This window comes from Cibotium barometz, chromosome 38, assembly GCF_041138505.1.
Source record: "Cibotium barometz isolate CiBa-2024 chromosome 38, ASM4113850v1, whole genome shotgun sequence".
NCBI lineage: Eukaryota > Viridiplantae > Streptophyta > Polypodiopsida > Cyatheales > Cibotiaceae > Cibotium > Cibotium barometz.
In genome coordinates this window covers 36,054,678-36,198,856 of record NC_141083.1, presented here as the reverse complement: position 1 = coordinate 36,198,856, position 144,179 = coordinate 36,054,678, and the positions used below count along the sequence as shown (strand labels likewise).

General features: G+C 42.2%; 3 protein-coding genes across 9 annotated transcripts; 2 read left to right on the top strand and 1 right to left on the bottom strand.

Moving 5' to 3' along the window:
* Window positions 1-13,881: 13,881 nt before the first annotated feature.
* On the bottom strand, window positions 13,882-14,702 carry LOC147616656 (zinc finger A20 and AN1 domain-containing stress-associated protein 4-like). Of its 2 annotated transcripts, XM_086777715.1 has the most exons (2): window positions 14,406-14,702; window positions 13,882-14,312 (listed from the first exon to the last, which is right to left on the bottom strand). In XM_086777715.1, the coding sequence occupies exons 1-2, from the start codon at window positions 14,580-14,582 to the stop codon at window positions 14,118-14,120; spliced, it is 372 nt and encodes a 123-aa protein (XP_086633841.1). In that variant the 5' UTR covers window positions 14,583-14,702; the 3' UTR covers window positions 13,882-14,117. The 2 variants fall into 2 exon arrangements, with proteins under 2 accessions (XP_086633841.1, XP_086633840.1); XM_086777714.1 differs by having other exon boundaries at window positions 13,882-14,696.
* Window positions 14,703-24,480: 9,778 nt separating this feature from the next.
* On the top strand, window positions 24,481-25,328 carry LOC147616655 (uncharacterized). Its single transcript, XM_086777128.1, has 2 exons — window positions 24,481-24,772; window positions 24,947-25,328. Exons 1-2 carry the CDS (start codon window positions 24,635-24,637, stop codon window positions 25,088-25,090), a joined length of 282 nt encoding a protein of 93 aa, XP_086633254.1. The 5' UTR covers window positions 24,481-24,634; the 3' UTR covers window positions 25,091-25,328.
* A 34,402-nt stretch (window positions 25,329-59,730) lies between these two features.
* Window positions 59,731-122,809, top strand: LOC147616654 (uncharacterized). Of its 6 annotated transcripts, none has more exons than XM_086777724.1 (3): window positions 59,731-59,968; window positions 60,054-60,119; window positions 122,434-122,809. In XM_086777724.1, exons 1-3 carry the CDS (start codon window positions 59,796-59,798, stop codon window positions 122,435-122,437), a joined length of 243 nt encoding a protein of 80 aa, XP_086633850.1. In that variant the 5' UTR covers window positions 59,731-59,795; the 3' UTR covers window positions 122,438-122,809. The 6 variants fall into 6 exon arrangements, with proteins under 6 accessions (XP_086633850.1, XP_086633849.1, XP_086633848.1 ...); XM_086777723.1 differs by having other exon boundaries at window positions 122,360-122,809; XM_086777722.1 differs by having other exon boundaries at window positions 60,054-60,157.
* Window positions 122,810-144,179: the final 21,370 nt, after the last annotated feature.

Sequence of the window (144,179 nt, the reverse complement as noted above, 5' to 3'; positions counted from 1 at the left end):
TACCCTTGTTGACAAAGTATGCAACCCCCTAAGATCAGCCCTTGTTCAAACTTGTGTTTGCTTTTACTTTAGCTTGTGTGTTTGTTTGCATGTAGTCATAGTGGGTATTGTATGCCCTTCCCTCTTAGGCTTCAAATATGCTTGGGTCTTAGACAAGCTCAAGTCCTCACTATTATTGTTTAGCAAGTGTTTTTTTCAATCAATCTTCTTGCATGCTTTGGCTGAAATCTTGCACTCAGGCTTACATCTTCTCTCATACATTTGTAGACTACTTTAGTCTGAGTCAATAGTCTTCTTTACTTGACCCCTTGAATCTTCTTACCACAATTTACTATACTGTTGTCTTTCCCCAACAGCCGACCGGCCAGGTCTTATGGTGTAAAGTGCACACTAGCTTGCTAGTAGTTTAGGCTCGATTCCCAACGAGATCGTTGTTGTTGTCAGTAGTCTTCTTTACTTGGCCCTTTGTATCTTGCTACCACAATTTACTATACTGATGTCTTTCCCCCAACAGTTGCCATCAGGTCTTCTGGTGTAAGGTGCACACTAGCTTGCTAGTAGTTTGGGCTCGATTCCCAATGAGATCTTTGTTGTTGGCCTTGACTGCTTCCCATTCAAGACCTTGCAATCTTGTTGTTCCTACTATTAACGAAGCTTAGTCAAGTGTAATCTTGTTGTTAAGCCACATTTAAGCCTTACTTTGTACGTTGTACCTTTTATGTGATGATTGTAGTCTAATCTCATCAAGATTAGCATGAGAATCTTAAGATTTATGGAGAAACCATTAAATTGAAGCAAGATTATGCCTTAAACTTCAACTATGATGTAGTCTTTATCAATCTTTATAAGAAAAATGTGCTAATGTCTTAGATCAATAAAGGTTTACAAGTTTTATTCTTAATCACTTTAATTAAATCCAAACTGGTTTAATCTTAGCATGTTTTGCCTGTAATCCAAGTGTTTTTCCCTTTGCAATCTTTCTTGGTAAATTGTTTACATAATATGGATTTTTTTTGCAAGAGAATAGTTAAGAATTTATAAAGATTGAAAGATTTAATCAAGAACCACTCACTATTGCTTCAAGATTTGATTTCTATACTATCTTTTCATTTGTTTATAAATCTACACACCAAGAAAGTTGTAAACAATACTCTGCACAACAACTTTGCATAGATCTGCTACACAACTATAAACTGCACCACTCTCTACACACAACATATTCTATAACAGAACTGCACTCTACACTATAATCTACTCAAACATGCATCAAAACTATAAACTACATTGAAATCTATATAGAATCTACAATCTGCACCAATTCTTGATAAGAACTACATCAAAATCTACACAGCAACCTCCAATAGCCTCTAAAATTGCCAAGATTCCCTATAACTAGGCAAATATAGAAGGAAACTAAGGTTTATGAATAGATTTGATGAAAAGAAGCAATCAAAAAGATTTACTAAGAAAGATCCATGAAAATCACTTTGAAAATAGCTGAAAACCTTAATTCAAAAATCAAGAAAATCACAATTCTCTCAAATTTGTGCAGGGATTAGGGTTTTTGAAATCTGTGACTAGTATATACTCAAAAATGATTACCTTTAATCTCATTGCTAATCCACTAAAAACAAGATTAAAAAATCTAAAGATTATGTAAAAGCACTAATCTAAAAATAAATTAAGCACACTCCCTAACAAAAACATCAAGATCTAAGCCAAGGGCTCTGATACCAATGTAATGAAGGGACCTAGGGGTTTGCACTCATTAGCATGGAGTACACAGATGTCCCACTCATCCTAGGGAGTAGCACCTAGACATGGAAAGACTGCCATAAATTAACCACCATAAACACTTGGGCATAAGCTCCATGAGGACAAGATGTCTATATCAATTGATATCAAAAGGTGAAGATGCCATGATTGTTGAATTAGAACAACAGCTATCCTATAAATAAGAACTATAAGTATCAGAGCCAAGCGATAAGGTGAAACAACTTGTGGAGCATAATATGACATAGATATTATTGAGGACCTAACACGGTGGGATATAGGTCCCATCCAACACGGTGAGATATAGGCCTCATCCAACAGATATTAGTTAGGACCTAACACGGTGGGATATAGGCCTCATCCAACAAAACTTCAATAGGGATGCATACCCCACAATCTCATCATGGCCATTTTCCATAACAACATTTATCTTAGTGACTACATAGATATGTACACATATGCTTTGCACCCTATGCTTTGCACCCTATAGTACTTAACTTTACATCATGGAGTTGACTCTTGAGCACTCATGAACTCCACCATTCTGGATGAGAGGGAAAAGATTCTACAAATGTTCATGCCACCTAACCTTCCCTCTACACACCAACTAATTTTGAAACCATTTCTAACAATTTTCCTTGGTTCCATATCAAAATATATATAAACATGTTAAGAAAATACTAGTATGCATAGTTTATAATTTTACTATTGAACATGTTGAATACCCAATACAAATAACACCCAAAGATAAACATGTATAGATATGTTGATTAGAACCACTAAGCCCCACAACCACCCACATTTAAAGAAGATAGAGATGAGACCAATCTTTATCATTATACTTACATCTTACATCTAGACTCGCCCCAAGTTACAATCCAAAAGGAACTATTACAAATTCAAGCTTCGTGGACTGAGCCTTTAGGTCATAACAAAGTTTCGAGGATGAAACTTACATCAAGGAGGGGGCATGTTAACTCCATTTTGGGATTAACATAAGAACTCTCTACTACATACGAGAGTAGCAATAAGTGTCATAAAAAGGTACTATAAAAGTTATGAATATTACAAGAAAAGTTGATGAATGACCAAGCTTATTAGTTACTTTTTTAAGTTTTGGGTGCCTAAATGTGAATAAGGGGCCAGTTGTATATAAGACACTTCCTCATAATGATCCCTTATGCTATCTCCTTGCTCTTACTTTTTAAGTTTTGGGTGCCTAAATGTGAATAAGGGGCCAGTTGTATATAAGACACTTACTCATAATGATCCCTTATGCTATCTCCTTGCTCTTGCTCCTCTTGTGTGTGTGTGTGTGTGTGTGTGTGTGTGTGTTTTCACTTAGTTCTTGAAGGGGTAGAAATGGGTTATAACAACAAGTGGAGAAGGAGCATTACAACCTATACAAGAAGACCTAGCACCCTAGGGAATGGACTAGAACCTGTGAAAGTGGAATAGGTGTAAAAGTGCACAATTTCGCACCAGCCATAAGAGTACCCCCACTAGGTGTGGGGTTAATTGTGAATGGAATTGGGAGTGGAGCAAAGATGTTCCACGCACTCTCTCGGCCATACCTATGAGAGAGACTTGCGACCAACTATGAGAACCGCTCCATGTCTAGATCATCGGCAATGCTCACTAGCCACCTTGACATTTTTTAAAGATCTCCTATACTCCTCCTATGACATAGTCTACATCAACAGTGTACGGGACCTATATGCAAGCTATAAGAGAATACACAAAGGATAACCTACAAACAATCTATACATAAGAAAATCTGTGACATAGTCTACATCAACAATGTCACATCCATAGCATTAGTACGGGACCTATATGCAAGCTATAAGCTATAAGAGAATACACAAAGTATAACCTACAAACAATCTATGCATAAGAAAATCTCTTCTAATGCTCTTATGCAATGCAAGAGCACTTATGCATACATAAACCCTTCTTATCCCCATAGAGCTGCTTATGCATGGATAAAATCCTCTAATGCATAGAGCCCTTGCATTACATAAGGTCATAAGAAAAGATTATGCATGAATAAACTCTTCTAATGAATAAGAAGGACTTATGTATGCATAAGAAGATCTTATGCATGCATTAGCTATTCTAATGCAGAAGAGCATAGCTATTAGTCTGCATGCATAGAGCTCTTTCTATATATAAAGCTCTTTCATGCATAAACTCTTCTAATGCATAGAGCTCTTGCATTGCTAGGAAGATCTTAGACATGCATAAAGCGTAGAGGTCTTGCATGCATAGAGAGCTGAGAGCTCTAGTGCATAGAGCTCTTGCATTGCTAAGAAAAGCTTACACATGCATAAACTCTTATAATGCATAAAGCATAGAGGTCTTGCATGCATAGAGATCTTAGATCTTAGAGCTTAGAGCCCTTAATAGAGAAAAAAAAAGCAAGCACCCAAGCACCTAGAGGTGCGTCATAACATGAAAAGAAAAGGAGGAGTTGAGTTGCCTTAAGAGAAGAGAAGATATGGTTTAGGAGATCCAATCTAATAGTACTAAGAGACACAAAAAAAATGTCGCCACTCCTCAAGCTGGAAGTTATACAAGATTAGATGCATTTATAGGCAACAATAGACATTCTCTATAGAAAAACATAGCATCGAATTATCAAGGAAGATCACAATAAGGATATTTGGCACTCGATATGACTCAAAATGTTGGGTTCCTACAAATGAGAAGAGCTTGTAAATTTAGCAAACACAACCATTGTAACATAAAGTTGTGAATATGAGAAATAAGTTGCTCCTCCTAGAGTATGGATAGGGTTTCTAAACAAAAACAATCTCGAGCTAAAAAATAGCATCCACACCATCTCAAGAGTATGTTGTAATGTCTCATGAAATAAAGTTAGGTTTTTTTATCAGAGAAAATAACTTTTGGAGTATATGTTCTTTGTCCTTGATGCATTTGTATTTTAAGATAAAGTGCTCCTTGGTGAAGTGGTTTGATGCTATTGAATGTGACATCAACTGGCAAGATCGTTTTGCAACTTTAAGGCTTCTCATTACAACTTTATGAAGAAGAGCCTACTTATAAACCCTCAAGAATAACTAATTCAACCATACCTCTTATGTTTTCATCGCGCTCCAACCCAAACATTGTCCAAGGATGATAACCCGACATATCTAAAGCAAGGCCTTGACATCAACAACATCCCCCAATCAATAAACCTTTTGATGTTGACCAACAATCTCAAACCAAAAGTTGCAATGCAAAAAGGTACCAACCAATGTACCAAAAGTCAAACCTCCAAGATGCAACAAGCTCAAAAATCAATCTCACAACATCCAAGGTTCATATGACCCTTTTGGAAGGCCTCCTTTTATGGCCTAGGGTCGATGTTTGTTAACATAACTTTTAACCTGTAGACATACCATCAAATAGAGAGCTTGAATTGTTAGATGGGGGAGTAGATGCTCTACACACACAATCGTATCACGCTCAGAGAGAGAGAGAGAGAGAGAGAGAGAGAGAGAGAGACGTGATGTGATAGTTGGAAGTACTCAATAGATGAGTGAAAAGTACAACGTACTGTACACCTAGGGATAAGTGTCCCAACACACCAAGGGTGTGTTCACACAGGGGGGGAAACCCAAGCCAGCACTTGGTAAAAAGTGCTCATGTGTAAGTGATTATTCACACTAGGACTTCCCGAAGGCCAAAGGATAACAAACCCCCCTGAAGTGAATGGTGTAAACGTGTACAGGGTGTAGCAGACTACCCTAGTAGAGGTAATAAGTTTAAAGCTTTACGAAAAGCTTCAAACTTCTCTCTTAAAAGAGACTTTGTAAACCCATTTGCCACATTGTCCTATGTAGGAACATAAGTCAAGGCTATCTCTCTTGCATGGAGCCTCTCTGACTGAATAATAAGGCACCTCAATGTGTCTTGTCCACGATGAAAAATCGGATTCCATGCCACTACCAATGCACTATGGCTGCTGTCAGTGAAAATGGTGTTAGAAGACTGCTGTCTAATACCAAGATCTACCAATAGACGGTGAAGCCATACACACTCTAGAGTAGTTGTGAATGTTGCCTTGTACTCAGCCTCACAACTAGAAGTGGCCACTGTCGACGGCTACTTCTTGCTGAGCCATGAAATGCATGAACTTCCAAGAAGGAAACAGTTACCACTGGTTGACACCCTAGTGTCATATCATCCTTCCCAATCACTATCAGTGAGGAGGATCAAGCATAAAGAAGACATATTGCTATAAAACAATGCAAAGTCCTGAGGGCCTTTAAGGTAACAAAAGACACGCTTCACTACTTGCCATTGCCTAGTGCCAGGGTAATGCATAAATCTTCTCAACTGTGACACTACATATATCAAGACGGGTAGTGCATAGATAAATAATGCATCCCACAGCTTGTTGATAAGTGGCAACATCAAATGGCTCGAAAGAGTCCTCAAGTGATATTCATAAGGCTAGTTCCATAATAGTAGAAACAGGTTTGCAATCTATCATTTGGAACCTTTCTAAGAGCTACTCAATGTATCTTCTCTGAGATAGCATGATGCCCCCCTCAACTAGTATAAACTCCATTCACAAATAGTAATGCAAAAGCCCCATGTCTTGCAAATCTGTGATTCAGGTCTGAAAGCTAAAATTTTCCCCTCATCCGGGCCAGTCACTAGCAAATCATCCACATGAAGGTTCAAGATTATGAAATCATCCCCTTGTTTGTGAACATAAAGGGTACTCTTAGTAGGACTATTCTGAAAAATATGAGAGAGCAAGTACACATGAATCTTTTGATACCAAGCACAAGGAGAATGAATCTTTTAAGACCATAAAGTGCTTTACGCAATCTACATAATTTATGCTCTACACCTTTCTGAACAAAGCCAAGAGGCTGTGATACATATGTTAGAAGTCATCTCCTGTCTTTATCAGACACCAGGGCCTTTGTTGTGGGTGTGCCCGCCCTTTGTAGGTGTTTTCTCATTTTTCCTCACTCCTCGTATTTTTTCCACATTTTTCCCTATTTTTCTATGGCTTGGGTGGCAGCCCCGTGGTGGAAGGTGGACCTCTGAAGCTGGCCGACTGCATCTGACATGTTGTTGCTGGCGGTTTGTGTTGCTTCAAGTCCATGACCCCCCAGATGAGCTGGCGGACACCATGCTTCTGGCCAACTGGTCCTCATGGTTGGTCATGGAGCTTTATGCTCAGTCGGCTGCCCTACAACAAGCCGACTGCTATAGGGGGGCCATATAAAATGGCCCCCAATCCCTTACCACATTCTGTATCATTTCCGAGATCTTCTTTGTGTATATAGAGCAGAGTTACATGCCTATCTCTCTCTCTTGTGCTATTATTTTCTGCATTGCATTTGCTCTTGTGTTCCCAGATCTGGTCATCATCTTCATTGCGTATTCTAACATGGTATCAGAGCCCGGGCATGTGTGGTCCTGGGCGGCTCAAGCGTGTGTGGTCCTGGGCGACCCCCTCACGCCTCGGTGGCTTGTGGAGCTCGAATCGAGGGAGGGTGTTGGAAGGTTGGCGATTTCGAGCGTGTGATCTATGGCTAGAAGGTGCCTTGGATTATCCCATAAGTGGAAGCATGGGAAGTTGAAGAGCTATATATAGGCTAGAGTGGCACCTTGTCATAGTCATCTCCTCCGGCCGGTGTTTTGGGAGGCAACTCACCGGGAGATGGGAGCCCGGTGGAGGGATGCTGTAGTGTCCGTTGGGGGTGTTCGTGGTGCTCGATGGTGATGCGTCTCCTACGTGCGTTAGTCTTCCATTGCACATTCTAACAACATAAACCTCTTCCTACAAATCACCATTAAGAAATGCAGTTTTGACATCCAACTAACGCACATTCCAACCTTTATGCGCAACCAATGTAACAATAGTGCATATGGTGGTCATACATGAAGTAGGCAAAAAAGTATCATCATAGTTAATGCCCTCTCTTGAGGCATACCCTTTGGCGGACTAAACGAGCCTTATAGCAATCAATGGAGCCATCAAGCTTGCATTTCAATTTATACACCTACTTTGTGCCGATAGCACACTTACCTGCATGCAAGTCACATAACTCCCATGTAGCATTTTTTTCAATGGAGGCCAACTCCGAACGCATGGCTGTAACCCAATTATCATTCTCCAATGCATCAAAATGAGAAAGTGGCTCATCATTACATGCGGTCATACATGAAGTAGGCAAAAAAGTATCATCATAGTTAACGCCCTCTCTCCAAGCATACCCTTTGGCGGACTAAACGAGCCTTATAGCGATCAATGGAGCCATCAAGCTTGCGTTTCAATTTATACACCTACTTTGTGCCAATAGCACACTTACCTGCATGCAAGTCACATAACTCCCATGTAGCATTTTTTTCAATGGAGGCCAACTCCAAACGCATGGCTGTAACCCAATTATCATTCTTCAATGCATCAAAATGAGAAAGTGGCTATCATTACATGCGGTAGCAAACAAGGGATGTGTCAACAAAATGAGATGCATGTCGAGAGGCAGCACGTGTATGACCTAGCATACGTGTAGGCAGCTTGCTATCACACAAGGTGTCAATGAGCCAACAAAAAGCTCTCTGTGAGTCATGAATGGCTACATCCTCTTCAATGAATGCATCACCCATGGCATCTTGATCAAAGTGTGGCATATCTAGAGCAATAGGGGGAATGTTGGGCTACTAATTTTGCTAATTTTCAGCAACAAAACAGGAGGCTAATTTGGAGCCAAAGTAGGCTCAACAGGTTCAGCACCTATACTAAATAATGGCAGTAATGTATCAAAGACATCTGGGGCATGTAGCCTACATGAAAGCATAGGTTGGGATGCATATTCATTAAAGATGACATCTTTGGATACAATAATCTTCCTGGTGGAAGGTACATACAACCTGTATCCCTTGCTCTCACTGCTATACCCCACAAAAACACATTTCAATGCCTTTGCTTCAAGTTTATGTCTTTGTTGTGCTGGTACATGCACGTAAGCGAGACATCCAAAAACACGCATATTATTGACTACATGGATTCTGCCATTCCAAGCCTCATAAGCTATTATAGATTTCAATGCTTTAATGGGACAACGGTTCTGCACATAGTTGGTGCACATGACCGCTTCAAGCAAAAATCTAGATAGCAAATCCTTGCTTTTAAGCATACATCTCACCATTTCCATAAGTGTATGATTACAACGCTCAATCACACCATTATGTTGTGGTGTATAAGGAGTAGTACATTGATGAGAAATACCAGATGACTGCATAAAAGCTGTAAACTCATGTGATAAGTATTCCCCCCCTCGATCTGTACGCAATGTCATGAGCTTATGGCTGCAAGCATTTTCAGTCATAGGGAGAAACTAATGAAATGTTTAAAATGAATGTAATATAGCTTTCAAACCATACACCCAACAAAACTGAATTTAATCATTAATGAAAGTCATAAAGCACAGATGTCCTGCAAAAGATGATGCCCTCATAGGGCCACATAAATTACTATGTATGAACTGCTGAGTATCTTGCACAGTGCCATCCTTTGTAAAGGATTAACGATGTATCTTGTGTGGAAGCTACATACGTGGCAACTCATGAACCATAGATTGACGTTGTAAATGCATAAGAGAAGGGAAATTAAGGTGACCAAACCGAGCATGCCATAGCTCAGTGTCACGCGTAACCTGTGATGTGGAAGCAACCATATCATCATCATGCGAATCACTACTCCTGTCATACATGTCAAGCCTGTAAAGGCCATTGCGCAATGTACCAGATAGCATAAGCGCATCAAAATCTATTTTGTCATAAATGGAGCAACAATGATCAGAAAACTAGATTTTAAGACCAACTTTTGCAAAGCATCTGCAAAGCATACGTGTCCCCACTACATGATGTTAACTCCACATTGCCAATGCCTTTAATGGCATATGATGCATAATTAGTACACAAAACTATACAACTAACTACTATTGCAAATCCTCAACACAAGTGAGAAATCCATCCATAGAATCACCCTCAATCATATGCTCCAAATCAAGCTTTTTCCGTGGATAAGCTATACGAGTTTCATTACAGATCTAATATAAAGAGGCAAGTATATCCCATGCACTTTTAGAAGAAGTACATGAATGGACATGAGGTATAACTTGCCGTTTACACGAGAGAGCAATCAAGGCATGAGCCTACACATCTTTAGCATTCCATTTGAGTTGTTCTTGTGTAGAAGGAATAGGTGCAAACTGTGCACTTCCAATGGAACCAGAATCACTCATTCCAACAGTGGATCACCCTGACGTGCTAGCTGCAGATGTGGGACCAGCATGCCTTTACTCGACAGCAGATATATACACCCACAAATTCTTTGCAACCAATACATGCTTCATCATATATCCCCACATGGGATAATTAGTCCCATCAAGCTTGTCCTTGGTAGAGAGGATCCCAAATACATCATTATTATCCATGGCTCAAAGGTAACTAACAATTTGTCGCAAGCTTGTGGCACTGCACTGCAAACCCTCAATGTCCATTAAAGGCAAGCTTCGGTGATGCCCAATGATTCACTGATAACAAGGACCTGCAAATGTATTGAGATGACAAAGTGTATGGATAGAGACTTGATGACCAAAACAAACCCCAAAGATGGATTGTATTTCGATGCCGAGTGCACTGAGAGAGAGCACAACGAATGTCGGATCTAACCCAAGGCTCGATTTAGCACTATTTTTGGAGAAGTTGAAAAAGGGTTTTTGATGGCCTAAACGGGCTCCGATTCTGAAGTTCTTCAGCTTGGGAGACTCACGAAATGATGAGAAACACGGCTATGCAAAAAAAATTGGTTTGAAAAAATAGCTCTACAACAACGACAGACGGAGCAAGCGGCACAACCAACTAAATGGACGTTGCTATGCCGACGGAGGTAAAAATCCCCAAATCAAAAAATTGATTTTGGAGTCTTCAAATTGCCTGCTAGGCGAAGCCTTTGCAACAGGCGACGCTGAGGAGCATGCGACGGAGCAGGCGGTGTGACAGCCTCTTTGTGTGGCGGCTACAAGCGGTTGGCTTCAACTGGTGTCAGCCACAGATCTGTTGTTGTCCCCTGCGAATGGCGATTGCAAAGGACAAGGCAGCTGCAGATGTCGTTGAACCTATAGCAAGCTCAACACAAACTCAAAACTATAGCAGAAACCCTGAAACAATAGACTGAAACCCTAAAACAGCAAGACAAAACCCCTAAAACAAGGCAAAACCCTAAAATAGCTCAAAAATCCTACAAACGAGATGCTGCACAAATGTCAAGCTGCTGCTCTAATACCAATGTTGGATGGGAGAGTAGATTCTCTACACACACACACATACAATCGTATCAAGCTCAGAGAAAGAGAGACGTGATGTGATAGATGGAAGTACTCAATAGATGAGTGATAAGTACAAGGTACTATACACCTAGGGATAAGTGTCCCAACACACCAAGGGTGTGTTGACACGAGAGAAAACCCAAGCCAGCACTTGGTAAAAAGTGCCTGTGTGTAAGTGACTATTCACACCAGTACTTCCCAAAGGCTAAAGGCTAACATGAACAAGACCATGGTTACAATGCTTTGCCATTACCTTAAAGCATCAGACAATTTTTGCCATTCGCGGAGATAATGTAGTTCAAGCTTTGACAAAAAAGACCCCTTTTGAGATGGTATATAGCCATGGACACTAACCCGATGACCCGAGCACTTGAGACTTCCAAAGGTCATTATGATGCAAATAAGGTGGTCCAAGATGACTTGTACAATGCAAGTCCAATGAGCACCATCAGGATAGCCACTATAAGAAACAACAGTATGTTTAACTAAAGATTCAAAAACAAAGATAAAAAAGTTCCTTTCAAACTTGCTCCAAGGAAGACAAGACCATCACAGCTCAATGATAATGCACCTAGAAGATGCACATGGTATGTCATTTGAGTAATCTTCTGCTTCCAAACTTGCACCAAAGAAGACAAGACCATCACGCAGCTGAATGAGTGTAATGACTGAGCACCTAGAAGATGCACATCGTATTTCATATGAGTAACCTTGAGGAGTGCCACAAACCATAGTTGGTTTCCCAGACAAGGATGATGAGCTCCAGGTTTGGATGATCAAGGTCTACAAGATAAACAACAAACAGGCTGTTTGTTTTGATGAGAATCAGTTTATGGACACATCTCGCCCATTATTGTGAGCCTATTAGGAGGCCATGCAATGGGCAGTCAGGCAGCAGGTTGAACAGCAAAATTATCAGATTATGAAGCGCTGATGGACTTATAAAAAGGGGAGCCCACTTCATTCATCAATCTTCATGCCACCTCGATCCGCAGTCAAAGTGGTTTACAGAAGAAAGTAAGCATCCCTTGAAGATGGAAACGTCTCAGATTTTTGTGGACTTGGTGGGTCACCTTTTCATTAGCTTCATAGTTATAGTTGAGGACAATCTTTTCTTCACAGATTAATATAGAGATTAGTAAAAGAGAATTGGAATGCTTGTGTGTTTAAGTCTTCTGCTCTAGCCAGCACCACGGCCATAGGAATCCCTACTTAAACCTCCTGCAACCTAAGCCCTGATTGACGGACACATTCCCAAAGGCATGCAGTAGTCCGTTCATTGTCTTCCTTCACATGCAATGCAAACTTCCCTCTCCATACAATGGTGTAATCAGGTATTGCTGACACCCTCTCAACTCATCAATAGCTCCTTGCTGCTGCTTTTAGGTCACCCTCCTGCAAGTGATGGAATCTTTTTGCCACCTTTCTGTAGCCCAAACATGGCCTGCCATCTCCACCACACTCTTGCTTGATGACTGTATTATTTTCCACCTCAGATGCCTGCAATTCCTGCTACAGCTATATTACCTCGACCTGGTTTAACTGCAAATCACCACTCTGCATTTTTCACACCTCTCAGTGGCCTGCAATTTCTTAGGTCACCCACCTGCACGTGATGGAACCTTTTTGCCACCTTTCTGTAGCCCAAACATGGCCTGCCATCTCCACCACACTCTTGCTTGATGACTGTATTATTTTCCACCTCAGATGCCTGCAATTCCTGCTACAGCTATATTACCTCGTCCTGGTTTAACTGCAAATCACCACTCTGCATTTTTCACACCTCTCAGTGGCCTGCAATTTCTTACTCTTGATTTAATCTCCACCTACACTTAAACCTTCCACATCTAGTGCTAAGATGAATGTTCTAATTTAACTCTGACATATCCCAGTTTAGATCACCTTGATTTAGCATGTATCTGCATGACCACCTCTCCTTGACCTTATTTGACATCTTGACTCTTGTAGCATTTCTTTAACCATACACGCATCCAAAAATAAATGCAGCCAGCAGTTTGGACATTTTAAGTACGGGTACGGGTCCACGTCCGGGTCACAAGGGCATGGGAAAGGGAGGTAGGGGGCAGTTGGGGGGTTGGGGGAGGTACAAGCAGTAGGACTAGGGGGTAAAGTATAAGTTCTGTAGGGAATGGGTACAAAACCAAAAAATACATGACACCTTCATAATCAAGCTTACCAATCATTGCAGTATTCTACCAGCCAAAGATGCCGCACTAAGAAGACATATATACCTAGATAAATCCAAGAACATGCCCAAATTCACCTTATAAGACAGTGCAATTTATAACTATGGTAGTCATCCACACTAAGAAGAGAGTCTTCTGTAGCTTTAGACAAGAGCCACCTCGAATGGCAAAAACAGAAAGACAAATCGGAAACCAGATCACCATCAACAACAACACTACCACTCTGCTCCAAATAGAAGAATGGTAGGGATGCCAAGGATGCACAAGGCTACTACATTGACTTGATCACTATCACAAGACAAGCACGTTCCCTCTCAGTTTTTTTCCCCCCTTTTTTAACGGGGGGATTTGAAGGTGGTGTGTGTGCAGTATGCACACGAGCACCTGCCTGCCTGCATGTACGTGCATGCTTGCTTGCTTTTGATCATTCCTTCTTTGCTTCTTGTGCATATTGTTCACGACATGGGCAATTGAGCCAACAACCACTGCGTTTGTGTGCAACTTACAATCAGCATGCATGCTGATAGAAATAAGCGTTAAGAATTCATTCAGAAGAAACCAGATTTTCAAACCCATATGAGGTACAACGATAATCCACCCATTGTATACAAGCATGTTGTTGAGCTTTGCTCTTTGCTTCTACAACGCCTGACCTTACCCTAACATCACCCAGACCTTGGGAAAACCTTAACCCTAACCCTAGCTGTGGGTTTTTGGGTTGAACATACCCAAATCCACTAATACCACATTAGATGATCAAAAACCGATCGACTCAGATCTTGTCAAGCTTGTCGGCTTTCACGATGGGGTTGGCCTTGGCAATGGCGTCGCGAGCAACTGTCTTGTAGTCGAAGGGGCATTCGTGCTTGTCGGAGTAGCGGTGGAGGGAGCAGAAGACATCGCCGCAGCGGCACTTAAAACCTGTGAGCCCCACCCATTTCCGGCAGGAGCGGCAGCGGTTTGGTTTCTGCGGTGCAGGGTTTTCAGACGAAGAGACCGATGGGGTCGCAACCTGCTGAGAAACCTTAACAACAGAAACCCTAGGTTCGGAAGAACTTGCCTCTTTCCCAGCAGTGGCCGCCGCGGCTTTGCGAACAGCTTCGCGGTAGCAGCAGGAGCAGAGGTTGTTGTTCTCGGGGGTCCCGAAGAAGCCACAGTTGTTGGCGCAGAGAATGGGGCCTTCAGGAGGGGGGCGACATGCTTCCTGTTCCAATTGCGAGCTCTCCCGTGAGGCCATGGTTTCTTGTGAGGAGGAGGTGGAGCAGACCTGAATACGAACCTTTCACTGATCCTGGCAGATCGAGCTCCGTATTTAAACACGAGGTTTCAACTTGCTTTCCAGTGCTTTTAGGATCACAAAGCTGCGGGCCAGTGTCAGAAAAAAACCGTTCTTTAGTGTAATTTTTACGGAGAAAAACCGGTTTAAAGATTCAAATTTTTGAAGTTTTAGTTATAAAACTTGAAGTTTTAGTTATAAAACCGATTAATCTATGCATTCTTTCAATAAAAATCGGTTGGCCTTGAAGGTCATCCTTTTTTTCACTGGTTAGAAAAAAAGTTAAGTTTTGACACTGCTGCGGGCAAAGTTTAGTTTTGACACTACTGCGAGCCCTATAAAACCGTGTGCTGTGTCTGGCTGTGTTTGTACATAGTTATATACATACATTTATAATCTTACACGAATATATATATTATATTATATTATACTACAAGAATATATATATTATATTATATTAAAATACATGCACATAACTATATCAATATGTATGTGTGTGCATATGTATCTGTACAATTATAGTTGTACTAATCCATACATACCTATATGTGTGTATGTGTGTATGTGTGTGTATATATATGTACAACTATAATTACAATACATAAATACATACATGGAAATCATACATACATACATACCTATGTTGTCAGATATAACTCGATATAAGTTTAAACAATAGATTAGCTTTTGCTACCTAATAAGAATGTACTATCTTACTTATTTATTTAGCAAGAAATTAATCGGTGCCTATGCAATCATTTACACATAACACATGAACTTTGAAAAATTGAGTTGGCCAAGTTTTAACATAGCTAGACTTTAAAAACCAAGCACTTTGTACTATCTTACTTATTTATTTAGCAAGAAATTAATCGGTGCCTATGCGGTCATTTACACATAACACATGAACTTTGTAAAATTGAGTTGGCCAAGTTTTAACATAGCTAGACTTTAAAAACCAAGCACTTTGTAGCTTTTTGTAGCTTAAAATAATCTAGAGTGCTCACACATGTCTACCTTACGTCATTGCAATGTCATCTCCTTGTTATCACAACTATCTTTTAAGGTTATTTACATATGACATTTATAAACCTTAGTGAGCGACACCTCCTGCTTGAACTAAAATAATGTAGAGTGCTCACACGTGTCGATCTTGTTTATGTTGTAATTTCATCTCCTCATTATCACAACTATCTTTTTAGGTAATTTACACATGAGATTTACAAACTATAGTTAGCGACACCTCTCGCTTGAACTAAAATAATAAAGAGTGCTCACATGTGTCAACCTTGTTTATGTTGTTGCAATTTCATCTCTCATTATCACAGCTATCTTTTAAGGTCATTTACAAATAAGCTTTACAACTGCACTTAGTGACACCTCCCCATTGAACCATAAAAATACTCTCAAGGAAATAAAGAGAAGCCATGTAGTGTTGCATGGCTTTTTGTGTCTCCATGCTATTGGTTTAAAAAGGAGTTATTTTTGGGACATGCATTGGATGTGTAAGAATTGTTGTGGGTGGTTTATGATGCAAGTTGCCAAGTGAAGGAGGTAAACTATAGTGTGAGTGCAAGTAGATAATTATATAAACTAGAGGCTTGACTAAGGACACCTTAAAAGTCTCCAAGAATTTTTCCTTATTTTTTCTCAAAAGTGTGTAAGACTTTTTCCACACAAAGACCCATCCACTTACCATCACCCATGAATTGTTTGTACCACCCAATCCATTTGCCAAAGTATATACACATATGTCCACTTATCATCTAATATGTCCTAATGCCAACCTTAGTGTAACATGCACACCATTACATTTGCCAATTACTTGGTTTATTAACAATCTTCCTAAATTGACAAAGAGAGATCTTGCTTCCATCATATTTTCCAAGGTCATCCCACATACCATGTGCTTCCTTCCTTGTCTCACAAGCCACAAGGTCAAGTTGCATGAACCACATGCCATGCAATCCTTGCATCCCTACCTTGCCATAAATAACATTTACTATAGGTCATTCCATGTAGCCACCCCCTACATGATCCCTAAACACACTATTAACTTTTCTAGGGTTTTTCACCCAATACGACACATGATTGCTGATACCATCTTGTTACATGTGAGAACCTTTCCCTCATCCATTGACAACCTTTCCCTCATCCATGGACAACCTTCCCCACAAAATACCTACTACACTTTGGAAATAAGAACATCCCAATACATTTAAATCAACAAGCGCATCCTAGCATGTTCAATTCAATAACAACACCCACTTGTTCATGCTACATACACTTGCCACCACACTTAATGATAATGATCCATGTTCCATTCTTGCACCCTAATACATTGAATATCATTTTGTCAAAAACTCATGTTAACCACATTTTGGTTGACATGCAATCACCACTTTTTTTAACCACCATTCGTCGTAACCATGACATGCACTTAATAATATAAGATTAACAGGATCTTGGTACAAGGAGAAATCTCTCACCGCTCACTTATCTTTTAAACTAGAATCGAACAATGTGTGCAAATAAATCAACCATGGCAAAAGCATATGAATACACATAAAAGCATGAAGAAATTAACACAAAATAAAGCATTGGGTGCAATCTCTCTTCCTCCCTCCCCCCTAACGTGAGTAGCTCCACTTCCCACAAGGGAATTGTTTGATATTTCTTCCAACATAGCCCAAGGAGCCATAATTAGCTTTCCTTACAAAATTGGGCTTGTTTTTTTAAAAAATAATCATAATTCTTGTAATTACGATTGTAACCGTAAGTAATTACTCTAAAATGTGCACAAAATTAAGGTTGTAACCATAAATAATCATAATTCTTGTAACCATAAATAATTACTCTCAAATGTGCACAAAATATAACATGCCCCAACTATACAAAATGGGCAATAGACATAATAACAAAATAACATATCCCAACTATACAAAATGTGCACAAAATATAACATGCCCCAACTATGCAAAATGGGTAATAGACATAGTAACAAAATGTCAACACATGGCCAAATAAATGAAGTAAAACCGCATGATACTGCAAATGATAAATATGCACTATACACAACCATACACCCATGTGACATCCTAGTTGGCTCCGTTGTCATGCTCAGCATCTATTACTCAACAATACCAACCATTTTAGTTATACAAATTCAATTGGACTACTCACAATTAACCCCAACAAGACAGTATATGATAGGCACAAACATAAACATTAATAACACTAGCTCAATATAGAACACGGAATCATATACAATCAGTTGGACTCCTCATAATCAATCCTATCATGATAGCACATGATAGGCACAAACATAAACATCAATAACACTAGCTTAGTATATAACACAAAATCACCTCCAATACTAATAACATTAGCATGGCCCCAAACATGCATACACTAATAACACTAGGCTGTAGCATTTAATATAGAATCACCTATGATAGCAAACTACCAGCATGGTAGTGCAATGGTATTTTAGGCATCCCCAATTTACCGTAAAAGGATCTAGCTAACATCCCTCTTTCTTGAGTTTACAATGTCCTCAATTGCATGTTTTCTTCTATGAGCTGATGAGGTGTGGACATGTATGAAAATATCTTTCAAGCATCCACCAAGCATCTTCTAGGCTTGATCAACAATTAGAGGTGGCTCTTCATAACTAGGATAAGTAGGATGTAAAGGAAGATGTCCACTTCGCATGCATTGTTGGTATTGGTCATTAGAAGTATGCTAAACCATTAAAAACAATTAATTATATACAAAATAATCATTAACTAGGATAATTAGTAGCTTCAAAGTATGCTAAACCATTAAAAATAAAAAATACTTAATTATCTATATAATAATCATTAAAAGAGCCAATGTCCGGGATTACCTCATCACAAAGGGATCCACAAGGGTATTCACAGAACATGTTCTTAGTCTGCAAAGCAAACCTGCAGGCTCAAGAAGACCAGGCTAACAAAGGACAAGTGTAATTGACCACACAATCCAACCCCATTAGGTAAGAGATCATGTACCTTGAAACAGAGGGCTTTGCGTACCTACCTTCTTATATTCCATGCCACCACGTGAATACACAGAAGACATGCTGAGTATGGCGTTCAAAATGGGAAGGGGGATTACAAGCAACATAATACCTAGAGGCTCAAAGTTGGGAAAAAATCCACATCTCTAGGATGATGACTAAATTGAATGAAGCTAGAGATCCCATACAATACCTAGAAAAATTTGATCAAATCTGTGAGGCCATGAGACGGATTGATGATCCCACCAAGATCTACTCATATGGATTTTACCTTAGAGGCAAAGCATGCTAGCGTTTAGGTCACTAAACCCACTTGAAAAGGCCGAATTGAATGAAGTTAGAGATCCCATTCAATACCTAGAAAAATTTGATCAAATCTGTGAGGCCATGAGATGGATTGATGATCCCACACCAAGATCTACTGATATGGATTTTGCCTTAGAGGCAAAGCATGATAGTGTTTAGGTCACTAAACCCACTTGAAAAGGCCAGTTTACAAGGTCTTGAGACACACTTTCATAGTGGGATTCTTTCTTACAGTGGAGCTACATGGAGCCTAATTACATAGATATACAACCTCAAATAGGAGGAGGGAGAAATAATGTGGGATGGCATTGCTAAAACCAAGTATCTCTATACGAACTGTAGTACTCGTCAAAAGACTGGATGATATATAACTTATTGATCAATTTCAAGAGAAAGAGGCTTCATGATCTTTAGGCACTATATCTTTAGCGAGTTTTATCACCGCCCTTGACAAGGCAATAGACCTAGTGGATAACCTACAAGACAAGGATGCACAAGTCATCCACCCGAACAAGGAACACACAATCCAAACCTTCATTATTGGCCAAGGGTGCCCAACCAACACTAGCTAGAGTCCTAGTTAAGGACATGAACATGGATGAGCTAGCAGAGAATCTGCTCAACCGTTTAGGCCAGCACTGGGGCAGGGATAATCCCAAGGGCAACCTCAAGGCCAATCCTAGCTAGCACCTCAAGTAGGGCACCCATGCCTATTCTTATGAAGAGATATGGTTTGGTGTGCAATTCATCATCGAAATCATACAAGTACAAAGTGTCCAATGCTAAGGTGACAACAACAGTTTTGTGCTCATTGCCAGCACCACAAGAACCATGATATATCTCATTATTAGTGCCAAGGAAACCCAATAGGGCAGACTCGCACCATGATAGATTCTCCCCACGCTAAGATAACCATTGGCCTTGCTAGCCTCTCTAGTCACTCCTCAACATGCACAAGCTTCAGGTCTAAATATCAAAACCCTTTACTAGAAGGTATGTATAGATCCCCTTAGTTGCTATATCCACCTCCATCATCGTTTCTACTACCCCAACCTGTTCCTCCAAGAACTGCACTAGTACAATAATACTTGGTGACTCTACCTATAGAGATAGAAAACCGAGAACAAGAGAGCTATGAGTATGATGACCACAACAAGATCCATATGAGTAGAAACAATATGATCCATAATGGTATTCTAAATACGCTTCACCCCATAAACTACATCTCTTTGTTCGAAGCCATAGTGCAACAAAGAGCAAGAGACCTCAACAATATGGTGTGGAGGCCACTAATGTAATGTTTCCGATGTAAAGGCCCACACCATATTATGGAATTCCCTCATAAAGACCCTGCACCATATCCCCCAATTACTCCAAGCACTTTGAATCCAATGCCTAACCCCAATGTAACTCCTTATGGAGGCAGTGTGAATTTAACCATGCTACACCATATCCCCTGAGTACTTCAAGCTATTTGAATCACGTGCCCAACCCCAACGTAATTCCTTATGGAGTCATGTGTTATACGTGTAGATTTAACCATGTTGTCCTAAAACAGAGTGACCAATCGCCCCCATGGTAGAAGCATCTACTTCCGCTCTTCGTCGACAAGCCTTAATTTATTAAGCGTACAAGGAGAAATCATTCACATAGTCCCCCTTAATGTCATTACAAGGCACCAAGCTAAGATGAGGGCAACATATCTAAGGAACATCCAAGGCTCCAATAAGCAAGTAGCCTAGGCTTCAACTTTGAAGCAAGCGCCAAAGAGCTAGAGATGCAAGTCCCAAAGATAGCAGGCCCTAAAAAGGCCAACAAACCAGAACTAGAGGTCCAAAAGAAGAAGTTCTCGTTGAGCATGTACAAATCCAATGCACAATCAGTTGTTAAAGGTAATGACATCATAAAACAATTGAAATTTTTTCCAACAAGAGCTGCAAAAGCTGCCTCCCTTACAGAGACGGCTAGTGGTCTCTCGCTCAAACCTGCTCTTCCTCCCAAATAAAAGAAACCTATAGAGTATGAAAACCTTCCAAATAAATTCAAGGAGTACCCCAACCCCGTCCCGTGTTGGAGAAAGACAGAATGAAAGCCCAAAATCTTGTGAAAAAGGTACATGCTAGACTAGAGGTAGTGTTAGATCAAGTGGTTGATAGACCATTAACCTCGCGTGAGCATATCCCCAGAGCCAATCATAGAGACTAAGTGAGGAAACCTAAGAGTTTACCCAAGGCCTTAAACAAACCCATTAGCTATTCTTTAAAGGTCACAAATAGAACCAATTTTGGAGCCTTTTCTAATGGAACTAATCCATCCTAGCCCCACATTGCTAGATGCAGTGAGGGAGGACTCAGTGAAGATGAAAGTTGGCCTTCCATGGGTCACCATAGCTGACACAACATTTTCTTCAAGGTAATCGATAACGAAAGGTTGCAAACAGAACCAGTTCTAGAGCCTTTGCTTGTGGAACCCCAATCCATCCAAGCCCCACATTGCTAAATGTAGTGAAGGCGAACCTAATGGGAGATGAAAGTTGGCGTTCCATGGGTCACCATACCTAATGGGAGATGAAAGTTGGCGTTCCATGGGTCACCATACCTAATGTGATTTCTCCTAGGTGATTAATGCCATCTTTATCTTGTCCCCTTTAGAGGCACCACCTCGTAGGGAAGGATCAATCCCCATACCTTACATATTAACAGGTCTGAGCCCACCTCAGAGTGAGTATGAACTAAGTGAGTGCATGTATCACTCTTTCACAGGACATAGCATACCTCATTGCCTTCTTGACCTCGAAGGTCTCAGTTCCAATAAGTTCTCTTTTTCACAAAATTCATGACTTTAGAGACACTCAAATGAATGGGAATTTAAAGGCCCACACTTCTAAACCTGAACTAGAGGAGGAGGAAGAGAATGAGCCATGCTCCATTGAGCACTCTCCCTTTGTAGCCAAAACTAAAAGACAACCAAAAGTTCCCATGAACGAGTTGGGACACTATTTTGAACGAGACAAATGAAGATGTAGTGTTTCTGGCGTTTATAAGGGACTTACGATCTCCATGATCTTGGATGGTGGTAATGGTGTTAGCATAATCACCAAGGATTGTTAGGAGGCCTAGGGTAGCCCGCCACTCGTAGGTACAAGCTTTGTGGTGACTCTTCTCGATGGGATCACATCTAAACCTTTAGGCATCCTGCAAGATGCAAAGAACAAGAACTTTGGACTAAGCTTTTGCCACACACTTGTGATGATGGATTTTCAGAGAAGAGGGTCATACACAATGATCCTCGGAAGGCCTTACACATGAGAGAAGAGAAGGTTGGTTTATGATTGGGAAACCAATCAAAATTTATATATGCAACAAAGGCAACCAATCCTTGAAGATAAACCTGAAAATAGGGAAGATCCCATGGGCCGAGGCATTCTTGCCAATGAGTCTGTGTCTGAGCTACTAAAGTCAACATCTATAAATGTTATTGTTGTGTATAGTGAAGATGAGACCTAGGACTATGACCCTCTCTCGGAGCGCGATGACTCTAAGGGAACCGTGGACACTCTTTCACAAAAGCTTGGGACAAGATTTACATGATTGAACATGACAAAAATCACCTCACTATCATGCTTAGTATAGCATCCCTTTTGGGAGCTAACAGTGACTTTAAGCCAAGAGTAGCTAGTGTTGTATGGATCATATATAGTGTGTTATGTTAACTATGATATTAAAAATTCGTTCTCTCTCTCTCTCTCTCTCTCTCTCTCTCTCAATTTGTGTATATTCATATTGGTTCATGTGTAATAGAAGTGGAGGGAACAGAGGAGGGAGAGGAAAGTGCAAGGTTGTGTGACACATAGGGTTGGGGATAATAGGGGAGTAATAGACACCGATTAAAGAACATGAAAAAAGGGACATACACCAATTAAAGAACATGAGAAAGGGCCTAAAGATAAAGTAAAAGGAGTAAAAGGGGCAAACACCAATTAAAGATCATAAAAAAAGGGTTTAAAGATAAGGTGACAAGCAAGGCCACCCCTTTTTAAGACAACCATCTCCTTTTTGTTTGAGACTAATTGATTTTTTAAAGCTCACATAGTCACTCCTTATGTGGCCCATTTGAAGGTCATTTTATCTCAGAACCCTCCTCACTGCTATGCTATAAACCCATGGGTAGATAAATACTACCTTAAATATTCATGTGATAACATCTTCATCGTAAGACTTTCCATATAACTTTCACTAGTTTTGTTATTATATTCAATAGCTCATGTGAACACATACGGTTATTAGTCTTTAGAGTGATAATATGTTAGTGTAAATTTACTTGAATGCTTTTTCTTTTGTTTTGCACCTCCATACATCAATTTATTTATGTTTCTAGATTACAAGATTTATTCTTTATCATCTTTGTTATTTGTTTTTTTGTGCTTACAAGATTACTATAGGTAAGAGAGAGAGATACAAAAAGAAGAAAGTGCAATGGTTTTGGAAATGTTTTTTCAATAAGTGAAGAGAATGTAAATTACAAAAAAAGGCTTTGATCTTTTTTTTTCTTTGTACTTATTACAAGTTTACTATAATCAAGAAAGAGAGATATGGAAAGAAGAAAAAGGGATGCTAAAAAAATGTTCATATTACAAGTGAAGAGAATAAACATTGCTTAGAAAAATGTTCATATTACAAGTGAAGAGAATAAACATTGCTTAGAAAAAAAGTGTATGTATTTAGTCATTTCAGAGAATACTAAAGATTAGAAGGCCCTTTCAAAGACAAGACTATTTTCTAGAATTTATATTTAAATTCCCAATCTTTTGAAAGAGCATAATATTCATGATAAGAAGCTATATGGGGGCGATTGTGGTAATTACTAACGTTTGAAGAGAAAATTACAATTTTGAATGAGGATTTTCTTCATAATTCTCACTACAATAATTAAATTTGAAAATTTTGAGGAGGATTATTTTTCCCCCTCCCACCATTTGAGAACAATTTTTCAAAATTTGAAAGTGAACCTGTCTTTTTCCTTACATGGGCCTTGTTGTTGTGGGGGAAAGGGTGTTAGTTGGCAAGTAGGAGAGGAGAAAAAAGATGTGGTGGTGGTGGAGGCTTGTGGGAGCGTGTTGTTAACGAGTGCTAAAAAGACAATGTGCAAAGGGCTCATAGAAACAAAGTGCCAACTAGACTATAGAAGGTAAGAGTGCCCACTAGACTATAGAAGGTGACAGGTACACTCCACAACAAACACTAGCATATGCTAGAGACAATGTAGGAGAGAATAGGCCTATTTTTTCCTTCTTTTTTTTTGGGGTGTTAATTTGTGGTGGTGAAGGGGAGCTCTCAGAAATGGTTTGCCCGTGGGGGTGGGTGGCTATGGTGGATTGGAGGGGACCTACAGACTGACCTTAGGGAGGGGAGGTGGGTGGGGGCTAGAGGATGAGGACAGGAGTGTACATAGCTAAGTCTTGAATTATGAGAGGTTGCAATGGTAAGAAACAAACAATTGGTGTGCATTTGAAAACCCACATTTTGGCATTTTGGCATTGGAGTATTAAAACAGAAGTGGGTCTTTTGGGCACCTAATTTCTTCATGAGCCTTTCTGTCTCTCTCTCTCTCTGTCTCTCTCTCTGACTTCTCTCTCTCACACACATTTTGCTCGCATATCATCATCATGCTGGAAGGCAAGGCTTCCCTCGGCGAGACTGACATGCCCGTTGTCATGCAAGAGCACGCAATGAGATGCGCTAGCAGAGCCCTAGACTTCCACGATGTCAGCGACTGTCAAAGCATAGCTTCCTACATGAAGAAGGTGAGCGCCCTGGGGCCTGCATCCAACACTGTGTGTGTCTTCTTCCACGCCTCAACAGAGGCATTGTTGTCGGTGTTGAAGCATGATTAGCCTTGAATCATTCCCGACTGCGCACTGATTAAGCCTTAATTCTCTTACTTAATCAGATCTGGTAGGGATTGTATGTGATCGCAGGAGTTTGACAAGTGCTATGGGCCTGGCTGGCAATGTGTGGTGGGCACCAACTTTGGGTCCTTCGTGACTCATGCGCGTGGGAATTTCATCTACTTTGGCGTGGAAAGACTAGCTTTCTTGCTCTTCAAGGGGGCGCCTGCTTGACATGTTATCCTGCTATTCTTTGCATTTACATGCTATCCTGCCAATTATGCATTTTTTTCTCACAGGTGGGAGGCCCATGCACCCAACAACGAGATGAGATCTATTAGCTCATCCTGCTCTCTTCTCATTCAGAACCCTCTTACCATTTTGAAAAACCCCCCCATGGTGTATTTACATTTCTGTATTCCCCAGAATGGGATATATGTTGCAGACAGAAGCTTGATTTTCTCTTCATACATGTCATGGAATATATCCTTTTCCTTTGAGAGAGAGAGAGAGAGAGAGAGAGAAGGGGGTGTATGGGTGTGGTGGGGGCTGCTTTTGTGGTGGTTACAACATCATTAACCAAGTCATGCATAACTTGTAACCTTGTAGTCACTCACAATTGACCTCTCTACCCCCAACTGGTTAATGATAGTACCTTTCTTTTTGTATTGTTACAACATCATTAACCAAGTCATGCATAACTTGTAACCTTGTAGTCACTCACAATTGACCTCTCTACCTCCAATTGGTTAATGATAGTACCTTTCTTTTTGTATTGTAAGGATTGGTACTAAATTACAATCCATCACTTCCCTTCCTAGGGAGTAGGTAGACTCCAACCCAACACCTCCTCGTTGGAACATGATCTACCACTAGGTTATAACCCAAGAGGCTTGCTCCTTAGTGTTTGAGGTATCTCAGTGTGAGCTCTTTGGATAACATCTTTGCATGTCACAAATTACACACCTTCGTTCTCTTGTGTCACAAGCAATGTTTGCAAAATTTGATCATATTGATGGGAGTTATATCCCACATTACGGTGCGTGTGGTGTTTGTTGCTACATGTATGTGCAAACCTACCATGCATCCGATAGTCCTCCCACTCTAATCATCAATATTGGGGATTCCTATGTTTTAGTCCTTGAGGTTTGGTTGTTACATATCCTTCCATTCCATTTTACTTGAAATTGAGCTTACTTGGCTTGTGACTTCCTTATTGAAGGTCTCCATCATAATACCTTGGAGACTCTCCTCCACTTCTTTCACCCGAGAGAGAGAGAGAGAGAGAGAGAGAGAGAGAGAGAGAGTTACAATGAAAAAATGTCTCTTTTTAAAGTGCCATAGTAAGATTTATGGAGAGTTGTACATAACAAAAAGAAATGAGAGCCATTACATACCAACTTGATAAAATCACTAATCACCATAAACTCAAAGCATCAAGTTTATTGCATTAGGAGTCCTCACACACCAAAGTGAGTATAACATATATCATTAGAAAGACTCTTGGCATTAGAAGTCCTCCCACACCAAAGTGAGTATAACATACATCATTATAAAGGCTCTTGGCATTGATGCTAAATTTAAAACCTCAAGGACATGTGCAAACACCTTAAAGAATATCTCCTCATAAAAAGCCTCATCACATGGACTTGTAAACTATCCTTAGATATTGTTAATCACTCCATTAGTTTTCACATGGTTTCACCTGCTTCACCTATTGTGTAAGTCGCTTTCCTATCTTACCCATGTGAATGGGTACTAGAGTATATAAAGTAGTTTTGTAAGACGGTGCTAGAGTATATAAAGTAGTTTTACTTTATCCTTATATCAAATAAGGAAAGTCTACGGACTTAGTGTACATAGTTGTTTAAGACTAATAATAGAAGCCGGATCATTTTTAAGTTTAGTTGACCTAGTATGAAAACTAGTCACATGTATACAAGTCATTTTTTACAATAAGCAATATATAATCATTTCCTTGCAATAGTTTACTTGTGAGCTCTCTTTTTTTCCTCTTCTTTCTTGCTCATATGCTTTTGAATTCATACTTGCTAGATGGATGTTTGCTTGAATAGGTTTGATATAGGTTTCTCTCTTCTATTAGCTTCTTCTTCCTTTGCTTTTTGTGAGAGAGAACCATCACGAAGGACCATTACTTCTTGCCTCCATGTAGGCATTAAGAGTCCTTCCTTCAATCTTTGGCAACATTCCAAAATAAGGATGCAGTAGATGAGCTAGCACGCCTATAATGGAAAGTTTCATTTTACAGCTCAAAGGCAACACTCAATAACATATGCTTCGGTATGGTTAAGGTAAGCTCTTGACTTAAACATATTTGGCACCACAGTTAGGAACTAGCTTAGGACTTAGCTTTGGTTTTTTGCCCATTCTAAGCTATTGAGATCACCTAATACTTTTCGGTGTGTGTTGATGAAGAGGTCACACATCGAAAAACATACAGTATTGGAGCTATTGGATGTGTGTGTTTGTGTGTTTGAGTTTGATTTGAAGTTTATTTTTTATTAAGGCATTCTATTTAATCTATTGGTAGGACAAAACCATGACTCTTTGGCGATTTACATGAATTTAGAGCACAAGAGGTTGAGATTCATTGCTTTGATCAAAGGATTAGCTTAGCAATTATGATTAGGATTTGTAAAAGGAAAATGTGAAGGAAATGATCCTCTAAATGGTTTCAGTAAACTAATGTGGAAAGAATTATGGATGTGCTAGTGTGATGGTAGATTTAATCAATATATACAAGGTCATTAATCTCTTTGGTGACCCTAAATGATCCATAAAACCTTGCTATTAATTTCAATACTTCTCAACATTCTTGAGATCTCTCTTTTCAATTCTTGAGAGAACATGATCGCCTTCTTTCTTCTTTAAAAGACATAGCTTTACGTATCTTGTTTGCTTATTTAGCGGGCACTTCTTTGAGACCTCTCTTTACATATCTCATTTGCTTATTTAGCATACACTTTCTTCTTTAAAAGACATGGCTTTATTTATGTATCTCGTTTGCTTATTTAGTGTACACTTCTTGAGACCTCTCTTTTCAATTCTTAAGAGAACATAATCACTTTCTTTCTTCTTTAAAAGACATGGCTTTACATATTTTGTTTGCTTGTTTAGCATGCGCTTGAGATTTACGTATAGCTTGGCATACTTGGTGAAGTTTATTTTTAAATCTCTAGTAAACTCATCAACAACAACCTCTACTTTATGAGAAAGACGAGAGGTAGGAATGGGTAAATCCTTCCCATAAATAATCTCAAATAATGTACGGCTTGTACCTAAATGAGGTATATTATTGTAAGTAAACTAAAGATATAAATGTATTTGTCCCAAAGTCTGGGTTGGGATAAAACATAAGCTCTAACTACATCAAGAATCGTACTATTCATAACTTTCGTTTGTCTAATGGATGAAATGTGGCCAACTTAGTTCCTATGTTCTCAAAGAGTGTAGTCCAAAAATGATCGTTAAATTTAGAATCATGATCAAACACAATGATCTGGGATAGGTCATGATGTATAAAGATTTGCTTGATAAACAAGTGCGTGACTTGTTGAGATGTCAATGTCTTTTTGCATGGAATAAAATAGGCTTCTTTACTAAAGTAATATGCTATAGTCCAAATCATATTATTATGACTTGCAATAACAGGAACACCTATAATGATGTCCATTTATTATGACTTGCAATAATAAAGTAGTCTGCTATAGTCCAAATCATATTATTTTGACTTGCAATAATAAGAACACCTATAATGATGTCCATTTATTATGACTTGCAATAATAAACTAGTTTGTTATAGTCCAAATCATATTATTATGACTTGCAATAATAGGAACACTTATAATGATATCCATTTATATGTACTCCCATGTTTTGTTGGGAATGGGTAATGGCATCGATAGATCTTGAATCCAACCATTATAGCTGATCTCATGCACTTAAGCAACACTGAATCTAGCTACATCCTTTTCCGTATAGGTTCATCGTAGGAGGCTAATAAAAATCTCTAGCCATAGCATGTAATATAGAGGATACCCCTCTATGACCCATGTATGGATTCTGATGCATCTCCTCTAAAATAATCTGATGCTTGTAATGTAGAGGATACCCCTCTATGACCCATGTATGGAGATTGATGCATGTAAGGATACCCCTCTATGACCCATGTATGGAGGATGATGCATCCCCTATAAAATAACATGTCCAAAAGGTCATGCAATGCTGCATAATATTTTTTGGAAGAAAATATATACTTCATTATATGAGTGTTCACCATTCGAAATCTGATTATTATCTTTCATTAAGCTCCAAGGCTTCAAAATATATAGATCTACTCATAGGAATCCTTTCCAGGTTTATATTGCATCATTGGTTAAAAATTTTGAATAAAAGATACCCATTTGATGTGCCTATCTAAAATTAAGGATTGAGAGAGCGTGTCTAATACTCTATTGATTAATCTTGATTAAGAATTTAAAACCCATAAGATAACATTTCTAAATCCTAAGAGCATGTACTATAACAGTTAACTCCTTGTGTATGTACTATGGTTGCTCTATTGAGTTCAACTTGCAATTCTCACCTCATAAGCTAAGGAATGACCATCCATCGTACATGAGGACTGCCCTAATCTCATACCACTAGCACTAGTCACAACTGCAAAGAATGGTCTAGAAAAGTTAGGAAGTTATAATTCAGGGCACGAGTAAGATCTTCTTTCACCCTTGAAAGGATTTATCGTGTCTATCGGTCCAATTAGTTGTTTAGCCTTCTTTAAAAGATCGATATTGGATGTGCAATTGGCTGCTAAGACAGAAGGATTATAAATCATGTATATCACGAGGTCTAGGCCAAGTGATAATGGACTCGATCTTCTTTGGATCCACTTGAATACCCGCGGCTAAGACTATGTGGCCCAAGTACTCAAATTTATCTTGAAAGAAATTACTCTTCTCAAGGTTGAGACAAATTCAAAAGAGAGAATACTAGCTTGAGATGTTTCTTATGATATTCAATATTTTTATTGAAGACAAGTATCATCAAAGAATATGACCACAAAATCTTGATGTTTGAGGAATATGCAATTCATCATATGACGAAAAGTTATAGGAGCTTTGGTAAGTCCAAAGGGCATTACCAAAACCTCATAATGACCAGACTAAGTCTTCCCCTCAGGAATTCTAGTTGATGATAGCTGGAGGTCAATTTTTCTAAATACCCTAGTCCCTCTTAATTTATCCAATAAGCCATCAACTCTACAGACGGGGTACCTATTCTTTATCGTAATTGTGTTTAGAGCTCTATAGTCTATATACACATAACGGTAAGTGCCGTTATTTTTCTTGACAAAAATTACGAGAACACCATAAGGTGAGATGTTAGATCTAATCAAGCCTCTCTCTAAGAGTTCTTCTACTACTGATTTCTTTTTGTTCTAACATATTGCTCTATAAGGTGCTTTTCCAGGTGGTGTATTACTTAGGAGAACCTTGATCTTATGGTCTTCAGGTCTAGAATATAGCAGCTAGGAGGCGATTCCTCTAAGAAATAATCTTTGAACTTAGAGAGAAATGCTTGTGAGAGACTAATAGGTGTAGTTTCCATGGATGTACCCTTGTTAACCAACACCATATAAGTTTTCTCCCTTTTACACAAAGCTCTCTTATCCTGGGTGTGGCTAAGCAAAGGGCTAGCATGACAACACTAAGAGCTCAAGAGCTAGGATGCATATATTTATTTATATACATATATACATATGTATATATATATATGTATGTATGCATGTGTGTGTGTATACACGCACGCACGCACACATATGTGTGTGTGTGTGTGTGTGTGTTGCCAAAACCTCCAAGTGTCACATCCTTCGGCAACACCAAGAGCTCAAGAGCCGGGATGCATACATCTCGAAGAAAAGGGTCGAAAGCTTAGCCATTCCCAATAATTGCTTTAGGCCACCCATGAGAAGAATGCCAAGCTCGAAGCCAAGCTTCAGAAAGCTACATGTGAAGTCCATCGGCTTCAAAATGAGCTTGTGATAGTCAAAGCCACCCAAGAGAAGCTAGCCCACACTCACTAGAAAGACATGGATGCACATGAAGTTGAAAGAGACTAACTCCTACTAGACGAGCTTAAGCAAGCGAAAGTCGAAGAGGCCCAAGCAGTCCTATGGCTAACCAAGAAGGAGGGTGATGTTGCCCTTGCCCAGAAACTCATGAGGCCACCACATCCCTCATAGATTTCCAAGAGGAGTACAACCTCGCAACGCACGAAGCAGTTACTAGGGAAGTAGCCTACCAAGATCTCCTCCTCCACAAAGAAACCGTGATAGCTAAGGCACATGCCAAAATTCATAAAATGGAGACACTTTTCTTGGATGATACCCCATTGGAAGGGTGAGACCACAAGATGCTAGACATGCTTCTCTCATGGGCTACAAACCTTGACACTTTTCCAACCATGAGCTGGTCTCTTGTGAATACCCTTACCCTTATCAACCACACCTTGGCCCTGTGTTTTCTTTAGTTCAATATCTTTTATTGGAATCTATTTCCACCCCGACCTTCCACACCATCTTAGCCTACATTAACAATGCACAGCAGGTAATCCACCCTCACCACCCTATTCTTCTTTGACCAAGCCATCTCATTCCTAGACATTACACTACTATTCTCCATGGAATCCCAATAGCTCATGTCAAACTTGGCCATTTGGCATCACTTATTTATAAATTCCACACTATTTACCTAGGAAGATCATTTCCTTAACCTCACGGCACCACCCAACCTCAACTTCCCCATCCATGCAAACTCACTTCACACTCGACCATAAGCTCGGCCATTTGACATCACTATTTACCGAGGAAAATCATTTCCTTTCTATGGACCTCTGACCCCCCAAGGACGTTGTGCTCTTTTAAATTTGCAAGAAAAAGAGGAGAAACGAGAGCCTGACAACAAAAAATATAGGGAAAACCTCTAGGCGATAGTACACACTCGATAAAAGAAGACCGAGAGAGACCCTAGACCCCTAAGCATATAGATCTCTATACATTGATGGATTGCGAGAAAGGATTACATCGTCACAAAAACTGATGAACAAGGACCACAATGCTTGAGCTCCCCTTTGGAATGGTTATCATACCTTTAATGAGCAAGGTCACCCTAAACCTTAACCTCATAGCACCACCTAGCCTCAACTTCCCCATCCATGCAAACTCACTTCACACTCGACCATAAGACCGGCCATGAGATAGCCATGAAAACCCTTGTTTGTAGAGAAGTGAAGTCTACTTTTTGCCAGCTCTGGAACATCCCCAATCACCCATTGGGCATCCTCCTTACATATTACATAGTCTTCTCTTACTCAAACAAGCCCTTGCCACACTGATAAAGCCACCATTCAGACCATCCATGTGGCTTACTTACATGACATGTCCATGGGAGGCCTTGCCTTTTTCCAAAGCCATAAGCGTGAAGATGAGTAGGATGACTCGATGAGTTCTCAAAAGGACCCTAGGGTGGGCACAATCTTCTACCAATCATTTGGAGAAGAAGCCCTACAAGACAATCAAGCCGTGAAGGTCATAATTGTACACTTGATTGAAGGGGCTATGGTATGTATGTACACATGGGCTTTGGGTCCAAGGATTATTGTGCACGTGCTTAGTGGGTGAGGCCAGAGAATTTCTTACCATCCATGATGAAAGCTTGGATGCCACCATGGTTAGCTTTTTTGGTGCGCTTGTTTGAACTTTGGCCTTTCAGCTGGCAAGTTGATGTTGGTGGGAGAGGCACACAGGTGTGTCATGGGACCATGGGGATCCTTCTGGGACTATGACACACCCATGGGGGCAGTGGAACACTCGGCACCTTGGGTGACTCATCAAAAATTGTAATTGTTTAGGATGCATCCACTATGCATGGGCTTGGTGGCACCACCAAGGCTTTTTCTACCTATTTGATTAGTGGTTCTGGCACGCACATCGGGGGTGTTGCCTCTGCTCTCCATTCTTGCTTTGACTTTGGGGTGGTAGTAGAGGTAGGACCTTGGGTCTCCACACCACTAACATTTGAGGGTGTGTTTGCGGGGGTCCAAGGCATGGTTTTTTTTTTGTTTTTATTCAATTTCGACACCAAGATGTGGGGGTTTCCTTCGTAGAATCCTTATGCTTCTAGAAATTTTATCAAGATCCAATGAAACATAGACTTATCGGGTGGTAGTAGTGGGCATTGAGGCCATCTCACTTGGATCTTTTCCACTATAGGGTTTGTACAGAACGATGAGGTCTTTTGGGCCCAAACAGATAAGTTCCCTTCATAAAAGCCTTGGGCTTTTGGTAGCTTAAGGGGGATCTAGCAGGGCTCAGGGTTTGGATAGAATACTATTAGCAGATCTCTGCTCACAATTGGGCTTTGGGGGCTGTGAGCCAAATGGTGGCTTCTAATTCTTCAGAGGGAAAACTTTCCTTGGCTAGCCACGGTACTCTTAGTACCCATTCCTTCTTGGTGACCTCCCTAAAGGATTGTTAAGGTTGAGGTTTGGGGGGTGGTCTTCATCTTTGTTGGTGAGGTTTTGGTCCTCTATAGAGTTGGAGGAGGTGGTCATGGGTGAGGCAAGACTGAGATATAACATCCGAGGTTACCTGAAGTGGTGTCTTGTAAGTGGATGATGAGGCTTGGGTTGTTGAAGCGTTTCAGCTTGATACCATTGAAGTATCCTCCTTCCATGTCAATCCCATCTAACTTTATTACACCTTGAGAAGAAATTTTCATCACTCGGTAGGGACTTTGGCCTCTGTACTTAACTTTCTGTTTGGTGTTCTTGACATTGTACATCCGCACCATGTCTCCTACCTCAATACACTTATTCTTGAGTTAATCGTCAAACCATTGCTTACATCGCAATTTTTCAACCATCGTCTTTTCTCACCAAGTTGCTCTAAGACAACTAAATTCTCTTTGAGAGGGTTTCCCTTGAGGTTATGTTTGGCCACAATTTGGAGGCTTAGAACCAAGTGTTCCACTGGATGACTACGTTAAGGGCGAATGCAAGAGCTGAAAAGGTGTGCCCTTGATAGACACATGTAAGTCCATCCCCCAATTGTGTGTGTGAGTGATGGTGTTGATGTATGTTCTCTTCTTCCTCTCTCCTTTTCTTGTCTACTCTCTCATGCTCTCACTCATCGTGGCATCAAAGTAGAGGTTGAGCTTTCCATAGCTCTCTCTCTCTCTCTCTCTCTCTCTCTCTCTCTCTCTCTCTCTCTCTCTTGCTCCACACCCATTTTCAAAGCTTCTTTCTAATGATGATGAAGGAGGTAATGTTGAGGACCCTAGTTCTCCACAAGAAAGAGTTACTCTACCAAGAGTGGCTTGAGGTGTAAACCAGTAAGACCCTTGCATTCTCCTATCCTTCTCTCTATCTAGGCTTATCTTATTTGTGCTTTCAACCTAGCCATTCACTTGTGTGGGTAGCTAGGTGTTGACTTTCTATGCACCACAAGGAACTCTTTGAGTAATAACTCTACTACTTCATTGATAAAATGTGTACCGTGAGCTCACTATTTCTAATGGGCAATCAAAAATGGGTAATCACATTCTCCTGGAGGAACTTAGTGGTAGCTATCGTGTCAGATTTCTATGTAGCTTTGGCCTCGGCCTATTACATAGTGGCACAGGAACGATGATGAAAAGTGTTTGGGTTCCTTTAGTGGCAGGGCTAATGGGATCCACAAAATCTAATCCCTATTTTTCAAATGGTTGTTTTGAAATTATAGGGGTCAGCACAAAGGCATTATATCCTTCTCATGGACTATGGTTCACCTTTGGCATTCATCACAAAATTTAGTTATATCTCCAAAGAGTAGGCTACAAAAGTCTGGCCTAGAGAACCTTGTGGACAGTCGTGTCCCTAAAAACGTGTTCTCCCCGTATGCCAAAATGGGCTTATTCAAGAATTGCAAAGTCATTTTCATGATAAATTTCCTCATGATGACATCTTGACCCTTCTTGTAAAGCATCATTGCTATCAATTAATAAGGGGGTGCCATCCTAATGAGGCATCTGGCTATATCCTTTTTGATGGGGTGGTCAATGGGAAATCCATTAGCCAAGAAGTGAGTGATGTCTTAACTCTATTCTAGTACGTGGTCAATGTGGGAAGATCATCTTCAACCCATTAAAGGAGGTTCTCCATTTGGAATTTTGGAAAAGTGGTTGTCTTGGCATGGACATGCACAAGCCCCTTTCGCATAGTAATGGTGAAATCAAATTCCAAAATAATGAGCAACCATTAGTGATGTGCCTCAAAGTGCAAGGCTTATTCACCAAATATATCAATCCTGGATGAGGTCGATAAAGAAAACAAATTTGGTAGCTAACAGATTATGCATGTACTTCTTGACAGCCATACACCATGGCTAAACCCATCGTTGTGTAACTATATTCAGCATTATTAAGTTGATGGCAGCTAGCAAAGGTCACATGTAGGTCCATGTGCTGCCTTCGCTGTGCTAACACACACCCAATAGAAAATGCTAAAGTGTCGATATACACATGGAAGATTATATCCCCATTGTGGGATCTCAAGGTGGGTGAACTTGCTAAACCTTCTTTAGTTTTTTGTATGCTCATTGGCACTCATCTGTCCATTTAAAGATAATCAATAGATTATACAAGGGACTGTCATATATGCCATACAAGAAGATGAATACCCTACATGCCCCATGAATCTCTGCACCCCTTTTTAGTTGACAGTAGGTGGTAGCAACCCTAAGCTCATGCAAATCTTGTTCTCATAGTGGAGATGTCATTCTTGGAAATGATGTATTGAAGGGTGACACCATGTTTAACCTAGAATATTTGAGTGGGTTTCATGAGATATGGTAGAGTCTACACCTCTTATAGAGTAGCCAAAGATGAGCAAGATGCTCCTTCCACTTGGAGTGCACACATAGGTCGTTAATGAATATCTCCAGGATGTTTTGAAGGAGATCCTTGAAGGTTGTACACATCAAGCATTGGAAGGTGGTGGGAAAATTGGTCAACACAAATGGCATGACGACACAATACACATATGCTTCCCATTTTGTAACAAACACCGTCTTATATTGGTTGGTTGGTTTGAACATCACTACATTAAAGTTAGAGAAGCCATCCAAGAAGCTGTAAGCTTCTACTTTTATGAGTCTTTTTAGCATATGGTTTGTGTAGGTCAAGGGGTAATGATCGTGAACTATGGTGGAATCAACCTTTTTAAGGTTAACATACACTCTAAGCTTTCTATCTTTTCAGGAACGATCACTATTGATGACACGACCCACTCGATGTGCTCAATCTCATACACATATCTCGTATTGATGAGCTCATGTCTAGCTCCTCTAACAATTGGACTGTACTTAGGATTTGTGTGGTAGGCTCTCTGTTTGGATGGTTTTTGTGCCTTCGTATAGAGGGATGGTGTGTTTCACCACTTGTGAAGAAATTCCCTTCATGTCAGTGTATTTTCAGGCAAACACATCGTGAAATCCCTTAAGGCTTTCAATTCTCCTTCTTGTGGTTAGGGGTGAGGCCCTTGGCAATGAACATTGGCTTTGTTTCTTCACTGGGGTTAGCAAGATTTATTTCCTTGGCCTCAACAAAGCCATCATATGAAGCATGTGGCTCTCCACCCAGGTTTCTTTTAGCCTGGGCTAATAAGATTTATTTCCTTGGCCTCAATAGGGCCATCATATAAAGCATGTGGCTCTCCACCTAGGTTTTTTGGAGACTTCTTATCATGTACCACTATGTCCCCCATTGAATTTCAAGGAGTAGGACTTGAATTTGAGATCTTCCAATCAAGAGCCCAATGCATAAATTGTTAGAAAAAGTGATCTATGTCATATCATAGACAAGGTCAAAGGGATGTGGATGAATGTGGTGAAGGCTAGGAGTTATCCCACATGCAAAGGCAAAGCCCATATGGTACTTGGACCTATATAAAGGGTCATTTCAATGTAATGTCACACAACAACTCATTCTCAAGTACACAATCTCTTGGTCAAGTAAGTGCATCTTGTATTGCTTTGTATTGCTTTTGTCATTTGTTTATAATCATGTTTAGCATTATGTTTGAGCCTCCATAGGCTAGCCTAGTCCTAGATCCATGGCAACGAGCAAATCCAAAGTAGTGAGCATCTAAAGAATAGACAGTACAAGAAGCTGACGGCAGCGAGGAGGTGAAAATAGTTAAAGGGTCGCTTGGAAGAAGGGACCGGCTTGCTGAGGTTCTGCAGGGAGACGTCGGGGAGTGTAGCAGCTGCCTTGTGCCAGGAGGACGCCTCGGGGGTGATCTGCAGCAGGCGCAGAGAAGGTGCAGCAGCCGCAGGTGTGAGAGAGGAGAGCCGCAGCAGACGTGAGGACTTGCTGTGGCTGCTGACAGCGGCGACTGGGTTGCACAGCTCCTAGTGAGGACAAACAGAGGGAGTGCTTGAAGAGAAGCAGGCGATGTAGTTGACAAATCCGAAATCAGCGTGGAGCTCCTGACAGATCCGAAATCAGCGCAGCAGCCGCTGGATAAATAAAATCTGGCCGTTTTCATTTGAAAATAAAGGATTTATTCTCTCTTTTGAGACTAAGGTTTAAAAACCTTTAAGAGGTTGTTCATATGGCACTTAAGGAAGGATGTTCTTTTACCTCTTTTTGGAAAATTCTATGCATTATGAAGATGCCTCAAGGATGGGAATGCACGCACAGTCTATGTGCAATGTCAGGACGAAGAAGATGCTATGCAAAAATAAAGATGCAGATGAAGACGCAAAAATGGATGGAGACAAAGACGAAGATGTCAATGAAGATGAACAAGATGCTGTCTATGTTGATTATTATGTCATGGCTCACATGTCATAATGACGAATGAATTATGCTCTCTCTTACCCAAATGTTTATGTATGGACACCTCTAACCACCGATGATGTAGGTTATGTGTTTTTATGATGCTCACAATATCTCTCAGTAGGCCATGTAGCCCTCAAGGGGGGATTGATGGGGAGTTGGGTCTCCATGACCAACAAATGATGACAGATGATGATGATGCCCATGGATATGATGATGATGATGCTATGATGATGATGGGGTATGGGAGAGGAATGTTTTCATGTAGGAATGTTTTTCATGTCATGTCATTTTCTTTTCGCAATGTAGAAGCTATGCTCCCTATGAGCGATGCTAATTTCTTTTATGTACTGTAGAGCTATACTCCTTATGAGTTAAGCTTTTTCTTTCATGTAATGTTAGAAGCAAGGAAGGGCATTATGATATGCCATGATCAAGGAAGGGTGTTAGAAAAAGTGATCTATGTCATATCATAGACAAGGTCAAAGGGATGTGGATGAATGTGGTGAAGGCTAGGAGTTATCCCACATGCAAAGGCAAAGCCCATATGGTACTTGGACCTATATAAAGGGTCATTTCAATGTAATGTCACACAACAACTCATTCTCAAGTACACAATCTCTTGGTCAAGTAAGTGCATCTTGTGTTGCTTTGTATTGCTTTTGTCATTTGTTTATAATCATGTTTAGCATTATGTTTGAGCCTCCATAGGCTAGCCTAGTCCTAGATCCATGATTTCCAACATAAATTACTATGTCAACCCATGGCAACACTATGTGGTCAAATAGGATTTGAGAGAACACATTAAATCAAAATTCATAGAGCCAAAGTCAAGAAAAAAGAAGACAATCAAAGATTCATATCCGCATGGGCAGTTTACCTGAAGGGTGGTACACGGGTGGAGGAGAGGGGGGATTCCTGAAGGGTGGTACATGGGTGGAGGAGAGGAGGGATTCCTAGATTACTAACTAGCCTAAACTACACCAATGATAGACTCGGATCATTGCTACATGGAAAGACAATCAAACCAAAAGTCACAGAGTAGAAGTTGAGAAAAAAGAAGACAATCAAAGGCCTTCATATCCATGTGGGCAATTACCTGCTGAAGGGTGGTAAATGGATGGAGAATAGGAGGGTTTCCTAGATTACTAATTAGCCTAAACTGCACCAATGATAGACCGGGCTCATTGGCATGCCAGTGTTTCACAAGTACTACACTAAAGACCAAAAGATTGCGGAGTTTCTCAAATAATCAAAAGTAATCAAAGGTACAAAGATATGGACCTCTAAAGAATTTACTCCAACATAAAGATATGGATCTATGAAGAGTTTATTCCAATGCAACTCAAGAAAAAGCCAATAAAGTTAGCCAAATTTTGAGCACTAGTAGCTCACAAAGAAGGAAAGTGGGTAGTCTACCATGAGGGAAGAGCGCTCACTGAAGACTTTCACCCCAAGCCACATCCAAAACCCAAGCCCCAATTTTTAAACGAATATTAAGATGAATTTATCTAATGTATGGCATCATAGATATGTTAGAGGATAGATCAATTTGATTTTTCTTTTATTTTTAATCTTTTCTTTACTAGATGAGATACTTGGCTTAAGACCTTCATGGTCTTTGTATATTTTCTTATAAGGTATATTGGTTATGGTAGCTTTGAAGTAGTTGTTAGTTAAACAATTCCAAAAGACTATATATCATATGATTTTGGAGAACACTTTGCAAGGCCACCTATCAAATGCACATCCAAAGCACCATGGCCCCAAAGGTACCAATAGAAATGAGAGCATCATGCACCTAAACAAAAATGTGCTTTGACTCCTTACCTAGTTCTCCCATTCAGTATCATTGTAGCTCTAGCTCTAACTCTTTAAAGGAGAATATGCACCAAGATAGACATTGCTTCAAAGGTGTAATTTTTCACCTACATAACATTACAAGCATAATCTTTCATTAGAAACACTGTAGCATCTAAGTCAAAACCCTTGCTGAGAGGATTCCATAAACAACAACACATTTCTAAAAAGCTAGACATTGCTTCAAGGGGTCCGATTATTTACCTATACAAGATTACAAACATAAGCTTTGATTTAAAAAAGCTATAAACATGCAAGTCCAACCCTTGTTGAAAGGACTCCTTAAACACCAATGCATTTCTAAAAGTCTACATCTCTCAAAGGCAAGTAAATCTAAAGAGGGAGTATACATAGTAGGACTCCTCAAAAGGCCCCACACTCAAGCATCTAAGACATCTGCTAGATTATATATTTGAGCCTACTAGTTTATGGCGTTGGGCAACACACTACCCTTCTAATTTTTACAAAAAAATAAATCCCTTGAGAAGGCCCCACACTTTAAGCCCTTTGGCAAAGCAACCATCAATTTTTATTAAAAAAGTCACTAACTCAAGTGGTGCCTCGAGTGTAACATGGAATGTCTCCTTTAGGTACCAAACATAGTGGTTAGTTGATTAGCATCTCTCCACTCTACTAGTGGTGGACCATTCCAAATCCCAATGTTTTTTTAGTCTCGTGCTAACTCTCAAATATCGCAAGGCCAAAGGGGGTATAAATACATGTTATTATGCATCAACATAGAGTTTCTAATTATCCGAGTACTGCCCTATTAGTCCACTAGATGTAAAATCCCGTTCCACTCTTTAATTAATCAAAAACCTAGAAGAAGGCATATTCTCGATCATCAAATAAGCCTTAAAATAGCAATTTCTCAAACCACAAATAGAAGAGACTAAGGCTCTTTACACACCAAGTCGTACACATGCATTAGTGGTGCGCTGGGCCAATGAGTGACACCGCCATGCATGGAGCCTTTACACACTCCCTCCTCTCTCCCTCTTCGACGGGCCACGATGGCCTCCGCGCAATGCCCCGATTTCACCTGTGCGTGGGCAACGGGACATGGCTGCCCAAACTTGGGTGCAAGTCACTCCACCCAATCCAGTGAATTGGCGCGTCATTGGTGGACCATGCTACTGGGCTTCTCGCCAAAGAGTGATGATAAAATCGTTGCTGCAGCATGGTACGATTTGCAAAGCGATCTCCAGGTAAGCCTGCATTTTTTTTTCTTGCTCTGTATTTTCTGCAAATCAATATGCTACATGTTCTACTTATCTATATTTTCTGCTCTCTGCATGCTGTTTTTTGTATTTTCTGCACATCAACATGCTGCATGTTCTGCTTATCTCTATTTTCTGCTCTCTGCATGTTTTTGTTGCATGTTTGTGAACATGTTTTTGCTGCATGTTTTGCTTATCTGTATTTTCTGCTTTCTGCATGCTATTTTTTTCTCCTTGGGACTAGATCTATATTTGTTTACACAATTATGTTTGCTTGGGACTAGATATGTTTTTACATAGATACTCCAAGTTTTTTGTATTTTCTACAACATGCTGTTGTTGTTGCAGCTGCATGTTCTGTATTTGTTTACACAGTTATGTTTGCTTGGGACTAGATATGTTTTTACACAGATACTCTATATTTCTTTATTTTCTACAACATGTTGTTGCTTTTGCTGCATGGTCTGTATTCGTCTATTGCCGCATGTGCTTCCGATTATCAACACATGTATAATACTCAAATGTTACATGTATTGGACATAGATGCTTCAACATTTGCAATCGAATGCATAGCATAACATCAATTCTTTGTTAGCTTTACTAGTCTCCATTTGAATGACAATATTGTCATTATCTTTGGTAGACCATCAACCACTTCTTCACCTTTCGAACAAGCCATGTGTGCTATGGGTAGGCCAATGGCTTAGGATCACTTGATGGCTTGTAATGAAGTTTGATTTTACTATCATTGTGCAAAAAGGCTCTTAACATATACATGTTAACCACATGTTGCATATACCCAATGTCTATACCATCTGTAGACCATCTTCTTTGGTTAGCATCTAATAGATACCATGTGTTTTAATCTGTACGCATCTTCTTTGATTATGGTTAATGATCATCAAGTGCTTTGATTAGCATCTAATTGACCCCTTTATTTTGACGTTCTAGTAATCCCCCAATGGATTCCCATAACTCACAAGACAATGAGTACACGCCCTTATACTCCCAATATTCTCAGGCATCCTACTTTCCTTTGTCTGCTTTCGGTGGTTCACTATTTACATTTACACCATACCAACGGCCCAACCCAATCGGCTACCAGTCTCTGCATCAAAGTCCGCAACCCTCACAAGCAGAGACAGACATCAAGTGCTTTGATTAGCATCTAATTGACCCCTTTATTTTGACGTTCTAGTAATCCCCCAATGGATTCCCATAACTCACAAGACAATGAGTACACGCCCTTATACTCCCAATATTCTCAGGCATCCTACTTTCCTTTGTCTGCTTTCGGTGGTTCACTATTTACATTTACACCATACCAACGGCCCAACCCAATCGGCTACCAGTCTCTGCATCAAAGTCCGCAACCCTCACAAGCAGAGACAGACATCTCATCTTTGACTCCAAAAGGGAGAAGTGATGTGGATGGGGTTTCTGCTCCAAAAAAGCTTCCAGTAAAATGTAGAGTCCAACAATCAGATGATACAGAGGTGCAGGAGGTTGAAGTTTCCAACAAAGCCCCCGTGACCAAGAGAGGTAGAAAGGCATCTACACCAAAGACCAGTATAGATGAACAAACACGGAAGAGGGAGGTTTGGAAGGATGCATGGGTTGTTCAGCTCATTCACATTCATGGCTCAATGCACGATGAGTTTGGAAAAACTCCAAAGCAAGAGGTTGATCTATGATCTAAAGTTGCCACTCAACTTGTAGGGCTATTCCCAGAGTGTGACAAAGACTCTGAAAGTTGTAGAAAGAAATGGTGTCATGTGTATGCAAACTACAAGAAGGACAAGGCCCATAATTCGATCTCTGGAAATGATCGTAAGGTAACATATCAATGGTTTGATATCATTAATGAGTACATGCGCAATCGAGCAAACATGGTTAGCTTCAACCATGCTTCATTTGTGGGTGGTAACACTAATGGCCCAATTGGGGAAGTAGACAAAGGAGAGGGTACACAATCCTCTATCAAAACAGAAGAGCAATGCCCCTAATCTACAAGTATTGTTTACTTGGTGATTGTGCTTACCCTACAAGGTTTTGGATGCTTCCTCCGTTTAAAGAAAGTAAAGATGGATTATCCCCTAAGCGGTACTTTTGGAACTACATTTAATCTAGTTCACAGATGCCTGTGGAGCAGGCTTTTGGAATGTTGAAAGCCCACTTTCGTATTTTATTAAAGAGATGTGACATGTTATTGTAGAATGTGTTGAAGATGGTTAGCACTTGTTTGGTCCTTCAAAACATGTGCATTGTGCATGCAGATTCATTTAATGAGGGCTGGGTTTGAGAGGCACAAGCGGAGGTGGAGAGAGTAAACAATGATGCATTGGCTTTGGATCCAATCATTCAGAATGGGCTGCTTGGATGTTATGACTTTGGACACAATGTTGGTATTTTGTTCATCTCTAAGACCATATTTTGTAGGCTTTATAAAATATCTCCCAAACATCTTTTGGATTATTTAATTAGGATGTTTATTAGATTTTAAATCTCATATGCCTACTGATTCTCATTCTTTTTTGTAGATGGGAGGAGGGGAGGGGGTATGATAAATCTAGTTCATCTCCTCCCCTCCTCTCGAAGAGAGCAGGGTGTAGCCACAATAATTGTGATGATGGGGTTCAAGTCCCCAACTCTCTATTTGTATGGATGGAAATTGCTTTTGTAGGGTATTGATGAAGTTTGGGAGCATCTTGTAAGTTATGGGGTGAAGCATGTAAGTATGTGGGTAAGTGATCATTGATTACCAATTCATTCTTCCATAGTATAGTAAGACAGTAGGAGCACTTGCACTTGCACTTGTATCGTATGTGTTCCAAATTGGGAGTAGGCATGCACTAACTCACGCTCTTTACATGTTGCATGTGTACGCAGGTTAACATGCTGGTGGAGATGCAGATTGTGTAAAGAGTGGTGTGTAAAGGGGGCGCCCATGCATGGGCAGTCACTTTTTTAATAAACGTAGGCATGGGCAGTTGGTGTGTAATGGGGTACACCCATTCAAGAGTGCACAAGGCACTTTTTGGTTGCCCACATGTTGGGCAATATTGTGACACCCTTAGGCGGTCTGTATCCACCCTAAGGCCAAAGGTAGGTTATCTAACAAAAAAACAATGGTAAGCATAAAACCAAAAAGTGTCGTCATTCAATGAATAGTAGAAAAGTGAATCACGAGCTCTCTGTGTGATCGAAGGAGGCCTTTCTCCCCTGACTAGTGGTGGTGGAGGTGAGAGAAAGGCTAATGGAACGATGCCTCTTGACAAGGTGCTGAAACTTAGCAAGATCCTCCTCAATTGCTAAAGCCTGCTGCTGCTGAAGAGTGGCCAACTCCTACTCACGTTGACGATGAATGGCAGCTAGCTGATGCAACATAGTCAGGTCTACCACACATGATTACGGCAAAGCTCCTCCATCTATTCGATTCTTTCTGAATGAACCTCCGCTATTACCTAATCATCATGCTCTCTAATGGCACCCGTAGCATCATCATCCACAATGGGTGCCTCATAAAGCTCAAAGATCTCCTTTGTGGCAATAATGTGACCTACTCCCCTCTACCTTGATTGAAGCCTCTCATGCTCCTCCTCCACATCCTTTGCCCTGATGATGGCATCCTAATAAGCAGCTCACTTAACCATGTAAAGGGAATGCCTAAGCTACTGGTTGGCATCACTGTAGATGTCAAGGATGGAAAGGTGGTGGTGATGGGTGTTGGTGGTAGCAGGGTCATGAGGGCAACCCATGGTGGGTTGTAAGCTAATAAGGAGGACAAGGTACCCAGTACTAATGGACTGCAAGTTAGAGAGACTGAGGTAGTGGGCCTGCTAGGAGTGACACTTTTAAAAAAATCATCTTCCATTCATAAGGGACTATGTATATAAAAAATATAGGACTAGGGTTTTTTCACTCAACCCTAACCTTAATCACCATGATCCCACATTTGTTTGCCCAAATGGTACAAAAGAGACCCAAAAACTATCTAAATAAGACCCATTTAAGCTATCTACCAGTACTCCGAGACCCAAAAACTATCTAAATGAGACCAGTTTAAGCCATACACAAGTACTATAAGACTTAAATTGTTGGATTGCCCATAGGAAGCCACCAAGATATGGGAGGAGAGGAGGGCTCTTATTCACCACCTAGCCGTAGAGGAATGTGGATAAGAATCCACATTATTGAGATTATATAGTGGCCTTCCTTCCCACACTTGCCTGGCCGCTCGTAGTCCTTCAACCAGGTGTCTCACCCCTGAACCCCAAATACTCTCACACCGATCGGGCTCCAGGTACGTAGTCAGTTACTAGCTACTGTTATAGGCTACCACACCTCCAAGAGGGAACTCAATGCATTCACCTTTGGAAAAATAGAACACAACTATCGTAGGGCTTCAAACTTGTGTCCCTTGAGGTCTCCAAGCTCACTTGAGAAGGTCCACCTCCACGCTATCATCGTAGAGTCACTCATACCACCACACAAGGCAATCACTCTCTCTCACTCCTCTTCAATACAAGCATGTGACATACAAGTATAGAGAAGGCACAAGTGCTAGAATGCTCTCTCTCAAGACAAAAGCAAGAACTCTCATAGAACAAAGGGGATTGTGTCCATTCATTATGAGAAAATGCCTTATATACAATTGGCCCTTATTCACACTTGGGCACCCAAAACTTACTTAACTAAGGCTTTGGGTGGCCAATATCTCATAATGTAAAACTTTTATAGTGCCTTTGCATGACACTTATTAATGTCCTCAAATGGAGGAGCATATTTGTTAATCCAAAATGAGATTAACATCCCCCCTACCTGATGTAGGTTCTGCCCTCAGAAGCTGTTACCGAGGTCGAAAGACCTGGTCCGCCAAACTCGTTGGAAGTTTTGGCATGACTGAAGCTTTTTCAGGGTTCTTCTGAATGCAGCGTGTGATCTCCAGAACCCAATGTCAACCATATCCTCAAATGTGACATGTATATATGATTGTAGACACCTTAGGCGATGATAATATAACATCATGCCTCTGTCACTTGGTTTGGATATGGATTAAGTAATTTACTAGCAACATTTGAATATACAAGGTAAGTAGGATTAAGGGATAAAATAGATGCTTCTTCTTAACCTTCTTCTGAACTAGGGGGTGGGTGGTTGGGTTTGTGGAGCTTCATAAAGTCTTGTAGCTCAGTGATTCCCTCTGGAGATATGTTAGGATACTCAATATGTGTTTTAGGCAACATTTGAATACACAGGGTAAGTAGGATTAAGGGATGAACTGGATGCTTCTTCTTGACCTTCTCCTAAACTAGGGGGTGGGTGGCTGGGTTTGTGGAGCTCCATAAAGTCTTGTAGCTCAATGATATCCTCTAGAGATATGTTAGAATACTCAATATGTGTTTTATCAAAATTATAAAGTACGGTGGTTAACATAGCTTCTAGATGCTTGTGGATATTTTGATATAGTTTGAGAATACCAAAAGGATGATATAATGAGGACTCACATATATTTAAATGCTAGAGAGTATTATATACCTCTAACCACCCATGGCTTATGATCCATTGATAACTTTGAGCTACAACCTCGTAGTTGGCCGATGTTTCAGGAATATCATCTAGAACAAACAGGTCTAATTTATCGACGTTGTTGTCCAGGATGTCGGAGTTTTGTAGCACCCGACACCAACTACTATGAAGGTTGAGCACAATGGGGTGCAAAGGATAAAAGTAAATATCTTTAGGATTAGTAAGTACTAAGTCCCCCCCCCCCCCCCGAGAAAAATTCCCATGATGATGGAAGGATCAGCATCACGTTCTATGTTTTGTTTAATAAGTGTTAGTTCTCCTAGGCTCAGGTCATCAGACAGGTTTATATCATATTGAAGTAAAGAGAGGGTTAGTGTAGACAAAAAGAGAGTCAGAGTTTGAGGAGGAGCCCGAGGAGTTACTAGTAGCAACAAAACCTATCTCCTAGGTGCACTCAAGGAGTGGTCGCATCTCGTCAATTAGTTCTTGTCGTTGGCTGCGTTCTTGGATGGCCAGCTAGCGTTCCAACTCTTGTATTCGCGAGTCCTTGGTGGTGAGAAGGTCGGAAATAGTAGTTTCTCTTACCATCCTTGCAGCATCAAGCTCTTCAAAGCACCTTGTTGCTTCTTCTTATGCTCGTCTAGCAGCAACCTCCCTTCCCTGAGCCTTTGTAATCTTTTGAAGTCTTTCTGTGGCCAAATTTTGACTTTCTTAGAGCTGCTGTGTTATTTGCACCATAGCTTCTTGGTGTGTAGCCATCATTTTCTACATTTTGGACTTATTGGTATTGATGGTCTCATTGAGTGCTCTAATCTTTTTTGCATTTGCTTTGTTGCTCTGTTCCCTTTCTTGTTGAAGTTGTAGCACTCTTTGTTCTGCTTCCCTCAGAGTTAAGGATAGTGAATGTAGTTGTCCTTATAGTTCTGCTTCCCTCATAGTTCTGCTTCCCTCAAGGTTAAGGATAGTGAATGTAGTTGTCCTTATAGTTCTACTTCCCTCAGAGTTAAGGATAGTGAATGTAGTTGTCCTTATAGTTCTGCTTCCCCCTCAGAGTTAAGGATAGTGAACGTAGTTGTCCTTGTAGTTCTTCTTCCTTGGCGTGGGAGGTGTGCTTTAGCTCCTATAGCTATTGAGCATGGATAGCTGCTTGTTCCTTGTAATGTGTGACTTCCTTTTGAAGTTGCTCCTTGGCTTGTTCCAGCTGCGCTTTCAAATCTGTGCTTTAGCTCCTATAGCTGTTGAGCATGGATAGCTGCTTGTTCCTTGTTATGTGTGACTTCCTTTTGAAGTTGCTCCTTGGCTTATTCTAGCTGCGCTTTCAAATCTGTATTCTCTTTGATCTTTTACACAATAGTTTGGCTCAGAACAAGATTGTTGTTTTCTAGTGCTTGGTATCTAGCTTCCTGCTCCTCGGCCGCCTTTAAGCTTTTTAGGATAACATCCTTATGGGTTGCCTCAACTGCTGTTTAGGTGATCTTGCAATGTCTAAACTTGATTGGTAGCCTCTTAAACCTACTTCCATAACGTTGCATTTCAGTCATGAAGCATGTGGGTTGTAAGGAGATGGCATCACCATACATGTTGCTCTTGCTCCCACACAAGGAATCACTTGTTGCTGCGGCCCCTTCCAGTCTAGTGTGTGTGGCAAGTTCAAGAGTTCATCCAGTCCTTCCACAGTCTCTTGAAAGAATCTGTCATAATCCAAATTATGGAGGAAGGATTTCTCTGGTATCTTCTCCTCATCCTCCAAACATTGCCTTTTACTGGAACTTGGTGTCTCTTCAACCCTTGGTTGTTTTCCTCTATCCAGTGGCTCTATGAGTCGTACTGGGAGTGATGTGGCTTCTTCATGTCCTTGGGGCTCTGCTTCTGGCAATGCTTCTGGTTCAGACTCTTTCAGCAGCCCAGTAGACGCAGGTGTATCTGACATTGTTTAATTCTTGAGGGGAGAAAGATTCTTGAATATTAGTTGTGCGTGGACTTCCATCCTTTCTTTGAGGAGTTAGATGCTGAACTTCCATCCTTTCTTGAGGTGATGTCAAGCTGAGACTTGCTTCCTGTTGCCCCAGTACTTCTTGGTATGATGCTATTTCTTGGGCTAGTCGGTCTTGATCCTGTGTCTCTTCAACGACATCCGACATAATGTCTCTCATCTTTTTCTCAGTCTTCTTCTTTCTCCCTTTCTTGATCTCCTTTATGATCTCTTTTGTTTCCATTAGTACGGCCTGTCCTTCCTACATTTCTTCTGCAGTAAGTGGTAGTTGTTCTATCAATAGTGCCAGCTGCATCCTTTCTTCTAGTTCCAAGTCTGGAAGAGGCCTCTAAGCTACATGATTTAGCACATGTGTCATTAGGTACGTGTTGCAGATCTTTGATTGATTGGTGGGCCTTTAGATAATTTTCCATCTCTTCGTGGATGTAATAGGCCCAGTCATCCTCTTTTACCTTGGCTATCATGTTTAGGGGCACCCTATTGTATCTATCTACTGGCTTCACTTGCATAATTAGCGACATTGGTCTGCATGCCTTTTCTATTCCTACATCCCTTATATAGTCATATTCTGCTCCATTAGAGTTGTACGAACTCTTCTTCGGCATTGCATCCAGGGGTTTCTTTCGTAATTATGTGTGTGTATTTTAACTAGCGGTGGTAATTGCAGAGCCTTGTGTATCGATTCTTCTGTGATCAAAACCTGCTCTGTGGTGCCATTTGCTTTAGTTATTGTTCCCTTCTTGGTGGCCTTGTCGTATGTCTTGATTTATTCTACACATAGCTCTGTATCAATATTTCGAGGGGGACTCTGTGCCATTCGCCCTCCTAGGCCCACTTTCTCCAACTTTTCTTTAAATTTCGCATCCTCCAAAATTTGTAGGCACTTAGGATTGTGGTACTGTAGGGCTACCTTTCCATGCATAGTGTGGAGTTCTTTGTTAATGATCGCACCCTAGAATTCCTAGGCATATTGACCTAGGTAGCTCAGCTTCGGGCCCCGTATTGGTCTTCTCTTTCTACTCACTAAGGATCCCGTTGCACTGGCTTGTGTCACCACCGAGGTCTCTGCGGCTTTCGAGTCAAATGTTGCTGAGGTCGACATTTGTACATTGAGAAAAAGATCAGTCCATAGACTGGTGAGGGAATGTGCCACGCCTTGTTGTTTTCTCTCTTTTTTTTGGGGGGGGGGGGAGAGTGTTAAAGTTAATTTTGATAGGAAGTGTGTTAGTGGTGTGAGCAATTAAGAGGGTACAAGTGTTGTGACACGACAGGGTCCATAGCTCGTGTGAGTTGGTTAAACACCGTGAAAGTGTAAGTGTTCAGGCCATGAAAGGCAATTCGGTGGAATGGTCTAAAGCCATGAAAATGCAAACCATGAAAGGAAGTTCCGTGAAATGTCTTGGATCCGTGAAAGTGTAGGCCGTGAAATGGAGTTCCGTGAAATGGTCTAAAGCCGTGAAGGTTAATTTCGTCAAAGTTAATCCTGTGAAATGGGGTAAACACGTGAAGGTTAATTCCGTGAAATGGCTTGGATCCGTGAAAGTTAAATACGTGAAATTTAATCCCGTGAAATGGGGTAAACCCGTGAAGGTTAATTTCATGAAATGGCTTGGATTCGTGAAAGTTAAATCTATGAAAGTTAATCTCGTGAAAGTTAATCCTGTGAAATGGGGTAAACCCATGAAGGTTAATTCCGCGAAATGGCTTGGAGCCATGAAAGTTAATCCCGTGAAAGTTAATCCCATAAAATGGGGTAAACCCATGAAGGTTAATTCCATGAAATTGCAGGTTTTGGCTGAGTCGTGAACTTATAGGTTTTGGCTTAGAGTTGTGAACTTGTAGGTTTTGTACCTTGTTGATGAATAGTGAAGTTGTTTCGTGTTTAAATAACTTGTTTTCATGAATTCATAATGTGATTGACCTGCAGAGTGCGGGGTTTGTAGAACGATGATAACGAATGAGATTGATGACAAGGGGAAAATTAAATAGTTTTAATCATGTGATTTATGCTTAAGAAGAAAAGAATTGAAAATAAGAAAAGAAAACGCAAAAGCAAGGCATAAGCTCCCACCTCAAACCCATATATGTTGATTTTGCACACGATGAAGGAAAACTGAAATCGATGAGAGCGAAGATCGATGGTTGCGCAAGGCGATGAAGGACAATGAATGCAAAATAACGAAAAAGGAAGGAAATTCGATTTTATGTCACAGCCGTCGGACTGGGCGGCTACCTTAATGAAGAATGCCACGTGTCTTCCTATTATTGGTCGAGAGAATGTGACCGTTTCATGGCGTGAACCCTTTTGTACCAGAACCTTTTAGGACCAGTTCACGACGTGAACTGCTTAGAATGTTTCACGACGTGAACCCTTTTGTACCAGTTCATGGCGTGAACTGTTTTGTGCCAAGTGTGTGCAAGATTGATACCCTACATTTCTCTTCATTCTCAGACACTCAACCATGCATTCAAAGATTGGATGAAGTGAATGATACCCATTTTTACCTTGTATGCATTTTTGAGTAATGGATACCTTCATCTTTTTATTGCCATGCAAACCAAAGTTGTACTTTGCACTTCTAGGTAGGTGTTATTGTGTAGGCGTTTTAACTCCGTATGAGAGTGCTTGATCCTTCCCTCCACCCAACTGAAGAGTGTTTCTACTGAGTGCTGTGGATTGGGGTCTGTAAAAGTCTCCATTTGTTGTACTTTCTTTTCAATAACCTTATCCAACTACCCAATCGTGGTGGTCACATGTATTGGTTTTGTTATATTTAGCCCATCCTGTTGGATTGATTTCTTCCTAAACACTAATGTTTGTGCATTCCTAGCATTTTTTTTAGTCGGGAGTTGGTTCTGAATGCCTTTACTGCCCTTTTCTTTGTATTTGTAGGTATTTTCAACAGTGGCCACTAGGTGGAATTTGGGCACCCATACTGTTGTATTGCTCTGGTAATAACCTTGTGCCATTAGCAAGTCCTTTTTAGCCCATTGCTTTACAAGGGCTTTGTGGAGTGCTGTTTTGTTTGGAATACCACCAACTTACATGTGAAGACCATTTGTGTTCCTTGTCTGCTCTTTGAACCTTTTTCCTTGACTCCTTTTTGATGCCCTTCTCATCTTTGTATAGCTGATTTATAAGTTGACCCTTGGGCACCCACTGCTGAGTACCCCGTGACTTTTGTTGTTTTTTTATGTATGGATTGCGGAATTGATGCCGTCTCTACTACATGAGCTAACGTCACCGTGCTTGGTGTTTCCATATCCTTAATTATGGCTTGCTTCCCTATGTTTATCAAGCTCCATAAGGGCACGGAAATGACATTGTTGCACTTATTCAACAGTGTCGTCCTCTTTTCCCATTGGATATTACAGTTACTGCACAAATCCAAGATCGTCCTAGGATCATTTTCTCCTCCATTGATCCTATAGGCATAACAAATACCTTTCCAACCAAGGAATTATTTCTAATGGAAACATTAACACTTATAAATCCCTCAGCTTTGGTAGTTGTCAAGTGCACACTTCGTACTTGTGCATTGGTGGCCTCAAGGTGCGGTTTATCTAAAGCTACTCGTTTCTCATATGAGATCAGGTTATCCTGTATCTATCAATGCAATGCTCATTACATGACATTTAGCCGTAGGATTTCAACCCTGAGCTGTGCTGGCTCCATGTTTAGCTCATCTTTGTCAAGGAGAGTTAGTGAAGCCATGCTCACATGCAACATTCTCTCTTGGAGTATCTATTTGGCCTTGGCCTCCCTTGCCTTAGCCTCTTCTTGAGCTTGCTAGATTTTTTCTTTTGTGAGCTCCTTCCGTTGTTTTAAAAGATGTTCTTGCAAGAGCATCTCTTGGGTCAGTGGTCCAAAATATTTTTTTTAAGTTCGCTTCCATTGACGTGACCCTCCATTTGTACGCCCTCAATTGTCTCAATTCCAACCGACCCCTGAGGTGTGATCTCGAACACTCGGAAAGGTCCTAGACCTCTGTATATGAGTTTCTTTTTTATGGTGCTCCTTACACCATACGTGAGGACAAGGTCGCTCATTTCTAGTTCCTTTTGTTTTAAGTTATTATCAAACCAATGTTTCTTCGTAGTTTTTTGACCATAAGTCCATGTGAAGCGATTAGTCTGGTATCATCAAGCTTCTCTAAATCTATTAGCCTTTTAGCTAATGCATTCTCTGTTAAACATTGCATTGCAATTCTAAATCTTGGAGCTAGGTACTCCATAGGCATTACTGTTTCCACACCATAAGCTAGACAGAAGGGAGTATATCCTATCGTTACCTTATACGATGTTTGATATGCCCGTAAGGCTGCTGTTAGCTTATGTTCCCAATCCGTTCGACTTGCTTCCAATGTTTTTGTCAAGATAGTACACAAAATCTTATTTGTACTCTCCACTTGACCATTAGCCTATGGATAATAAGGTGATGACTTCCAGTGGACTACAAGGAATCCAGCAAGTAAGTGATCAATCACCTCATTAATGAAATATGAACGGCGATCACTCGCTAACTCTAATGGGCAGCCGAATCTCGAAATGATTTGCTCATAGAACTTTGTTGTTGTTTATGCATCAGCTCGCTTAGAGGCTCTGGATTTTGCCCATTTTGTGAAATAGTCTGTGGCCATGATCACATATAGAGCTTGTGAGATGGATGCGCAACTGGGACTAATAGCTCTAACAAAATCAATTCCCCATTTCTTGAAAGGTTGTCTTACAATAACAGGGGTGAGTGGCATCCTTTCCCTTTGTTGTGGGATAGCAAATCGCTGACATTCTTCACACCTTTTAATAAACTCTATGGCTTCCCCGAACAACGTAGGCCACCATAGTCCTACTTGAAACACCTTGCGAGCCGTAATCTCTCCAGCAAAATGTTCTCCGGCTACCCCTGAATGTGCTTCATCCAATATCGTGAGACGAACTCATCTTCCCTCACACATCTCTTTAGGACATTGTCCTTACCTAGCTTGTATATTTCTCCCGCAAAATTAATTGATAAGGCACAACAAGCTTAACTTTGTTACCACTTGCATTGGTGATCATTTTGGGGTGGCATATTGGAGATAGCAAGAGCACATGATCTAGCTGTACAACGCACTTCATATCTTGAGTTGCCATTGCTTTGACGAGGTAGATTCTAAAGAGGTACGAATCACCACTTTAAGCACTTTTAGTATTGGATTATTAAAAGATAAATCCAAATCACTTTTTAAACAAACAAACATGTCATGAGTGTGCATGTAATAATGTTGATTATTGGGGTGTTTGCTCGGCACCCACCAAACATTTGGCCTCCAACATATATAAGAGTGAATGGCAATGATGCATCAACTCTATAGACTCTGGGTTTACACACTTCACTTACCTTTTGATGAGTGAGAAAATCCACCTAAAAGAAAAGAGTGCCACTTATATTAGGGGGATAAATAATCATCTACCGGGTGCAGCTGAGAGCAACCCATTGTTACTGTAAGGTGGTTAAGAATGAACACTACTAGCTTTTTGTTGGTAATGATTTAATACAATCATGGACATTGATCTTAAGTTCTTCTTCATTTTGGCAGGTGGCTCCTTCGTACTTTCACAATGGAGAGAGAACTAGTCCTTGATTGCTTTGCAGGGACTAGTGTCATGGCTAAGGCATGCGAGGAGCTTTGTCGACATTGTATAAGCATAGAAAATGATTGGTTGTGCTATAATTAGGAGCAGGCTCATTTGTAAGAGGTTCCCATAGACCTATGTTTCAATTTATTTAAAGAAAAAGAATCTAAAAAGATTATTCAAGCAAGCACGCAACCTTATATTTTGTTGGAGGCTTCTATAGCTCTATAACTTTCTTATTATCCACCACCACCTAGAGCTACTAATACATCCCGACAACTTGCTTATTATCCATCAACACCTGGAGTAAAAATGACATAGGAAATGATGCCATATACTTATTGTATACCATAGCCTAACATGACCAACCCATATCAGTATTCGAATTGGGGGGGACCTCCATAGCCCAACACTAACCAACAAGATCATGCAACTTCAAGTAGTGCTGGTACCCCACATGAAACAATGGAGATGGCTATGTCATTTAGTTGCCAAGAACACTTAAATTGATATTTTCCATGGATTTTGTATTCAATGTCTCATGTATGAAAGTGACTTTTATCAATATCTCATGTGCGTTTGCAATGTGTCGGTGTGTGCATGTGTCAATAACCATAGAGAGAGAGAGAGAGAGAGAGAGAGAGAGAGAGAGAGAGAGAGAGAGAGAGAGAGTAATGTTAAAGTTATCTATGTGGTGCGATTTCAACCGCTCGCCAATTCCATAAAACTAGTCGCACGCCAAAAAAAGTACCCCACTAGATCTCCATCTTTGCGAAGCAATTATACACAGAGTTTGTCTTGGGGGAGTAGGTTGACTACACCAGCCACCATCGGCCCAACGGTGGTGCTCGTCGAGGTCATCTCCCAGGACCAACCCTACGTGTAGTTGCTGCTGCAGACCCAGCATTTGTACCTCTGTCTATTGTTGAGACACTTGGCGCTCACATGGGAATCATCGTCCATAGTACCATTAAGAGAATACAACATGTGGTGTGTCTTTTTTCACGATTGCTACAAGGTATTTATACATATTCATTGGTTTTATAGGTTTTCATATAGTTCTCTTTTTCTGCCTACATCTTTATTTCTACTTTTCTATATTTTTTGAAATTATACATATTCATTGGTTTTATAGGTTTTCATATAGTTCTCCTTTTCTGCCTACATCTTTATTTCTACTTTTCTATATTTTTTGAAATTAATGGTGGTTGATTGTGTTACATAGGGTCCCATATCTTTGAGCTGCAGGAGGTGAGAGCAAAGATTGACTGTCTTAGAGCAGCACTGCAGATGATAGAGGCAACCACCACAAAGGCATGTTATAACGTGGGCGAGAGATATTGACATCCAGCTCTGGTAGGTCTCTCTCTTTGTAATTGAAAGATTATAATTAGGGTTTAAACTTATACGGTTCTTAAATTAGAGAGAATAATCCATTTTTTATATGCTTTACTTTTTGAGCAGGCCAGTGCAAAGACAGAGATTGCTAAAACTAAGGCAGAGTATGATTAAGGAGATGATTGTCCAACATAGAGCAAAGCAATTGATCCTGCATATTCGAGAGTTTCGCAGATCTTCTGACGTGACAATGTCTTACTTACCTTTATATCCATGGCCTGTTATTACAAAGGTTTTTCGGCTTGGATCATCACCAATGGCACATGTGTTGCTCATTGACGTGCTCTCCACTCTCTCTTTCTCTTACGATCTCTCCTAGTCTTGAGCTTGGTGGACGGGGGAAAGTCTAATCCTATCACGTTTTTGATTCTTATGACTTTGAGAACCCATTCTCAAGGAATCTAAGAGATAAAATTTTATAAGAGGGCTCAATGATGGGATATTATTAGATATATATGCTTATATAGGAAAGTTAGCTTATCCACTTCTCATCTCATTGGATTTCCTATCTATATAGTATATGATTAATTGGATAATAAAGATAAACATATAGATAAAAGAAATCTTTTATCTATTAAAAAATCTATTATTTAAAAAATATTTATAAATATAAATATTAATCATATCTATATATAGTTTTTAAAAAATAAAAATTTATCTCTTCTTTGATAATATAACTATATTTTCTTTCATAATGTTTTTTTTATTTTATTCAAAGGTTTTTCCTACATGTAATAATATTTCCATAAAATTTAAAATTAAAAAAAACAACTTTATAAAATAAAATAACATAGAATTTAATTTTTTTGCTATTTTTATAATTTTTAAAAATATAATCCTTAGACATTAGTTATTTTATTTTTTATATTTATAAGTTATATATTTTATTATGTAAAATTTCATATTTTTATTCTCTTTCTATGTATGTATCTTATGTATGATGTTATCTTCAAAAAGATTAATATATAGTAAATTAATTTTAAAAAGTAAAAATTTAAAAAAATATTTAAAAATTTAATGAGAAGGGGGTGAAAGGTGGGGGAGGAAGGTGCCATGTGATAGGCGTGGATGCCATGTGGCACTATTATGGCTAATATGGCTATACTCCCCATATCTACATGAAGTGACATGTGGAGGGATGATATGGAAGGATGTATGACGTAGCATTCCATGATGTGGCATGCCATGTCATTAAAAGTGTGTGGTGGCATGTAAAGGTGATAAGAAGATGTGGCATTAATGATGACTTGGAAAGTCAACTAGGTTGACCATGTTGACATGGAGGGTGGAGGTGGCATGGCGCTTATGTGGATCCTCTCCAAGCTGACGTGGACACAAAGTGGTATATGTACGTGCAAGATTTGTGCCCACCCAAGGCTCAGACATGGCATGATCTCTAGGCTTTGTAGATTACCAAGCCTAGATTTCCAAAACTAACTAGGATTGGATTTATACTTGAAAAGGGGAGAGTGCACACAACATGGGGATTTTCGCTTAGGAGGAGTGAAAATGGATCTTTATGTACTTAAATTATGCCAAATTTTTTTAATAAATTCATGGTAACAAGTATAGTAATCCTTAGAGTTTTAGATAAAAAGATTCAATATTTGATTTTCTAAATTACAATTGATTTATCAGAATAAATTTTACAATTTACATCTACAAAAATCCAACCGTTAGATTTATAATTTTACCTTAGATCCACATTCTACTAATCTTCCCAAATCCAACCGTTAGATTTATAATTTTACCTTAGATCCACATTCTACTAATCCACATTCTACTAATCTTCCCAAATCCAATGATCTCTAGATCCATATAAATTGAGTATTTTAAATGGTAGATACGATGGGAGGATAAAATAGTGTGTTTTTAACAATTCTAATACCTTTTAAATAACATAGAAAATAAAAAACCACATCAAAAAATACTCGATAAATCAAGTTAAGCTCTATGTTATGTGAATTTGTGATATACAAAGTGGAAATTTACTCTCCTTTAATCTCCCTATCTAAATTTGGGATAGGGCTTGCACATACGTTTTGTACCCAACCAAAAGGGGCTTTGCAATTATTGGATAGTCGATTGGATTATAATTTTAGGTGCCTAAGTTTGTATGTGATGCTTTATTAGAAGACCTTGATGTGAAATCCTAGGAGAGATTGGCCATTCTTTATTAAAAACTACATGTTTTCAAGCTAAACCTAAGGCCATCCCACTAAACAGAACTAGATAACCTCATCTTGCAACTACCCATCATGGTTACAAGGTTATAACATGTCAATGGTCATTTTTAAGCATGAAGGATTGGATCCATGTGCAAAAGAGGAGGAGGAAAGAATGCACACTCTCTTACAAGAATGCAAAAGCATGAAGGGCTGGATCCATGTGTAAAAGAGGAGGTGGAAAGAATGCATGCTCTCTTACAAGAATGTAAAGAGAATATGAGAGAAGGCTCAGGAAAGGATGAAGAAATATGTTGATGCTTGGTTGAGTTCAAGGTTGGGGACTATGTTTTCCTAAGAATTACGAAATCAAGATATACCTCTCTCAAGGGAAACACCAACACCAAGCTTGCTACTATGGACCATACAAGATTTTTAGGGGAGTTGGAGAAGTAACATACTAATTGTTGCTTCCTTCAATTACAAGAAAACACTATATGTTTCGTGTATCAATTTTGAAAGGGTATGTGGGTCCGAAAGTGCAAGTTTGTGATAAGCTCCCTTCCATGGATGAAGAGGGCATGATTGAATATGTGCTGGAAAAGATTGTGGACAAGAGGGAGAAAATTCTTCGCACAATGGTTCTATGATGGGGTTCTATAGTGGAATATCTTGTATCAAGTGAAAGCGTTTACCCACTTAAGAGGCTTCACGGGAGCCTGCCTGTATGCTTGAGGCATTTGAAGGGTTGTTGGACAATTGATTTATGCATTTATTGGACATGAGGCTAGAAATTGATGGAATTGTATATTTGAGAGCCAAAATTGATGGGTTTGAGGTTGGTCTTGTTAAGTGGGCCTTCCCTTGATATTGCCTCACCTTTGGGGTCACATAATAGGCTAATTGATGATATGTTTGGTAGTTTGCAGCCATCATCTTTGGAGAGTGTAAATCGTCTCATAGAGATGATGTGATCTTCTACACTCACTCATGGGTTACTTGATATTAAGCATAGCTCTATCCATTGAGGATGAAACCTATGGGTGGGGATGGTTTGTAATGTGGTTTCCATAGGTTACTTGATATTAAGCATAACTCTATCCATTGAGGATGAAACCTATGGGAGGGGATGGTTTGTAACGCGGTTTCCATGAGGTATACTTCATGTATATGTGGACAAGATTCATGGGCCATGATTATGGACCACTTTTATGTACAGACATAATATGGGCTTAGCTCATAGCCTTGGGCATGGGCACTTGTAAAAATAAGTGTGAAAAGGCTCAGAAGTATATAAGACAATGGAAAAGAGCCTAATCACATTTAACACTTGCTAATCAATTTGATAATACATATTCTTGCCAAGAGCAAGCTTCTATTGCAACCCTCTTACAACTTTGCCACATGGAACTCCATGTAAACGAATTCATTCTCTCTCTCTCTCTCTCTCCCCATCCTCCTTCCTTTTAGTTACAATGTGGGTTCAACCCACCCAAGAGTGTGTGTGTGTTGCTCCTCTGGAAAAAAAAAGAGACAAAGCTTTTGAAAGGTTCTCACAGCACAGGTAACCATGACACGAAACTCCCATTTCCCATCTATGGACGGGGATTGCCCAAGTATGCAAATAATGATGGCAAGTAAAGACCGTAGCCCACCATTTCTCGCACGTTGGCACCACCTATTTGGTGCCTAAAAAGCAAGCCAAGAAGTAGCATTTCAAGAGAAAACTACTATTGTGGAGCTCTATAATTGGCTAAATTATTACAACATAGAAGTTGTGCTCATTTGTAGAGCCATGCATCTTGTAAATGCATGGCTCTCCAAACCCTTGTTCTTGTTGAGCCGCTACCATAGAAACAATGGCATGCAAAGACATGGATCTTCCATTTAAGACATGAGATGGGCACCGATAACAGCCAAGTCAATGTTCGTAGAAAACCTACAAACTATATACATTGCACTGAGTCAATGTTCATAGAAAACTTGCAAACTATACACCTACTACAGGTAGATATTATTTTTGCAACTTTGTAAATTCATTGTATGTTATTCATAACTTAGCTAAAAAATGTACAATTTTTTTATTGGGAAAAAATGTAAAAAAATTCTGAAAAACCCTTTAGTTTTTTTTTAAAAATAAAAAAAGTGGATAAGTTGAGAAAAATGATGAGAGAGAGGTAGAACTCTAAAACCTCTACAAAGCCCTTGTTTTATTGCAGACCTTTGAAAGAGAGAGAGAGAGGAGAGAGACGCAGGAGAGTTATGGGGAGTGCAACGAGGGCTTGCGCTTTCAGGCTATCGAGGTATTGCGAGGCGGCGTCCACCTCCTTGCGTTCCATTCGTCGGCCAGCAGGACCCAAAAAACTCTTGCAGCAGCAGCAGCAGCAGCAGCAGCTCCACCTCCGCTCTCCACAGCGCTCCGACCTTCTATCAAGGTTTCCCTTATCTATTTGATGTTTTTTCAACCAGGGGAAAGTGCCACATGCTCTTGATGCATCCGTTTGTTGCTACACCCAGCAGGATGGGCTGCTTTTCCGGCTCTCTGCCTATCAACTCGCTTGTGACAACCTCTTCTTTACCTTCACAGTTGAGTACATGGATGCCTTGTCAAGCTCTTCTTACAGGTTTGCCTTCACTAACTTTGACGTATAATCTAGTCTTCATTTTGAATCCATAACCATAACTAGTTAGATGGCGATGATGATGGAGAAGGCAGTGTCGATGGCACATGCATGGCTAGGAGATGATTCTCATCATGCATGTTGTGGGAATCATGGGAAAGGCTAATATTTACACTCTGAAAGTATTGTTTTTTATGGTTTTGAATTATTCACAGGCGGTGTTGATGTCATAGTTAAGGATCTAGCATATTGTCATAGATAGGTATGGAGTATATGGTAGCTAGTTTTGGCATTACTGGTGCCCATTGGTGTGCCATGAAGGAGCCTAATGTAGGATATCTTTACGCCACAACTTGTGGCATTTAGGGCCGACATCAAGTTGCCTCTTTTTTGGGTCTAGTAAAGAGTCCTTCCACATCCTTATTTTACAGATCATCCAATTAAGGCAGCATTCTCATCATGCATGCCTTGGATTGTGGGAAATGCCAAATATATGCACATAGAGTATGGTTATTTTCAATCATTGTCATAGTCTTTTTGGATGTCATGGAAAGGGAAGCACTCTCATCATGCATGCCTTGGATTTATAGATATTGTTGTTTATGGTCTTGAATAATGGATAAAGCCTTTTCACTATTTGGATAAAGATTTACATTTGAATCTTGGAGGCTATCCTATTCATCCACATGCTACACATTAAAGACCCAATTCAAGATCCTTTTGACCAAAAGCAGAAGATTGCGTCTTTAAGACCACAATGTGCTCATTGACCATATGCCATCCTATTGATCCTTTTCCTCTTTGCGGCTTCATGTTGCATATGCAGCCGACAATTTTATTTTGTGTGGGCCAAATGGATAAGAGTCTTAGTGCTTCCAAACACTCTAATCTTGGACTTGTAACTCCCTAAATAAGGATCATTGATGGCATTTTTTAGTTCAGTGTTGCAAGGCATTTCATGAAACGCGTCTCAAAACGTTTCACACATTGTATAACTTTATGAAATGTTTCATGTATGTGTGTGAACAGCCCAGAAAAGGGTAATTATGCTAAGTTAGTAAGTAGTGAGTGAACACACTCTTATGAGTGGATAGGATAAGTGTGCCATGTGGCATGCACTTATTAGTGTGTATTTTTTTGTATGGGTCAAAAGATAAGGCTGCAAGCGTGCAAAAGCATCATACTTGGTGAGTGAATATCACTTCAATCATATCAATCTAAATCATTTTTGAGTCTTGCAATTCTCTTTCTTATGTGCAGTACTCTCTCTTTGAGCCTCGCCGCATCTCTCTCTCCCTCTCTTTCTCTCTCTCTACACACACCATGGATATCTTCCATCCACATGTGCAAATGGTAATGTCCACAAATGGTATCAGAGCCGGATTTTAGGGTGTAAATCCTACCTTCCCTCCTCCATTGTGGCACTTTGGATTCATCGGATTCTGGAGCATTTGTGCTATGCCAACACTTCCCCGGTATCATCTTCTTGGATTCTCAGAGTGCTTTACTCTAGCTTAGAATCCTATGACGATCCAAGCATATTGAGGTGCATTATCATTTTGTACGTGATTGGATCGGCTGGCCTACCAAGGAGAATGTGGCTGATCTCTTCACCAAACCACTTCCGAGAGCTACTTTGGAGGTGTTACTTTAGCGTGCTGGTATTGGACCACCCCTCTGGCGGTGAAGAGGAGGTGTTGGAATATATATCATCTCTAGAGGGTCTACATATACCTTTTCATGCTTGTAGTGGTCATTTTTATGAGGCCTTGCATTAGCATATTTAGCAGACATTATTTAGGATTTTTCCTGCATTTTATGAGCCTTTCTTAGGCTATTTAGGCATATTTATGCTCCATGACTATTGTTAGCCTCCTACAGCTGGCCGACCAGCTCATATGGGACATATATAAGGGATCACCTCCTTCTCATTAGTTCCCATTTCATTCTTGCATATCTGCTGGAGGTCATGGGCTGTTGCAACAGTCTCTTATGCTTGTAAGCACCTACGGGCTTCCCTCGTGCTCATCTTCAACGATAATCAACCGTTCATAGCTTTCTACAGTTTGTGCTTTTGCCTACAACCTGTGTTTACTCTTTCTTTCATATATGGCTTGTGCCTTTGCGTTGTGGCTTGCTGCAGTCCCTCACATACGAGGTGATCTTCCCCCTCCTGCGCAGGACTTGTACCAACATGTTCATCTTGTTGGTTGATATTGAGAGCAGGTATCCACCTGCGTTTCTCTCTCTCTCTCTCTCTCTCTCTCTCTCTCTCTCTCTCTCTCTCTCATGTGTTTCCACTTTCCCATCTTCCGTTGTGCATTCCTTCAAGAATGTCGATGATGTAATGACGGTTGCAATCTTTTTAGGCATTTTAGCTAGGGCAGAGGATTCAAGGGAAAGGATAAGCTCCTCCATGATACTTTATCTCAAAATATTAATGATATGAGCACTTATTACCTTACTGTCATATGCAAGAGGTTTTAGAGGAGGCAGCCAAAGGAGATGCTTCCCCAAAAATGCATCTAAAAGGATGTTCTGGAGGCACGGCTCTATTGATGGCGCAGAAGAGCAAGATCCCCGAAAATGCAGCCACAGATCTGACCAGTGGTAAGGCAAAGGCACCAAAGAAAAAAAAAATGCACAAGTGAGCAAGCCGTCGTCTTGTGGAGAGGGTGTAGCTGGAAGTGGAGAAGCTGCCCAGAATGATAGGTGCAACTGCGGCGGCTCAGGCAGAAAATGCTGCTCTTCAGGAGGGCAAAACGTATCAATGATCAGCAAGACAAAACGCACCGAGGACAAGGTTTAACCTGGCATTTTCCTTCCTTGTAGCACCATGAATGGCTGTGTTAAGTTCAGCCTGCTGCTGTGGACAGCTTGAGTGACCTCGTATATGCTTGTGTTAAGGGCTGTATATGCTGCTGGACAGTGGGCTGAATAGCAGACAAAGAGAAAAATGCAAGGGAATAGGCAGCTGGACTGGGCAGCATAGAAAACACAGAAACCCTAAAGTGCAAAAACCCTAAAAATGCAGAGATTCCAACATGAGATGGAGAAAGATTCATGGAGCTGTGGTACCATATTAGATATCGTAGAAGATCACACATGCAGCTATGGAGGATGAAATATGACAAAATCTGGAAACACTTGAGCAAGAGCAGTGCAGAAAAACAGCACAAGAGAAGGAGAGAGATAGAGGCGTGTAACTCTGCTCTATATACACAAGATCCCGGAATATACAAGATACTACAAGACAATAAATGGCAAGGGGGGTGGGGCCATTTTATATGGCCCCCAAGTAGCAGTTGGCCTACTCGAAAGGCAGCCGACAGGTACAAAATCTCCATGACCTGCCACATAGATCAGTTGGCCAGCAAACATGAGTCGGCTAGCTCTGTACTATAGTCGGGTACAGTCGGTCAGAAGATGTATGCGCCTGCCAGCTAAGGACTGCCCCCCCAAGCCACAAATAAATGGGAAAAATATGGGGAGTGAGGAAAAATGAGAAAAACACCTACAAGGGCGGGCACACCCACAGCAAAGGCCTTGGTGTCTAGATAAAGACAAGAGATGACTTCTAACACCCCCTCTCAGCTCCTGGCTGTGAAACCAACCACAGGGAGCTGGGGTGCCGCCTGAGCAAATCCTGAGATAGCGACTTCGTGAAGAGGTCCACAGTACTGTTCTCCGTCGAACAGAACTCTAGCAAGATGTCATCTGCAACAATCTTTTCACAAACAAAGTGCCTCTGGATGACCATGGGTTCCTCTAGTGGAAGCCCAATCCTGCCATGCATCCTTTGCAACCTCACCACCTCACAAGCAGCCCGGTACTTTGTTGTTGTCGTCGACAAGGCAAAAGATGACTGCCTCTTTTACTGCTCCATAAAACTGCTCCTGGGCCTGAAGTAGAACTCCTCGTGTCTAAATCTCCTCCCCAAACTGAGTCACTCCATCCGTGGAGTCAGACTCCATCCATCAATCCCCCTCCTGTGTAAAAGAGTCCATGATCCTTCGCATGCTGTAGAAACCACAAGATACGTAATCCTGCCTCCCAAAGAGTCATTTGCAAACAAGAGCTCAACAGCCTCATCAGGAAGCTCACGTCCAATCTAGTGTCCATCAACCAAATCAATGAACCATTCTGCTTCCGAGTCAAAGAGGCATCACACTGCTCACAAGGATCAACACTTGTTACGGTGGGAAGCCAAGTCCTGGAAACCTGCTGAAGACCATGCAAGGCCTTCTGATACCTATCAATCACCCCCTCTGAATCCGGAACCAGCCAGGAGAATCCACCTCCTTCTGCAAGTAATCAACTGCCACCTACCTGGCTTTCCAAGAGGTTCCTGGGGAAAGAACAGCCTCATCTACAGGAGTTTCTTTGTCCCGAAAACTACGAGACATCAGAGCATAGGGTACTTGTAAAGTTTCCTTTGATTGACGAACACAAGAACTACCAACATCAGTACTGGAAAGTTCCTGCCAAGTGCTGCCATTAACTGGCAAGCTATCCACCATCTGGTCCGAGAAAGCCTGCACCTGCAGCGTATCCACACCTAAGTGGCCATTACTAGATTGCCACTCATCACAAAACTGAGGACCTGGGAGAGAATGCTGAAAGCTTGTAAACTCCATTCTCCACTCCGCCTTTCCAAACTACCTGGCCTGTTGCATTGTTCTTCCGGAGAGCAACAAAATGCTCATCAAACGCCACCCATACGCCAATCTTGCAAACATGATGTACTCACAACAGATGAAGACTAAGTGACGGAACATACAACACCTGGGAGGAATGCTTCCCCCCTCTGCCATCCGGAACTATCTCCAACCTGCCCTCACTGTGAACTGGGATTGTGGATGTATCCCCAGTAAGAATGTGACCAGAATACTTGCAGAGATCATGTAAATCTGAACGGGAAGGAGTCATGTGCCTGGAAGCACCACTGTCTAGAATTCACTCCCGAGTATCCGTAGCGGCGAGTTCTCCAACCTCCTCCCTGCCTAAAGAAAATGAAACATCGGTGTCCATAACCTCCAGGTGCACTAATGCTGGAGTCTTCACGATTGCTGCCGAGGATTCTTCACCGTTCTCGGTGTTCTGCTTGAGACACTGCCTCTAATAGTGGCCTTTCTGGCCACAATCATTACAGGTCCTCTCTGCCTTCAGTTTCTCGCGGTCAGCGTCGAACTTCTTCTCAGAATTCTCCGGTGAAGCCTTCCCTTTGTCCTTGTTACGGCCATTCGACCGTTGGCCAGTTAAGGCCTCCGAACCTCCGCCCTGTGGAGGGTTCGAGAATCTTTCCTCCTGGTCCAAGACCATGGGCACAAGCTCCTCCCACGTGATGGTGCTAAGCCTGCCACTGGTAATCAAAGACGAGTAAAATGTTGAGTACTGAGAGGGCACATGCGACAGCAACGTTATGGCCATATCCTCCGATGATATCTCCTTCCCAGCCTGAAGAACTTCTTGTTGAAGACCATGCAGCTTGTTAATATGCTTCTGCATCGTTGACGACTTTGCAAGGCTCATAACCCGCATGTGTACTTCCAAGGAAATCCTCTTCATGGATGATACCCTGTTGTAAAGAGAAGCCAAATGTTGCCATATACCTCTAGCCAGCGTCATATGCTTTACATGATTGATTACATGTGGTGTGCAATTGAGGAAAATAAATGAGTGGACCCTGGCGTTGACACGATCCCACAAGTGTGCTTGTGCCTCTCGGTCCTTACGAATCGACGGTAACTCCCCTTTCTCTACTTCCGGCCGTGGAACCCCAGCAACGATGAAATCAACAAGGTCGTATGACTCCAGAACAGATTCCATCATAACCTTCCATATGCCGTAGTTGTTCCCGTCCAACTGACGGTCCATTGGGAACGTGGGGGGATCTTCACATGTCTCTCAGCCATCTCAAGCAGATCTGCCATTGTGGGGATGTAACTGAAAAAGGGTGGGTGGGTGGGAACAAAGAAGAACTTAACCTGCAAGTGGCTGTCCAGCAAATCAGCCCGTTGTCCTCTTGCTTCTCCTCTTCCCGAACTGTCCCGAACTGTCCACCAATCAGCAATGCAACAGTCCCCCTCTTGCTCACACAACTCCCAAGAACTATCAAGAGCCTAGGGCTCTGATACCATGTCAGAATACGTAGCGAAGATGATGACAAAATCTGGAAACACTTGAGCAAGAACAGTGTAGAAAAACAGCACAAGAGAAGGAGAGAGATAGAGGCGTGTAACTTTGCTCTATATACACAAGATCCCGGAATATACAAGATACTACAAGACAATAAATGGCAAGGGGTGTGGGGCCATTTTATATGGCCCCCAAGTAGCAGTTGGCCTGCTCCAAAGGCAGCCGACAGGTAATAAATCTCCACGACCTGCCACATAGACCAGTCGGCCAGCAAACATGAGTCGGCCAGCTCTGCATTGCAGTCGGGAACAGTCGGTCAGAAGATGTATATGCCTGCCAGCTCAGGACTGCCCCCCCAAGCCACAGATAAATGGGAAAAATATGGGGAGTGAGGAAAAATGAGAAAAACACCTACAAGGGTGGGCACACCCACAACAAAGGCCCTGGTGTCTAGATAAAGATAGGAGATGACTTCTAACAGGAGAGAGCGGAAGAGTGATACTAAAGCCAAGAGAGCAAGTTTGCACAACTCAAATGATATTCACTATGATAATGAATCCACCCAAATACATGCTTTTATAGGCACCAAGCCTTATCTTTTGACCCAAGTAAGAGGGTGTTCACACCACTAAGGACACTTGACTATACTCCAGACTAACTTTGTGGTTGGCCATGTGGCTATGGATTGGCATTGCTGGAATTTGTTAAGGGTGGGCGGTGGTCCAACCACCTTCATGAGGTACGCAGTACTTCGGGTAAAGGTGGATCCCACATATCAACACATGGCAAGCGCGGTGGCTCTCTTTAACATCCTTTTGTCCTTGTTGGAGAAATGATTGGTACATGGATGGAGGTGGTGTCATTGCACTTGCAAGTTTCAATGCCTCTCCTTTCTCTACGTTACCACTCCACTTCATGGGCGGCTATTGCTTTTGCGCTGCTTCTTAGACTGCCTTGGGTTGTAGATCCTTTGATATGATCAAACGGATGGGTGTAGACTCTTATAAGCAGACACTGGACATAAAACTTTGCTTCCATTTGAAATACTGTCCAGGGTGTCACATGCACTTTGCACTGTGGTGCATGGTGACAAGATGGCTCATCATCAATGCAACAGTGTACAACAGTAGAACCCTTTAGGATTTGATATTTGTCGTACGCCGAGACCCCATTGTAATCCTTAGTCTAAGATATGTCAGGCACGAGCTACGTAGGTCATTCCTCAGCCTTAGAGAGTGAGTCAGTTAGTCAAAGTTCCCTTAACCCACTTGGAGAGAATCATTCTTACATATAGAAGTCAGTAGAAGCCTTAGGGTTTGCATAACATTCATCCTATATGCATACCACCTAGACCATTGCATAAGCCTTGAATATCATCCAGTATTTTTACCATATTTTATAGCATTTTTTACAGCATTTATCTGGCATTTTTACCATATTATTACCAACATTATCCATTTATGCAAGTTGTGTTGTAGTCGGCCAGCTTTCAGTCAGCCAACCAGCACATGAGGAGCATATAAATAGCTTAGCCTTGCATCATTCATTCCATCTCATAATCATCAGCCCTCAAGCGTTTCAGTCGTCAGCCACTTGGAGCTTCATCGCTTGAGCATATAGAGCATATTTCAGGAAACGCATCAGCCCATATTCAGCCAAGGAAGAAGCGATTCAAAACCTGCGTTTTCAGCCAAGGAAGAAGCGATTCAAAACCTGCGTTTTCAGCCTTCATGCAGAATTCAGCATCCATACATATCATCGTTTTGCTACAACCCTATTGGTGAAGGTAAAACACATTCATTCATTCATTTTCAGCATATACACACAGCCTAGAACAGTCCTTATCAGCCCCTTCTCTCAGCCTCAAATTTGCAGCCTTCCTACATTCCATTGGAAGAGTGCATAGGCTTGAGATCGGTCATCATTGGTGCTTCTACAGCCGTGTACAGTTCAGCATGACTCTTGGTTTTTCAAAGGTCTTGCGTTTGGCTTATCTACAGTCCAAAGTCAGTCCTCATTCATTCTCTTTAAAGATAATAAAGCAAATACTCCTAGGAATAGGAGGGGGCCCTTCAGTGGGTAAGGAACCCAATAAGGTGTATAGATCTCTCTCTCTCTCTTTCTCTCTCTCTCTCTCTCTCTCTCTCTCTCGATATACTTTTACCTCAGAGACTGATGCTGTCTACATAGATGGGATTTACAGACGTCTGTACACAGAGGAGCCAGGGAGACCTTTGGAGGAGTTGACCCATATATTGACAGAGACTTTACAGGATGCAGCGAGAGAGGCATATCCACATACTCAGCCTGGACAGAGACAGCGTTCTGGATGTATGCCCCAGAACAGCTGGTATGATGACGAGTGCAGAGGGCCCGACTGCAGCGGGAGGTTGCTTTGGGAGTCACTACTCACCGACAGTCACGTATTGCCTTCCGACGCCTTGTGCGAAGGAAGAAGCGGGCCTTCCTTGCTCAGCTAGAGCAGGAATTATACCAGCTGTTCTTAAGCCAGGATTCGAGGGAGGCTTGGCATCTGTTTCATGAGTCCTCCCCTGCTTTGGCCATCACTTCTACAGAGGTCTGGGGTAGTTATGTAGCATCTCTATATACAGTTCCTGGACAGACACCTTTTCTTGACCCGCCAGCACCATGCCCACAGACATGTACTTTCTTTACCGCAGAGACGGTAAGGAAGGCCATTGATAGGATGAAGACTGGGAGAGCATATGATCATGATGGATTGGTCGCTGAGCACTTTATTCATGCGAGAGACATGTTGGCAGCGCTTCTAGCAGTGATGTTCAATCGTGCTATGTGCGAAGGCTTACCCGAGACTTGGAGTAGGTCCACCATCGTGCCTATCTTCAAGTCAGGGGACCCTATGGAGCCAGGGAATTATCGCACTATTATGATTGGTCACACACTAGCACGATTGTATGCATCCATTCTTGAGCAGCAGTTGAGTAGATGGGCAGAGAGAGAGGGCATTCGAGCAGAGGGACAGGCAGGGTTCAGGAGAGGTTTCTCTACTCTTGACCACATCTTGACTCTGCGGGCCATTATTGAGGAGGGCAGGTCGCATGGGCGACGGATTTATTGTAGCTTTGTGGACTTCCGCAAAGCATTTGATACAGTGCCTAGAGCCAGATTGATGAGGCGATTACAGGAGATGGGGGTACCCACAGAGCTCATATGGGAGATTATGGCTTTATATAGATTAGTTGCAGGACAGGTACGCACCCCAGAGGGGGTCTCTACTTTGGTTCACTCCACTATAGGAGTGAAGCAAGGTTGCCCGTTATCTCCTTCATTGTTTGGTATGTATGTGGATGAGGCTTCTGACTACATTGAGAGATTGGGAGACAGAGGAGCCCAGCTAGCAGGTACATGGATCCCACTATTGTTATATGCTGATGATATTGTGTTGATCTCTGACTCCCCTGAGGGTATGCAGCGTCATCTGGATGCTTTACATGAGTTTGCACATGATAGTGGATTGTCTGTCAACCTTGGCAAAACCAAGGTTATGGTGTTTAACACCACACCACAGCGGGTTAGGCGATCAGCTTCCACATTTACATATGGGCAGGAGATTGTGGAGTATACAGATGCATATACATATCTTGGGGTAGTATTCAGTGGGTCAGTGTTTTCGATGAGGAGAGCAGCAGAGACTAGATTGACTAGAGCACATGCAACCCTGGGTGGTTTGGAGAGGATGTGTTCGCAGGTTCAGTTTCAGGAACCTCGAACGAAACTTTGGCTTTTTGACACTCTAGTGACATCAGCTATGCTTTATGGAGTGCAGATATGGGGACCTTCAGTGGGCCATCACAGCGCAGGCGGGTGGAGAGGTATGGAGAGGCCTTTGGTATCTATGATTGCTAGGATTATTAGAGCCAAGGCCGTGGTACCTCATGAGATTATTCGAGCAGAGCTGGTGGCTGCCCCTCTGGTGATTGAGGCTCTTACGAGATCAGTCTCCCACATACATGGCTTGTGGGATCTCCCCCGAGACAGATATGCACGCCTCGCCTTGGAGTCCTCCCGACAGTTAGCTTTACAGGGAGACACGGCTTGTTGGTATGGACAGATGACATCTTGGTTCCAGGCACATGGTTTTAGCATGGACAGATTGCCTCCCTTCCAGTATTCTCTGGAGGCACCCTCTCTCACTCTCACACGGACAGAGATTACCAGACTCATCCGTCAGGATTTAGTTCAGCTGGACATTAGGAGGACATGGATACAGCCGACTGAGGAGCTGGGCACGAAGATGGCTTTCTACAGAGAGCAGATGGTTTTGTGATCAGACCCAATTACATGGATGTACACTTGTCTCATGCAGTACGATGTGCTATTGGTCAGATTCGCACATCCTCACACCAGCTTGAGATTGAGATTGGCCGATATAGAGGTATACCAGCTGAGGCCAGGATATGCCGAGTATGCCATGGGGAGCCAGAGACAGAGCTGCATTATATATGCCATTGTACTGCATACTATGAGATACGTGGTCGTTTCCACTGTTTCAGAGAGGGTTTTGGACCACTTTCCAGAGTCATGGGGTACCAGGACCAGAGGTGTTTGGGATTGTTCTTGCTTGAGCTGCGGAGACGTAGAAATAGCCTGCTTAGGCACACAGAGAGCCAGACTCAGAGGCACATTACAGACTTCTTTAGTCCAGCCATCACTGCGCCAGATGGACCACAGCAGCAGCAGCAGGACATGGATACCGCCCACACCAGAGGTACACTGATTGATCGTGCGATTGAGCTTGGGTGGTCCAGACGCCCACGACTACGGAGGAGGGCATTCTAGCATAGACGGAGGTTGCAGCGGCGGATTCGGATTATTCTTATGAGGCATGCGGGACACCCAGTCAGGGTGCTGACCACAGAGGATATTGAGGAGATCCGCCAGCGTCCGATGCGGCACATATTATGAGATGGAGGCACCTCCATAGTGTACCCCTCCGTCCCACATGATATTGTATCCCCTCACTATATTCCACTCACCTCCATAGCGTACCCCCCCCCTCACTATATTCACACCCTATAAGGGTTTCTGTTTACCTTCCAGTTCCAGTTTCATTTTCTAGGTGCCAGTAGTATCATCTTTTATTTTCATTTTCTGGGTTTTTTAATCCAGACATTGTATCAGATCCACCATGATGAGGTCATTATGGCCTTTTGAAGACGTTAATATAACATTTCATTTCATTTCATTTCTCATCGCGTAAAGTTTGAAGTGATAAAGTGGATTGCTAAAGACTTTCGAAACTCAGGATAAAGAAGGTGTGAGACTTTGTGTGACAGGATCCTTCATTACGCATAATTCCATTGCATGTTACACAGGGGTCTGATGTTTGTTAATCCTCCTCATCTAGTAAGGTTTGTTGGAATGGATTCTTGCCCTCTTGCTCCTCACGTTGCTATGTGGTAGTGTAATATTCCACATAGTTGGTTGGGGTTTAATTGACTCTTCTATATAGGGCTAAATAGCCCTTGGTCTCTCCTTATCCCCCACATTTATGGTGGCTCATGGGATCTTCTGGTTGGGGGGGGGATCCGGCTGGTTGTTGGCCTCGGTCTGTGTGCTGTGCCTCCACTCTACACGTGGTACACATTCTTTCATGGTATCAAAGCCTTGTCGGCTCTTGCTTGGCTTTGGGTTTTGCATTCAGAGGGGTGTTGGAATAGATTATTGCCCTCCTGCTCCTCACGCTACCATGTAGTAGTGTACTATCCCACGTAGTGGGTTGGGGTCTAATTGACTCCTCTATATAGGGCTAAATAGCCCTTGGTCTCCCCTTATCCCCCACCTTTATTGGTGGTGTCATTGGATGTTCGGGTGCCCCGCCGGATGATGGCCGTCTTCCGCATGCTGCGCCTCCGTTCGCTTAGCGCTCCGCGTTCTTTCAAGGTTGGGCAACCACCATCCGATGCAAAAGTAGTCCCTTCCTTTACTGCAAAAGCAGTGCTACTTCCTGAACCCGAAGCATTGTCCTGTGCTAGTCACAAGATGTGACTGCCGGATTGCAAGGAATTGCTAGGGTGGGTTTGTGCTAATGTTGCACCTTGCTGTGCAAGATTTGAGGGTTTGTACATTTGAATAAACTTTTGCACCTTTTCTCTGTTTATTGGCATTTGCAAATTGTCTTTATCATAATTCTTCGCTAGCCTTGTCAGACATTGAGGTGCATAGTTCAAATTGTTTCTTTGCAACATCAATCTTGAGCTTGTGTTTACCTTTTCATTTTGCATATCTGCATGCATCTGTAGTAGGATTTTCTGCCGAAGCTCCTTCACATGTGCATCCATTGGCAAGGGTTGTGCAAACATATTTTTATTTTTAGTGTCTAGGCAGATGTCAGTTTCTTGATCTTTTCATTGGCATCGAGCAGATGTGCCTACATTTTCATCCGAACGCTTTCTAGTTGCTTCACCCTTATTCGAAGTCATCATGTTTCAGCAGTGGCGTGTGTGATTTGCAAGAGAAGGGAGAGCCAAGAAGCAAGCAGTTTTCTACATCTCTGATGATAGGACACACGATATCTGTTGCCTTGTTATCCTCTTCTGCTTCAGACTCTTTCCTCTGCAGTGCCTGCACATTCGTATGGGTTCTTTGCGGATTGCTTTTATTCTAGCTGCTTTCTTGGTCTTATCCACTACAGCTGGATAGCTCGACAGCTTCCTTGGTCTTATTCTCCACAGTCTGTTGCATTTCTTGCACCTGTTTTTGTAGCTCCTGATTGCTCTTCTTTAGTGTTCGGAGTTCTTGTAGCTTCTGCGCTGCGATTGTCTCTGCTTTGCCCTCTTCTGCTGCTTTGCTGCCTTTCTTCCCTTTTTCTTTTTTGCGGGTTGTTGGTGACTTCACGCCTTGTAGCTCCTCCACTTTGTTGGATAGCTGAAAATTATTTGTAGTTAGCTTATCCACTTGTTTGAATGCTTTCTGATGTTTTGCTTGGAGGCTGCCTTACTCATGTTTGAGATTTTCATGTTCTGCTTGTCGTGCAGTGTTTTCGTTCCTTGTGATTTCCACTTGCTGCGTTATTACTCTAATATGATAGCTTATTTGCAATGGAGTCATATTGTTGAGTGCTGATGCTGATATGAGCACTATTTCTTTTCCTTTATCTTCCTATGGTCGCATTAAAGATTTGCCTGTGGCAATTGCTCTTCTTGTCTTTTTCTTTTTCTGCCTCCAGGCTCTGACGCAGATTTTGGATTTGTGCTTGTAGCTCTTGCAGAGTTTGGTTTCCACTTGGTGGTTTGTTTTTTGTTTGCTCACCACCAGATCCGTTGGTTGCTTGTTGGTGCTGCTGACTACGTGATGGCTGTGCAACTGATCTCTTGGATTCTCCGGATCCTCCGACATGCTTGTCTTTGTCTTGTTGTGGTGGCATGAGAAATGGCTTGCATGTGGGAGGAGGTAGACCTTGATTAGCTTTATGTTCTCCTCCCAGCATGCTCGCTGTGTCTTTGTGATTTCTTGTTCCCACACCTGCATCATCTCCACAAGCAGCTGCACTACATCGATTTCTTCGTCTTTATACTGCGCCTCTTGGATTTGCAGTTTGCCCTTAGTGGTGAACAATTCTCTTGTGCTGCTTCTTTTGCTTGTTCTACATCTTTGTAGCATGGTCAAATATTTTTGTTGCTCTGTCTGCATACCCTACCATCTGCGTTTCGACGTCTCTTAGTTGTGGAGCTCAGTATTTGTGTCCTTAAGTTCATAAACAACAGCTTCCAACTCATTTTTCTTGTTGATTTGGTCTTCTTATCTTTTTTCCAATTCTGTTACTCTCTGCTGCAGTTTTAAAAAGTCTTTCCTTTGAGTTGCTGTCTCTGCAGCCTTTGCTTTTGCTTCGTCTCCTTTTCTCTTGAGCAGCTGAACCTGCTTCTCCAAGTTGTGGATACGAGCTATCTTGTCTGCACTTTCGAAGTGTTCCAAAATTGTATTTGTGACCATCTGTAGGGCTTGCATCACAGCCTGAGATGCCTCTCCAAGGTTGTCTTGCTGCGTCCGTTGTTGGAATGCTAAATTGGCAGTTGGATTTATCAGGGCTGTGGGTGCGCTTGAGCTACTCATGCTGCATTTGCATACATCCTAGGGCATGTTGCACTTCACGCAGGTGGGGAGCGGATTCACCACTTGCTTCTTCCGTTCCTGCTGCTTTTCAGGTCGGAGAACCTGTTGTAGGACATGCTTTCCAATATCTGCCATTTGAGCCTTCTTTTCAGGTCGGAGAACCTGCTGTAGGACATGCTTTCCAATATCTGCCATTTGAGCCTTCTATTGTCCTGCAGCTTGGTTCTTTTTGGTTTGTGTGTAATAACATTCTGCATCCAGTCAAATAATCCTTTGCCAGCAGAGGGGTTGGGGTTTTGCTGCCTCTTTTGCACTTGAGGAGTGGAGGGTTGGGCCTTTGAGAGCTTTTGTTGCTTTTGTCTCTTAGACTCCTCTCTCTTCTCCAGGTTGTGTTGTGTGCTTTTTGTCTCCTCCTCCTTCCTCTTCATCAGACTGCTCTAGGCTTCTGAGCTGTGTAATCGCCTTCAGAGTGTCCTTAGGAAGCTATTTTTTTGGGCTTAAGTCACCATGTTTCTTGAGACAATTGCTGCCCAATTAACCTTCTGCCCCGTTTTTGCTGCCTTCAGCAAATTGTAATTTGATTTGTTCATGTTGGCATTTTTTGCTAGGAGACATACCATGTCTAGGTAAAACCTCATTTGTTTTTAGCATAAAACTTGTTTTAGCGAGTTTGGCTTTCTGTTGTGGAGACAGAGTACTCCCTGCCTACCTTCTTCAGCCCTGAGGCTATATTTGCTTTTGATGCATCTGCAATGGTGATGCCCTCAGATGGAAGATATAGGGCATTTGCAACCGTCTCCTCACCGACAGGCACCGTCTTTCTTCCAGCAGTCTGCATTTTGTTGTTTTTGGCCAGTGCCACCAGTTGTTCCTCTGCCTCTAGATTATCTTGCAAGTTTTTCCAATATTATCGAGCTGAGTCGATCAGGCCAGTCTCTTCCAGCCATGGCTGATTGGTTAGGGTCCAGCCATGACTGATGGGTCAAACTCGATGAGCTTGCCTGTCACCATGTTTTACAGCTACAAGAGGCGGTGAAATCTTTTGCAAGAGCAGGAGAGTGAGCGCGCAAGTGAAGTGAGCTATTGTGCAGAGAAAGAATTTGAAACAGATTTTTACCTTGCACGTTGATTTTGAACTGTTGTGCTTGCTTGATGTGACGTGCGTGCGGAGTGGGTAGTAACTCTGGTGAAGGGATTGAAGCCCATGTATACTTCCTTCATGATGAGGGTGCGGCAGTCCAGGCATCCTGCAATCATCGCGCTTACGCCTACATGTGAACATATTGTTTGCCTTCTCCACATCAGAAATGCTGGAAATAGAAAAAGTTTTGCCACATCATCACTTTGTGGGCCATCTATTTTTAACTCACTTTTTGCTCGCATGTGCTTTCTACCCTTGCATGGTACACTCCCACTGTCGGATTCTTGATGACTGGCCCATGATATGGCTTCAGGCTGAATCCATTGACCACTTTTGGTAGTGGCATGCCATCTGGTAAAGTCAGGTTGAACGTGCCTTGCCCTAGTCTTATGGTTATCTGATATGGGACCTGTCCATCTAAGCTGCAGTTTCCAGGATGTGGACCCATTCTTGACTTGAACACTAACACCGAGTTTCACATGGATCGCACTCTTGGATGCCACGTGGCCATATGTGAACAACAGGTGCAAGTCTTAAGAGTGGTAAGTGGTCCTTTGTGAGCCCTTATCCAGGACAAGCTGGCCAGATATCCATTGTAGAGGGTCATGGTCAAGTGTGCATGTCCCGCACATTTGTAACCCTCTACAATGATGTAGAGGTGTACTAGGCATTTATTAGGCTTCCAGCCGGATGCACGGGCACCGGGTTAGGTCAGGAGATGGACTCTGGTAGGACTTTGCCTCATAGGAAGGTAGAGTCCTACACAAGCACGAGCACGAGCTTTGTCTATGGGTGTCAAATCCCCATAGGATCTCCTCGTAGAACGCTTCTGGTACAAGACTCGAAACCTGCGAATAAACCAAACAAACAAGAAGGGGGTGCAGGCCTGACTCACCTCCCAACCACGACAGCCGTGGGCAAGCCCACAAGACTTGGCTGTTCCCACCGAGCCACGAGCTGAGCTAACTAGATGGACGTACCGACCAATCTCTACCTCGTGACGTCCCATACCGCCACGAAGCTACCCTCGCGGGCCTCGAGATTGCTGCCGGCCTCGGCTGCATGAAGCAGACGTGCATGCAAATCCAATGGGATATTCCTATATGGTTTATTCATGCAAATCCAATGGGATATGCCTATGTTTGAATCACCAATCTTCGAACAGGCACTAGCACTAGCGTAAAGTGCCGAGATGAAGTACAACGGTGGAAGGCCCAAGACTTCCCAGCCCATAGTGTTGAAGGCAGTTACTACTGTCGGTGGCAAGGGCCAGAACCAAGCGGGGTCTTCCCCAAGACAGAGCACGGGATGTGCCTATGTTTATGGTTTATTCATGCAAATCCAATGGGATGTGCCTTTTGTTAGGACTCACACACTCACACACAGTAGGGTTTCTTGCAGATTAGGGTTAGCTTAGCACTACTACAAGTGAGCATATGCCTACAAATCCCCCCTGTAGTGTAAGTGTGAACTTGTACAAGGTAGCAGATCACTCTCTGTATGAGAGTAAGTCCACAGCTTTGCGAAAAGCTTCAAACTTCTCTCGAGGTAAAGCCTTTGTGAATAGATTTGCAACATTATCCTGTTTGGGGCAGTTAGATAAACTGATCTCCCCTGCATGTAACCTCTCTCTGACATAGTGATAATGAATCTCAATGTGCTTGGTACGTGCATCAAATACGAGATTTTGTGCCACGGCCATAGCACTTTGGCTATCAATGAGTGGTGGTTGGTGTCTGCTGACACTCACGAAGATCAGCCAATAATCTCCTCAACCATACACAATCTACTGTAGTTGTGAAGATTGCCCTCTACTCAACCTCGCAAGTAGATGTGGCAACAGTGGGTTGCTTTTTGCTCAACCAAGATATGCATGAATTGCCAAGAAAAAAATAGTTCCCACTTGTGGATTGCTTGGTATCATAATCACCAACCCAATTTGAATCACTGTATGCATAAAGCTGCAAGCTGCCCCCCTTGGGATAGAGTAAACCAAGATCCAGGGTACCTTGAAGATAATGGAAAATGCGTTTGACTGCGGTAATGAGGCATCCCACTGCCTGGCTGTAAATGCCGGCCTCAAAAGGCTCACCAATATCATGCATAGTAAGCCGTACACTTGGTTCGACTGGAGTAGAAATTGGCTTACATTCTTCCATGTGAAACCTTTTTAGCAAACTTTTTATGTACTTAGTTTGTTGCATAACAATGCCATCATCTCTATGCATAAACTGTACGCCAAGATAGTAGTGTAAAGGCCCCAAATCTGACATATCAAATTCAGCTTTCAAATCAACCTTGAAATCTGAAATTTGTTATTTGCTAGTCCGTGTTATGAGCATGTCATCTACATACAAGATGACTATGAGAATATTGGCACTAGTTTTCTTCACATACAACGTGCTTTCGGTTGGACTATTCACATAACCTTAGCTGGTTAGATGAGCATGTATTTTATCGTACCAAGCTCTTGGAGCTTTCTTTAACCTATACAATGCTTTGTGTAACCTGCATACTTTATGTTCCTCACCAGGAACTACAAAACCAATGGGCTGATTTACATATACTTCCTCTTGTAAATCCCCATTTAAGAATGCAGTTTTGATGTCCAATTGATGCACTCTCCATCCTTTATGTGCAACCAAAGCAATCACTAATTGGATTGTAGTCATCCTTCAAGTAGGAGCTAAAGTCTCCTCATAATTTATTCCTTTTTTTGAGAATAGCCTTTAGCCACAAGTCTTGCTTTGTACTTGTCAACTTTACCATCATACTTCCTTTTGACTTCATACACCCACTTTGTTCCAATGACATTCTTGCCTTTCGGCAAGTCCACAAGATCCCAAGTATTGTTCTTCATGATAGAAGAGATTTCATCCTGCATGGCTTGCACCCAGTGCTCATTATCTTGTGCTTCTTCATAAGAAGAAGGCTCTTCTGAATCAAAGAGACCACCCATGGCTAATGCAGACTCCCCATGATGCATATTCAATTCATGGCTGGAACTAGCCCTTGTTCTACCTGTTAGTGGAGCTGCAAGTTTGCTATCTTGCAACATTTTTAGCAACCATCTTGGCACCGACTTGGCTGTGTTTATGGCTGTTTGTTCTTTCTTGACAAGATCTTCAACGTCTTCCATAGAAGGGGGATGAATTGCTGGCTGTTCCACGTGTTCTACATGAGGATTTTCTTGTGTAGGGGTTGGCTAATCTGAATCCCCCCTAATTGCAATGGGTAACAGCCCATCAAACATGTCCTGTATATGCCTGTATCATTACTTTTATACAAGCTGTACATGGGCTGAACTGAATTTTTAGCAAATACCACATCTCTACTGACAAAAATCGGGCGTGTTGCTCGATTATAAAGACGGTATTCTTTGCTCTCATTGTTGTAGCCCACAAAAAATGCATTTTATTGCTTTATCATCTAGCTTTGTTCTGAGTTGTTCTGGCACATGTGCATATGCCAAACACCCAAATGTACGCATATAATCTACTTTTGGCTTTTGGCTATACCAAGCTTCAAATGGTGTTATGGTTTTCAAAGCTTTTGTTAGACACTTGTTCAACACGTGAGTTGCACACATTATAGCTTCCATCCAAAAATTGTGAGGCAACTTTTGTGCTTTCACCCACCATCTTGCCATCTCCATGAGAGATCTATTTTTCCTCTCAGCTACACCATTCTACTGTGGTGTATAAGGCACATTGCATTGGTGTTTGATGCCCTTTTGAAGCATATAATCCTTGAATGCTTTTGACATGTATTCTCCACCTCTATCTGAGCGGAGTGTTTGGACTTTACATCCACACATATTTTCAGCCATCGTTACAAAGTGTCGAAAGCATGTAAACACCTTTGCTTTTGCTTTCAAGGGGTAAAGCCAAGCAAACCTGGAGTAGTCATCAATGATTGTGACGAAATAAAGATGCCCCTCTATGGATGGTGTCTGCATTGGACCACATACATTAGTGTATGAGCTGTAATTTACTTTCAGCTCTACCAGCTCCAACCCTGGGGAATGGTTTTCGATGCATCTTTCCCAAAATACACCCCACATACATGTCGTATTGGAGACTCAAGAGGCGGCATATTATCAACCATATGATGCTTCTGCAAAGCATCAAACTCTTTTGTTTGCATCCCCTTTGTTAGACTTTTTACCACCAGAAGAGGGCTGTCCATGTCTAGCCTTACTAGATTGGTGCCCCCCATGCTTTAAAGCTCTTTGCTCTACCCTTATCCTTGGCTATAAATGCTGTCTCCACCACGGTTGCTAGATAGGTTTGCTCTTGTTTGCTCTTCCTGCAAGAGTAAACCCACTAGCTCTTCAAAAGTGACGGGATCAGCACCTCCTCTCATAGAGAGGTTGAGAGGTGTGGAAGCCCAAATATGAAGGTGGTAAAGAATTAAGAGTGTTGGTGACCAGCTGTCTGTCTAGGATAACCTCATCAATGTTGAGCGATTGTTCCTGCAAATCTTTCACTTTGGTGAGATGATCTGACATGGAGTCACCCTCATCCATAGAAAGAAGATCCATTTGCCTCTTCAAGTAGGCAACTCTTGCCTTGTTGCGTATCTGATACATTGCTTCCAATGTGTCCCATGCAAGCTTCGATGTCTTGCAGTACCGAATGTGTGGAATAATAGATCTTTTCACTGAAAGGGCTATCAAGGACATGGCTTGTGCATCCCTAGTCCCATCTCTTTTGCTCTTGTGTGGGAGCATGTTCTACTTCAGGAGCTCTTTGAGCACCTCCCCCTTGAGGCATTGCTGGCTGTATGGTAAGTGGGCGTGTGTCATCACCACACACGATGCCCCAAAGCCCTTTGGCTACCAACAAATTACGGATCATGAAACTCATAGGGAGTAGTTTGATCCATCCAACTTGTCCTCCTGGGTGAGCACACCAAATACATCTGTTGCATTTTGAGCCATGTAGACAAAATACACCTGCAAGCAAACCAAGCACTAATGTGCATTGCTAGGCAACCAAATGTCCTGTGCAAACTTTTGCCTGTAACCTCAAGTAAGTATAAACCTGCACCAAATTGTCCCAAGTACACTCAATGTGTATACATATGTGACAAATCACTGCTGCAATCCCCTGTTACATGCACCAAACTGAAAAGTCCCAATTTTTATGCGCTGCAATTACTTCAATGTGCAATCAATTGCCCAATTTTCACAAAAGTCCCAAATTTTTGTAATTGAAAGAGGCTCAATTGATTGATTTTGGTCTCAATTTGAAAAACCCCCAAATTCCAAGCAAATCAACATGTTCAATTTTTCCAATTTGGCATCAAATTGAGAAATCTGCAGATGGTGGTTCTTGACATAGCCTTCAATTTTCCATGCAAAGGGGAATTTTGCCAAACTCCCAAATTTGTGTACCTGCAAATGTTTGAATGTTGTGATATTTGTAAAAGCAAATTGATTTACCTGCACAGCCGGTACATAGGAGGTGGGCAGGTACACCTGGAGGCACCTTGTTGGCACGTGGGCATGGGCTTGTAGACTTAGAGGCACGTTGTAGAGCAGGTGCCGTGGGTAGGTCCCTGTACGACGACGTTTGGTTGCAGGCAGGTTGACGTCAGTTGGTGCTGGAGACAGGGTCACTGGTGAGTAGTAGACAAGCTGGAGACGCCAACTCTGGCAAGGACCAGTCGAGCAGGAGATGGCAACGTCGACGACGGCGAGCTGTATGCGGAATAGTTGGCAACGATGAGCAACAGGGGAACAATCGGCGACAGTGAGCTGCAGTAGCTATCGATGGACGGTGGAGACTCGACGGAATGGTTGCTAGACGGAGTCGCTCGTGACAAATTTCTAGAGCCCAAAAACATAGAAATCCTGCGGATGCCACATAAGCCAGCTCTACCGGTGGCCACCCACTGTGGTGATAGCACCGTCGATTGGCCGGGTGGAGGCGGAAATGGGCCGAGATAGGCTGGGTGGGCGGTGCACAAAGGAGACGTAGCAATCTCGGGCGGGTGGCCGGAAGGAGTTGCCGCAGACAGAGACATCGACGGAAGGGACCGTCGACGGAGGGCCATTGGCGGAAGTAACAGCAGTCGTGCAGGAGCAGGAAGACTCTGATACCAAATGTTGGGACTCACACACACACACACACTGTAGGGTTTTCTGTAGATTAGGGTTCGCTATAGAAACAGGAAGCTCACAGAGAGAGAGAGAGAAAGAAAGAAAGAAAGAAAGAAAGATTTTATTAACGTCTTCCAAAAGACCGAACTCGGCCTATGAGACAAATCGGTGTACCTGTACGGGGTATCCTCTGTCATCCCAACAAAATGAAAAAGTACTGAACTAAAAAGATGAATCTGGGTGTGCAATAAGTACAATGAATGGGGGAGGGGATGGAGCTCTACTACTAGGAGAGTGCAAAGCTATATGCATGGAGTATACAATCATGATATGCAACCTAGCTAGCTCCATCCTGTACCATACTGGGGGTATAAAATGGTATACATCAATGAAGGGGGTGTCCACAGCTCCCTGAAGAACATGCTTGGGTTTGCTCTGAAGCGAGCCAGTCGCTCCGCACCCTCTCTGTGAAACTGAGCTTTGATCTCTGTCATCTCTCTCTGGTATAGGCGTGGTGCCCGAAAGCCAGGTGTCCTTTGTCTCTTGCAGGCTCTGAGTGTCTCTGCTCTCTGGAGAGTAATTCCCTGCTGTGTAGGGACTGGGAGTGGGATGGATCTCTGAAAAAATGTAGTAATTTGTGTCTGTCGTCCCCCCTCTGGAGCTGTCTGAGCCTGTAATGATGTCTCTCTGTGACGCTGTATGTCTAGAATGAATCTCCCCAGGATGCGTTGGTCTGCTGCCTCAAAGATCTGGCGTAGGGAATGTGGCTCTCTGAATAAAATGGGATATCTCTCTCTGATGGCTGTATATGCTCTACATCTGCATACATAATGCTCCTCACTCTCCACCTCCTCTTTGCACAATCTGCATACCCTCTCCTCTCGGGGGATCTGTGCTGCTCTGCCAGTCTCGATCTCCATTCGATGTGATGAAACTCTAAGCTGACCAATAGCCACTCGTGTGGTAAAAAGCCCTCCATGCATCTAGGCCTCTCTATAAATCCATCATGAGTGATACTCATGAAGTGATCTCTGTAGTATAGCATCTTCGGTGGAAGAGGCTGTGTAGGCGATATCCATGTCTCTTGTGTCTAGAGCTGCCATAGGTTCTGTCTCAATACTCTGTTCCTCTCACTATGAGAGAGACGGATATGTGGTGCATCCCTGTCATACTGGAATGGTGGTAGATGATCCATGTCTAGGCCATGCTGTGAGAACCAATGTGTGACCTGTGCATACCATGATCCTCTGTCTCTTGCCTCAGCCAGCTGTCTAGATTCCTCGAAAGCTGTGTATGACAATCTGTCGTGTGGCATCTCTCTGAATCTGTCTAGCAGGCATATAGTCTGAAATATGGGCTCTACCATCATAGGAGGCGCAGCGAACTCTGCTCGGATAATGTCATGAGGTACTGACGGTTTGCTGCGTATCATGCGTGCCATCATGAGGGCCTGTGGTCTTTCTATCTGTGTCCACCAATGGGTAGCAAGGCCTGGCAGCCATACATCAATGCCGGTGTGACTAATGTGTCAAATAGCCACCCCTTCGTCCGGGGCTCCTGAAAATGCGCTTGGTGGCACTGTCTCTCTAGCATAGCCAATGCTGCATATCCCCGTGTCAATCTAGCTCTGGCTGCTGAACCCATGGTGAAGCGTGTGGCTGCTGCAGAGAAGGTAACCCCTAAGTACACGTATGATGTCACCACCTCCACCTGGCGTCCTGCGAGAGTGAATGTCAGCTGACTCCTGCCCTGTCTCGATGTATGAAAGACCATAACCTTGGTTTTCCCAAGGTTCACAGTAAGACCCCTCTCTGTGCAGAAATCATCGAGTGCATGTAGATGCTGCTGTAGACCTCCTGGAGACTCAGACACTAATACAATATCATCAACATAAAGCATAATATGTACTGAGGTACCTGCTAAATCAACTCCATCTCCGCCTCCCCGTGTAATGAAGTCAGCCACCTCATCAATGTATAACCCAAATAGCGTGGGGGAAAGTGGGCATCCTTGCTTCACACCAATGGTGCTAGCAATAGTCTCGGACATACCTCCTCGACATCTGACTCGCCCAAAAACCTGCTCATATAATGCATAGATGCCCCATGTCATATCTGCTAGTATGCCAAGAGACTGCAGGCGTTGAAAGAGCCTCTCTCGTGGTACTGTGTCGAATGCCTTGCGGAAATCCACAAAGCACCAATAGAGCTTTCGCTTCCTCACTCTGGCCTGATCAATCATACATCTCGAAGTGAATACATGGTCAGTGGTAGAGAAAGCTCTCTTGAAGCCTGCCTGCCCTGATGAGCGTAAACCTGCTCGCTCAGCATATAAGCTAAGCTCTTGCTCCAACACTGCACCATAGAGTTTGGCCAGCACGTGGCCAAACATAACCGTCCTGTAGTTGCTCGGATCGAGCATATCCCCTGTTTTGTGAATCGGCACAATGGTGTGCATCGTCCACTCCGCAGGCAAACCCTCTGCTAGTGCCCTTTTAAACAGGTGTGCAAGAAAAGGAGCCAAAGAATCTACTGCATATATGAGATGCTCACCCTGCGAAGGCCCGCCTTTTGCGGCGAGTAAGTCTCCTCATCTCTCTCCTCGACGCCTGCTCTGTGATGGCTCCCAAGGCTCTTTGTATGCGGAGCCGTGAGTATAGGGCTCTACACTCGTCATCATACCATCTGTTCTGGGGCATAGTCCCAGATCTCGCAGGCTGTCCTGAGTGGACACGATGTGGGAAGCTCTGTAATGCAGCCGTGTGTAGGAGTGATGCCAGCTGGGCTGTAATGGTATCCATAGGTGCCAGGGGATCCATGAGTAGGAGCCCATCCTCTACTCTACCAGTGTATATGTCTGCCATGTCATGTGTGAAGTAGATGGTAGTGTGTGGCGTCGGTATGTGGGGGGTTGGTGATACTGGTGATCCGGCTAGTGAAAATGCCAAGTATGTATGATTTGCCCCAATAGGACGAGGTGGAATGGAGAATGAGGTGACAAGCTGTGATGCCTCCAAAGACCCCATAATGTAGTCTACCACCGTGCCTCCGGTCCGTGTATGACCCCCATGTGGGAAGCATGTCAGCCCTCCTGATCCCGGCCACTATAGCATCCCGTTATAAATAACGAGACGATGCCTGGCTCCCAACTCTAGTAAGTGGTCCCCATAATGTCCTCTGTCTGGTCCATTGTCCTCTGATCCGCGACTAGCCCCTATCTCCTCTGGGTCCACAGGGTGGAGGATCTCCATGTCACCATAGTCATACACCTCACATTGTCTGCTCTGTGTGGGCATTGAAGTTGCCCGTAAGAAATACTTGCCTAGTGTAGAATAATGCATAATCTCCTCTGATAGACAAGTGTATGGCGAGGCTCCTGTCTCCTCCTCCTGTGGCATGTCCTTTGTAATGACATAGGAGGATCCTGATGGAGGAAAGTAACATAGGGCTATGTATATAACCCTGTCCTGTGAGAGCTGTAAGCTGATCCACATGTATTTGGCCTCTGGATCCTATGCTACCACTCTCAGTCTCCCCTGTAGCTCCCTTCTGAATAGAATTGCTACTCCCCCCGTCCCTCTCGAGGTACCCTGGCGTGTGGTCCTCCTGTATGTATGCTGACTCCCACTGGAATCCCTCTACTCGAGGTAGCCCTCTCTCTAGGCTCTAATGTGTCTCTGTCAGAAGTATGATGTCTCTCCCCACCATAACATGCTCCAGTCATCTAGGTTGCACCCATAGTGAACCATTACAGTTCCATACTGCCATGTGTATCTCTATAAGTGGCCTGGTCTGTGTCCCATAGGCCCCAAACTGCTAATCCATGGGCCGGCCATCAATGATGACCCGACCATCTCGATAGAAGGCCTTCTTGCCTTCTCTCCTCGCGTGTAAGACTCGTGGCATGCAAGCTCTCCTATGCTTAAGCTGCATCCTCGTGAGATCATCATCCAAGAAAATAGGAGCTCCCTCTAAACCTCGTAATATGACCCTCTTCCTCACGAAGGTGACCCTCTCCGTCTCTCTTGCAAACTGTAAGATGAGGGCTTGCTTGCGTGTTGAGTCTTTCCCGGCTCTCCATGCTTTGGTGAAGGGGAGAGGGCACTCTTCCGTGTAGCCGAGCTTCATGCATAGAAGCTGTCCATCTTTCTCGGGAGTGGAGTCGGGTGTCTCGGCTATACCTGTGACTCGAATGTTGAGGCGGCGGGCATGCCTCATCTTTTCCTCCTCAATGGTGGTGTGAATGATTTGGTGTTCTTCCCTTTGAGTCTCCTCCCTCACTTCTTTACGGATGTTCTTCTTCACCACCTCAACCCATCCTGACTGCTTGGCTTCGAGTATTCCCTCCATGTCCTTTGTGATCTCCTTGGAGATCTCTTCTTTGATGGCCGTGAGAGTGTTGTCATTGATCTCCCCTTCTTCCTTCTCAGTATTCTTGATGTCTACCAGTTCCACTTTCAATGCACTCACCTCCTCCTTGAGTGCCGTGTTCTCTTGTTCCAGGTTCGTGACCCGTGCTTCGAGAGCCATGATGTGCCGGTGTAGTTTGTTCTCCACCTCATTGAGGTTGGAATTGGATGTCTTCTTGTTCTCCTTGATTAGTGCCTTCATTGCCGTCTCGAGGGCCTCGAGTTTCTCTTGGAGACTCGGGGCCATTCCTCCAGATCACTCTGCTGTCCTTCCCACAGGCAGGGAGGAGAGAGAGAGAGAGAGAGAGAGAGAGAGAGAGAGAGAGTTATGTTGTTGCCTTGGGGGCCTGAGCAAGGGTGGGTGCGTGGGTCGGTGCGTGGGTGGGTGAGTGGGTGTCTAATTAAATGGACTTGTTAAGTAAAGCATGATGGTATGGATTACGACTGGGTGGGTGGGGAAAAGCGCGGCGGCGAAGCGAACAGAAGGCGGTTGCCAATAGCAGTGCAGCGAGTAGTTGCGGGCAGAGTGAAAATGTGCCAACTACTCCTCGACCTCCTGCTGGTGTTGAGACCGGATGGCCGTGATCTCTCTGTGGTGTAGCCGTGGTGTCTGGCAGCCGGCTAGTCTGGGTCGTCGCCTAGCTCGAATCTCCTCCGCTCGATGTCACTCCCAATGTGTGTGGCTGGGCTATTGGTGCCAATCTCTTGAAGAAGTCAGTCAACTGGGACTGTCTTCCTCCGCTATGATGTGCGGGTGTCTGAAGTGAGATCTCCCTGTGTCTCTGTAGTGCTAGTAGTAGTCTGCCTAGCTGTCTCTGGTCCGATCTCTCCCAGATCTGTCTAAGTGATGTGGTCCCTCTAAAAACCTCAGGATAGCATGCCCTGATCTCCTGCAAAGCACCACACTGGCAAACAAAATGCTCCTGTCTCTACCCCCGTCTGGCATAATCTGCAAATGCGCTCTGCACACGTTACTCTCTCACCACGAGGTCGTACATGTCAAACCTCGTCACGTGTGTGAGTATGTCAACCTTGTAGGTGGCCCTTGTCAAAGTAGAACCCTCGATCTTCGATCGTCACCTGAAAAGCAAGACCTTCTTCACGACAAAACAGTCCCAAATCAACTCCTGTGGCATCTACTATGCACACATACACCCCAGATACCTGCGAGTCGGACACTTTCTTCGGGATGAAAGGTGCTGTCCAGCCCTGAAAACCTGTTTCCAGCCCTCTTTGAATCCAAGAAAAAGGCCCTGCCTGTGTGCTTTCCCTGAGCAAACCCTCGCTTATGTGTGGAAGAGAGAGAGAGAGAGAGAACACCAAAAAACATGCCAAATAGCTGTTATGACCAGAAAATCAGCAAGCAATCAGCTCTGTAGCAAGCGCCTGCATGAAGAGAAGTGTTAGAAAGCATAATAGTTCTAGCAACCAACAAAAACAGCAAGCAAGGATGACCCAACAGCAGATACAAAGCTCTAATGAAGATTCTGATTGCACGAACAGCTTCAAAAGGGGGTAAACCCCCTTCATGCCTGACAGAAAAAGGTCAAGATCAATTGGCATGCAAAACGAGGTATTTTTGCGAGTCGTGTTGTCTGAAAAACTCCGCACGATGAGTCACGATCTGCTTTTTCACTGAAGATAGAGCTCTTTTTTTAATAAAACTGCCAAAAATAGCTGGAAATCACTTATAACTGCTTTTTCTCTCTTAAATGGCCCAAACTCGATAATTCCACGCACAATCTAGGTGGCCGTGTCCTGTGACCCTTCCAAATGGTAGTCCTTCCCATCATAGTGCCCAAGAGGGTGATTTGGTCCTGTCTAGGGACATCTCCAACCCCGCCAATGTGTGAATTTGACTTCATGAACCTTAGTAACATGACTTAAAATAATAAATTAAAATTGGAAAATACACTTACTGCCTACAAAACCCATACAACCACCTGTTTGTAGGATCTCATTTTCCATGTGCATAGATGTATCAAACTTTGCCATTGGTTGTGCCATAGCATAATACAGATTTGATTATCCAGTTAGTCCCAAACAGGTGTGCAGCACACGTGTCCAAAGCGGTACCGAGGCATCCTTGGCCCCATGGACAACACACGCATCGAGTGGTCTTAGGATGGGTGCACTACCTCTCCAAGGTACACTGGATGCCATGGGTCACTGGCATATATAATGGTTGGGTGGTTAAACATGGTATGCCAAGCTAGGCTTGTTTTTGCTAATTTTGAGTTCTTCTTCTCTCACGTTTTTTGCATGAGGCTTGAATCATAGATCTAGAGATAGCCTCACATTTGGTATCAGAGCTTAGGGATTGGTTCTTGGCTATGGGGGAAAGCTTGCAACAAGCTTGAACTTGCAAAGGCATGGACAAGCGTGGAAGTGCAACCGTTCGCCTCTTTTTTTGTTTCCTTCTGCCCCACTGCTGGATTTCTGTCCATCGTTGCTACCGTCGACTGGTGTGACACCTATAGTACCTCAGTCACCTTCGGACACCCATTCCTTGGGTAATTGTGAGGGTACTCCGGAAAAGGGATTAAAGCCAAAACTTGCATTAAAAGATTTGAAACCACTAAGGTACATTGACACTTTACCTTCTCACACGGCTGATGAAGTAAATCAATGGCTTTATAAGTGGAAACAATGCTTTACTTTATGTAATATTACAGATGAGCATATTAGAATCCAGCATGGTGCATATAATTTATAGGATGTGGCTCATCGTTGGTGGAGGAAATTCAAAAGGATAAGGCAATCCTGAATACTTAGGAGGAACTTAAGGATATGTTTATTCAGAATTTTGTGCCACTAGATGAGTAGAGTAGAGCACTTGATACTTGATTTTTTATCTCACAAAAGAATCTTACGGTTCAGGAGTATGCAAACAAGTATCGAGAGGTGCTTATGAAGATTCCCCAAATTTTACCAAATTCCTTACAGGTTCATAAATTTGCCTTGGGGTTAAATGATAAACTTCGACCATTAGTGCACCGTGAGAAGTGTCAAACCTTATATATACCTAGATAAATCCAGGAACATGCCCAAATTCACCTTTTAGGAACGTGCATGTTATATACTCATGGTAGTCAACCCACAAGACTATATAACTATCAACTCCATTATGCATAGTATGGACTAGATATTACGACATCCCCAGTAATGTCATCAGTGCCCAATAGTGAGTGTAGAACTCTGTATCAAGATATGCTCACACACGCACTCCACACACACACACACACACATAAGAGCATATATTCACACAAAGCCCTTCGTACTAAGTTTCTGTCAAACCTTATCCAGAGCTATAGAATGGCTTTAGTTTATGAAGATGGTCGAAAGGATCAAAGTCAAGGTTCCAAGTCACATTTTATGCGACCTCCTTATAAAGCTTCGAGGTATACTAGTGGGCAAAAGGGAAGGACCTCTATGTCTAGTGTACATTCCTTTACAAAGACTCTTGCGAGAGTTAAGAGAAAGGTGTCAATGAAGAATGATCACAGATCTTCTCTCACTCCAGAACAATTTGAGAAAGCAAAGAGTGAAGGCTTATGCTATGCTTGTATGGGCAAGCATCAAAGGCGTGATTGTCCATTGAAGAAGCAGCGCATGGCTGCAAATATCACCACTAAGCCTATAGATTTAGATCACGGGGATGATCTAGAGGAGGATTAATTGGATGATACTCCAGATCAGACGCCCCAGCATTCTGCTAGGATACTCTCAGTGTCAATTGAGAAACAAGTACCCACAGCTACACATAGTCTTATCTTCAAAGACTTGTCACGGCTACCAATTTCCAATTACAGAACTTATTGTCATGAAGAGTTCGATTGAAGGGAAACCACTGAAGGTACTCTTCGATATGGGCTCTAGTCATAATGTGGTTAGTTCTCAACTTGTCAAGAAGTTAAAGTTGAAGACTCAACCATCACCATATCAGTACACAGTTGAGGTAGTAGATGGCAAAGGAATAGAGATTTGGAACCCACAGGTTGTAGGCCTTGCTCTCACCATGATGATATTTTGGTTTATACTATTATCTTTACTGGAGCACGAACCACACTTGTTTACAGTATTTGGCGTGGTCAAGGAAAATGTGTTGTATGCCAATAAACAAAAGACTTTCCTATGTCGAGAGGAAGTTGAGTATTTGGGACACATTATATCGGCACTAGGCGTAAAGATGGATCCGGAGAAAGTAGCAGTAATATTGGCATGGCCTGTTCCACAAGACATTACTGCGCTCAGGTCTTTCTTCTGTCTATCTCATTTTTATAGAAAGTTTATTTTCTTTTCTGAAACAGCAGTGCCATTGACTGACTTGTTGCAAGTTTCCGTTGTAAATGTCTGGAACAACATTCAAAAGCAAAGTTTTGATAAATTAAAGCAGGCAGTTGTAACTGCACCTGTGTTAAGATCATGAATCCTTTTGTCGTTGAGACAAATGCAAGTAGCATTGCCATAGGAGCTGTGTTGAGCCAAGAAGGCCGACCAATGGCTTTTGAGAGTAAGAAACTCAGTAGTTCGCAACGACATGCTTTCCACAATCAGGGGGGTAGCACAGTGGACTACATCATGGGGTCCATGGAGACCACACAGGCAGTGACATCTTTCACCATCCCCCCCTGTCCTATTGGTGCGGATCACACGTACCTCTTACTATCACTGGCGAGCTCCACACCAGTACCCACACAGCCCACACAGGCATCGCATACAACCTTCTACTTCACCCATGACTTGGCAGACATATATGAGCATCATGTATATGACGGGCTATTCTAGATGGATCCCCTATCGCCCCTAGACACACTCACCACCCAGCTGTCCATCTCTACTACATACGGCTGCCACCCGCAGCTTCCCCCATCATACACACATTGCACATACAGATAGATTTGGGAGCATGCCCACGAATCGGTGGTATGATGATGAGTGCAGAGAGCTATATAGACACCTCCATGCCCAGAGAGCACTGAGGACCATCACACAGAGACAGGCGAGCTGACAGATGAGGATCCTAATGAGGAGGCACAATACTGGAATATATACCACCTACTCATGAGCAGAGATGCAGCCACTGCATGGCGCAGGATGAGAGAGCCTCGCCCTCGTACCCCGATTGAGGATCCACACACATGGCACACATATGCAAAGAGCCTCTACCATATCCCTCAGCAGCCGCCCATACCACAGCCACAAGAATCCTGCCCTACCAACTCTACTTTCTTTACCGCCTTGATGGTAGAGAGAGCTATCCGCCGGTTACAGCATGGGAGATCAGCTGACCACATAGGTATACAGAGTGAGCATCTTATTTATGCAGCTGACACACTGGGACCCTTTGTTGCCCACCTCTTTAATAGGGCACTAGTGGAGGGCCTACCAGCTGAGTGGACTATGCACACCATCGTGCCTCTCCACAAAGCGGGAGACATCATGACCCCAGCAACTACAGGACTATCATGATTGGTCATACATTGGCCAAACTTTATGGCGCAGTGCTCGAGGCAGAGTTGAGCTCATATGCACAGAAGGAGGGACTGCGAGCACCAGGGCAGGCTGGATTCTGACGAGCTTTCTCCACTATTGACCATATATTCACTCTAAGATGTCTGATTGACCAGGCTAGGGCGCGGGAGAAGAGATTATACTGCTACTTTGTGGATTTCCGCAAAGCATTTGACACGGTGCCACGAGAGAGACTCTTCCAGCGCCTATAGTCATTGGGGATTCCATCAGAGATGGTTTGGGGCATCTATGCTTTACATGAGCAGGTCTTCGGGCGCATACAATGCCCCGGGGGGCTATCTGATGTTATTGCTAGCACCATAGGTGTGAAGCAAGGATGCCCCCTCTCTCCTACACTATTTGGGCTATACATCGATGAGGTGGCTGACTTCATTGGTCACGGTGGTGGGGACGGGGTAGACATCTCAGGTACCACAGTCCGCATTATTCTATATGCAGATGATATTATTCTGGTCTCTAAGTCGCAAATGGGACTACAGCACCATCTCCATGCACTCGATGACTTCTGCACACATAGGGGGCTTACAATGAACCTTGGGAAAACCAAGGCCATGATTTTCCACACCTCAGAGCCGGTTCGACGACAGGCCATCTTCACACTAGCAGGAGGACAAGTAGAGGTGGTAGACTCATGTGTGTACCTGGGGATTACATTTATGGCTCCGCCAAGAAGATTTACTATGGCACAGGCAGCCAGGGATAGACTCACACGAGGGTATGTAGCTCTGGCCATGCTAGAGAGACAGTGTCACCAAGCACACTTCTAGGAGCCCCGCACGAAGGGGTGGTTGGTTGACACACTAGTCACCCGTGCTTTGATGTATGCTGCAGCACTATGGGCTCCTGGGCTCGCCACCTCCACATGGTCTCAGAGATAGAGGCCTCAGATTCTCATGCTCTCACGGATGATCCACAGCAAACCCTCTGTCCCACATGACATTGTCCGGACGAAGTTTGCTACACCTCCCATGCTAGTAGAGGCCCTCTTCCAGACGATCTGCTTCATACAGAGGATCAGAGATATGCCATCAGATCGACTCTCACATAGAGCTTTTGAGGCGTCCAGGCAGCTCGCAGAGAGTGGAGATAGGAGATCATGGTATTCACAGATGATACAGTGGCTCACTCAGGCACCTTTCCAGTATGATATACATGCACCACACATCCAGCTCTCTCACAGTGAGAGGAACAAAGTCCTTCGGCAAGATTTATGGCAGCGATACACGCAAGAGACTTGGATTACACCCAGTCAACCTCTACCGTTGAAGATGCTATACTACAGAGATCAGTTTATGCGTATCTCAGCGAATGGATTCATACAAAGACCTGGATACATGGATGTGTACATGCCTCACAGTGCCCGAGTGGTGATTGGCTAGCTCAGAGTGTCATCACACCAGCTTGAGATTGAGGCAGGTAGGGCAGCACGGATCCCCAGAGCAGAGAGGATATGCAGACTATGCCAGGAGGAGGTTGAGAGTGAGGAACTTGAGAGTGAGGAACATTATGTATGTAGATGCAGAGCATATAGTGTCATTAGAGAGAGATACACCACCATCTTCAGTGGACATCCCTCACTCCGCCAAATCATGGAGTCCGCAAACCAGCGCAGATTTGGCCAATTCTTGCTAGAGACACAGCGCCACAGAGAGACACTGCTACGGACTCATACCACAGGGAGAGGTGGGCGACAGCTCCAACTCACTGATTTCTTCCAAAGATCTATCCCAATGCCTATTCTGACACAGGAGGGGGCTACACTTTAGCGCGCTGCGGACCTCCGAGCCAGACGAGACCTAGAGCACCAGGCTACTAGACTCCCAGACTACATCAGAGGGAGATCACAGAGATACGGGCTCGACATCAGCACCATATCCAGGAGCGGCTAGCTCACTTACACTCACACCCGAAGATCATGCTCCGAGGTATTTTTGCCTCGCCATCGTCTATGTATCACATATTACACCCCCATTATGGTACTGGTTGGAGCCAGACAGATGTGCATTGCATTCTTGTATATCCTGCGCATATAGGTTGCATACTGAGCCGCTAGCAGTAGTGTTCCATCCATCACACCCCCCCACTAGCTCAGTACTTTCATAGTTTATTTCATGTTCATTTTGCCCTTTTTTTTTTGGACATCCAGAAGACATTGACAGTTGTACATTGATTTGTCTCATAGGTCGAGTTCGGCCCCTAAACCCTAAACCCTCCCTCCCTCCCTCCAAGCAAGAGGCTGAGATTTCAGTCTTAAAAGAGGAACTAGTGGAGGCCAAATAGCATGCTAAAAGTCAAGTGGCTGAAATCTCAGCCCTCAAAAAGGAGTTGGAAGCCACTTCAAAAGGCAAGCTTGAGGATGGAAAATTTCAGCCCTCCTTTATTGAAGAGCTGAATACCATCAAGGAACAAATGAGGATCATTCGAGAGGAGGAGGAGCAACATAAAGAGAAGACATCTTCATGGGTGGAGGTGATCACAAAGACACAAAAGAAGATGGACGAGGTGGAGAAATGGATCGAGGTCGCCAAGAAAGGGAAAGGTAAAGAATCGCCACCCATTCCCACTCCCACCATCATCAACATGACCCTTGAAGAGGAGCAAAGGAGGAAGACCCGGGCCTTACATGTACAAGTGTCCGGTCTAAAGGACCGTGATGATGCGGAAGGGGAAACCAAGGAGCTCTTCTCTATGATGGGCATTGAAGCCACGCACACAAAGGCATGGAGACTGGTGTCACGTGCACACCATTCAGGTGTACAGTGACATGGCATCATTGTAGCATCATAAACATCATCAGGAGTTATCAGGCATTTTATAGGCATTTATGCAATTTTTAGGCTCATTTATGGGGCAGCCGACCAGCAGTCGTGGACATTTGCATCTGGCCGATAGCAGTTATGCTGGCCGACCAGCAGCATTCCTACCTATATAAGCAGGCGCCTCATCATTCCAGCATTCAGCCAAGTGTCCCTCAGCGTTTCTACTCCATAAGGGCTGAGAACAGCAGCGCATCCATCATCATCAGCATTCAGTCCATCAACGCATCCAGATCAGCCAACGCATCTGTCTCCTCAGCGTTTTCCTTCCTAGGTAACAGGAGAGCATCTGCGTTTTCAGCATTGCTTCAGTCCCAAAGCCATCCCTTCAGCGTTTCCTTCCCAGGAAACAAGGGAAAGACAGTGGGATAGCAGTTCATTCAGCATAACAGTATATTCAGCATATAGGCAGCATATTTAGCATCATAGATCTATTCAGATCTCATTGTAACCGCATTCATCATCTAATATAGCTGCATTGCATTGACACATATTTGTCTATCTCTTAAACATCATTAAGTGCAGTTTAGTTAGACTAAGGTTGTGATTACTACGGTTGAAGACCTCTACATGTCACATTGGTATCAGAGCGTTACAGGATAACCAGCCTTAGAGCATGTTCATTCAGCCAGACATCATGTTAATCGCTTCCGCACAGTTAAACCCAGTTCTCAAAATTTTGCAAGCCACCCTTAGGGATTTTCCCTCAGGTCTGCATTAGTAACCCATCCATCTGCATTCTTACACAGCATATAGGGTTGCACATGGCTTGCATAGCAGACATCTTAGCAGACATCTTAGCAGTCATCCTAGCAATCAGTCTTGCATACATGTTGCCCATGAACTCTCAGGGAAGAATGACATCCATCATCAAAGGAGGACATAAGTTTTGGCTTCAACTGGCAGCAGCAGAGGGTTTCTCTTCCACAGAAGACGGAAGTTTGCTCCAACATCGCCTCAGGAGGTTCAGAGCTTCAGGAACGACGGAGATGGTAGGTGAAAGGTTTCCACAGGCAGGTCAGGGGTGACTCAGGTATTTCCAAGCAGTTTAGCAGCATTTGCCATTCAGTTCCCGCAGTACAGAGAGTCTTGGCTCGATGGATTTCACTCCTGCAGACGACCTCAGTCCCGACAGCAGAAGACAGAAGGGGCAGTGGCTCGGAGGAGAAGGATCCCCAGAGGAGTCGAAGGTTGCCAGGTATACCACCCAGCAACAGTTTAGCAGCGGGGAATGTCACGTGCACACCATTCAGGTGTACAGTGACATGGCATCATTGTAGCATCATAAACATCATCAGGAGTTATCAGGCATTTTACAGGCATTTATGCAATTTTTAGGCTCATTTATGGGGCAGCCGACCAGCAATCGTGGACATTTGCATCTGGCCGATAGCAGTTATGCTGGCCGACCAGCAGCATTCCTTCCTATATAAGCAGGCGCCTCATCATTCCAGCATTCAGCCAAGTGTCCCTCAGCGTTTCTACTCCATAAGGGCTGAGAACAGCAGCGCATCCATCATCATCAGCATTCAGTCCATCAACGCATCCAGATCAGCCAACGCATCTGTCTCCTCAGCGTTTTCCTTCCCAGGTAACAGGAGAGCATCTGCGTTCTCAGCATTGCTTCAGTCCCAAAGCCATCCCTTCAGCGTTTCCTTCCCAGGAAACAAGGGAAAGACAGTGGGATAGCAGTTCATTCAGCATAACAGTATATTCAGCATATAGGCAGCATATTTAGCATCATAGATCTATTCAGATCTCATTGTAACCACATTCATCATCTAATATAGCTGCATTGCATTGACACATATTTGTCTATCTCTTAAACATCATTAAGTGCAGTTTAGTTAGACTAAGGTTGTGATTACTACGGTCGAAGACCTCTACATGTCACAAGTGGGAAAGAAGAGAGAAGGTAGTGGTGAATCTTTTACGGAGAGAGCACTTATCATTCGTTTCCCCTCCATGGAAGTGAAGGACGACTTCTTGAAGAGACGTCCTACACTCAAGAAGACGGGAATATTTCTTGGAGATGACCTCACACTCTCGCAACTTGCCCACATGAAAGAAGTTATGCCCGAGATAAGGGCAGCCCGAGAGAGAGGGAAAGTGGCCTTCTATAGAGATGGTAAGAGTGGTGATTATGGAGAGGCGCTCTTCGTGACGGCGCGAGACCTATGGGACTACACTCAAAGTTGCTACTTGGAATTGTAATGGATCTCTACGCCTTGATAGGGGCTTTTGAGGATAGTTTCACTGGAAGGGACATCATCTTCTACTGTGAGACGCATAAGGCTCCTGGACTGTCCATGCCACATGTTAGTGGATACCGATGGGAGAGAGCTTGTAGACAGGAGACTCGTTCAGAGCATAGAGCACGGGGCTCAGGAGGAGTGGCAGTATTGTTCAGAGAGGAGCTATAGCCACTCATACATATAGTCCGCAGAGATGAGCAGGTTAGGTACATGTGGGTTAGACTGAGGGCAGAGACGGGCAGATGTCTCTACATTGCTATATGCTATTTTGCTCCTAGTACATCAGTGTAGTCTCCCTTTTCTATTTTGGATGATGACATTTGGGAGTTCTCAAGGGATGGTGACGTCATTCTCCTGGGGGACTTCAATGCCAGGACCGCCCATAACCAGACAGTATTTTATGATACCTCGGAGGAGATGTTGAGGGAGCTTGATGTTAGGGATATGGGCCTATCTAGACTCTTACAAGATGAGGAACATACAGTGTATGGGCGGTATGCCCGAGATAAGGGTAGCCCGAGAGAAAGGGAAAGTGGCCTTCTATAGAGATGGTAGAGTGGTGATTATGGAGAGGTGCTCTTCATGACGGCGCGAGACCTATGGGACTACACTCAAAGTTGCTACTTGGAATTGTAATGTATCTCTACGCCTTGATGTAGGGGCTTTTGAGGATAGTTTCACTGGGAGGGACATCATCTTCTACTGTGAGACGCATCAAGCTCCTGGACAGTCCATGCCACATGTTAGTGGATACCGATGGGAGACAGCTTGTAGAGAGGAGACTCGTTGAGAGCATAGAGGACGGGGCTCATGAGGAGTGGCAGTATTGTTTAGAGAGGAGCTACAGCCACTGATACATATAGTCCGCAGAGATGAGCAGGCTAGGTACATGTGGGTTAGACTGAGGCAGAGACGGGCAGATATCTCTACATTGCTATATGCTATTCTGCTCCTAGTACATCAGTGTATGCATCCCTTTTCTATTTTTGATGATGACATTTGGGAGTTCTCCAAGGATGGTGACATCATTCTCCTGGGGGACTTCAATGCCAGGACTGCCCATAACCAGACAGTATTTTATGATACCTCAGAGGAGATGTTGAGGGAGCTTGATGTTAGGGATATGGGCCTATCTAGACTCTCACAAGATGAGGAACATACAGTGTATGGGCGGTATTTGATAGACATGGGGATTGCACATGGATTGGCCATCCTGAATGGCCTACAGAGATTCCCGACATCGGGCGGTTTCACTAGCTTTCCACATCGGCATGGTGCTAGTACAGTGGACTATGTTATGGCTCAGCCGAGTCTCATTCCCTCTTTTCAGGATTTTATGGTAGGCACTAGGCCGGTTGGAATAGCAGTGGATCATGCTATCTTGTCCTTCACACTCACATTTCAATTCAGCACCGCTCCATTGGGACAGGTCTCTCCACACACACTCGTTATACCTTTACGAGGGAGACTGACACCATGTACACGGATGAGATATATAGACGCTTATGTGCGGAGGAGCCGGGACGGCAATTAGATGAGCTCACTCAGATATTGATAGAGACGCTTCATGCTGCAGCATCAGAGGCATATCCCCATAGTCAGCCTACACGGAGAGGATATGGGAACATGCGCCAGAACAGTTGGTATGACGAGGAGTGCAGAGAGATGAGGATCAGACTATAGAGAGAGGTGCTCATGGGTGTTACCACTCACAGACAGTCACGGATTACCTTCCGGCACTAGTGTGACGGAAGAAGAGGGCTTATCTTCCTCAGTTAGAGAGGGATTTGTATCAGTTATTTATGAGTCAAGACTCAGGCGAGGCATGGAGACTATTCCATGAGCATTCACCATCACCAGCCATTACCTCCACAGAGATTTGGGGTGAGTAGGTCGGAGCCATGCCCAGAGACATGTGCTTTCTTTACTGCTGAGATGGTAAGGAAAGCTATTGACAGGATGAGGACTGGGAGAGCATATGATCATGATGGTTTGGTTGCAGAGCACTTTATTCATGCCAGAGAGATGCTTGCAAAGCTTATTGCTATGATGTTTAACCGAGCCATGTGTGAGGGTTTTCCTGAGACTTGGAATATGTCCACGACTGTGCCTATCTTCAAGTCAGGGGATCCCATGCTTCTTGGGAATTATCGTACCATCATCATTGGTCACACATTGGCTAGATTATATGCATCTATTCTTGAGCAGGAGTTGAGTAGATGGGCAGAGAGAGAGGGCATACGTGCATCAGGGCAGGCAGGGTTCAGGAGAGGTTTCTCCACTTTTGACCATATCTTGACACTCAGAGCAATTATTGAGGAGGGCAGATTATATGGCAGGAGGATTTATTGTTGCTTTGTGGATTTCCGCAAAGCTTTTGACACAGTACCGAGAGCTAGACTGATGCGCAGACTACAGGAGATGGGAGTGCCCACAGAGCTGATTTAGGGAATCATGGCTTTATACAGGACAGTTGTGGGGCAGGTACGTACTACTCCGGGTATATCTGAGATGGTTCACTCCACTATTGGGGTGAAACAGGGCTGCCTCCTTTCTCCCACCTTATTTGGGATGTATGTGGATGAGGTTTCGGACTATGTAGAGCGGAAAGGATAACAGAGGAGCAGAGCTAGCAGGGACATCGATTCCGTTGTTATTGTATGCTGATGATATTGTGCTGATCTCAGATTCTCCAGAGGGGATGCAGCGTCATTTGGATGCATTGCACACGTTTGCACAGGACAATGGATTGTCTGTTAACCTTGGTAAAACCAAGGTGATGGTGTTTAACACCACAGCAGAGTGGGTTAGGAGGTCAGTACCCACCTTTACATATGGTCAGGAGACAGTGGAGTATACAGATGCATATACTTACCTTGGTGTGGTTTTTAGTGGCCCACTATTTTCGTTGAGGAGAGCAGCGGAAACGAGATTGACCAGAGCTTATGCAGCATTGGGGAGACTAGAGAGGATGTGTTCGCAGGTTCAGTTTCAGGAACCTTGAACAAAGCTCTGGCTCTTTGACACATCGAGGATGCTTGCTCTTTTTCAAGAGGGGGGTATGTCACGACCCTGTGTTTTTCTCTGGACAGTATGCAGGTGTGCACGGGGACATGGGGGACAGTGTGAATGGCATCACATTGGAGTTAAAAAGGAAACCCATGTGTGGAGAACCCCAAGTGTGAAGGGGGCAAAGAGATTTTGATTTAAAAAAGGTTTTATAACCTTTGGTGGTCAAAAATTAAAGTTATAAAGGTTTTAAAACCTTGGGAGGCCCCTAAGTAATTTATAGAGGCTACTCCACTTTTGGAGGTTTGAAACCGGGCTATGGACACATAACGCAGTAATTAGAGCGACAGCGTTAGAGAGGGAAGAGAGAGAGATTGTTATATACAAAGCTACATAGAGATAGGGACAGAGAGAGAGAGAGTTGGATTTAGACAGAGAGAGATACGTAGAGAGTTATATATATATAGAGGGAAATATATAGTGTTATAGAGAGAGAGAGAGAGAGAGAGAGAGAGAGAGAGAGAGAGAGAGAGAGAGAGAGAGAGAGAGAGAGAGGGGGGGGGGGGAGAGAATGTTATATACAGAGCTAGATAAAGATAGGGGAGAGAGAGAGAGAGAGAGAGAAAGAGAGAGAGAAAAAGAGAGAGAGAGAGAGTTGGAGATAGAGAGAGAGAGAGTTGGATTTAGACAGAGAGAGATACATAGAGAGAGATACATAGAGAGTTATATATATATAGAGAGTTGGATTTAGACAGAGAGACTTTATGACACACACACAAACGGAATCCTCGCTCCCTCGCTCAACACCAGATTGGCCCCGAAGTCCGGCGCCCCTTGCGGTATTTATTTCTTGATTAAGATATTGAATATAGAAAGCGGGAGTGCAATTAGGCACTCTACCAGTTCCTGCTGAAGTCTACAAGTTCTGGGAGAATTTTTCCAGCATAACAGCACTAAAACTATCCCAAAACAACTCAGAATGAATCCCTACTGACTGGGTTCACTTCCACAGGTCTCAACCTATCCATTAGAGTCCAAAACAGTGAATTTCAGCTTGCTGTATTTTCTGTACAGACCTGTTTTCAGCTCTGTACAACCACCACACTGTCTTGGTAGACCCTAGCAAGGTCCCTCTGCAATCTGGCATCAACTGGGCCTTGGAACAGCCCCTGAACAGTCCAAAAACAGCACTGATTTAGTGCTGAATTGGACACCTGCGTGGTGAGGTAACTACCCTCACCGGTTCCTGCTTTGGAGCAGCAGTTAGCTACTCCTGTTCCTGTCAAAGGAGGCTCTTGCCTCAGCCAAGAAGCATATTCCCCACACAGCTGCACATAATTCATGAGAGTAGCCCTCTAGAGGGGCATTACCATAGCTGAATATAGGTTACGAGAGGCTGTGGGGAGCAAGCTCAACCCTCAGTACATAGAGAACAGAGAAGGGGAAGCTCCAATAGCTCTTAACCTGCAACAATCCACCTGCCCACCACAAAAATGGGCCCAGGGGGAAGATAACCAAGCGCTCAGCCTCCTGTACTTAGAAACTGGCCTAAAAGCTGCCACATGGCAGTCATGCAGCTCATTTCTCGTTCCAGCCTTCCGGTCTAAAAATCTCCCAATCTGCTAACATTTTGACATCAGTCCTTTGGTGATTATTGATCCTTGCAACATTTCGGAGAGATGACGCGAAGAGATTTCAAATCTGATCACTGAGCCCTCCAAGGAATCTTGTATCCAAAGAAAGATCTCGTAATCTTTCTCACCTGTAATCAGTTGTACCTCTCTTTGTGTGTGTCTCTTGTTTACCCAATGCAATCCGTGTCCGGGCTCTTGCAGAAAAGAGGACCCTGTCCCGAAGAGGAACCATGAAACCGGGCTATGGACACATAACGCAGTAATTCTTTCAATTAAATACCTGGACTTTATGACACATACACAAACAGAATCCTCGCTCCCTCGCTCAACACCAGATTGGCCCCGAAGTCCGGCGCCCCTTGCGGTATTTATTTCTTGATTAAGATATTGAAAATAGAAAGCGGGAGTGCAATTAGGCACTCTACCAGTTCCTGCTGAAGTTTACAAGTTCTGGGAGAATTTTTTCCAGCATAACAGCACTAAAACTATCCCAAAACAACTCAGAATGAATCCCTACTGACTGGGTTCACTTCCACAGGTCTCAACCTATCCATTAGAGTCCAAAACAGTGAATTTCAGCTTGCTGTATTTTCTGTACAGACCTGTTTTCAGCTCTGTACAACCACCACACTGTCTTGGTAGACCCTAGCAAGGTCCCTCTGCAATCTGGCATCAACTGGGCCTTGGAACAGCCCCTGAACAGTCCAAAAACAGCACTGATTTAGTGCTGAATTGGACACCTGCGTGGTGAGGTAACTACCCTCACCGGTTCCTGCTTTGGAGCAGCAGTTAGCTACTCCTGTTCCTGTCAAAGGAGGCTCTTGCCTCAGCCAAGAAGCATATTCCCCACACAGCTGCACATAATTCATGAGAGTAGCCCTCTAGAGGGGCATTACCATAGCTGAATATAGGTTACGAGAGGCTGTGGGGAGCAAGCTCAACCCTCAGTACATAGAGAACAGAGAAGGGGAAGCTCCAATAGCTCTTAACCTGCAACAATCCACCTGCCCACCACAAAAATGGGCCCAGGGGGAAGATAACCAAGCGCTCAGCCTCCTGTACTTAGAAACTGGCCTAAAAGCTGCCACATGGCAGTCATGCAGCTCATTTCCGGTTCCAGCCTTCCGGTCTAAAAATCTCCCAATCTGCTAACATTTTGACACCAGTCCTTTGGTGATTATTGATCCTTGCAACATTCCGGAGAGATTGACGCGAAGAGATTTCAAATCTGATCACTGTCCAAAAATAGCAGTTTCCCTAAAATTTAGGAGATATGCCCAAAGCATTCCTTCAGGTCATTTGACCAACATTCTCTTTCATGACCACATTAGAAAACGTAATGTGGTCATGATACAGTGACTTTTCATTTCATGGACGTTCACAAATGTGTATCTACATTTATGGCCAGGCACACTGTCCTGCACCATTCTCAGTGGCCAAGTACACTGTCCTGGTCCACTGTTCGTCAAGTCTTCAGTGCCCAATCTTCTGGGATTTCAGGGTCCCAAGACTCAAGTAAACCATCAGTCGCACGAAGTCCCAATGGTCCACCTTCTCTGGTCATGCAATGTCGAAGCTTGATCCAAGAGATATCTGAGGGTAGAAATCAACAGTAGCTAAAGAACAAAAAGAAAAAGAAAATATATGTATTTACTTAGGTAAATACAAGGAAAGCAACTGCAAAAGTTCACCACCTGGTTCTTGAAAGAAGCAAGCGACCTCGATTGCATACCACACATGCTAACGGATGACATAGGACGATAACAAGATTGCCATCGCATGTATCACTTGCTAACGGATGACACAGGGCGATGATGGGAATTCCCCACTACCATTAGTGCCATCGCAAGTCGAGCCTTTCAATATACATGTTTCCGGATGCAACACAGGGCGATAGCACGTGTCCCCGCACTATTAGTGTCACAACACGTATAATCATTCATTGAAGTGTAACAGATACAACTTCAAAGCAGTGAAAGTCCATTCATTCATTTATTGACAAGAAATGTCAAAACTGTACATTGCCAAACATATGATACAAGTGTACAGGTCATTCATAATTCAGGTTCAAAAAGTAGAAATAACTGGGACAGACTCTCCTTTCAGCTTCACATCCAGAACATGAGTCTTGTCCCTATGTACAATTGTGATTTTCCTGTTGAAAGCATCCAACACTGCATGTTTCCTATGACACCATGGAATTCCCAATAGGACATCACATCCTTCCAAGGGCATGATAAGAAACTCCTCTCTGTCGACATAACTCTGTACATGCATGCGAAGTTTGCCAAGTATAGGAGTGACAGGAACTGAATGCCCAGGGCATGCCAAATCAGCCTGTCCAACTTGTCCCATCTCTTCAGCACGAATTCCCAACTTGGCTGCCAATGCCGGTGAAATAAGATCCTTGCAACGTTCCGGAGAGATTGACGCGAAGAGATTTCAAATCTGATCACTGTCCAAAATAGCAGTTCCCGTAAAATTTAGGAGATATGCCCAAAGCATTCCTTCAGGTCATCTGACCAACATTCTCTTTCGTGACCACATTAGAAAACGTAATGTGGTCATGATACAGTGACTTTTCATTTCATGGACATTCACAAATGTGTATCTACATTTATGGCCAGGCACACTGTCTTGCACCATTCTCAGTGGCCAAGTACACTGTCTTGGTCCACTGTCCGTCAAGTCTTCAGTGCCCAATCTTCTGGGATTTCAGGGTCCCAAGGCTCAAGTAAACCATCAGTCGCACGAAGTCCCAATGGTCCACCTTCTCTGGTCATGCAATGTCGAAGCTTGATCCAAGAGATATCTGAAGGTAGAAATCAACAGTAGCTAAAGAACAAAAAGAAAAAGAAAATATATGTATTTACTTAGGTAAATACAAGGAAAGCAACTGCAAAAGTTCACCACCTGGTGACAAGTTCCACGTGTGTCTCTTCTCTCTCTCTCTTGCTGTTGGGGAGGTGTGTGCAAGCTGGCTGCGTGGAGAAGAAGGGTATTATTACCTGCGTGGAGAGTACCCGTATAGAACTGCAGGTCGTACAGAACAGGCGGCTGCAAGCTGTATGGAACAGGCGGCTGCAAGCTGTACAGAACAGGCGGCTACATGTTTACTAGCGGCTGGTAGTACAGGCGGAGCTGGCGACCAGGGTACGGGTGCTGCAGGTTTAGACGCCTACTGTGCAGGTTGGCTGGCGGCTGGTACAGGCAGTACTTGCAGGCCTGTATGGACAGCAGGTACAATCAAGTACGGTGCAGTCCCGTACAGCTGGTACAGGCGGCAGCTGCTGTACGACAGCTGATACAGGCGGCAGCTCCACACTATTTGGTACAGGTGGCTGCAGGTTGAGTACCGTGCGGGCAGCGCATCGTACAGGCGGCAGCACATCTCTTAGGCGGCCAGGTGTGCGTTTTTTTTTTTGGAGGACGGCGTGTTTTTGCAGAAAGGAGGGGCTGGTTTTCCCTGGACTCTCAGGTGGCCAGGATTGCAGAGGTACACATAGCTCTTTGAAGGCAAACTTGGATTGTAGTGTACAGCTTCTCTCACCCATAGGTGGCTATTGGGACAGAGGTGCACAAGTTGTTGATCCTCCTTGCAACAGGAATGTTTTGAGACTGTTTATGGGCTGTTTTTGTTTGGCTGCAAATTCAGCTATGTACTTGGGTTTCTGGCTGCAAGTACAGGTCACTTGGTTATGTTTCTTGGCATGGGAGTGAAGCAAGCTTGCATGGCTGCGTGCTCATGGAGCAGATTGTTTTCTTCCTGCTAGAAAGGAACAGAGGGACCTACAGTTATGGGCATCTTTATGTTGCCAGATGGTTTCATGAGGGAACAGGTAACTTGATGTATATTGTTGTTGGCACTGTTGTTGAATGGTGCCATGAATGGTTCTGTATGGAAACAGGACAGAAGTTTCAAAGGGAAACAGGCCTAAGGGTTTCAAGAGGAAACAGGTCGTAGGTTTCTCGAGGAAACATGTTTTTGGGTTTCTCCAGGAGATAGGTCACATGCAGGCAGAAGGTACAGGAATGGACACATGTATACTGATTGGTCAGGGGACATGGAATCCATGACAGAGATGGATAGTACCCTTGGAAGGTAGAGAGGGTTGGTACAAGTGTGTCATCTGTATGGTATGCTATGCTGTGATGCGAGTTCTCTTTTGAGAGACAGTTTGGGAGTCTGTGTTGTGGTTCAGAAGCACTGGATGTGTCAGGGTGTGATGCTGTTCATAGGGTGAGAGGCTATGGATGGTTGTGGCAGCCCTGATCATGGGAGAAAGCTTTTGTATGCAGACTCAATGTGAGAGAGTCTTTCGATGCGAACAATGGCTGGATTTGTTTGTGGATGCCGAGTGGATATGAAGCCATGATGCAGGTTCTTTGCAGGCTTCAGGAGTTCTACTGTGACGGCTGAGTTCCCAGCCTTATTGTTATCAAAGCTCTTTTAATCAATTAAAGAAATACCGCAAGGGGCGCCACTTCGTTTTGGGGCCAATCGGTGTCTGTGTACTGTTTGCAGGAGCACTCTAGCTCCCCTTGTTTGTTTTCCTTTTCTAGGTCCTCAATGGCATTGAAGTGTTTTATGTGCGAGTGTTTGTTTCACCGCCCGTCAAGGCTGGTTTCAAGTGGAGATATGGGGACCCTCAGTGGATCACCACAGCCGAGCTGGTAGCATTGATGGATGGAGACGTATGGAGAGGCCCTTGGTTTCTATGATTTCCGGGATGATTAGGGCCAAGGCCTCCGTACCACATGATATTATCCGTGCAGAGATGGCTGCCCCCCCATTGGTAGTAGAGGCACTCACTCGATCAGTCTCCTTTATACATAGCACTTGGGCACTCCCTAGAGACAGATATGCTCGCTTAGCCCTGGAGTCTTCACGACAGTTGGCATCACAAGGAGACGGATCATGTTGGTATGCACAGATGACAGCTTGGTTCCAACTGCATGGCTTTAGTATGGAGGGGCTACCTCCATTTCAGTACTCCCTAGATGCACCCTCCCTCTCTCTCACACGGGCAGAGATTACAACACTTATCAGGCAGGACTTGACTCAGCTGGACACTAGGAGGACATGGATACAGCCGACACACGAGCTTGGTACGAAGATGGCTTTCTATAGAGATCATCTTCTCCAGCTCACGGAGGATGGGTTTGTGATTAGACCCAGCTACATGGATACTAATCTTTCTCATGGGGTACGGTGTGCTATTGGTCAAATGCACACATCCTCACACCAGCTAGAGATTGAGACTGGCAGATTCAGAGGAGTACCAGCTGAGGCCAGGATTTGTCAGCTGTGCCAGATGGAGCCAGAGACAGAGTTACATTACATATGTCACTGTCCGGTATATTATGAGATACGAGGCCGTTTTCACTGCCTGTTCAGAGAGGGCTTTGGACCACTTTCTAGAGTCATGAGATACCAGGATCAGAGATGCCTCGGATTGTACTTGCTAGAGCTGTGTAGACATAGAGAGGGTCTCTTGAGAGGGAGGGGATCAGAGAGGGAGAGACACCTACAGAGGCAGATTACAGACTTCTTTCGACCAGAGATTGAGCAGTCAGGTCAGCAGGCATTGTAGCTAGCCCCAGAGTACAGCTGCACCAGAGGTACACTGATTGATCGGGCTGTAGAGCTGGGGCGGTCCAGGCGCCCCAAGATGAGAGGTCCATCTCGACACCGGCGGAGACTACAACAGAGGATCAGGACCATACTAGCACGGCATGGGAGACGTCCAGTCAGAGGACTCACCATGGAGGACATTGAGGATATCCGCCATCGACCGATGAGAGACATCTTTGGATAGTGATGTGTATGATGCTTACCTTTGTTGCTAGAGTTTTCCTCCCACATGTTATCCATTAGGAGCTCCTGGTACCGTACTTTTCCTCATAGTTGTTTCAGTTTCAGTTAGTTGTTTAATTGTTTTTAGCTTTCCTTACACAGACATTGTATGAGATCCACCAATTGTTGTAACCTTTTTGGTCTCATAGGTCATTTTGGCCTTTTGAAGACGTTAATATATCATTTCATCTCTCTCTCTCTCTCTCTCTCTCTCTCTCTCTCTCGGAACAAATAAGGATCATTCGAGAGGAGGAGGAGCAACATGAAGAGATGACATCTTCATGGGTGGAGGTGATCACAAAGACACAAAAGAAGATGAACGAGGCGGAGAAATGGATCGAGGTCGCCAAGAAAGGGAAGGTAAAGAATCGCCACCCATCCCCACTCCCACCATCATCAACATGACGCTTGAAGAGCAGCAAAGGAGGAAGACCTGGGCCTTACATGTACAAGTGTCCGGTCTAAAAGACCGTGATGATGCGGAAGGGGAAACCAAGGAGCTCTTCTCTATGATGGGCATTGAAGCCACGCACACAAAGGCATGGAGAGTGGGAAAGAAGAGAGAAGGTAGTGGCGAATCTTCTACGGAGAGAGCACTTATCATTCGTTTCCCCTCCATGGAAACGAAGAAGGAGTTCTTGAAGAGACGTCCTACACTCAAGAAGACGGGAATATTTCTTGGAGATGACCTCACACTCTCGCAACTTGCCCACATGAAAGAAGTTATGCCCGAGAGAAAGGGAAAGTGGCCTTCTATAGAGATGGTAGAGTGGTGATTATGGAGAGGCGCTCTTCGTGACGGCGCGAGACCTATGGGACTACACTCAAAGTTGCTACTTGGAATTGTAATGGATCTCTACGCCTTGATGTAGGGGCTTTTGAGGATAGTTTCACTGGGAGGGACATCATCTTCTACTGTGAGACGCATAAGGCTCCTGGACAGTCCATGCAACATGTTAGTGGATACCGATGGGAGACAGCTTGTAGACAGGAGACTCGTTCAGAGCATAGAGGACGGGGCTCAGGAGGAGTGGCAATATTGTTTAGAGAGGAGCTACAGCCACTGATACATATAGTCCGTGGAGATGAGCAGGCTAGGTACATGTGGGTTAGACTGAGGGCAGAGACGGGCAGATATCTCTACATTGCAATATGCTATTTTGCACCTAGTACATCAGTGTATGCATCCCTTTTCTATTTTGGATGATGACATTTGGAAGTTCTCCAGGGATGGTGACATCATTCTCCTCAGGGACTTCAATGCCAGGACCGCCCATAACCAGACAGTATTTTATGATACCTCAGAGGAGATGTTGAGGGAGCTTGATGTTAGGGATATGGGCCTATCTAGACTCTCACAAGATGAGGAACATACAGTGTATGGGCGGTATTTGATAGACATGGGGATTGCACATGGATTGGCCATCCTGAATGGCCTACAGAGATTCCCGACATCGGGCGGTTTCACTAGCTTTCCACATCGGCATGGTGCTAGTACAGTGGACTATGTTATGGCTCAGCCGAGTCTCATTCCCTCTTTTCAAGATTTTATGGTAGGCACTAGGCCGGTTGGAATAGCAGTGGATCATGCTATCTTGTCCTTCACTCTCACATTTCAATTCACCACCGCTCCATTGGGACAGGTTCCACACACACTCGTTATACCTTTACGAGGGAGACTGACATCGTGTACACGGATGAGATATATAGACGCTTATGTGCCGAGGAGTCGGGACGGCAATTAGATGAGCTCACTCAGATATTGATAGAGACGCTTCATGCTGCAGCATCAGAGGTATATCCCTATAGTCAGCCTACACGGAGACGATCTGGGAACATGCCCCAGAACAGTTGGTATGACGAGGAGTGCAGAGAGATGAGGATCAGACTACAGAGAGAGGTGCTCATGGGTGTTACCACTCAAAGACAGTCACGGATTACCTTCCGGCACTAGTGTGACGGAAGAAGAGGGCTTATCTTGCTCAGTTAGAGAGGGATTTGTATCAGTTATTTATGAGTCAGGACTCAGGCGAGGCATGGAGACTATTCCATGAGCATTCACCATCACCAGCCATTACCTCCACAGAGATTTGGGGTGAGTATGCAGCATCCCTGTACACAGCACCAGGACAGCCGCCCGTGCCAGACCCATGGAGCCATGCCCAGAGACATGTGCTTTCTTTACTGCTGAAATGGTAAGGAAAGCTATTGACAGGATGAGGACTGGGAGAGCATATGATCATGATGGTTTGGTAGCAGAGCTCTTTATTCATGCCAGAGATATGCTTGCAGAGCTTATTGCTATGATGTTTAACCGAGCCATGTGTGAGGGTTTTCCTGAGACTTGGAATATGTCCACGATTGCGCCTATCTTCAAGTTAGGGGATTCCATGCTTCCGGGAAATTATCGTACCATCATGATTGGTCGCACATTGGCTAGATTATATGCATCTATTCTTGAGCAGGAGTTGAGTAGATGGGTAGAGAGAGAGGGCATACGTGCATGAGGGCAGGCAGGGTTCAGGAGAGGTTTCTCCACTCTTGACCATATCTTGACACTCAGAGCTATTATTGAGGAGGGTAGATTATATGGCAGCAGGATTTATTGTTGCTTTGTGGATTTCCGCAAAGCTTTTGACACAGTACCGAGAGCTAGACTGATGCGCAGACTATAGGAGATGTGAGTGCCCACAGAGCTGATTTAGGGAATCATGGCTTTATACAGGACAGTTGTGGGACAGGTACGTACTACTCAGGGTATATCTGAGATGGTTCACTCCACTATTGGGGTGAAACAGGGCTGCCCCCTTTCTCCCACCTTATTTGGGATGTATGTGGATGAGGTTTTGGACTATGTAGAGCGGGAGGGTAATAGAGGAGCAGAGCTAGCAGGGACATGGATTCCGTTGTTATTGTATGCTGATGATATTGTGCTGATCTCATATTCTCCAGAGGGGATGCAGCGTCATTTGGATGCATTGCACACGTTTGCACAGGACAGTGGATTGTCTGTTAACCTTGGTAAAACCAAGGTGATGGTGTTTAACACCACAGCACAGTGGGTTAGGAGGTCAGTACCCACCTTTACATATGGTCAGGAGACAGTGGAGTATACAGATGCATATACTTACCTTGGTGTGGTTTTTAGTGGCCCACTATTTTCCTCGAGGAGAGCAGCGGAGACCAGATTGACCAGAGCTTATGCAGCATTGGGGAGACTAGAGAGGATGTGTTCGCAGGTTCAGTTTCAGGAACCTCGAACAAAGCTCTGGCTCTTTGACACTTTGGTCACTTCAGCCATGCTGTATGGAGTGGAGATATGGGGACCCTCAGTGGATCACCACAGCCGAGCTGGTAGCACTAATCCACGCTACATGTGGATTAGCCTACAGCTCTTAGAGGTGAGAACAGTTTACTTGGCAATATGCTACTTCTTGCCGAAGGGGTCGAGATTCAACACAGGTCACATGGAGGACCAGATTGGAGGAGGAGAGGAGAGAGGGGCCCTTCCTAGTGAGTCTCCATACGCCACTCTATCCGCAGATATCCTACACTATTCGACCATGGGGGAGGTTCTCCTGATAGGGGACTTCAATGCACGCACACAGAATCGACAGTGTGAATCATTCGACTTCACAGATCCCCTCATCCTACAGGCACTAGACGATGTAGATGCAGGGACCACAAGGATGTCAGAGGACAGTGGGCCAGACAGTACAGGTTATGGGCAACACCTTCTGGACCTAGGAGCTAGACACCATCTCGTTATTTATAACGGGATGTCACAATGGCCAGAATCGGGAAGACTCACATGTTTCCCATCATCAGGAGGCAGCAGCACTGTGGGCTACATATTGGGCTCGCGGGAGAGCACAGACGTGATAGACTCTTTCACTAACCCTTCATGCCCCATTGGTGCGGACCATACTTATTTGGCTTTTTCTCTTAGGAGCTCTCTTGATTTGCCAGCCCCGACCACTCAGGCATCTCGTACCATCTTCCACTTTACCCGGGAGCTTGCAGACGTTTATGATTCAAAAGTACATGATGGCCTCTTTGGTATGGACCCTACAACACCCATCGATGTACTGACGGCCCAGCTTTCACACATACTACACACAGCAGCTAGCCACAGCTTTCCACACCATCTCCAGACAGGGAAGCCACCTAGATTTAGGGACATGCCCCCAGAATAAATGGTATGATAATGAGTGCAGAGAGCTTCATCGACATCTCCGAGCCCACATAGCGAAAGGGGAAATAACACAGCAGCAGGCCAGTAGACACATGCGGTCTCTTACACGCCGTAAGCGACGCACATATGAGGAGGCTCAATACTGGGACATCTACCACATGCTCATGAGCAAAGATGCAGCCACTGCTTGGCGACGACTCAGAGAGCCACGCCCCCCCACCCCGATTATTGATCCTCATCGCTGGCAGAGTTATGGAGAAGGGCTTTATGATCCGCACCAGCCACTCATCCCTCGCCCCACCGAGACTCCACCGACCTCATCGGTTTTCTTTACTACTGATATGGTATCTCGAGCTATACATAGATTCCAACATGGGAGAGCTGAGGATCACACCGGCTTACAGGGTGAGCATTTCATTTATGCAACTGACACACTCTCTCCTTTTATTGCTTACCTCTTTAACAGGGCTCTACTACTGTTTTGTGGACTTCCGCAAAGCCTTCGACACAGTCCCGAGAGAGCGCCTCTTCCACCACTTACAGACACCGGGCATACCCCCCGACATGATGTGGGGGATTTATAGATTATATGAGCAAGTGTTTGGACGAGTTAGATGCCCAGGGGGACTATCAGATATGATTGCCAGCACCATTGGTGTGAAGCAGGGCTGCCCTCTCTCCCCGACACTCTTTGGCTTATACATCGACGAGGTAGCAGACTACATCATACACGGAGGAGGCTCTGGGATTGACATCTCAGGTACGACTGTACACATCCTATTATATGCTGATGATATCATTCTTGTGTCGGATACTCGGACAGGGCTACAAAGGCATCTACAGGCCCTGGATACTTTCTGTGCGGAGCGAGGACTCACAGTGAACCTTGGGAAAACCAAGGTTATGATCTTTCATACATCAGCAGCAGTCAGATGCCAGACTATCCTTACACTAGCCCGGGGACAGGTAGAGGTGGTGGGCTCATATGTATACCTTGGGGTCACATTTACCAGCTCATCAGGGAGATTCTCTATGGCACAGGCAGCCAGAGACAGAGTGACACGAGGGTACGCAGCACTAGCAATTTTGGAACGCCAGTGTCACCAGGCACACTTCCAGGAGCCCCGTACTAAGGGGTGGCTATTTGATACACTAGTTACTCCAGCATTGATGTATGCAGCAACAGTATGGGCACCAGGTTTGGCTACATCCTCATGGACACAGATAGAGCGCCCTCAGATTTTGATGCTCTCACGGATGATCCGCAGCAAACCTTCAGTACCACATGATATCCTTCGAGCGGAGTTTGCTGTACCACCTATGTTAGTAGAGGCCATGTTCCAGACTATATCTTTTATACACAGGATGCGGGAGCTCCCACTAAATCGGGTATCTCGGGCTGCTTTTGAGGCATCGAGACAGCTTGCTGAGGAGGGACATACCTGGTCATGGTACTCCCAGGTGGTACAGTGGATATCATCACACAGGATTGATATTGACAGACTACCACCCTTACAGTATGACCTAGCTGCACCACACAGACGCCTCTCTCAGACAGAGAGGAACAGAGTCATGAGACATGACATTTGGCAGGGCCACATACAGGAGACTTGGCTACCAGTCTGGATTGTTTGCTTTTGTTTTTTTCATTGCTGTATTGGAAGAATTCAGTGCATACCAATGGTGAACCCTGGGCACCCGCAGGTTTGTACTCTGGGGCAGATTCCTTTTGGTAATTGATATTACCTTGAAGGGGGGTGTGGAGGGGGGTCAACCCATCTTTCTGGTCCCTAGTGTTGTGCACTGTGTAGATCTCTTTTCTCTTTCATGTTGTTGAAGATTAAAGTGTGTTAAATCTTGGTTGTCCTTGATCAACGCTTTCAATTCGGTTACATTGGTATCAGAGCAAGGATTCTTTCTCTGCTCAGAGAGGGACGGTCTTGGACACACAGAGGATTCAAATTCGGGCATACAGCTTGCCAATCATGAGTGCTCAGTCTCACCCGCCTGTTCAAGAGAATGACCAGAGGGATGTATACTCAGAGTTGGAAGCTCTCAAGTGTCATGTTAGACGGTATGGAGAGGAGGCAGCAGGCACCAAAGGAAGATCCTGATGTGAGAAGGATGCTGGATGCCAAAAAGAACACTCTAGCAGATGATGCGGCTTTCAGTGAGGGGATTCAAAAATCCCAAGGACTTTGCTTTGTCTCATCTTAGGGCAGTAAGGAAGTAACACATGATACTCCTACAAGGAAAGTTTCTCATGTAGGTACACATGTGCATACAGGAGAGTCTCAGGAAGTTACTTCGCATACTCGTCGCCATGATGGCTATCATAGATCTTTGAGTGTTTCTCAAGATCATGGTAAGAGAACGAGGGATGATTCTTTTATATCTCAACACAAGGTTCGGGAGAGTTTTCCTCAAAGGAAGAAGCCAAGAGAATTCAAACAAAAGCATTTGCTTTTATTTGACAATTTGAGATTGCTTCTTGCAACGAAGACTTTTTGGAGAAATCTAAGCTCAGTAATGAGGGCATGCACTTGAAGGATACGGCCGGTGATCGGTGGATGTCTGAACTTTTGGATGGTATAGCGGCTCTTTCTTCGAACGACTTTAAAGCACAATTCTACGAACAATTTTTACCTCCTGATTTTGCAAAAGGTGCACAAAGTGTGGGATTGGCTGTCCCAAAGTGAGGATGAGAGTGTCTCATCGTATGTTGCCAAGTTTTGGAGAATTCTATTGAAAGTCACACCATTCATGAAGATATCCGAAGAGGAGAAGATGCGGAAGTTTGAATCAAGATTACAAAGGATTATTCAGAAGAGTTTGAAGCTGTATCCAAACCGCAATTTACAAGAGCTCATTAATCTGCTACCATTTCCAAAGAATTGCATGTTAAAGGGACTCCACGGAAACAAGAATTCAGCACCTATAAAGCAAAGCTCAAGGCTGTCCATGAGCAGAAAAAGGGAGGACCACCACGTAAAGGGTTTCATAAAGAGGAAAAAGACACTCAAGATGGCTGAGGGGGCCAAGTGGAACGGTTCTCACATGCCCAAACAGCAATATGAGCAATATCAGAAAGGGGGAAAGTGTTTTTGTATGTGGCAGCAAGGATCACATCCGGAAGGATTGCCCTCAATAGGTGAAAGAAGGGGAGCCACAGGTACCAAAGCCAAGTGTGAATGTAGTTCTTGATGTGCATAGAAATACTTCACATGAGCCAAAAATCAGATTGTTGTGCGAGGCTTGGGGTAAATTGAAAGATTAGAATGCCTTGTTTTTGTTTGACAATGCTTCTACATACATTTTATTTCATTACAAATGCCTAGTGCACTTGGGTTGAAACCCGAGGAGATGGAAATGGAGATTCATGCAGATGCAACCTTCAAGGGAAAGTGTGAAACGGCCTCGGTCTTCAGACGAAACCAAAGGGCGGTGCAAAACAACCTTGCACACAAAACACTTCAACACCATCGAGGACCTAGAAAAGGAAAACAAACAGGGGGAGCTAGAGTGCTCCTGCAAAAAGTACACGGACACCTATTGGCCCCAAAACGCAATGGCGCCCCTTGCGGTATTTCTTTAATTGATTATAAGAGAGCTTTGATTACAATATGGCTGGAAACTCAGCCGTCACAGTAGAACTCATGAAGCCTGCAAAGACCGTGCATCATGGCTTCTTGTCCACTCGGCATCCACAAATAAGTCCAGCCATTGTTCACATCAAAATACTCTTCACATGGAGTATTGCATACAGAAGCTTTCTCCCATGATCAGGGCTGCCACAACCATCCATAGCCTCTCACCCTATGAACAGCATCACACCCTGACACATCGAGTGCTTCTGCATCACAACAAAGACTCCCGAACTGTCTTCCCAAAAGAGAACTCCTATCACAGCACAACATACCATACAGTAGACACACCTGTACACTCCCTCTCTACCTGCCAAGGGTACTATCCATCTCTGTCATGGATTCCCTGTCCAATCAATAGCAAGGCTGTACCAAACATGTGTCCACCCCTGTGACCGCTGCCTGCATGTGACCTATCTCCTGGAGAACCATAAACATGTTTCCTCCAGAAAACCTATGACCTGTTTCCACGTGAAACCCTTAGGCCTGTTTCCCTTTGAAACCTTTGTCTTGTTTCCATAAAGAACTATTCACAGCACCATTCAACAACAGTGCCAACAACGGCATTCATCTAGTTACCTGTTCCCTCATGAAACATCTGGAAACATAGAGATGCCCATAACTGTAGGTCCCTATGTTCCTTTCCAGCAGGAAGAAAACAATCTGCTCCATGAGCATGCAGCCATGCGAGCTTCCATCACTTCCATGCCAAGAAACACATTCAAGTGACCTGAACTTGCAGCCGAAAACCCAAAACAGGCCATCAAATCAGCCCCATGTCTCCTTCCAAGAGAGAGAGAAAAGCCCACGCAACTGTTTGTTTCCAACTCAATCATGCGTTTCTACCCTCTTGCAATCCAGCCCACGCGACTGTGCCAAGAAGAGAGAGAGAACCCAAAAACGTGTTGTTCAGCCTCTTGTACCTCCTGCAACTAGCCCACGTGCAGCCAATCGAGAGAGAGAGAGAGAGAGAGAAAGAAAGAAAGAAAGAAAGATATATTAACGTCTACGAGAGGCCAAAGTCGGCCTATGAGACAAAAAATAATACAACTGTGTTCTTCCGGTCATCAGAAGAAAAGAAACAAAAGAAAAAGTGTGCATGTGTCTGGATACAACTGTGAATCATCATGCATCTGCCTTCCACCAGAGAGAGGGAATCCAAAAGCGTGTTGTTCAGCCCTGCAATTCCTGTAGGCCAGCCTGCCAGCCCTTCCAAAGATAAAGCACTCTTGCAGTTTTGCTGTAGCCAGCCTCTCTCCAAAAGCGTGCACAGCATGGTGTCTCCCAAAAAAGCTTTTTAACAATCAAAGGTTATAAAACCTTATAATTAAAATCTCTTTATCTCCTTCACACTTGGGGTTGTCCACACATGGGTTTCTTTTTTTTTTTTTTCAAAACTCCAAATTGATGCCATTCACACTATCCACCATGTCCCCGTGCACACTTGCATACTGTCCAGAGAAAAACACAGGGTCGTGACATACCTAGCAGAATTGCAGGAGTGCTTTCTCTTTGGAAGGGTTGGCGGGTTGGCCTACAGGGATTGCAGGGCTGGACAACACGCTTTTGGATTCCCTCTCTCTGGTGGAAGGCGGCTGCAAGACTGCTCTCTCCCTCTCTCTCTCTCAAATATGGCCTTTTTGAAGACGTTAATATAACATTTCATTTCATTTCTCTCTCTCTCTCTCTCTTCAAATAGTGTGCACAGCATGAGTTCAGCCCTGTGGGCAGTCCAGCCTGCCCGTGTGCCAAGCGAGAAAGAGAGAGAGAGAACAAGCCAAGCCGTGCGCTGTAGCTCTGTGTGCTGCTTGTGCTCCCTGGTGACCAGCACCCCTTGTCTGCTCTTCAACCCTCTCCCCTTTTCACCAATAGGGAGGCGCCTGAAAACAGCCCCCGTTTTCTCCCAAAAAGCAAGAGCAATAGAAAAAGGTGTCTCCCAAAATAGCTTTTTGAACAATCAAAGTTATAAAACCTTATAAATTAAAATCTCTTTATCCCCTTCACACTTGGGGTTGTCCACACATGGGTTTTTTTTTAAAAAAAAACTCCAAATTGAAGCCATTCACACTGTCCACCATGTCCCCGTGCACACCTGCATACTGTCTAGAGAAAAACACAGGGTCGTGACAGCAAGGATGTTTGAGTAACCCTAGTGATTGGAAAGATCTGTATGGAGATACAGGGATACTTGGATCATGAAGACTTTTTGATTGCACTGCTTTCTTGGTGTGATGTTCTTCTTGGGATGCCTTGGCATTATCACCTTGACCCTAAGATTTCTCATAAGGAAAATTTACTTTGTAGGGGTAGGCGGACATAGGGATACTTGGATCATGAAGAATTTTTTATTGCATTGCTTTCTGGGTGTGATGATCTTCTTGGGATGCCTTGGCATTATCACCTTGACCCTAAGATTTCTCATAAGGAAAAGAAGTTAGTTTTTACTCGTAGGGGTAGGGAGATTTGTATTGATGCTGGTGTCTCTAGTAGCACCATATCCATTGTAAGCCATATTTCTATTTCTAAAGCAATGAAGAAGTCTATTTGTTCTTACTTGGTTTTTGTCTGAGATAATCTTGAGCATGATTATGTGGATTTGAGTACATTTCATAGAGACAAGATAGACTTTCTGAAGAAGTATGAAGATTGTTTTGGTGACTCTTTACCAGGGCAACTTCCACCTGAGAGGCTTGAGATTCATCGCATCGATGTGATACCTAGGAGTTCTCACCAATCAAGGAATCCGGAATATTTAAATTGCTGGCGACATCCAGCACACAAATTGATCCTTCACAGAAGAATAAATCTATCCATGAAATCCACTGAAATACCATCAGTGATGCAATCTGTGAATATGAATCTCTGCAGAATATATGCGCGCACCTCAAGATCCACTAGTAACCCAACTGGTTTTCCAATACCCCGCAGAATAGGCAAAACATAACAGTTTCAGCATAGATGCAATCAATCCGCATCAGCACTCCAATCATCTACAATCCCAATCCATTTTTCCCTTGTACTTGTAATTGATCAAAAAAACCAACACGTCTCACCAATTAACACCCAAATAGAAATATGGATGCACCCGGAAATCCTATAATTAGCATATCCTAGCGTCCTATACTACCAAGATATACTCCATATAATACCTCCTTTAGACCCAAAAGTCAAAGTTAGACTGATCAATTCCTTCGTGGACCTTGTCTTGACACAACCAGATTCCTACCTGAATGTCGACCTCTTTCAGGTTAGACCCCCACATCAATCTACCAATACAACATTCCCTAAGACCTCCTCCAATCCTGGGATTACCATAAGTGCTTAACACACTCAAAAATGACAAACTATGTCAATACCCCAACGAACACTAGCTACTCACTAGTACCGAGCATAGCCATAAATGGCTAACCAGTCTATACATACTGCTGCCAGAGCTAAGTCCTACACAAAAATCTTTGAAGAGCACTAATAGCTTGTCATTCCAATCAAAGGACCCATGGACAATTGTCCAAATAACAAGAGAAGAATCCTAGAAAATCCCAAATATTACTCAGAACAAAATCACACTGCTCCACGTAAGAGACAGTAAATCCTTGCACAACGAAGTTCCCAATCGTATTGATGAAATTCACCTATTTTCCATCCATTATATCCGCCCACCACAATGTATAGGCCCCATCTTGTAGATCAAAAATCCATGGATAATTAGGTTCTATCAAAGAACGTCTTCTCTGATACCAATTGCAAGATCCACTAAGATCTGCCTAAACACAAACAACCAGATTAGTACCAAATAGAAGTGGTGCATGCTAGCTCACCACCCATTCCATCTGGAATCATCCCCGAGCTGGAGGCTAAGGCTCCATTCCCACAAACCATGCTAGTCAGCACCGGTATACCACCAACGCCTGCATGTTGAGGCCTTCGGCATAGTCGTCGGTGATCCATGGAATCCAATCATGTTCCCAACGGTAATCCTAACTCTTTGTGAACTATAATAACCCAAGTCTCACTCATATAGGGGTTACTGTTGCTTTAAATAATTGTTCAATCATAAATAGCCAATATACTTGGTATTATTAACCATGAGCCTCAGCCGCTTGTATCATTGTGCTTTCCTTAATCCCAAGGCTCCCCTATCCCTATCCTTGCCGGATTAGGCCACTAATCTCGAGGATTAGCATTAGGTATGTAACGTAATTGGATTAGGGAAAGCATGTTGTTAGAAGTGGCTAAGGCTCATGATGGTTAATAATACCAAGTCTCATTTATATATTGGCTACTATTGCTATAAGTAAATGTTCGTATTGGCATATATGATATGAGTAGTGCCACATGTGAACATGGGCTAACCAAGGGCACTTTTTTCCTTTGGGTTTTTCCCCTTGGAGATTTGGTGTGAAAGAACACTATCTACTTTAGTTTATCGATGACAACTCCAGATTTGCATGGGTGTATCCCCTGAAAGCAAAATCTGATGTATTTGCATGTTTTCAGCATTTCGTCGCACAGGCTGAAAATCAAAGTGCAGACTCTTGTACAGATCAAGGGGGGAAATACATGTCCATTGCTTTCAAAGCTTTTATGGCAGAAAAGGACATAAAGCATCAATGCACAATGCCATACTCTCCTTAGCAAAATGGTGTTGTCGAGAGAAAGGACAGGTCATTGGTGGAAATGGCTAGATGCATGGTTAAAGGCAAAGGCTTGCCTCACAAATTCTAAATAGAGGCAATCATGTGTGCTACACACGTGTTGAATAGATGCCCTACCAAAGCATTGAAAACCATAACGCCATATGAGGCTTGGCAGAGAGGAAACCTAAAGTTGATCACTTTAGAGTTTTCAGATGTATTGCTTATGCACATGTACCTCAACAATTGTGAGGTAAGCTTTATGACAAAGCCAATAAGTGTATATTTGTGGGTTACAATAGTGGCAGTAAAGGCTCAGCCACCTTCAGGCCCACATAACATGTTTGAAGGACTTCTCCCATTGGGAATTGATGGCATAACAAATCAGCCCATCAACTTTGCCTAATGGACAGTCACTGGGTGCTCAAAATCAGCCCATAAATGAGCTTATTACACCTCCAAATGTAGAGGAGGCAGTGGAGGAAGAACGGACAGCAACGGAAGAGGCTAAAGTTGTGCCTCATTGGTTGTTCCGTACCTTATAGAAGTGCAAGCTTTCAGCTCCACTTGGTAGCCGGACACGGGCTGGTTCACGTAATGCAAGAGTACATTGAGATGTTGCTTGCATGAGTACACTTTGTGATGCAGATGAGCCAGATTCATTTGAAGAGGTTCATGAGGATAGCATTGGGTAAAAGCCTTTCAAAATGAGATGGATTCTATCCACAAAAACAACACATGGGATTTAGTAGACTTGCCTGTTGGCAAGAAATCAATTGACACAAAGTGGGTGTACAAGTTAAAAAGAAAGTCTGATGGTACCATTGACAGGTACAAGGCCAAGTTTGTGGCCAAAGGGTATGCCAAGAAAAGGGGCATTGATTATGATGAGACTTCCGCACCTACTTGTCATATGGCCACAATTAGATGTGTTGTTGCATTGGTTGCCCATCATGGATGGAAAGTGAAACAGTTGTACATAAAATCAGCTTTTCTAAATTGTTCGCAATAGTCCAACAGAGAGCACCCTCTATGTGAAAGAGAATCATGGCACTTTGATTATGCTCATTCTATATGTGGATGACATGATGCTAGCCTTCAAAGCTGAATCGCAAACCTCATTTGAGATGATAGATTTGGGATTGTTGCATTATCATTTGGACATACAATTTGTGCAAAGAGATGTTGGGATTTGTGTACAGCAATCAAAGTACATTCAAAAGTTGTTGCTAAAGTTTGGGTTTCAAGATTGTAAGCCCATCTTTACTCCGATGGAACCAGGGCTCAAATTGAGTATGTATGTTGTTGGAGAGCCTTTTGATTTGAGTGTTTACAGCCAAGCAGTGGGCTGCCTCATATACGTATGCAACACACACCCGTTGGGGTTTCTTAGTGTAGCAAATTCATGCATAGCCCAGGTACAAAGCATTGGCAAGTAGTGAAGCAGATCTTCCACTATCTTCAAGGCACCTTGGATCTTGCTTTGGTATATCCAAAGGGGGGGGGGAGGAAGCTTGCAATTACATGCTTATAGTGATTCGGACTGGGCTTATGAATACGATACCTGCAATCCACCAGTGGGAATTGTTTCTTTTTGGGGCATTCATGCATATCATGGTTGAGCAAAAAGAAACCACTATTGCCACATCTACTTGTGAGACTAAGTACAGGGCCGCCTTTATACTATATAGCCACATTAGATTGTGTATGACTGAGAAGATTGATGGCTGATCTTCGTGAGTGTCAACAGACACCCACTAACATACTCACTGATAGTCAGAGTGTTATAGCCGTGGCATGAAACCCAATGCTTCATGCATGTACTAAGCACACCAAGATTCATTATCATTATGTTAGGGAGAGGATACATGCAAGGGAGATCACATTATCTTACTGCTCTACACAGGACAATGTTGTAGATTTGTTCACAAAGGCGTTGCCTCCAGAGAAGTTTGAAGGGATTTATTGGCATTTATGATATGAGTAGTGCCACATGTGAACATGGTCCTCCTTATGCACACTGACCTCGGGAACTTAGTCTATAGAGTACAGTACACCTTGCAACACACGGAAGAAAACGCTCCAGCATTTGTCTGATCAGCTCTTGACAGAGTTGTATCCGATGGAGCGCCATCCTCGAGCACGGCCTCTCGTGGTGAAGACACATTCATTGACCTGTTGTCGTAGGGCACTGGTTAATCCATCCTTGTGTGCACCTAAGTTATCCTATTGTGCACCTAAGTTACCCTACCTATTTGTCATTGATCACTCATGATCATGAGCTGTTCATGAGGGTACAATGAACAAACAGCTAGTTTCACAGTTCACATGCTCCATTGGACATCACTGATTTGGACTGTGAGCAGGCAGACAAAAATGCAAGGAAGTTGTTCAAGGGATGGAGCCTTGCCACTTTACCCCCAAGTTTCACTTTACCCAATCAAGCCAACAAAGCCAATTCCATAATTGACTGCAATAACACTATCCAATCAAAAGCCCTGTGGAAGTCTTGTGAATGGTTGGACAGTTGGCTGAACCCATTTTTGTAGTCACCATAATGCTAATTTTTTGCCTTGTTAGCTCTCATGATCTTATGTCTCACTGTGGGCAATGCGAAATGTTCTGATTTGTTAAGTTCTTCAAATTTTGACATGATTAATGGTGCTTGAGTATGGTTAATTCTTTTGTAGAGAAAGAAATTAAAGCTTTTTCTCATTGTTGGAATTGACTTCTCTTCAGATGATGAAGATGGTACCTAATGCAGTATTAATTTGTTATACCATAGCCGGTAATGCAGCTTTTTTACTGCTCAGATGACTTCGATGGCACATGATGCTGCTGCTGGAGAGACTGTTGGTCTGGTTTATATGGTTCTTTCAAAGTTCATCAGCGTTATGTGCAACATGTTTATTACTCTGAAGTGAGATGAAGTTCACGTATTTCAAAAAGTATACAGAGTGGCAAAATAAAGCAACATTGAACCCCATCTTGTGCATGTTTGCACAATATTTTAAGACCTGCATAAAGATCTTCATTTATGCACCGTAACAAAGCATATTTGTCTTAAACCTGTTGTTTCTTTTTTTGGAGAGAGAGCTCTTGTTTTAAGACCGATGAATGACATGGCAGGAATGCAAGATGTACACGATGCTCAAAACTTAATGACCAAATTTGTCTAATTGCTTTGTGCCATTTTCCTGTGCAAAACTGAGTAGTTTGAAGATGTTATTGCTGCTAAGCAACGTTACACAACTCTCAATTTTGGATTGGGTGGGGGTTGGATGTGGGAGATCATCTCTTCAAGGGACGGATGGTAAGATCTCCCCTTTCCTCTGGACGGGCCGCATGTGTGAATCCGCTGATGCCAAACATGTTTCGGAACAACTCTTCGTGAACTCTTTGTGGCTTAAACTTCTTGTAGGTCTTAATGTGATGGAAACGTTGACATGAAAACTTATTGGTTTATCTGAGATCGAAATGTTGACATGAAACTTATTGGTTTATCTGATCGGTTATGTAAAGAACTGTCAAGGCTGGCATGGTATTTATGTAAAGAACTGTTAAGGCTGGCACGGCATCTGGAGTTCCTTCACGTGTGAAATTTGACACGAGAAACACGATGTTTTGGACTGGTCAAGTTGCATACACACCAAGGTAGGATAAAAACGCGTCCTAAAGGATATAGGACATTTTGAACTCTCTGACGTTTAAGTACGTTTTTTATTATAGAAAACTCTGTTTGTTGTTTTTTTCAACTGGCATGGTTCAAAACGTTCCAATCATGTTTTTTTGTTCTCATGGTGTGAACTTTATTTGGGTATGTGTAGACTAAGGACTTTAAAGCTCGATAGATTATAGACATAAAAATTAATGTTTGTGTGCACTTGTGTTGTGTCTTGACTATGGAGTCCGAGTCTAGACTCTAGTAGTTTGTATATGTAAGATTAAAATGCTAGAATGTTCAATGTGTGCAAACTTCACTTCTTACTTGTCCATCAAAAGATATCATATATATATATATATATATATATATATATATATATATATATATATATATATATATATATATATATATATATATATACATGATTTTAACATTGGAAAGTACCTAACATTTTTACGTACTTTATTGTCGTCAACATTCTGCGCCATGTACTAAACTCCTACCGTTTTGTACGTTTGAACTACCTTGATACACGCTAGATAGCACTAGTATGTGAACTTTTTGGGGGTGTCTCAAGTGACCTCAAGTCAATAGGTGTTACCTAGGGAGCTCCGGGAGGAGTCAACTTGGTGTGGATACACCTAGTGGGTATGTTCATGGGTTGAAAGCAAGGTTGAGGCCGCCTATGAAGACGCTTGAGTTTCTAGAGAAGCTTGATGACGAGATGCTGTATGCAGGCCTTGCATAAATGCAAGCAGTGTGGCAGGAATCTATGGGCTTGTCTTTTGGCTTGTGAATAGTGGTCACTAGGACAATCTTGTTTGTCTTGTATTCACTTTGGTTATACTTGGAGCAATCAGGTGCAAGCCGGTGGTGAATCCTCCAGCACCTACAATCTTGTACAGAGAAGCAGTACTCCTTTTGGTAAGGGGGAAGGAAAGGAAGAAGAGGGAGGAGGGGATCTTCAACACAATGTCATGTACTGTGCAATTTCTTTTTGTGGTTGTGCTTATGTCATGTTTATGTGATGGTAATCTTGTTTATAGTTAATTTGATTCCGAGAAACATGCCTTCTTGTTGCATTAGTAGCAAAGCACAATTTTTCTCTTGGAAAACAGTTTAGGGCTTGGAATCTTATTCATTTGAGCAACATGACCAGCCACTCTCCATACAGTGTGGAGACTACTCTTGAGTGTCAGCAATGCAATAGAGGAGATGCAACATCGTAGGGTGACATGCACATAAATGTAGAGGCTTTGAGGCATCGAGTGTGACGCTATAGAGCTGAAACTGGAGAGCTCATATCACTTGGATGTCAGAAAGTGTTGGCTACAAAAGCTAAGGCCTCCGTCGAGGATGTTACTTTTAAGGCCTCCGCCACTGAGATGGGTGTTGATGGGCCACGAGAACTGGCAGCTGCATGTCTGATGAGATGTGATTAAAGGTGCCAAGATGTCCAGTTTGTTTGTCTATGGGGATGTAGATGATACAAATAAGGAGAGGAGCATTGTAGAGGAGTTCTCTACGTACTCTTGCCATACAAACACCGTCTCGACATGGTTGTACTCATCGTGATGATTCTGCCTGATCTAGGAGTGACTCAAGATCAGAAGAAGAGGAATCGCAGTTCTCTATCTTATCATCACAAACATGGAGTTGACGTAGAGAAGGGGTACAGGAAGAAGCCCCGAGAGTAAGCTCAACACAACTAAGGCACTTGCTTTTGTTAGACAATTTGAATTACTTTATGAGATGAGGACTTCTTGGAGAAGTTTATGTGGAGTTATGGGGGTATGCACTTAAAGGATACATCAAAGTGGTTGGTGGCTTGCTAGGCAATACTGCCCACATGGGCTGAACTTTAGCTCAGATTCGAGATTCCATTAGCTCCTCAGGCGATCATTTTCCTAAGAGTTTAATTTTCACACCATCCTCAGGAAGCTCTATAAGCTTTGAATTCTAACTGTAGAAGTTTGTTGGTTAAGACCATGAGTTGAGTTGTATAAGTATCCCAAATTTTCAGACTATCATGCATGGCATCATAAGTTGACCGAACACATGGCGAGGAGTGATCGCCAACTATCAATCAAAGCTTAACAAAGTCAACGCCAGTTATCCACCTTCCTACTCTTGGCTGAGAATCTCGGTGCAAGACGGATTTAAGCGTTCAGGATTGCTAGGTGACTTGCAATTCACCGTCTAGCCTAGACTATTCATGATTTTGCTCTGTACTCTCGCTCTCTATATTCTCTCTCTCAGATGTGTGTTTCTTAATCAACATTTATAGTATGAATGAAAACCATGAGAAGTAGAGAAAGCATAGAGAATATACTTTGTATTAGAGTTCGTGAAGGACTACAACAGTTCTGCAATGGCTTTGCTCACTTCGACAATATTGTGAGAACCTCCTTAAATTTATTGAGGTTTTTTTTGGTATAATACAAAAGAATACAACACATTATACAAGTGATTTTTTTCTTTTGTATAATACAAAAGAATACAACACATTATACAAGTGATTTTTTTCTTATGTGTGCTTAGAAAAACTGCACATACTATGCAAAGATCGAGACTGTTCCACTATTGCATGAGAGATGTCTGCATGTGCTGGACCCATCTATGTTTGTGGCCTTATTTGGAATCATGCTTCAAAAAACTACACATGCTATGCGTAGATCAAGAATTGTCCTTTGTTTATGTTTCAAGGATATGTAATGTAGACAAGAATATAGAATTGTCTATGTTTCAAGAATATATAATATATGGACAAGGATAGTGCATTGACTGAATACTGTGTTTCATTTTTGCTCCTTAAAAATGAGTAGTTTTTGTAAAATCAACAATAGACAACACCACCACACCTTTTGGAAGGTTTCTCATAAAGAATAGACATCACCACATCTTCTGGAAGGTTTCTCACAAACCATAATAGTGCATTGATTGAATATTGTGTTGCATTCTTCAAAAATGAGTATTTTTTGTAAAATCAACAATAGACACCACCACACGTGTTGGAAGGCTTGTGTTGCCACCTAAACTTAACATTATGTAAGATGAATTTAGATGTATAATCCTTTAGGATTTGTGTAATTATGCCTATAAGAAACTCCTTATAAGATAAGATCTTATGTTTTTTCCTCTTTCGCTATTGTCTTCACCATGCTTAATACCCTCAAGGATCTTTATAGGTGCCTTTACTTAGTCATCTCCTTATAAGATAAGATCTTATGTTTCTTACTCTTTCCCTTACCATCGAGTCATCTCTACACTTGTGTGCAAACTACCATAGTTTTTACATTCCCCCATGAGACACTTCAACTTATGAAAAGTAAGTGTTATCACACACACATACTAGATTCTCACAATTATGTGGCCCCCATTGGTTGCATATTCACACAACCCTTTATTTGAAGAGAAGGACAATAGAATGATGATCCATAAATCCAAAAACCTTTGTAAAAATGCAATTCACTGTGTATATAAATTTTATGTGAGATGCAACAATATATAATCTTGTGCCTTCAGCTTGCATACAAAGTCAACTTAAACAAACATTGTCCAATGATGGCCTCTGAAAATGAGGCCTTAAACCTTATACAAACATCAATCTACAAAAGGAACATGGATGGGAGGTAAATTTGACAAGAATAACCAAAAGATTACATAAAAACTCGCAAGTTAGCTGCTCAAGAGAATCAGTCAGCTAGTTGGGTGAGAAATCAACCAACTAGCTGGTTTTTTTTAAGACAAGTACTCTTATGTCTGCTTTAAGATTACTATATAGCAATCTGGTACATCATATTTTATAACAATCAATTAATCCTTTGCTTGCTTTTTTTTGCCTGTTATTCTATAGCAATCAAATTAATCCTTTGTGTGCTTTTCATATAGCAATCAAATCAGACAACCAATTCAAACAATGCTATTTGACTGTGTTTTGTTTCATAACAATCAAATAAAACAATGCTGATATATAGTAGTATCTCTATATTACTGTTATATGCACAATCAATAAATATAGCATCCTTTTTCTTCCTTTTTCTAACTATTATATAGCAATCATACCTAACGTTATTGTTCCATAACATCAATAATTGTCTTACTACTATTATATTGTTAATTCCTATCTATATGACTTTAAAAAATCATTTCAAAAAGCAAAAAAAAATGATAAAAAATAAAAGTTATTGTCATGCAATAAAATTTACCAGTAGAAATCGGCTCCACCCACTTGAGTGGGCCCCGGGTGTGTACGAAGAGAAAAAAAAAGAAATTTACCAGCAGACATATAAATATCAACGACAGATTATCACAACAAAAAATAGGTCTAAAAAATTCATAGTTATTATTGATAATTACAAATAATACAAAATGTACGCCTATTATAGCAGAAATGGATCATAAGAGGGCATCTCAGGGCATAAAGGCACCTAACAAAGCAAATACATCTTGGGTGGATCCACAGACAAAATTTCTATATAAACGGACCTCTTATCCTCCACAAAAATGTACATAGTAATATGCACATTTTGTAATATCAAGCTCACAAGTACAATACTTCCAACATTATAATTCGGCTGCTATTTAATTGTTTCTTATTTTATAGCAATCAAATCAAGCAATGATAGAAAGCAGCCATGCTTGCTTTTCTAATTGCCAACAAATATGATTGCTATGATTGATAGCAATCAAATAGAAGTCTATCATATAGTAGCCATACAGGTTTCCTACTATATTATTGTTATATATAACAATGAAAAATAAGTCTTTTTTTGACTGCTATATAGCACACATGGCTACTATATAATAAGTCATATCTAATTCTTATTATATAACTATGCAAATCAGCAATCAAATAGAAATCCTATGTCTACTATATAGTTCTGCTTTTATAGAGCACATGTGATTGCTAATAGTAGTAACCTATTGCTTGCTATATTACTAGCAAATTATATAGCAAATCAAATAGTAAGCAGGCATATACAGCATGGGAAAAATATGAAAGTACAACCAAAGAACCCAGATAAAGCAACTGCAAAACTGGCAGGAGCAAGCAGGATGTGGAGAGTTTGTGGAGATTTTAAGGGACAATATTATGTCCTCTAGACGAGGAAGGAAACTATCAAGAAATTACAGCTTGCTAAAGAGTAGTGTAGGACAACCGTTTATCATAGCAAAACTGCTATTTCAGAAGAATATCCTGCACATCATAGATTTTTTCTAATGCTCTAAGGTGAGTGGTACCCTTTGTAGTCACCCTCTACATCATAGATAATATTGATTCAATGTAAAGTTTATCAGGTGCCATTGCCCAGGTCATGGAGTAGTTGTACATCCCTACTAGCACTATTATGAAGAAGAGGTGGGAAACAAAAGATATGTTAAGCGACTTGAAGCCCTCTCTTAATTATCTAGCCAAAAAAAACTTGTTAAGCTCCCTTACATAAGGCCTTCAAGATGAAGGTTAAAATGGTATCAAATGTAATTATGGATGCTTCAATAATAAAAGAGACTTTCCTTTTTGCCTCTCATTTTTTTACAATTTCTTATATCTAAGATGTATTGTTGATTGTCAAAATGTGTCATGTGTGGGTGGCGTTTCGCAGTTCACAATCTAAGAAAACTAGCTACATAGTTGTAAAATCAGCTAGCAAGTTGGATCTATAAAAACCATGTAGCTCATTCCTCCAGAGAATCAACCAACTAACTAGGTGCGAAATCTTATTCACATGTGAGGGTGAGATCACTTTAAAAAATTCCTCCTACAGGTGGCTTCATCTCGCCCCTGTATGCGTCAATAAGACAAATGTAGGGGACTGAAATCTATCCTGGGGTAGACAAAAAGCAACTACCCACTTTGGCTAGAAAATAGGCTAGCTAGATGATTAGTTAATGATTGATTATAGAGAACAACTACCTAACTGGTTTGCTAGTCTAAGTGTTATATAGCACTGCCTCATACTACTTCATATATTGATATAAACCATAGATAACACTATATAAAGTTGCCTGAGACTACTAGATATACTAATATGAAGCATGGTCAATGCAATAATATATTACATAATCTGCTATATGCATAGACAATTCTATATAACCCTCAATTTACTATATATATATAAATACAAAGCATAGATATTACTATATAGCACTATCTATCTCAAACTGTTATATAGCAGGCTAGTGCAAAACAAATACTTATGCCACTACTTAATTAAAAAACTAGAACTAATTATGAATCATGCTTGGGAGATAGTCATATAGCTAAGGTTCACATACAGCTTCCATCCATTTTTTAAAAGACAGATCTTGTTACGCATTGCTCTGTCCAAAAGGCGAGAACAAGTTCTTTCAATTATTCAGTGCTCAACATGTCATTGCATTGTTTCCTTTTGCACATAGGAAAAGGCAATATACTTTAGTAATAACAAGTGTGATAACAAGGTTGCTTTGTGGATGTTTATCCATAAATTCCATGATGCACTAGATATGTATCCGAGACAAACTAGGGCCAATTTCTCACAATTCTTCTTGCAAGATGTGTTATTATTTGATTTGGCTAAAAATATTTATTAGGTCAATGCAAGGGATTATGCATGTAGGTGGGAAACCTCTTATTGGATGGAATAATCCTCCTAGCTTGTCACACCAATTTCAAGTTATGAGTACTTATAGGGTGGTAATCAATATTTGTCAAAGAAAATGTTATATCAAATGTGTAGGTTTTCCATTGACTTGAAAAATTAAGGACAAGAGATGTTGGCATGTGGAGCATTTTTTGTGCCGCTACACATTTGTTGGTTGGGAGGGCTTTTTGCTTATTCTATATTAATAATCATGTTGACCTTTTTTATACATCTACAATATAGCACCTTAGTACATGAAGATGTTTCTTTTTTTAAATTGTGAAACTTACATGTCATATACATACAAGACCAGATTAAACAATTAGTTATTTAATGTAATTGATTAATGTAAACTTATAAAGGGAGATTTTGAATTGTATAAATGAAGGAACCCAATTGTGTTTAAATATGTAATATATAGGTATGTTAAATGCATGGTGCTATATAGTTTTCCATAGTCACCCCTCCCCTTCTCCTTTCCCCCAATGATGGGTCTAGGTCTCAGAAAAAGCCAAGAAAGAATTGACAAATGAAAGGAAATGCATCATATCATTTTACGAGGAAAATCTTGGCACTCATTCTTACATTCTTCCCCATCCCCACATTCATCATCTATTTGCTTTCATGCTGGAGCATGAAAGAAAATGCATCTTCCTTTTATGAGAAAAACCTCATCTATTTTCTTTTCATGCGGGGGACCTATTGAAGACAACCCTCTAAAATCTCTCTGCATGAACTTGCTAATTTTTTGCCTTGTTAGCTCTCATGATCTTATGTCTCACTGTGGGCAATGCGAAATGTTCTGATTTGTTAAGTTCTTCAAATTTTGACATGATTAATGGTGCTTGAGTATGGTTAATTCTTTTGTAGAGAAAGAAATTAAAGCTTTTTCTCATTGTTGGAATTGACTTCTCTTCAGATGATGAAGATGGTACCTAATGCAGTATTAATTTGTTATACCATAGCCGGTAATGCAGCTTTTTTACTGCTCAGATGACTTCGATGGCACATGATGCTGCTGCTGGAGAGACTGTTGGTCTGGTTTATATGGTTCTTTCAAAGTTCATCAGCGTTATGTGCAACATGTTTATTACTCTGAAGTGAGATGAAGTTCACGTATTTCAAAAAGTATACAGAGTGGCAAAATAAAGCAACATTGAACCCCATCTTGTGCATGTTTGCACAATATTTTAAGACCTGCATAAAGATCTTCATTTATGCACCGTAACAAAGCATATTTGTCTTAAACCTGTTGTTTCTTTTTTTGGAGAGAGAGCTCTTGTTTTAAGACCGATGAATGACATGGCAGGAATGCAAGATGTACACGATGCTCAAAACTTAATGACCAAATTTGTCTAATTGCTTTGTGCCATTTTCCTGTGCAAAACTGAGTAGTTTGAAGATGTTATTGCTGCTAAGCAACGTTACACAACTCTCAATTTTGGATTGGGTGGGGGTTGGATGTGGGAGATCATCTCTTCAAGGGACGGATGGTAAGATCTCCCCTTTCCTCTAGACGGGCCGCATGTGTGAATCCGCTGATGCCAAACATGTTTCGGAACAACTCTTCGTGAACTCTTTGTGGCTTAAACTTCTTGTAGGTCTTAATGTGATGGAAACGTTGACATGAAAACTTATTGGTTTATCTGAGATCGAAATGTTGACATGAAACTTATTGGTTTATCTGATCGGTTATGTAAAGAACTGTCAAGGCTGGCATGGTATTTATGTAAAGAACTGTTAAGGCTGGCACGGCATCTGGAGTTCCTTCACGTGTGAAATTTGACACGAGAAACACGATGTTTTGGACTGGTCAAGTTGCATACACACCAAGGTAGGATAAAAACGCGTCCTAAAGGATATAGGACATTTTGAACTCTCTGACGTTTAAGTACGTTTTTTATTATAGAAAACTCTGTTTGTTGTTTTTTTCAACTGGCATGGTTCAAAACGTTCCAATCATGTTTTTTTGTTCTCATGGTGTGAACTTTATTTGGGTATGTGTAGACTAAGGACTTTAAAGCTCGATAGATTATAGACATAAAAATTAATGTTTGTGTGCACTTGTGTTGTGTCTTGACTATGGAGTCCGAGTCTAGACTCTAGTAGTTTGTATATGTAAGATTAAAATGCTAGAATGTTCAATGTGTGCAAACTTCACTTCTTACTTGTCCATCAAAAGATATCATATATATATATATATATATATATATATATATATATATATATATATATATATATATATATATATATATACATGATTTTAACATTGGAAAGTACCTAACATTTTTACGTACTTTATTGTCGTCAACATTCTGCGCCATGTACTAAACTCCTACCGTTTTGTACGTTTGAACTACCTTGATACACGCTAGATAGCACTAGTATGTGAACTTTTTGGGGGTGTCTCAAGTGACCTCAAGTCAATAGGTGTTACCTAGGGAGCTCCGGGAGGAGTCAACTTGGTGTGGATACACCTAGTGGGTATGTTCATGGGTTGAAAGCAAGGTTGAGGCCGCCTATGAAGACGCTTGAGTTTCTAGAGAAGCTTGATGACGAGATGCTGTATGCAGGCCTTGCATAAATGCAAGCAGTGTGGCAGGAATCTATGGGCTTGTCTTTTGGCTTGTGAATAGTGGTCACTAGGACAATCTTGTTTGTCTTGTATTCACTTTGGTTATACTTGGAGCAATCAGGTGCAAGCCGGTGGTGAATCCTCCAGCACCTACAATCTTGTACAGAGAAGCAGTACTCCTTTTGGTAAGGGGGAAGGAAAGGAAGAAGAGGGAGGAGGGGATCTTCAACACAATGTCATGTACTGTGCAATTTCTTTTTGTGGTTGTGCTTATGTCATGTTTATGTGATGGTAATCTTGTTTATAGTTAATTTGATTCCGAGAAACATGCCTTCTTGTTGCATTAGTAGCAAAGCACAATTTTTCTCTTGGAAAACAGTTTAGGGCTTGGAATCTTATTCATTTGAGCAACATGACCAGCCACTCTCCATACAGTGTGGAGACTACTCTTGAGTGTCAGCAATGCAATAGAGGAGATGCAACATCGTAGGGTGACATGCACATAAATGTAGAGGCTTTGAGGCATCGAGTGTGACGCTATAGAGCTGAAACTGGAGAGCTCATATCACTTGGATGTCAGAAAGTGTTGGCTACAAAAGCTAAGGCCTCCGTCGAGGATGTTACTTTTAAGGCCTCCGCCACTGAGATGGGTGTTGATGGGCCACGAGAACTGGCAGCTGCATGTCTGATGAGATGTGATTAAAGGTGCCAAGATGTCCAGTTTGTTTGTCTATGGGGATGTAGATGATACAAATAAGGAGAGGAGCATTGTAGAGGAGTTCTCTACGTACTCTTGCCATACAAACACCGTCTCGACATGGTTGTACTCATCGTGATGATTCTGCCTGATCTAGGAGTGACTCAAGATCAGAAGAAGAGGAATCGCAGTTCTCTATCTTATCATCACAAACATGGAGTTGACGTAGAGAAGGGGTACAGGAAGAAGCCCCGAGAGTAAGCTCAACACAACTAAGGCACTTGCTTTTGTTAGACAATTTGAATTACTTTATGAGATGAGGACTTCTTGGAGAAGTTTATGTGGAGTTATGGGGGTATGCACTTAAAGGATACATCAAAGTGGTTGGTGGCTTGCTAGGCAATACTGCCCACATGGGCTGAACTTTAGCTCAGATTCGAGATTCCATTAGCTCCTCAGGCGATCATTTTCCTAAGAGTTTAATTTTCACACCATCCTCAGGAAGCTCTATAAGCTTTGAATTCTAACTGTAGAAGTTTGTTGGTTAAGACCATGAGTTGAGTTGTATAAGTATCCCAAATTTTCAGACTATCATGCATGGCATCATAAGTTGACCGAACACATGGCGAGGAGTGATCGCCAACTATCAATCAAAGCTTAACAAAGTCAACGCCAGTTATCCACCTTCCTACTCTTGGCTGAGAATCTCGGTGCAAGACGGATTTAAGCGTTCAGGATTGCTAGGTGACTTGCAATTCACCGTCTAGCCTAGACTATTCATGATTTTGCTCTGTACTCTCGCTCTCTATATTCTCTCTCTCAGATGTGTGTTTCTTAATCAACATTTATAGTATGAATGAAAACCATGAGAAGTAGAGAAAGCATAGAGAATATACTTTGTATTAGAGTTCGTGAAGGACTACAACAGTTCTGCAATGGCTTTGCTCACTTCGACAATATTGTGAGAACCTCCTTAAATTTATTGAGGTTTTTTTTGGTATAATACAAAAGAATACAACACATTATACAAGTGATTTTTTTCTTTTGTATAATACAAAAGAATACAACACATTATACAAGTGATTTTTTTCTTATGTGTGCTTAGAAAAACTGCACATACTATGCAAAGATCGAGACTGTTCCACTATTGCATGAGAGATGTCTGCATGTGCTGGACCCATCTATGTTTGTGGCCTTATTTGGAATCATGCTTCAAAAAACTACACATGCTATGCGTAGATCAAGAATTGTCCTTTGTTTATGTTTCAAGGATATGTAATGTAGACAAGAATATAGAATTGTCTATGTTTCAAGAATATATAATATATGGACAAGGATAGTGCATTGACTGAATACTGTGTTTCATTTTTGCTCCTTAAAAATGAGTAGTTTTTGTAAAATCAACAATAGACAACACCACCACACCTTTTGGAAGGTTTCTCATAAAGAATAGACATCACCACATCTTCTGGAAGGTTTCTCACAAACCATAATAGTGCATTGATTGAATATTGTGTTGCATTCTTCAAAAATGAGTATTTTTTGTAAAATCAACAATAGACACCACCACACGTGTTGGAAGGCTTGTGTTGCCACCTAAACTTAACATTATGTAAGATGAATTTAGATGTATAATCCTTTAGGATTTGTGTAATTATGCCTATAAGAAACTCCTTATAAGATAAGATCTTATGTTTTTTCCTCTTTCGCTATTGTCTTCACCATGCTTAATACCCTCAAGGATCTTTATAGGTGCCTTTACTTAGTCATCTCCTTATAAGATAAGATCTTATGTTTCTTACTCTTTCCCTTACCATCGAGTCATCTCTACACTTGTGTGCAAACTACCATAGTTTTTACATTCCCCCATGAGACACTTCAACTTATGAAAAGTAAGTGTTATCACACACACATACTAGATTCTCACAATTATGTGGCCCCCATTGGTTGCATATTCACACAACCCTTTATTTGAAGAGAAGGACAATAGAATGATGATCCATAAATCCAAAAACCTTTGTAAAAATGCAATTCACTGTGTATATAAATTTTATGTGAGATGCAACAATATATAATCTTGTGCCTTCAGCTTGCATACAAAGTCAACTTAAACAAACATTGTCCAATGATGGCCTCTGAAAATGAGGCCTTAAACCTTATACAAACATCAATCTACAAAAGGAACATGGATGGGAGGTAAATTTGACAAGAATAACCAAAAGATTACATAAAAACTCGCAAGTTAGCTGCTCAAGAGAATCAGTCAGCTAGTTGGGTGAGAAATCAACCAACTAGCTGGTTTTTTTTAAGACAAGTACTCTTATGTCTGCTTTAAGATTACTATATAGCAATCTGGTACATCATATTTTATAACAATCAATTAATCCTTTGCTTGCTTTTTTTTGCCTGTTATTCTATAGCAATCAAATTAATCCTTTGTGTGCTTTTCATATAGCAATCAAATCAGACAACCAATTCAAACAATGCTATTTGACTGTGTTTTGTTTCATAACAATCAAATAAAACAATGCTGATATATAGTAGTATCTCTATATTACTGTTATATGCACAATCAATAAATATAGCATCCTTTTTCTTCCTTTTTCTAACTATTATATAGCAATCATACCTAACGTTATTGTTCCATAACATCAATAATTGTCTTACTACTATTATATTGTTAATTCCTATCTATATGACTTTAAAAAATCATTTCAAAAAGCAAAAAAAAATGATAAAAAATAAAAGTTATTGTCATGCAATAAAATTTACCAGTAGAAATCGGCTCCACCCACTTGAGTGGGCCCCGGGTGTGTACGAAGAGAAAAAAAAAGAAATTTACCAGCAGACATATAAATATCAACGACAGATTATCACAACAAAAAATAGGTCTAAAAAATTCATAGTTATTATTGATAATTACAAATAATACAAAATGTACGCCTATTATAGCAGAAATGGATCATAAGAGGGCATCTCAGGGCATAAAGGCACCTAACAAAGCAAATACATCTTGGGTGGATCCACAGACAAAATTTCTATATAAACGGACCTCTTATCCTCCACAAAAATGTACATAGTAATATGCACATTTTGTAATATCAAGCTCACAAGTACAATACTTCCAACATTATAATTCGGCTGCTATTTAATTGTTTCTTATTTTATAGCAATCAAATCAAGCAATGATAGAAAGCAGCCATGCTTGCTTTTCTAATTGCCAACAAATATGATTGCTATGATTGATAGCAATCAAATAGAAGTCTATCATATAGTAGCCATACAGGTTTCCTACTATATTATTGTTATATATAACAATGAAAAATAAGTCTTTTTTTGACTGCTATATAGCACACATGGCTACTATATAATAAGTCATATCTAATTCTTATTATATAACTATGCAAATCAGCAATCAAATAGAAATCCTATGTCTACTATATAGTTCTGCTTTTATAGAGCACATGTGATTGCTAATAGTAGTAACCTATTGCTTGCTATATTACTAGCAAATTATATAGCAAATCAAATAGTAAGCAGGCATATACAGCATGGGAAAAATATGAAAGTACAACCAAAGAACCCAGATAAAGCAACTGCAAAACTGGCAGGAGCAAGCAGGATGTGGAGAGTTTGTGGAGATTTTAAGGGACAATATTATGTCCTCTAGACGAGGAAGGAAACTATCAAGAAATTACAGCTTGCTAAAGAGTAGTGTAGGACAACCGTTTATCATAGCAAAACTGCTATTTCAGAAGAATATCCTGCACATCATAGATTTTTTCTAATGCTCTAAGGTGAGTGGTACCCTTTGTAGTCACCCTCTACATCATAGATAATATTGATTCAATGTAAAGTTTATCAGGTGCCATTGCCCAGGTCATGGAGTAGTTGTACATCCCTACTAGCACTATTATGAAGAAGAGGTGGGAAACAAAAGATATGTTAAGCGACTTGAAGCCCTCTCTTAATTATCTAGCCAAAAAAAACTTGTTAAGCTCCCTTACATAAGGCCTTCAAGATGAAGGTTAAAATGGTATCAAATGTAATTATGGATGCTTCAATAATAAAAGAGACTTTCCTTTTTGCCTCTCATTTTTTTACAATTTCTTATATCTAAGATGTATTGTTGATTGTCAAAATGTGTCATGTGTGGGTGGCGTTTCGCAGTTCACAATCTAAGAAAACTAGCTACATAGTTGTAAAATCAGCTAGCAAGTTGGATCTATAAAAACCATGTAGCTCATTCCTCCAGAGAATCAACCAACTAACTAGGTGCGAAATCTTATTCACATGTGAGGGTGAGATCACTTTAAAAAATTCCTCCTACAGGTGGCTTCATCTCGCCCCTGTATGCGTCAATAAGACAAATGTAGGGGACTGAAATCTATCCTGGGGTAGACAAAAAGCAACTACCCACTTTGGCTAGAAAATAGGCTAGCTAGATGATTAGTTAATGATTGATTATAGAGAACAACTACCTAACTGGTTTGCTAGTCTAAGTGTTATATAGCACTGCCTCATACTACTTCATATATTGATATAAACCATAGATAACACTATATAAAGTTGCCTGAGACTACTAGATATACTAATATGAAGCATGGTCAATGCAATAATATATTACATAATCTGCTATATGCATAGACAATTCTATATAACCCTCAATTTACTATATATATATAAATACAAAGCATAGATATTACTATATAGCACTATCTATCTCAAACTGTTATATAGCAGGCTAGTGCAAAACAAATACTTATGCCACTACTTAATTAAAAAACTAGAACTAATTATGAATCATGCTTGGGAGATAGTCATATAGCTAAGGTTCACATACAGCTTCCATCCATTTTTTAAAAGACAGATCTTGTTACGCATTGCTCTGTCCAAAAGGCGAGAACAAGTTCTTTCAATTATTCAGTGCTCAACATGTCATTGCATTGTTTCCTTTTGCACATAGGAAAAGGCAATATACTTTAGTAATAACAAGTGTGATAACAAGGTTGCTTTGTGGATGTTTATCCATAAATTCCATGATGCACTAGATATGTATCCGAGACAAACTAGGGCCAATTTCTCACAATTCTTCTTGCAAGATGTGTTATTATTTGATTTGGCTAAAAATATTTATTAGGTCAATGCAAGGGATTATGCATGTAGGTGGGAAACCTCTTATTGGATGGAATAATCCTCCTAGCTTGTCACACCAATTTCAAGTTATGAGTACTTATAGGGTGGTAATCAATATTTGTCAAAGAAAATGTTATATCAAATGTGTAGGTTTTCCATTGACTTGAAAAATTAAGGACAAGAGATGTTGGCATGTGGAGCATTTTTTGTGCCGCTACACATTTGTTGGTTGGGAGGGCTTTTTGCTTATTCTATATTAATAATCATGTTGACCTTTTTTATACATCTACAATATAGCACCTTAGTACATGAAGATGTTTCTTTTTTTAAATTGTGAAACTTACATGTCATATACATACAAGACCAGATTAAACAATTAGTTATTTAATGTAATTGATTAATGTAAACTTATAAAGGGAGATTTTGAATTGTATAAATGAAGGAACCCAATTGTGTTTAAATATGTAATATATAGGTATGTTAAATGCATGGTGCTATATAGTTTTCCATAGTCACCCCTCCCCTTCTCCTTTCCCCCAATGATGGGTCTAGGTCTCAGAAAAAGCCAAGAAAGAATTGACAAATGAAAGGAAATGCATCATATCATTTTACGAGGAAAATCTTGGCACTCATTCTTACATTCTTCCCCATCCCCACATTCATCATCTATTTGCTTTCATGCTGGAGCATGAAAGAAAATGCATCTTCCTTTTATGAGAAAAACCTCATCTATTTTCTTTTCATGCGGGGGACCTATTGAAGACAACCCTCTAAAATCTCTCTGCATGAACTTGCTAATTTTTTGCCTTGTTAGCTCTCATGATCTTATGTCTCACTGTGGGCAATGCGAAATGTTCTGATTTGTTAAGTTCTTCAAATTTTGACATGATTAATGGTGCTTGAGTATGGTTAATTCTTTTGTAGAGAAAGAAATTAAAGCTTTTTCTCATTGTTGGAATTGACTTCTCTTCAGATGATGAAGATGGTACCTAATGCAGTATTAATTTGTTATACCATAGCCGGTAATGCAGCTTTTTTACTGCTCAGATGACTTCGATGGCACATGATGCTGCTGCTGGAGAGACTGTTGGTCTGGTTTATATGGTTCTTTCAAAGTTCATCAGCGTTATGTGCAACATGTTTATTACTCTGAAGTGAGATGAAGTTCACGTATTTCAAAAAGTATACAGAGTGGCAAAATAAAGCAACATTGAACCCCATCTTGTGCATGTTTGCACAATATTTTAAGACCTGCATAAAGATCTTCATTTATGCACCGTAACAAAGCATATTTGTCTTAAACCTGTTGTTTCTTTTTTTGGAGAGAGAGCTCTTGTTTTAAGACCGATGAATGACATGGCAGGAATGCAAGATGTACACGATGCTCAAAACTTAATGACCAAATTTGTCTAATTGCTTTGTGCCATTTTCCTGTGCAAAACTGAGTAGTTTGAAGATGTTATTGCTGCTAAGCAACGTTACACAACTCTCAATTTTGGATTGGGTGGGGGTTGGATGTGGGAGATCATCTCTTCAAGGGACGGATGGTAAGATCTCCCCTTTCCTCTAGACGGGCCGCATGTGTGAATCCGCTGATGCCAAACATGTTTCGGAACAACTCTTCGTGAACTCTTTGTGGCTTAAACTTCTTGTAGGTCTTAATGTGATGGAAACGTTGACATGAAAACTTATTGGTTTATCTGAGATCGAAATGTTGACATGAAACTTATTGGTTTATCTGATCGGTTATGTAAAGAACTGTCAAGGCTGGCATGGTATTTATGTAAAGAACTGTTAAGGCTGGCACGGCATCTGGAGTTCCTTCACGTGTGAAATTTGACACGAGAAACACGATGTTTTGGACTGGTCAAGTTGCATACACACCAAGGTAGGATAAAAACGCGTCCTAAAGGATATAGGACATTTTGAACTCTCTGACGTTTAAGTACGTTTTTTATTATAGAAAACTCTGTTTGTTGTTTTTTTCAACTGGCATGGTTCAAAACGTTCCAATCATGTTTTTTTGTTCTCATGGTGTGAACTTTATTTGGGTATGTGTAGACTAAGGACTTTAAAGCTCGATAGATTATAGACATAAAAATTAATGTTTGTGTGCACTTGTGTTGTGTCTTGACTATGGAGTCCGAGTCTAGACTCTAGTAGTTTGTATATGTAAGATTAAAATGCTAGAATGTTCAATGTGTGCAAACTTCACTTCTTACTTGTCCATCAAAAGATATCATATATATATATATATATATATATATATATATATATATATATATATATATATATATATATATACATGATTTTAACATTGGAAAGTACCTAACATTTTTACGTACTTTATTGTCGTCAACATTCTGCGCCATGTACTAAACTCCTACCGTTTTGTACGTTTGAACTACCTTGATACACGCTAGATAGCACTAGTATGTGAACTTTTTGGGGGTGTCTCAAGTGACCTCAAGTCAATAGGTGTTACCTAGGGAGCTCCGGGAGGAGTCAACTTGGTGTGGATACACCTAGTGGGTATGTTCATGGGTTGAAAGCAAGGTTGAGGCCGCCTATGAAGACGCTTGAGTTTCTAGAGAAGCTTGATGACGAGATGCTGTATGCAGGCCTTGCATAAATGCAAGCAGTGTGGCAGGAATCTATGGGCTTGTCTTTTGGCTTGTGAATAGTGGTCACTAGGACAATCTTGTTTGTCTTGTATTCACTTTGGTTATACTTGGAGCAATCAGGTGCAAGCCGGTGGTGAATCCTCCAGCACCTACAATCTTGTACAGAGAAGCAGTACTCCTTTTGGTAAGGGGGAAGGAAAGGAAGAAGAGGGAGGAGGGGATCTTCAACACAATGTCATGTACTGTGCAATTTCTTTTTGTGGTTGTGCTTATGTCATGTTTATGTGATGGTAATCTTGTTTATAGTTAATTTGATTCCGAGAAACATGCCTTCTTGTTGCATTAGTAGCAAAGCACAATTTTTCTCTTGGAAAACAGTTTAGGGCTTGGAATCTTATTCATTTGAGCAACATGACCAGCCACTCTCCATACAGTGTGGAGACTACTCTTGAGTGTCAGCAATGCAATAGAGGAGATGCAACATCGTAGGGTGACATGCACATAAATGTAGAGGCTTTGAGGCATCGAGTGTGACGCTATAGAGCTGAAACTGGAGAGCTCATATCACTTGGATGTCAGAAAGTGTTGGCTACAAAAGCTAAGGCCTCCGTCGAGGATGTTACTTTTAAGGCCTCCGCCACTGAGATGGGTGTTGATGGGCCACGAGAACTGGCAGCTGCATGTCTGATGAGATGTGATTAAAGGTGCCAAGATGTCCAGTTTGTTTGTCTATGGGGATGTAGATGATACAAATAAGGAGAGGAGCATTGTAGAGGAGTTCTCTACGTACTCTTGCCATACAAACACCGTCTCGACATGGTTGTACTCATCGTGATGATTCTGCCTGATCTAGGAGTGACTCAAGATCAGAAGAAGAGGAATCGCAGTTCTCTATCTTATCATCACAAACATGGAGTTGACGTAGAGAAGGGGTACAGGAAGAAGCCCCGAGAGTAAGCTCAACACAACTAAGGCACTTGCTTTTGTTAGACAATTTGAATTACTTTATGAGATGAGGACTTCTTGGAGAAGTTTATGTGGAGTTATGGGGGTATGCACTTAAAGGATACATCAAAGTGGTTGGTGGCTTGCTAGGCAATACTGCCCACATGGGCTGAACTTTAGCTCAGATTCGAGATTCCATTAGCTCCTCAGGCGATCATTTTCCTAAGAGTTTAATTTTCACACCATCCTCAGGAAGCTCTATAAGCTTTGAATTCTAACTGTAGAAGTTTGTTGGTTAAGACCATGAGTTGAGTTGTATAAGTATCCCAAATTTTCAGACTATCATGCATGGCATCATAAGTTGACCGAACACATGGCGAGGAGTGATCGCCAACTATCAATCAAAGCTTAACAAAGTCAACGCCAGTTATCCACCTTCCTACTCTTGGCTGAGAATCTCGGTGCAAGACGGATTTAAGCGTTCAGGATTGCTAGGTGACTTGCAATTCACCGTCTAGCCTAGACTATTCATGATTTTGCTCTGTACTCTCGCTCTCTATATTCTCTCTCTCAGATGTGTGTTTCTTAATCAACATTTATAGTATGAATGAAAACCATGAGAAGTAGAGAAAGCATAGAGAATATACTTTGTATTAGAGTTCGTGAAGGACTACAACAGTTCTGCAATGGCTTTGCTCACTTCGACAATATTGTGAGAACCTCCTTAAATTTATTGAGGTTTTTTTTGGTATAATACAAAAGAATACAACACATTATACAAGTGATTTTTTTCTTTTGTATAATACAAAAGAATACAACACATTATACAAGTGATTTTTTTCTTATGTGTGCTTAGAAAAACTGCACATACTATGCAAAGATCGAGACTGTTCCACTATTGCATGAGAGATGTCTGCATGTGCTGGACCCATCTATGTTTGTGGCCTTATTTGGAATCATGCTTCAAAAAACTACACATGCTATGCGTAGATCAAGAATTGTCCTTTGTTTATGTTTCAAGGATATGTAATGTAGACAAGAATATAGAATTGTCTATGTTTCAAGAATATATAATATATGGACAAGGATAGTGCATTGACTGAATACTGTGTTTCATTTTTGCTCCTTAAAAATGAGTAGTTTTTGTAAAATCAACAATAGACAACACCACCACACCTTTTGGAAGGTTTCTCATAAAGAATAGACATCACCACATCTTCTGGAAGGTTTCTCACAAACCATAATAGTGCATTGATTGAATATTGTGTTGCATTCTTCAAAAATGAGTATTTTTTGTAAAATCAACAATAGACACCACCACACGTGTTGGAAGGCTTGTGTTGCCACCTAAACTTAACATTATGTAAGATGAATTTAGATGTATAATCCTTTAGGATTTGTGTAATTATGCCTATAAGAAACTCCTTATAAGATAAGATCTTATGTTTTTTCCTCTTTCGCTATTGTCTTCACCATGCTTAATACCCTCAAGGATCTTTATAGGTGCCTTTACTTAGTCATCTCCTTATAAGATAAGATCTTATGTTTCTTACTCTTTCCCTTACCATCGAGTCATCTCTACACTTGTGTGCAAACTACCATAGTTTTTACATTCCCCCATGAGACACTTCAACTTATGAAAAGTAAGTGTTATCACACACACATACTAGATTCTCACAATTATGTGGCCCCCATTGGTTGCATATTCACACAACCCTTTATTTGAAGAGAAGGACAATAGAATGATGATCCATAAATCCAAAAACCTTTGTAAAAATGCAATTCACTGTGTATATAAATTTTATGTGAGATGCAACAATATATAATCTTGTGCCTTCAGCTTGCATACAAAGTCAACTTAAACAAACATTGTCCAATGATGGCCTCTGAAAATGAGGCCTTAAACCTTATACAAACATCAATCTACAAAAGGAACATGGATGGGAGGTAAATTTGACAAGAATAACCAAAAGATTACATAAAAACTCGCAAGTTAGCTGCTCAAGAGAATCAGTCAGCTAGTTGGGTGAGAAATCAACCAACTAGCTGGTTTTTTTTAAGACAAGTACTCTTATGTCTGCTTTAAGATTACTATATAGCAATCTGGTACATCATATTTTATAACAATCAATTAATCCTTTGCTTGCTTTTTTTTGCCTGTTATTCTATAGCAATCAAATTAATCCTTTGTGTGCTTTTCATATAGCAATCAAATCAGACAACCAATTCAAACAATGCTATTTGACTGTGTTTTGTTTCATAACAATCAAATAAAACAATGCTGATATATAG

Excerpts from the sequence above, each read along its gene's own strand:
- LOC147616656 (XM_086777714.1), bottom strand. The coding sequence starts at position 14,582 with ATGGCCTCACGGGAGAGCTCGCAATTGGAACAGGAAGCATGTCGCCCC.
- LOC147616654 (XM_086777718.1), top strand. The coding sequence starts at position 59,796 with ATGGGGAGTGCAACGAGGGCTTGCGCTTTCAGGCTATCGAGGTATTGC. Across the intron at positions 59,969-60,053 it reads CGCTCCGACCTTCTATCAAG|GATGGGCTGCTTTTCCGGCT; the intron begins GTTTCCCTTATC and ends TACACCCAGCAG. Across the intron at positions 60,158-87,393 it reads TTGTCAAGCTCTTCTTACAG|AAAATCAGCAAGCAATCAGC; the intron begins GTTTGCCTTCAC and ends TGTTATGACCAG.
- LOC147616655 (XM_086777128.1), top strand. The coding sequence starts at position 24,635 with ATGCTGGAAGGCAAGGCTTCCCTCGGCGAGACTGACATGCCCGTTGTC. Across the intron at positions 24,773-24,946 it reads TAGCTTCCTACATGAAGAAG|GAGTTTGACAAGTGCTATGG; the intron begins GTGAGCGCCCTG and ends ATGTGATCGCAG.